Genomic DNA, 112,183 nt, shown 5'->3' on the forward strand with positions numbered 1-112,183 from the left:
CATAGTCTAGAAAGAATACTATATACAATAACACATAGACCAAATCCTTGTGTACACTCGTATATTTTTTCTACATCTGGGCTTATATATTAGTAAATATGATTAGACCCTACTTGCTGTTAAGACTCTTTTTATATTTAGACCAAGGTAGTTTGTTGATGTTTCCAGTTTGGGAGAAGGCTACACATCATTTCTAGCTTCTAGTTCATCAAAGTACTGCAGATCTCTATTTTGTATTCATCCTCTTTTGTGTCCTCTCTATCTCAGTAGCCGTACAACTGCAGCAGATACACATCTATTTCTCTTTTCAAAAGATCATGTCTGTCATGTTTAACGTCCTAAAGGATGACGCAATCGACATATACGTTCATGAGACAGCCTCCATACTTTGAACATGAATAAGATTAGATGACACAGGGAAAGAAATATCTACCTGAGACTTTTTCATGTACTATAGATTAAGAACCGAGATCTGAATGTGTTCTGTTTTGACTGATCCTAAAACCGCAAATATAAGACCTATTAATACAGTGCACCAAGAAGAAACTGTTGCAAAAGTATTCTCAGAAAAAATGGAATTGCAAGTGCCTCACCTTAAATGAAAGAGACATGTCTAGCTTCTGCATCAGTTTCCTTGTCGAAAAACACATGTGTTCCTGAGGTGGCATTCAAGAACAAACGTCCTGCAGAAAAATATTCCATGTGTGTTTTAAGAATATTAGTCTCCTCACACGTAAGCACTAAGCTTTGAAATTAGTATAAGTGAAGGTATCAGGTATGCATGTGTTTTTAATTCTAGACAGAAATATACTTCCTACCATCTTTGGGTATATGCTACTTGCAACAACAACCTTCAAGTTTCTTGTGAAAAGAGATCGCTTGTGAGTCAAACAGACTGATAGTGTCAAAGATATGTGTGTGAAAAGGAAGGCATATCATAAAAAGGTCAATATATATGCAAAAGGAAATTAGATAATTTATGAAAGTCTTGAATAGATTCAAATATAGAAGAGATACCTGTCGATCTTCATAGTCCACATAACTCGCTCTAGGAATGTCAGTCACCGTACTTCTCATAGCAGTGAGCTCAGTAATAACGTAATGACGTCTGAGAGATTAATAACACCTTAATTTATTGTATGTTTCAATGATAAGTCTGTCATAAACAGTCTTTAAGAAGCTGTACCTAGAAGATGTGTGTTGGTGTTGGCTAGGCCAAGAAGCGAATCGTGATCACCGAACCTGAAACCTTCTTCAGGAATGTGAGAATCTGGTTCGTTTTGCACATCTAGATTGGTTGAATCACCGTACTGGACTGTCAGAAGCAAGTCTGAAAGCCTGAAGTTCTGGTTGCACAACCAGTGAACCAGCCTGGAGACGGTCTCTGTAAGTAGCTAGCCGGTGAACATTCATGATGGCTGGCATGACGGTTGACTGTAACAAATGTGAAAGAGTTCTAAACAACATTGAAAAAACAAAAATAGGTTCAATGAAGATCTAAATCTATATAAAAGTATCATCCTTATGAAGATGCTTGCTGGAAAAATAAAAAAATACTATGAGCATGAGATAATAAAATATTCAAATCACCAAGAATCAGCTTCCCAGAATCGGAGCAACCGGACATGGACGGTGGAAGAGCAGCCACCAGTCTTCAAATCACCAAGAAGAACAGATGAGTTAGCCATGATTGAGAATTTTCTTTGTTTTCTGGAGAATCACAAATGTGAGGATGATGTTCAAGAGTAGAAAACTTACCCTTTTATAGGTAAAGGAAACCGCCTTGGTGTTGGATGAGTATCATTAATGAGACGTTGTGCTTGATTCGCGTCGGTGGAGTTAAGACATCTCTTATGAATGAAGACAACTTTTAACGTCTGGAGGTTAAGTACCAAATACGAAACGACGGATGCTTGATACCAAGGTTCTCGAGGACGATTCGGCTGACTTGATTTGGTCTCCATTGTTGCTCGAGCTCATTCATCGCAGAGATAGAAGACGACGACTAACCCTAATTCAAAGTGAACAGACAAAATTAGATACCATTCATAAAGCATAAGCCCATACGAAAGACCAAATTAATTGTATCCTCGTTTAAATGAAACTGTGCGTTTTGATGAAACTGACAGGTGTCGCGCTCACAGCCATCAACTTAGTGACGTGGCTTCACCAGGAGAGAGCAAAACACTCTTTTATATATATATATACTAGGGGAAGCCCGCGCTTCACGCGGGATATGGTACTTTGGTTATATTATTTGTGATTTCTCATGTTAGTGTTTTAGGTTAACTTTAAGTTTGTTTGGAGCATGTTAGGCGGATCAGTGTGATTTAGTTATGGATTCTTGAAAATTGTGTTTTTTTGTAGATGGAAATATATGTAATTCTAAAATATTTGATTGTTAGCCATAATGGAGTGACAAATTTCTAAAAGTGTATATAGCTTATATTCTGGAATTGGTATTTTCCGAAGATGCGTAACATGTTTAAATTTATTTATTATGATACTTGAAATAGGAATTTAAAATCGACGGAGTAGATATTGTGCTCAAATTATGAAAACAAATCTTGTCATCTGCTTGTAATAATAGCATGTGCCACACAAACTTTTAAAGTTGTATCGGTGACTATTATTGTTGCTCTTGTGTTCTGTTTTGTCAGATAACAATCAAGTCTAATATATTTTACTAATGCGTTTCCAACAATTTTCCGCTCGGATTTTATTTATTTTCCATCTTAGGTAATCCAATCCAACATTTTTTATCGCCCTCAAGTTCTCTCATGCGTAACATTATTATATCTTCAAGTTAATAGTATTGTCTTTTTTCAATAGAATGTAAAATTAATTCAAACCCAAATTTTTTTTTTCTGTACAATATTGAGCTAGAGTTTTGAATTGAAATGAGAATACTGGCTAAAATACTTCTTTTAGTGATGTGTCATGTGTTATCGATCTTGTACCAAACCAGATGATGATGCCAAGATCATAGTTGTAGTCCGATGTTTTCCTGAGTGCACTGAATTTATTCCTCACTTCCTTGTCAATAATCTTGATCAGAGATTCTTTTGGACTTGGGTTCTCACCATGTTTCCTGCTGATACTTTCTCTCCGTATGTGGTAGATTAAACTTTGAAATGTGTAACATAGGAGAAAAAAAATAATACAGCTTGCTTCTGATTGAGATGGTCGCTCAAGTAACATGTCCCAATCCTTTGTAAAGTCAAAACCTAGGAGCCTCTCCATTAAGTTGCTCCATATTGCCCCTGGATAAGCACACTGGAAATATAAATGATGAATGGCCTCCTCTACACCGGAACAGAGACTGCAGTCTAAGGTCTGAGCCGTCCCCCAGTGCTTTGTCCTATCACTCGTTGAAAGGCGATTACGAAGTTAATAGTACTGTCTTACAAACCTTCAGACGTTATGCACAACTATGGTAATCCCGCATGGGCGAATCTACTTGATCAACTAAGGGTGCATGTGCACCCACAATTTTTTAAAAAGAAATTGCCTTACAAAGAAAATTATTTAAAGTCTAAGAGAAACTCAGTTATAAATTCATGTATGCACCCACTGATATCTTAACTTTACTCTTTTAATTTCACGAAATTATGATTTTGATTTATGTGATTTATACTTCACTAAAATGTGTCCCCAATTATTATAAGTTTTAGATCCGCCCATGTTAAGACCTGTCACCCGTCAGTGCTGTTTTTTTAAAAATAATATCGCAGTCCACGTAATATGCCTGCTAATTACTGCTAGTGCGAAAGAAAAATAATCTTATATTCCATGTAATGTGCCTGCTAATTGTTGCTAGCTAATTATACAGAGCTTTTTTATGATATAAAAATTATAAATATTTTTTCATGTTCTTTTCAATTCATTCACATATATATAAATTATAAAACTATAAATAAAATTATATATTCATTTTATGATATAAAAATTATAAATATTTTTTCATGTTCTTTTCAATTCATTCACATATATGTAAATTATAAAACTATAAATAAAATTATATATTCATTTTAAACCAACTTATATAGATATATTAAAATTAATATTTTAATGACATGACATATTGTAAATTTATATTGATTACATAGTTTTTATCTTTTTTTAAAATAAAATTAAAGCCTTGAAAATATTTATAATATCAATAAATTAGTATAATTAAATTAATATTTTATTATTTGTTATTAAAAGTTATATTATTATTTTTATCATGCTTTAAATGATAGTTGGTTTGTTTTTAAATGTAACATTAATTATTAAATTATTTATGAATATTTGGTGTTGTGGTAATATATTTGGTTTAAGTAATAAAACATTGAAAGGTATGAAAATTTCATAAATTTTTTAAAATTATATAGAATTTTAGAAGATTACACTTCAAAATTGCTGCATTTAAGTAGATTGCATGACAGATTGATAGATGATTTGTCTCTTTCTCTTTTACTAAAACTACATCAGAAAAGAATAATTGTTAAATAAAATGAATCATATTTTGATCGGTAAAAAAACCACTAAAGTATTTATTTAATGACACAGTTTTTAACATTACACCATTTTACTATTTATTTTATATTTTATATAAATTGATGTGTAGTTTGTTGGAGAATATTGATGCTTAAAGGCATCACTACAATATTGATGCTTTATAGAGTTAGAAGTGAAGTTCTTTCACGTGGTTGTTTTTTTTATAGAGTTAGGTCTTTCATGTGGTTCTTTTTTTCGTATTCACCATTTCCAATACAGTTAAATAGCTTTACATATTCAACATATGCAATTAAGATAATTTGGAACATTTCAAGATTGTATAGAATATGATTTCAAAAGCTAACATGATCAAGAAAACATGAATTATATGACTTTGATTTCGTTATCACCCATCTGCAAATTAGGGTGTAGGCATAGCTCTCCAAGAATATTCAATCTTTCAATATCAACTCTTTTTCTGCACCCGTAACCGGAGGATCCGTGAGTAGGTTTGAAGCTGGAAACTGACGGAATTCCACATGAAATTATTAGACACCCAAGTATGTTTTGTTACCATTTTCTGCATTCTCCATTAGACACCTTAGTATTTTTGTATTACCCTTGTATGCATTCTGTTGGGAACCTTTTCTGTATTTTGTTAGAAGCTATGAAACAAAAAGCAACAGGTGGTGTACTATAAGAAGCTTACTCCATCTATTAGTGTTTTCTCTTGTTTTTGTTTTCTGGCCTCTCGGTGTTTCCAAACTTTCTCTCCACAATCTCATTTAGAATTTTGTGTGTGAACTCATATCCTAAACCTCAATGGATCTTTTGACAAAAGAAAAAAACCTCAATGAATCAACCATAGATTAGGGGATTAAGTAACGTGAATGGATAATGTATATGAAAAGAGATATTGCACATATAGTGACTAAATCATAAAAAAACGAACAAAACAATTTTGGTTATCCAGTTGCAGAAAGATTCAACTATATACAGCTGAACTATCTGGCTTGAAACCGAGTTACAGAGATATGCAGCTACACAAGTATCTTCAAGTTCACATGCACTTCTCTGCAGCAAAAAAATCATAGTTGCCTAAACAGTAATATTGAGATCTATGGAATTGATTAACATAAAAGACGCAAAAGTAGCAAATTCAAACAGGCTCACCGGAAGTCTCAGAGTCTGAAGGTGGAACGAAACTGATTTCTCTGTAGATGTCGACATGAGGAAGAAGGAACGAAGTTCCGTTGCTTGGGAAGTCAACAATTTTGATCTGAATTTAAAACCAAATCAATAGCTATTAGAGAAGCAAGTGGAGAGTTCTACAAATGTAAATCACATAACACTATCTCGTCAAGAAACATGATAGGGCTTACCTTTTAATAGCTGGAGATTATGAGAAAAGAAGTGAAGGGGAAGACAATGCTTCGATTCAGACTAACTCGTAACGTCTCAAGTTATTTTTTCAGAGAGAAGATCGAGGCTACGCCGTCTTGATCCACTTGGCTGAGTTGATGACGTAAGCATTCCCCCTGTAATAAACCGTCAAGCCATTGTTGAAGGTTGTTTGTGTAAGGAAGTCGTAGGGTTGAATCTGGTGAGATTCTGAGTATTTTGCATCTCTATTTATAGTTGAAGAAATTAGGGATGTACGATGGAGGTGAAGGAAGGGACGATTAAAATCAAACATAGTGGGAGAGATTGAATGAGAGAGTTAATGGTTTCATTAAAGACGATGCTTCGATTGAACCTGATTTCGTAACGTTGCCAGATTTTTGTGGACTCTGAGATGAAGAACTTTGATGGAAAAAACGCCGATGAAACATCGGAGTTTCCAAGATAACTCTAACTACAGATGGGCCAATTTTAAATTTCAGTAAAAGCCCAAATAAGTTAAACTCGTCACAAACAAAATTACGGTATCACTTAAACAAACATAAGGTCCATCGTTAATGAAACGCAGCAGATCGGACAGATGGGACACATGTCACTCTGAGAATCATTGAATTGATGACGTGGCAGAAGGAGGAAGGAGAGAATCTCTTCTTTATATAATAAGATATATAGATAGATAGATATATAGATTACTTTGTTTGTTTGATGCCTATACTTAAATATAGGGGTGAATTGTTGTATATTAAGTTCTGAAATTCGTTGATTGCTGTGGGATTTATGTTTCTTTGTTATGATTATGATGCATGTGCTCTGTTGGTATGGACGTGTGTGTTGTAGCATTCTTCCTTGCGCAAGGAATTATTACATGTTACAGTTGAAGTCTAATTATTACAGTCCAAGTCTCAGTTTGTATGACCAAATTTTGTTTGCTTTCCAAGTAAATATTGCTAGCCAAGTAAAGATCGCTATATATAATATAAAGGTACTGGAAACATTAAGAGTTTAGGGATAATTATAAAAGAAATTTAGAAATTGGGTTGAATGGTCAGGTTATCATCTCCAAGAACATTTGCATTTGCTTGTAGTTATAACAGTCAGTGCACCTATCAGAAGCAATGAACATGGCAGTATCAGAAGCATCATTAGCTGACATCTCAACCCGGTACATAGTGGTGAAAATCAGAGACCATTTGTTATCTGTAAAGGCCATGAGAGGTGCATTAGGACCAGTTAGAACGGGATAATGGAAAATACCATAGCCTGGCTTGTTAGAACGGGATAATGGAAAATACCGTAGCCTGGCTTACCTTACAACCTAACCATGTTTTCATCATGGCAGGCTGCACACGTGAAGGATGAGAACCCCCGCTGAAGTTCTCGGGAGCACTTGGAGCATGATACATATCACCACCCATATGATGTTTCAATGTTGACAACTTCCCCAGTACAGAGGATCCCATGCAGTCTATGATTGATTTAGTTTCTTAGAGGCAGATTTAAAACAATATGAGTGTGTTGTTAAGATGAAGTCTAACCTGGGATGGTGAATTAAGGACCTAAGCATTTTGCTCAGATAGTGTCACTAACTTAATCTTCTTCACACTGTCATATTTGGAAGCAGTTGAGGGAGAACTCCCAGTACTCCTCAAAACCTTGTACAAAACACAATGTAACAGTACTGAAAGTTTTAGCTTATCTTACAAAACCTTTTATTTTTTTTGAAATTATCTTGCCAAAAGAAAAAACAGCACTGAAAGTTTTAGCTTGAATACATGAATAATAGACAGCTGATGCAAAGAACCTTACCCTTTGAGGTAGCTGTCGCCAGCAGTTCTCTTGTTGTCGAAGTAAAAATAGGTTTCTGAGGTAACATTAAGAAAATGACCACACCATTGCCAAATTTTCTTTGCATTAAGCTGCATAGCAAAGCCGTCAAAGACACTCGTAAAGAATGTAGTATCCCTGCGTTTGGGGAGAGAGGAATGCAAACTCATATCAACTGACACCAACATTATGTTTTTTCAAAGATTTTACCAACAATAGAAGGATAAGTGGGCTGTGGGTATGACCTGTGAATGCCTGAATTTACCATAATACGTCGAATGCTTTGTGTTTCTTCATGGTAAGCAGTAGTGATACCCATATAACTTTAACAACAACACCCATAAAACTTTAAGAGCTGAGGAAGTAAGAAAAAGATACTGAAATCCTTGAGTTGAGTTTGATAAATGAAACATACCTTGCAACTTGGTATGTGTGTTCAGTGCCGGCCCTTGCATGAAGCCAACAAAGCACCAGCTTGCGGCCATGTATTTTATTAACTTAATTCGGCCTCATTTCGTACGTGTTTTCTTTAGTGTAGTGGTTAACTCTTGGTCACATTTTCATCAGAATAAGGGTTCGACACCCAGTGGTCACAATTCTACTTTCTGTTATTTCTTTATGTTTTTTTTTCTTTAAAGAAGTGGCCACATTTTTATTTTTGCATCCAGCCTTTCAAACTCTAGGACCGGCTCTGTGTGTGTTAGACAACATCATCAGCTGATGGCAATTACAAAAGTGGAACTGTTCCATCGTGATTTACTTACTGTCCTCTGCAATGTCTTCTGCAAGCTCATTCAAATAGATACATGGGCATCAACGAATCTAGAGCTTTGGCTGCTCCTAGTAGAAACAAAGACACACGCACACCGTCGCAGGCATCATTGTCACCTGACAAATATCAAACAAAAAAAGTTATTAAATTTAGTATAAATTAAAAACATATTAATCCTGTGAATAATTAATTTATTTTAAATACTATTGGTTAAATAAATAATTTATAAAAACAGAGATATATTTCAATCATTTTTTCAATATATGTGAAAATTTTCAAAGTGACATTTTTCATAAAACGAATAAAATAATAAGTAGACAGATTCACTCAAATATGTCACAAGTTTAATCCTTTCATGAATGTTGTTTTCATTTGTAATACAGTTTTCGAGATACCTTATTTTATAGATTCAGTATGACCAGCATAAAAAAGAGAATATCCCTTCCTTGAAATTTACCTAACGAATTCATACATTAATTATAAATAAAAAAATGTAAGTTACTAGTAATCATCAAAATCCAAACTTGAAATGTCAATCGAGAAATCTTCAATAGAAGACCAGTCAGTTTATTCTGGGATGCAAAAACAATTGGAAATTACCTTTTTTTCCTTAGAACTATCATAGAATTAAAAAAATTCACCCAAATTTTTGACCTGAATTTATATGTACATCAAATAATGCTATAGACATATTTCCCCACCAAAACATAGTTTGAAAGCTATTTATCTAGAAATTTTAATATTATCGGTTTATTGTAACCAATTAAATCACTATTAAACATGCTTTAAATTGAATTTAAACCTAATTTTAATCAGACCCAACCTAAAAAAAATGCCAAAGAATAAGTAGTTGTGTATCATAATACCTGGCCTGCCTTTGCCTTCGTCTTCTTCACCCAGCCCCATCTTCTTCACGGACCATTAAATTGCTCTATATCGCAACTGTTGAATCTAAATTCAACATACTTACTCGAGCGTGAATTTGATCATGGTGTGACTGGTAACCATCATAGGAACAATAGCAACGGATAGGAAAGGAATGAGTAGGAACAAAATTTTAGGAATGATGAGGAATGATAGTTCCTTATCAAAACTAATGAGGAATTAATTTGTTCTATAATTCTCTACAAATAAAGGAATGAAGAGGAATGAAAAGGAAAATCTATTCCTCATGAATGGTAAAAAATTTAAGGAATATTAAGGAACATAGTGTTCCTCCTCATTCCTTTGGCCACCAGTCATAATGATTTTGTGTATTGAAGTCCGAGCGCTGTGAATACATAAATATTTATGCTAAGGTACATTCCTGTTTATTCACTATTTTTCCTTCGGTTGAATTTTTTTTATTATTACTTATTTATTTTACATATTCTTGCGAATGACTTCCATAAACAACGAATTTGCAGCTTTGATGGTGTAACGTCTGCAGATGCATTAAGTGAAGATGAGGTTGTGATAGGGAGACTCACGATCCAGAAGTTGAGAGCTGAGCTGGAGGTCGCTCGGGTTAGAGATCTAGAGAGAGCTGTTGAGCTTGAGGCGACAAACAAGAAGTTGAGGATGACAAGTCTCAAAATGTCTTAATCTATGCAGGAGGTCACTTCTCTGACAGCGAAGAACAAGGCACTGATTTCTGATCGCAATTTGGAGATTCTTTGGGCTTCTTGAGCTGCAGGTCGGGCCCTTGCGAAAGAGTACAATAGTCTTCTAGGGTCTTTGAAAGACAAGTGGGAGAGGAAGAAGCTGGAAGAAACGGTGGAAATCCATTTACAAGAGGTAACCGCGTATATCTTTTTGACGGAAATCACAGAAGGAGGTCTTCAGGAAGCCGACGAGCTTCAACGTCTCAAAGAGAATGATATTGAGTTTGATACCGACTTTGCGCTGGCTACGCTGTCAGATCAGGTCCTTGACGAGCTCATCTTCTGCAGGTTTTTAAAGAATCAATGACACAGGGTGATCTCCCATCTTCTAGGGTGGCCAATGATGAATGTAAGGGTAAATTTATGCAGGTGCATTTGTGGTACTACAGAAATGTATAAATAAGTAGAAAAAATAGGAAAATAGATCAAGAGTATTGTATTATTGATCTTTAGAGAAGGAACTAAAAGTGTTGGTGTATAAACCCTAGTTTTAGCCGTCTAACTCTAATATTTGTGTATAAATCCAGTTTTGTCATTTTCTTTAAAATACAGTTAATAAAATTAACATTTTACTTTAATGAAATAATTAAGAAGTTAAAAAAGAAGAAGTAGAACCCTATCGTCGTCTTTGACTTTCTTTCTCAATCAAAGAGGCGATTTCGTTTTCGCCGCCAACACCCTCTTTCTCTGACCTGTCTAAGTTTGTCAGAGAGCTTTAACTGGTCGTAACATCTCTCCGTTGTCCTCCTTCTTTCGCCTTTCCTCTTTTAGAACCACCAATTACAATCACTTTGTAATCTCCGCCGATTACAATCGGAGTTGTTCAAGCTCGGAAGTAGCTTCTTCTCGCTGATAAAGGACGATTAGCTTCACATTGGTCTTCTTTTGCTCTTTCTTCTTCTATTTTCATAACCTTTCTCCAGAATGCCTCTCAGAACATTTACTGCATACTTACGTGCCTCACATGCTAAAGAGTAGGATATCTCAACTCCATGATCATTACACATAAATTGGATGATATCATTAGGTTTCGGCCCTTCCTTGACACTTTCACACTTATGCATAATGAGAGTACCAACTGTTTTTGATGAATTTTTCCGAACATAATTGTTTCTTGTTGATGAAGCACATGAATGATCAGGTAGATACTTTTTGATGATAAAATATGAAGAACATGTTAATCCCTCTGCACAAACACACCATCTGCAATCATCATCTGCACAACGAATGTACCAAACTTTTTTATCTGATTTGTCAAGCTTGTACACGAAGTTATTTTTCATTGCACATATTTTCATTGTTGTCTTCAAATCTCTTTTGCTAATAAAATGTTGACCCTTCTTCACAACATCAACTAGAGAAAAGCGGACACACTTTCCGTCGATCATATCTTTGTTACCCTTGTTATCATCATCACTTTCATCCAGCTTAACATCTTCTTCTACAAGCTCGGTTTGACCATCAATATCATCTGAAACTTCATATGACATAGGTTCTTCCTCTCTGTTAGGCGACTCAGTAGCTTCTTCATTCAAGTTAAAATTGACCTTGATATTGCTTGTCTCGACCTTAGATCGAATACACACACATAACCACGTCGAAGCTTTGATCTTCACATATGTAAAAAAAATTGAGTTGTCGATCATTGGTGATGAAAACATGTGGTGTGATGCCAATGATCAAATCAGAGGGTAAGTAACTCAGCTCGATATTGACCATGTTTACATCGATTCCAAAGTCCTCACAAACCATAGCTCTTAGGTTGTCAAAGGTTTTACTTGTGTCAAAGTAAGTAATCTACCTCTTTTTCCTTCATCAGCAAGAAATTTCCATCCACTTCTTTTGGACGATTTCCAAAAACCAGAAGAAGCATAGATGTCCATATACAGATTGACAAAAGTTTGGAGGAACTATGAAAACAAAAGAAGCCCCACGAGTTATTTCCAAATCGTTGTGGCAACGAAGAAGACCCAAATTTAGGGAACAATATTTAAAAAAGAAAATAAAAAAATGTAATAGATTTAGGAAAATTTTGTAACTGTTTTCTCTTAGATTTTCGTATTTTGTTTACAAATCTTGTAGAACTTACATTCTACCAAATTAGAAAGAGATGAAGTGATAGATAGAGGATACCAAGATTATAGATAAAAGAAAAGTGAGAAGAAATTATATTCTGCCAAAGAAGATATGAGAAATTTATTATGTCCTATGATATACCAAAAATACAAAACATAGAATGAAACGTAGATTTGTTATTCTGCCTTAGTAGATCGAAATGTTTTCATTGTATTGCGGATTCTACCTTGGTTAAATCATTGTGTCTTCAGTAGACTGCATAATTTAATTCGGCGTAGATAGTAGATCTGATATACTAACACCTTTACTCCATTTTTGAACTTACTATTCCAAATATTTTTTGAATCCAAAAATATTTTTCATATATGCACATGCTTGACTATTTCATGTTTTATACTTTTTTTTTATTTTTTTGCATTGTAAATAAATGGATATAATTTTTGTTTACAAAAAAGATAGTAAAAATCCAAAAGTGATAAAATTTGATTTTGTACTAAAGAGACAATAAAAGTTCAAATTTCTCAAAAATAAACAAAATGCACGCCTACCGCTACACCAGCTTAAATTTTGCAAATAAGTTTTACAAACATTGTATATATAGATCGAAATATAGATAAAACCTTTAAAAGAAAAATCTCTAAATACTCTCCAATTAATTTCTGACTTTTTGTTAATTCGATATACCCAACTCAACCCTCCAATTCACACCTATCATAATTTCGAACATAGACTACAGCTACTTGTGTACTTTTACTCAACATCAACTTCATATTACCAAGAAGGGATACAAGATTTTCCACCACAAGAGTATTTGAACCAAACTTACAACATAGAGATTTAGTAACACCTAAGATCCCTACTTGAACCAAACGCTACCTAATCTATGTCTATGTTGTAACTTTCATCCCATTGAACACAAACTCCTCCTACAATCAGAAAGATTTGATTCTTAAACCACTTAAATTAGACCTCTAGCGCAGAATCACTTACTAACGGTACTGACAAAACCTATTCTGGAAGTCATTAAAGCTCTAAGCTTTTGGGACCTAATGATAGGAGTGATGTTCTTGGCCCAAGAGCAACAACACCAAAGGTGCAGACCCAAAACAGCTTCGTCACCACCAGCTTTCAGCTCTCTGTTCTTCAGCCTCAAACCTGACAACGATGTCCGACTGAAAAAGTGGGTTTCAGAATCAAGCACGGGCCTGTACTGCAATAAATAGAGGTGTGGAGCTCTAACCGGCGGCAGAGAACATAAAGCACTTTCCGGTGCTGGGATGTAGACCTCCACCATGAACCGCCGCAGGTTGACTTCTCCGGTTGACCACTCCATCGTCGTCTCCTTTGGTACGTGTTGTTTCTGAGAACCAGAAGACAAACCTCTATACACAAGTTATCGGTCCTCTCCTCTGATTGCCTCACCGCCTCGTTGGAGCAAAGATCTAGGGTGGAGGAGTCGTCTTGCCAGACAACGCGCCGATACTGAGCTTGGTTCGCCAGAGATCTAAAAAGAGAAAACTAGATCTGGCTCAGCAGAACCCTAAAAGCCGACTTCTTCCTCTTCCACCGTTCCACTAGCCTCGCCACTCCTCCAAGGCAAGCTTGAGCTAGACCATCACCCACACGATGCGAGTTTCCAGCTTAACTCGACCAAACCAGAGTCATCCGCATATCGGCCGGGAAGAAAGCATCGAGGGAGAAGCAAAAAAAAATATTAAGGAAAGCAAGGGAAGAGGAGGGCCTCCGGCACTAGAGCTAGGGTTTCTTCTTCGAAATTTAGAGAGATGCGAGAGATTTTTGTTAGAGAGAGAGGGAGGGAGAATACAAGAGAAACTCTTGTACTTTTATTGTTTATTGTTTTAGGTTGGTAGTAAATTTGTTACTTTTTATATATTTTAAGCTAATTAACTCTGGATTTTTATGAATAACTTTTGATAATAGAAAACAAGGAAAAAAGAAAGAAAGAGGGACACGTAAAGCCCCCTGGGCCCACAAATATAAGAATATCCTAGAAGACTTGGTTACAGGAAAACCGAAATATATAATATTTATTAGTATTAAATAGAGCGTGGGTTATCTTGTTGAATCGGAGAATCGATAGATAGGGTTACGTGAGTTACTTGTATCGAGATCAAAGCACAGGTTTATATTCTCTCTATTGATCCGTTGATTTTGGTTGTTTAATTGAAATCAAAGGTAGCTAGGGTTCTTGAGATTTTGTATTTTTGCAGAATTTGGATTTGTGCATATGGCTAGTCTTAATGGAAAGATGAAATTCAAGTATGAAGATGATGATGATGGATATGGAGATCCTTCGTGTGTCGAGTCAAAAATAGAGCCTAATTATCCCATCATGGACGACTCAGAAGAAGATTACGTGGATGAAGGATTCGATTCAGCTGAACCAAATCAAGGAAACGTAGATGTTAACTTGAAGAACGTGTTGAGTGGGTTGATAGCAATCGTCACCGGGAGCAACAAACAACCACCTTCTTCCTCTTCTTCCAACCAGAACGTCTCCTTCCTTGGCTCCTCCGTTTACATACCAAGTGCCCCGCCTCTTCTTGAACCCAACTACAGTGTTTACAAGGACTTGCTCGAAGCTGAACCTCCTCACTGGCTCCCCGACAGTTCCACCACTACCTGCATGCACTGCTCCTCTCCCTTCACCGCCATCACTTGCGGCAGGCATCACTGTCGCTTCTGCGGAGGGATATTCTGTAGGAACTGCTCCAGAGGAAGGTGCTTGATGCCCACCAGGTTCCGTCAAAGGAACCCCCAGAGAGTCTGTGATTCCTGCTACGAGAGGCTTGATCCTTTGCAAGGTGTCCTCATTAACTCTATTAGTAATGCTGTTCAGGTTGCAAAGCATGATGTTGTTGATTGGACCTGTGCAAGAGGCTGGTTGAATCTCCCCATTGGTCTTTCCATGGAAGATGAGATCTACAAGGCTTCTAATACCTTGAGAGGCTACTCCCAGGTTGCTAGATCTGACCCTGAGAAATCCATCCCTCTTGCCCTTCTTCGTCGAGCTCACGGTTTGGCCATCCTCACTGTCGCTAAAGCTGGGGCCTTTCTCTCCTACAATCTCGGCACTGGTCTGGTTATCTCTCGGAGATCAGACGGGTCATGGTCTGCTCCATCTGCCCTACTCTCGCTAGGTCTAGGATGGGGTGCTCTGGTTGGGGGTGAGTTGATGGACTTCATTATAGTGCTGCATGACTTGAAAGCTGTCAAGACCTTCTGCAGCAGAATGCACTTCTCTCTAGGCGCAGGGTGCAGTGCAGCTGCAGGACCTCTAGGGAGAGTCTTGGAGGCTGACCTCCGCGCTGGTGATAGAGGCTCTGGCCTCTGCTATACTTACAGCCGTTGCAAAGGTTTATTCTTTTATATTGTTTTAGATAATATTACAGGATTATTTGAATTATTTTTGTCTAACAGGGGCTTTTGTGGGAGTATCCCTTGAAGGCAATGTGGTGACGACGAGAAGGGACACAAATGTTAACTTCTATGGCGATCCATACCTAAGCACATCTGACATTCTACTTGGGATGGTGGATCAACCCAAAGCGGCTCAACCATTGTACACTGCGCTCAATGACCTCTACGCAGGTCTACGTCAGTAATCTCCATTCGCATTATAAACAACTCGTGTGATGATATATCTTTTAATTGTACATGTACGTAGATAGCAATTGTTTCTTTCTACAACTTATGAAACTTTTAGCAATTGGTTAATTTAATTATGGATTCTTTACCGTCTTTCATTCAACAAATTTATATATATATATATATATATATATGATAATAATTAGAATGAAACATGCATTGCAAAAAAAGATCGTAAGAGGAGGAGGAATCAATCATTTTAAAAAGAAAAGGTACAATGAAAGAAGAAACGTGAAGCTAAGGGACAAGTAAGCCATTAGAGGTCTTCTGCGACTTGTTCCTGTAATTACAGACGCTACAGTTTGGGCACACATTCGAATCCATCCGCTTTCGCGTAATCCTGTCATGATAAACAGTCAGTACACACACAGGCCATTGAGTGGCTTGCTTGTTTGCTTTACCTTGAAGGCGCCAAGGCCTGGCCTTCTGTCACATCTGAACTGAGCCCATTCTCCACAGTTCACCCAGTCACCTGCCGTGCTACTGCTTCAACCACATTCTTAATGTACCTGCGACATAGTAAGGAACATTCACTATCTACATACATCATCATGAGCATACTCATACTCCACTATATGTCTCTTAGTGTCTTTTCAGCGTATTGCCCACTCCCTGCCATATATAAAACCTCTTTTAAAACAAAGACTTTCAACTAGAAATCAAATCATACTTTACAGTCATTCTGTTTTTGAGTGTGGTTCCGCCATCTTTTGAGAAAACTTGTCCTTTCCAGTTGATCCCATTCCCTACGTGGACTCCACGTGTTACAACCTGAAAATACTCTCATTAGCTCACCATAATGCTGTCTGGGTTGATCAAAATCAAACCACCTCTCGGTACAAGTTAAACAGATCAAGCCGTTTAGAGTTGAACTTTGGTTGTGCACCAAAAAACTTTGGTTGTGCACTGGGAAACGGATTATGCTACTAGTAAATGAAAAGTTTTAGGTTACTCCTAGAATGCGGTAAATCTTCAGGATATAGGGACATATGGACCAGATTATTTCAATATATCTAAGTTGTGCCTATAAAATGATTACAAAAGTGGTTAGGGTTACAAATACAATGCAAATTCTAATGAAAATGAAGAGGGTTTGGGAAAAGACTCCGAAGATCTAAGATCAGACTTCAATGATGATATGAGGTCTTCACTCTCTAAGTTTCTCTTTGGAGGTCAGGTATGCGGATCCCCTTCTTCTGAGGTGCTTCTCCTTCAGGCGTTTGATCAACAATGTCATGTCACATGTGTAATTTGTACAGTTGTTAGGCATGCCTTTTTCAAGCTAGGCCTAGCAGCTTTGTGGGATTCTGTATTTTTTAGTGGACCTGTTTTGAATGGAATCCACCTCCAACAAACGAAAAGCAAAAATCATGCCAAAGTTGCGGTTTAGACTAGCCGGTGAAACTAAAGTTTGCATGTGAGCAACCTAGAAGAGTTAACTTTTACTTATATTGAAAGATTTTGGTGACCGACCACACTATATTAGAAGAGTTAACCTAATGGTTACTGTATATTAGCCTCTTTAAAAACTAAGACAGCAAGAGCGTTAAATGAGTCTGAAGTAGTGTGGACCACACCAAAACAAATCAAACCTGTAATCGCTAGACCAACTCATGAGGCTATTATTTCCTTTATTTTATCATGATTGTAATGTGGTAAAATGAAAAAAAAAGTACTGTACTTCTTGTTCTAGAAATCGGTTGAGGCGGCGGCGTCTAAACGGCCAATTGAACATTTAAAAAGGAAAATAATTTTTATAGAATGATTTTTAAGAAAATTGGTCCAAACATTCAAAAACCTGATATAAATGCCCGATAAATCGTCTAATATCTTTTAACGATTTTTTGAACATTGGTTTCAGTCACAGGGACAATTTAATATTGAATCTTCGAAGAACCATGATTCATAAAATTAGGACTCTTAATGTAACATGGATTAAAGTCTTGGAAAACAAAAGGCATATATCGATCGTATGCATATATATCATACTTTTTACAATAAGGAACTAAATAAGGCCTTGCTTGTTTCTTTTTTTTTTTGTCACAGGGCCTTGCTTGTTTCAAATGCAACTTTTGCGCTTCTCTGCCCTGACGATAGAAATGCCTTTTTACTTTTGTGGAATATGAATTTTAAAAACGTAACAAAAGAATGCTGTTTGCGCTTAACAATACTTAGAGCATCCACATCAATGAACCCCCTCTTGGGGTTCATCTTTTCAGTTTTTTATTATTAAATTTTTTTTCTTTTTCTTTCTGGTTTTTTCTAAAAAAAAAAAAAAAAAAAAACTAGACCAATCACGGACCGCTACGACACATGGGGTCCGCGCTACAGTGATGAATTTTAGGAGAAAGGGATTCAGCCAAAAGAGCTTTAGGAGAGAGGGGTTCATAGGATTGAATTATTTTATTATTTTTTTTTTTTGATTTTTGTGTGAACTCCCCCATAAACCCTCAATGGGGGTGCTCTTATGATTTCATTTTTCAAAACTTTTCTTTTGTTTTGACTTAGACCATTAACAAACTTCACATTTTAGTCCTATCTACAGATAAGGTCCAGGTAGTAATCTAATAACACATTAATCAAGTTATCAAAAAGTGCATAAATTGAAATCGAGAAGGATAGTAAATGTTGATAGCAACGAAATCCACAATGTGTAAGAAGCGAAAGAAAAAGTCTTACGGATACGCAAGTGGACGGAGTCTAACAGCAACAGAAAATTAAGAGTCAACCCAATATATCATAAAAGTTTTTAAGTTTGCGTGCATAAGAATCTCAAAAACAGCTGATACGGTCTAAGTACAATCGACATGTCAGGAACAAGCATCATCTGTAATCAAGAGAAGAACCACTCCAATGTAGAAAAGAGAAGAAAAAAAAAACAATAACCCAAACTCTGGAAAGCAAGTATGCTTTGTCACAATTTCACAGGCTTCGATCATTTACTGTTGCAAAAGAGGCTTCAATTGTGCTGTGAAAAGGTTGGCTAATGCACCTCGTATGTCCATCTGCAAACAGAAAATTAAAAAAAAAAACTTTACTGATTATAACAACCTTTTGTCTAGATGAGACTAGAACATGTTTAATCAAAGTGGAACTTGCCTGTTCACAGCAAACAAGCCTCGTGAGCAGAGGGTAGAACTCTCTCATGTGTTTCCTGAATATTTTGTTGTTCATGAAGCACATTCCTTCCAGAACCTGGAACAAGATGGCATCAGCAAATTATTTTTTTCTATCGTAGTTTATTTTATTATATAAAATCTCAGCGATGTATTATTATTATATTACCTTGACAATCACGGGAGAACGTAGCTCAAGTACCCGGTGAACATCCATGTTCGTAGACTCCCCCAAAGAGGACTGGAGATCAGATGTTTCTTTCAGCACCTGTTCACAGAACGACACCAGCTTTCCTTCAGCTGCACCTTCGAGTTTATCTTCCGTGTCGGATGCAGCATCCCCAAGCCCAGTTGTAGTCTTATGTAAGACATCCATATATATGTTGGTTCCTTCCAGCTCTTGTCGGAGAAGGTTTAGAGGTGGCCTATAGTATTAAACGAATTGTTGGAAGATGCGATTATAACTATAACTCAGTCCAAAGGTTTTGTTTTTGTTCCTAACCTTTCCGCGGAAATGTGAATCATTCGTGTTCTAAGGTTAGAATATGAATTGTAGGAAGCAGCGAATTCTATGAAAGAGAATAAGATGTCCATGATCGCAATCTTCTGTGCTGTTTTCAAATTACTCCAGTATTTTTTCTGCAGAATTAACATCAAACACAGAAATATGCAATAATAAGAATGTGTGCCCTAAGACCATACAGCATATAGCTAAGTAGAGAAGACATTTTAACACCTGGATACTGTTGATAGCACCAAGTAGTAGTAATTGTGTGATGCATTTGCCTCTAATAGTTCCAAGAGCTGGGCTCTCTTCTTCTCTGTTGTCTGGCTCTGCAGGATCCACCTGCTGCAGGAGGAAGTAGTAATTTTTGATGAATATTCCTCTGTTTATCACATTACTCGGAGAAACAAGAGAACTGTGCATGACAAGCCAGCCAAGGTGTGTGCTCGTATAATTACCTTATGTGGAGAAGAGGGTACAGACACCTCTGCAGCAGAGCTCTTTGGTTGAGATGTGAGATTCCTGAGAAAGAGATTGTCCATAAATCTTTGGCCAAAAGTCTGACTCCGCTGGATAATCGGATCATCCCCTTCCTTTTGTGACCTTCCAGATGACGATGGACGACCTTCAGGAGGGAACATCAAAGTCAAAAACATGGCGTTGCATAAATCTAATCGTCTTTCAACCATGCTAAAAAGTTTAAGAGGAAACCTTCAGAACCATCATCCTTGGGCTGTATCCCAGATTCTTGAGAAGCTCCATGAATGCCAACCCTTGGAGATGCCTGGGCGGAGCCTTTCCCATTCTCATCCGGATTATGATCAACTCGGGGAGAATCAGTGGCATCAGCCTCTATATCTCCAGTCACAACCAGGTTCTTATTCGGATTGTCAAAACCCAAATCATTTAATAGCTCCAGCGGTTGAGTTGTGTATGATGCATCTCTAGAAACCGAAAGAAAAAGTTAGATAGCAACATTTGGAGATGAAAATTGTTGTGATGAAAGATGGTGACCTTATGCTTTTCAAGAGCATATCCCAGTCGCCCTCACTAAATTGGTGACCTCCAACCTCTATAAGGTGAACCAGTGCTCCTAATGAAATTGAAACAACTGTCTGATCTGATTTCTTCGCACAGTCTAGGAGCAAGCTTAAAAGTGGAGGCAGCATAAAACAAACTTCCTGCTCCAAAGGTGAAAATCCAATGGTCAAATTTGCAGCACGCAATAATATGTTCTAACTTTGCATGTTAAGAAAAAAAAACATTTTCTGTACGGTTTCCTGCGATAAACATGACATATACTGCAACAGGTGTGAAAGTTAATTGATAAATAATGGATTGGATGCGCACAGAGAGAACAAATTAAAGTACCTTGTAGAATGTATTAAAGAGATTACAGAGAAGCTGAAGGGAATGAATGCTTGTTTCACGAAATTGAACATCCCCCGACGATACTAAGCCGTCCTTTCCAGCATGACTCACATGATCAAAAATTGGAAACAAGATGCGATGGAAGATGCTCTCCCAGAAAGGCGTGGAGAACTTTTTGCCTCTTTCATTCAGCAAATCAAACAACACCTCCAGAGCGCAGTTTCTAACTTCAGGTCTAAAATCTGACGTGAGATCAGATAAACCAGCAAGCATCGGATACCAGTAATGCTCTGTCACATCAAAAGTTTCATCCTCATTGGTATTGACAGGCTTGAGAACACCACCCGGTATAAGTCCCTGAGCATCATCATACGCTAGACAAATGAGCAAATGTAGTTCCAGAGGGAGAACTTACAAGAAAGTGAGGGAATCTGAAGACTGAGAAATATGAGGGAATTTGAAGACAGAGCAAAAAGTAGATACGAACGGAAAGGAGTGTGGGATATAATGACGAAAGTTATAATGGAAGAGTTACATGCTGAAATGTTAAAGCTACATTTAGCTTGAAATCATACCTCTGCAAGCCGATCCTCGCATATTCTGAGAAGGGCAATAGCTTTCAGGCTTATCCTGTCTGAAGCTTTGTTATTGGCAAACCGGATGAGACAGTTGACGCAATCCATGAAGCAGTCACCGATCACCTGGTCAAAGTGTTCCAGAATAACTGCAAACAAAACTAGTGGTTAAAAAACTTTTATCCAAACAATGAAGTGAGAAAATACACTCAAACTATGATATAAGTTCAAGAGTTTTTGTGGACAGTTTGTTACCTTGCTCCACATTCTCAAATGATTTTTCAACTATGGATTCAACATCGTCATCTGCAGCTGCTGTAAATATCATAAAAACACTCCTCCAACCCGATTTTATACTTCCAACTTTAGATTTGATCATCTACAAGAAAGAAGAATGATTAGGTGATGAAAAAAGGGCTGCATACAACTGAGTAACAAAAACAAAGGAAAAATATTAATATTCAAATTAGCAAAGACCAGCATGCAACCTGAACGATGCAGTCAACAATTAGGCTTCTTATGGTCTGACTTTGAGTATTCCGCATGATAATAACGAACGGTTTGAGAATATCATTTTGAAAGGTAAAATTGGTGAGCTCAGCACGCTCCAAATACTTCATCCCGAGCTGTCTAAGAGAATCTATGGCATACATTGCAATCTTTTCATCATGATGGCTACCAGCAGATACGAAATGTTCTGCAAGGACAGACCATATTCTTGCCCAGACCTGGTATGTCACAAAAGCAAACACAAATTAAGTCATATTAGCCTAAGATACATAATCTATCACACTACAACATTACTTAGACAAGAGAGTCAGGAAACAGTTTTATAACAGACACCAAAAATTAGAGATAACCCAAAGTTATAACAGAACAGAGAGCAACATTAACATATTTTCCACGACTTTTTGATTATGTTATGGTGAAGGCTGCTCATGCTTAGCGTATCCATACTTTCAAGTTGCATGAGCTGCAAAGATTGGGTATGTGTTGTCACCTATCATATGTAACCATGCACCAAGTAGATTAGAAGACTATCAGAAGAGTACCATTCGAATACGAGCTATATTGTAGTAACTGATCTCAACGAGTTTCTGCAAGCTGAAAACCCGGGCAGGAGACTGTTTCAGTTCTTCCGCTGAAACACCACATAAAGCAGTAAAGAATTCCACAACAGATTCGCTGGGCAGCTTCACACTGTTTACAAAAACTTGTTCAGCCGGTCTTCCCGCTAATTCCTTCAATGATTGAACAACCCCATCCCTGGATATCTGGTTTGATCCGTGCATTACTGTTGCAGTAATCCCAGGAGTAGAAACAATGAATTCAAGCCGAGAAACACATTCTAGAACTGCATTCCAGGTATCTTGAAGGGTATCAGGTTCTGAGTCACACAGAGCCAGTAATATCCTCAATGCTTCAACATTTTTGCTCCTCATTTCTTTCGGAGCATGCAAGAACGTGAACCTATGGACAGTTTGACGAAAAATAATCAATATGCCACAGATTTCTGTAGTTTACATAAATAAATAGCCAATACACAGCGAAACCTAAATAAATGCTCCACACTGAAACATAAAAGGCAGTATGAAATAAGTGTTGCAGGTTTACCTGACAAGCGATGTTAGAAAGGCATAGCGCATTGTATCCATTCCAAGAACAAAAGCAATATGTATGCCAGCTTTAAATCCTTCCATGCAGAGAAGAATTCTTGGTTTGTTATCACCTACTTCCATTGTAACGGAGAAAGCAGCAAGCAGAGGCCAGCCAACAGCTTCAACCATGGGCCTTATTATGTCCACTTGCTCTACAGTGTGGAAGACTCCTCTTTTCACTCCATCCTTTCGGAAAATTTCCTGTGTTTTCCTAACAATATCCTCAGTCTCAGACTTAGCATCGGCTGCTGATATTCGTTTTGGCAAACCCAGATTAAGAATACTGACAAGACCACCTTCTCCTCCTGGCCTTTGACTGTTGATTTTCCTTATGCTGCTGTCATCATCTTTGAGTTTTATCTCTTCTTTTACAATAGAATCATATATCTCTTCGAGAAGTTCAGTTGGAGCACAATCTTCGGGATCAGTTGTAGCATTCATACGTATAAAATCAGATTTTGACATTTTAGGCCAAACCATTGGATTATGCGCATCTGTATTTAACATGATAACTGCATAGGCTAGAACATAGGCAGTATCTGCATTCTTGAAAAGACCCGGATTGTCTGCGCAATATCTAATCGAAGGAAACAGTGGAAAAGAAAATGTTAGCTATCAATGGGGAAAAAAAAGATAATATAGACAAATGTATATTTTCAGTTCAAGTAATAAATAACAAGCTTAATATTTGTATTCCATTCAAAAGATGATCTAAGGAGAACATATCATACCTCTCTGCAAACTTTTCCATAATGCGATCAATTTTTTGAGCCTCTCCAGGAAGTCTGAAACCTTTGAGAAATTCACGAATAGCTGTATGAAACTTCATTTCTGAAAATTTCATTGAATCAACATAGGCATGCATAACAGCAAGAGGAAACTCCTCGTGTTGGCCCAGGTAATCGCCAATCATGACCTACACATAAGAATGGTTATCCCACCTATAAATACTGAACATAAATTCTGCACAATACGACTGTTACACCTTCTTTAAAGTCGAAGTACTTCTTAGAAACTGAGCAACTGAAGCAGGATTCCTTTCGACCAACTTGTTTGCTATTAGGTATTCTATACCCTTCACTGAATTCCTGTTGAACTGCAAAAATAATTACCAATGCGTTAGTAATGTGACTATAGTGACAACCATCAGGATGTTAAACAATAATAACCTCGGAGATAGCCGCCTCCATTGTGGATTTATGAGCTTTAGCCTTCTCAAAGTTGCTTGGCACATCTTCCCTGCTTTTGGTTTCAATTGGCTCCCTAGCAGAATCAGAGTCCTCGTTTACATGTCTTGTACTATTTTCTGCCTCTTTCCTTATTTTCTCCCAATCAACAAGTGATTTAAGAACGTTCACCAGGCACTGGAAAATTTTAAGAAAACGGTTCCCCTAATTGATTATTGAATACTTCACAAGGAACCAGATCAAATAAATAAATTAATAGCAATTTAAGTAATTTATTTATGGGTGCAGGTAAAGCAAACGTGACATGACGCCTACCTGAAGGGATGAACCTTTAACTGAAGCTGTCTGCGAAGCCATGGCAGGATTGGGATCAGCACTTTGAGTACCTTGAGCAATTTTGGAGAGTGTTGTTACCTAGAAGAAAAGAAAAAGATGCAATATGAGCCCTAACTATCAGTCACATTGCTGACGTACAGTAGTTATATAAACAAGAAGAAAATGGAACACACCATGCGTTCAAACAAGTTCGGGGCCTCTAGATCACAATCATAGTTTACATAGACATCAACAAGCATCTGAGGATCTTTACAGACTTTTTCAAGCATCCTGCAAAAAAAACAAAAATTCACAAAAAAATTCACAGAAAAAGAGATAGTACACTCGTTTAAGAGATAATACAGAGCAGAATAACACTTTACCTAAGAACACCCATCTTTTGGTCATTGGGACACTCTGAGTTATCTAATGATCGTAAGACGATGATGGGGAAAAAGATACCAATTTCACCCTAAAAATAAGATTTAGGATCAGAAAATATGGTAAAAGGTAACAATCATCGCAAAGAAGAAATTCAAAACAGGAGACATCACATGCTTACTTTTAAACTATCTCTGAACCGAAGTAAAAGCACGGAGAATATACCAGATGCATACTGTCAGAAGATAAATCCTAGTTAGATACAACATTCTAAAGTGAATCCTCAAACATCTACATGAATTGGAAAATCAAACCTGAAATATGACAGAAGACTGGGAAACTGAAGCTCGTAACAATGCATATGAGAGGTACGCTTTCACCGAATCAATAAAGTGAAAGTTCTTCGTAAACGAATGACTAACTCCTTCTAGCATACCCTGCGTATTGCAAACGTATGTGTTGCAGAAAAGTTGGTCAAACTTAACAAACAAAAGGAACATTCAGTGCAATGCAACATTAATAACAATGTCATCAATCCTTCTATGTTTTCAGAAACTCAGCATAAGAAAAGAGGTAAATATAGGCCTTGCACAACATTAAAGTTATGAAGATGGACAGCAACTGTTTTGAGTGTAAATACAACCTATAACACAAGGCATGCCTCAGATATTTAGGCAGAAAGCAACAGAGAGTTCATAGAAAGGACAATCATGTCTTACAGCTCTATTTGACTACAAAATAATAAAGTTTATATGATGCTCTAGTGTCATGTAATGCCTTTAGTTATAAAGTTACAAGATAATGTAACTAAGTTTACCTGAAGAAGTTCAAGAGACAATATACGGGTCTTGGTTGTGACTTCGTCACTATCTTCTTTCATGCCCATCTGATACAAAATTTGGAAAATATGTCACAGAAGCACCACAAATAGATAGTCAAGGATAGAGAGATGGAACCTCAAAAATCCAACCTTGCAAAGGGTACGGAAAACTAGCAATGCATCACGCTGTCCAATACTCATGCTCTCTAGCTCGATGCCCCTACGGAATTAACATGAATTGAATAAGAAGGCATGGGTTTTACAAAGAGCAAACAAGTCGAACCCATTATTTCCTAATCGTTACAGGTGAGTATGGGCATAATGTATGTTCGGTCACAAGCAAGATTATAGGTGTAAGACATGCATGTGCGTAACTTGTTTAGGAAAAACTTAAATTCAAATATTGTGCAGAGTGGCATGAACAATACCGTTTTATCTTCTTGCCATCTTCAAGATGCACAGCTTTGTCAAGGGCGGCTTCTAAACCCTGATCAAAGAATTAAGAACTTCATCTCCGCAAAAACCAACAACAATATACAAGAGTTTTCTATCTACTCAGGAAGACTGAAGAAACAATCCTCGAGAATTTCTTCCAGACTCACAAAATTATAATTTCTTACAAAATTCAGCCAGGAGATTCTATATAGACCATATGAGATGCATACGTCATAAAACTATATAATGAGCGAGCGTGCGAAGACAAGTGACTACCAAATATCTCTACTTATCCAACGAAACAACTCGGTATATAAAAAACGCTACAAAACATATGCATTTCTCTTTTACTAGGATTTTTTTAAAAAAAAAAAACTTTTTCAAGATTCCTTTTTTGGAAGAAACATCTGTATTTCCGTCACGGCAACTGAGAAAAGTTCGAGATATAAGTTCAAGACCAACCTTAATATCAGCACCGCCCACAAGGGTATGCAACTCTTCAACAGAAGCCAGAGTTGTGTCTTTTGCTTGAGTGAGTGCATCGCCTAATGTCATTTCTTTCTCACTTTGGTCAGCTGCAATAATTTCTTCAGTTTTAAGGCTTGAACTGTCGCCTGAAACATGTTCTTCCTGAGAAACTGAAGATGATGAGGAAACCTAAAATTGTACATTCAATTATCAGCGCATCCATACAACAGTTACTATGTTTTCACTCAATCAATAAAACAAACGCAACACTGAGAAATTCAAATTCCTTACAATGTCAGTCTCCATTCTCCGGAATACAATGCTTATCATCTGAGTCAACATTGCTTTAGATGTTGCTTGGTTTATTGGGCTCTTGCTACATGTAAATACTGCATTTAGTGATTGCAACCGGAGTGATGAAAAAACTCAGATAAAAGGAGAGAAAGTATACCTGTTTAGAGCAATATTATAGCAAACTCGAATAACTCCCAGCAATGGTTCCCCGTGTACTGCGATCAAAACATATTATAGTCATCTAATTTGATATTGCAAGAACAATAAATAAGGAAACCGGATCATATATCTAAGAGTTACAAACATAGCTTTTTCTACATCAGAGGCTCACCTTTGAACTTTCCTGAAGCAACAGCTGTAAGAAGAACCTTCAGCACTTGAAGTACAGTGCTGCATAAATTTTTCAGCTTTAAGAACTGGTGTGGCCAATCTCAAGAAGCTTTGGAAACAGAGAGGCACATACCTATCTGGCGATGAATTATCAATACAGCTGCAAACCATGTTTAGAATTTCGGTGAAAGGTGCAGAATTCTTCCCGCCATCCAAACCCGGATCACCCTCCAAATGATCGTAGGCAATGAGTTTCTGCTTGCAACAAATAAAGAGAAAAGAACATTTACATAACATCAATAGAAGGACTGGAGATACACTACAGAACTACAGGAATCTTAGAAAAGCAATTTTTAATGGAGCAAACAACCAGGGATGCTCAAAGAAAAAAGAAAACAAAGACATACATGAAGACAGTCCAAAGCAGCATCAAAAATCTTCAAGTTCTTTGTCTCAAATGCAAGGCGTAGAGGCTTCAGAACAAGCTCCACTTCAGCTCCCCCTAATGTGTGTCCAGCATTTGCTAAGGAAATGTTGATAGTCCCGCTTTTTGACTGGCTGGCCTGCTCGGCCACTTCACCACTCGGGACTTTTTGCGGTTCATCTGCTTCTCCTCCAGTTTTTGCACCTTCACCTTCAGCTTGTGATCTGAAGATGAAAATAAAATATAATGGTAGTAACTTAGAAATAGACCACTCCTGAAAGATGGGTAAAGGGCAACAAACTAGAAGAAAATGGAACGCTGGTCTGGTCATTACCTCTCATCTATGCTCGAGGATGCAGCCTGTGTAACAACCTTGGAACCATCTGTAAAATCACAAATGGGAGCTAAACAAGTTAGCAAAAGAAACTTGTTTAAGAGGAACTATACAGATCAATTGACACCTCAGCTGGTAGTAATAGACCACACTTCTCCTGACTAGAACGTTCTTGTAAACTTAACAAATAACACGTTGCCCAATTCGCATCTTTGTCCACCGTTCACAGATACAAACTATAAGCGAGAAGTTGATCTAAGGCCTAACATCTAGCAGATAATCAATTTTCTTTTTATAAAAAAAAAAAGGAGATCTGACCTTGATAGGCTTGAATGGCTTTCTGGAGATCAGGAAACTTCTTGCCCCCAGATTCCTTGAGCATCGTCTCGAACGCTCGGCTCACAAATCCACCCGCCGCCATATCAAAATTTCGTGAACAATCAAACACTCGATCGAACGAAATAGAGATAGATCGTTGCAGTTACGAGGGAATCGAGAGAGAAAATGCCTGCGCTCTCTGGTTTTTGCTTTATTCCATTGACCGAAGAGGCTTTGATCGAAGAGAGATCTGAAGCAGCGAAACGAGCCACTAGCTATAGATCTATTTTCTCTTTTTCCTCTTTAAATAACCATTTCCTATGTCACCCATTTGAACCGGGATTTTTAAGCTTTATTTATTCCGGTTTCTTTGTCTTTTGTTTAATAACTTAGGCTGTAATTGTTTACTAATTTTTTAGTTCGAAGAATTGATAAAACCAACTCAAATATTAAGTCAAACCTAAAAGTGTATTCCAAATTTTTTTTTTCGGATACAATTTTAAATTTATTGATCATCGTAAAATAATGTATGTAGAAGACCTAAAGTTTTTTAGGTTTAAAGAATAGAAACAAAGCTTAAAAAATTAAAGAGTATTTGCTTCAAACCATCTTCTCATCAGACCTTGTAGTCTTGGTTTCAAAACATATCCAGTGGAAGTGATACGTATTGGACCCAATTACAGTCAATACATTAATGGGCTGCAATCAAAGGTATGGACTGTAAGGAACTGAAACCCATAGCAAGTAACCGAGCTCAAAAGCGAAGCCATCGAAGTCTCGGAGATCGCGGAACAAGAAACGGAGATCGCAGAGCAGTTACAAAAGTCACGAGGTCGACTCACTATAAGGAATGAAGAACGAACATGAAGAAGGACACGTTGAAAATCCTAAAGAGAGCTACACACTTACATCGACCTTGTTTTCATCCCAATCTTAGACTCTTTCTTTACGGATCTCATTTGTATCACTCGATCTAATTCAACTCATTGTATTCGATCTTATTCAAAACATATATAGATGGTTCAACCAGTGATTTCGGTTTGAAGTGATGAAGTTACAAGAAATATCGTTTAAATTATCAATGTACCATTTCAGTTATATAATACACCGGCTAAACAAAAGCGGAAAACATTATAATATAGGTTAGTCGTATGTTTAGTCTATAATGGATCCTTAATTGTATGTTGTATCCTAGAGAAATTAAATTGGACTAACATATTTTGAAATCAATTCTAATGATGTGACCTCAGCAAAATTGAAATGTAATAAAGTGACACATGAGCAAAGTTCAGTTGTAAATATTACATAATATAAATTTACTATTTTTTTAAATCTTATACAATAAAGTAGACTAATCTCTCTCCTCCTTGAGCCACATCATCAGGTAAGAGTGGGCAAACTGCGACACGTCAGCAAGCTCAACCTCGACCGTTCAATGTATTTGCAAGCAGTGGTTCTTTATGGATAGTGTCGTTTGACTGAGGAATCTTTTTGAAACCAACTCTGTCTCTTCGCTTACCCTAGCAACCACAAACTTAGGAAACTGGCCACTCATCAATCCTTCTTTGTAACTTAGTTTTACATTTACGATCCAAGACCCACCTCCCATTACGTGACAATAATTTTCCAACTCTTGCTCTTTCGACTTTCACTAATTTGATTCTATAAATAGTCATGTCTATACCAAGAATTTCATCACTCACACAACCTCCTTACAAAAGCCAGTAAAAGACAGTCCAAGAGAGATGGATACAGTGGGAAAAGAATTGCTGGTGTAGGAGATAAGAAGAAAAGTTTTGCCCACAGCTCCATCGCCAACACTAACGCACTTTATAATAATTCGTAGCTGTTGTTGTTGTTGATACTGGTGCTGCAGACACAGAAGCTGAAACTGATTTGAGATATGAGAATAAGACTCTCTGATTTAGCTTCTCTTTCTCTTTTTGTGCCCTTGGTTAAGTGTAGAACGAAACTGAGACTTGTGAGGAAAAGCTGAATGATTTTGAAAAAACGTGGAAGAAAGGAGTCAACTTCAGTTTGAGATGTCACGTACACAAAAGTATTTTGAATCCATAGACTTGCTTTTTATTTTATCTTCTGTTGACAATTCTTATGTCCCATTTTGTTCAATATGACATACAAAACTCAAAGGTCCAACCTTTTTCAGCAAAAGATACAAAGTATTATAGAATAAATGTAGTTTATGTGTTGGTGCGAGGTCACTAAAACGATACAGTTAGTATGTTAAATCATTATTAAGGTTGTATAAGCGTATTCTTTTAAGAAACACTTTGGAATAAACGAATTAATTGGTACGAGACTGTTGACTATTTAAAGTTATCAACAAAAAGATCCGATGATGTAATATGATATTCATATTTGATTTCTTTTCTTTTTTCTTATAACAGAGGATAGCCAGCCATACAATTTTGGTGTAAGAAAATAGATCAATTAAAAAGTGGAGAAAACAATTTGTTGGCGCGTAAGATTTTCACTTTTTAATTTTATCACTTGCTTTTATGTTAATATATATAAATGAAATAGCGTTATTTAACGAATTAAGTTTGTTCTTTCAATATATATTTTTTAAAAATGGTTATGTTTATACAATGGATAGACCACCAAGCATCATCATTAACAAGAAAAAAAGGCAAGTCAATCATTATTATCGTGTTTATGCAAAAAGAACATAATTAAAAATTATGATTTCTTTCTTTCTAACATTCATAATGTATCTTTATGCAAAACTAGAGTTCAATCACCCTAAAAACGTGTAAGCAAATAAACGAAATAATATTAACATGTTTAAAGATTTAGTTCATTTTTAAATCAAAATAACATTAACATTCATTTTTTTTTTCTATTACAACTTTCATTATTTGTTCCACTATATAATCAATAGTACATACTACTGAGATGAGACATGCAAGGAGTTTCCAAACCCCAACCGCTGGAGCTCTGTTGAAAGTAACCGACATTGAAACTAAAGCTGCCACTGAAACCACATTCTACATAAACCTAATTCATATTATTCTCAAAAGATCCACCTTAAACAAGAAGTATGTACTACAATGTAATGAAAAATGGTCAACGGTGGCAAGTGGTTGACAATGCAAAGGAACAATACATAGAAAGGATTATGCAATTTTCCATTACAAAAACCCTTATGGCCTTTACAACCTCAATAAGTTTGGTGTTTTAATGTTATGTAGAAGAAAAATAGAAGAAAAGAAGAATCAACTATAGAATAAAGATAATATGAATTCAAACTTCACACCAAATCCACGGAACATGTTGGTTTCTTCTACACTTAAACCATCACTTCAATGCACATATTGGCAACAGTTTCAAATTTATGGATCAAGCAACCAACATAAATTTTCATATGTTCCACATTTTTACTTAAGTGCTTTGAACAACTCCTTCATCACTTCCTTTTTTTTTTGAGAAAATCTCCTCCATCACTTACGAACTGAAAATATAGCAATACATCTTCACAAAGACTATGTACAAAAAAACACACCAAAATAAAAATCATAAATCATTTGTTCTCCAACTTGCATCAAAAGCTAAATACACTTTCAAAATAAATTCTAAATATCACGGTTCATTACATCACACATAACTCCCAAATAAATAAAATAGTTATATGGAACAATCTGGTGACAAAATGAAAACTGATCTTTTACAAATCAAGTTGCACCAAATTTTACAAAAATATAAATGCAAAGTAATTATTCCCGCCCTGTGATTCTCAATTAATACATGAACTAGGTGATAACCCGTACCCTGCGCAGGGCGAGTAGATTTAAAAGTATTATAACTTTTAATATGTAGACATAATAAAATTTAAAGTCATAGTAAAAAAAATATATGTAAAAAAGTACGGGTTATAGCTAAGAATTTTAGTATGTAATATAAATTTATATGCGATGGACTTTAAAATTAAATTGTATATTTTTTTGCATAAAGGTAAATTATAAATATAATATTAAATGAAACATAAGCAATTGTCTAATAAAATATAAAAGGAACAATGTATCAGAAAATAAAAGAAAATGAAAAATAGAGACAAAATAACTGTTGTCAATACTGTCTTCAAAAGTCTTCGTTTGCAATCCTATTATGAGCAATAGCAAAGAGATCATCTTGAGAAATTAAAAATATTATTTAACAAAATATGTGAATGCATGTATTACCTCAATCGTAAAGCATCAATTTCTGGAATACCAGTGGGGTCGAAGACAATTTTGGAAAACCGATCAATGTTAGTATCCTTCTTAAGTCAGCCTTATTATGAAGGATGAAGTTCTGGTCACGCAAACTTAATTTCACAAATATTTACATGTGATATTTGTAGCCTTCTTAAGTCGGCCTTATTATTGACGTCAAATAGGTAATAAAATGAAGTTCTGGTCACGCAAACTTAATTTCACAAATATTCTCCGATCGATTAATGTAAGTATTTCAATTCTAAGAATTTTGTTTCCTTGAATACGTTAACATTCTCATTTTGTTTTTCTATAATGTATTCGATCCCGTGATCAAGTCAATTGTGTTTCTTTTAAAATTTGAAGCATTAAGTTTTGGGAATAAAAAAAGGATTTTCGTTGACTTGAATCTAAAAGATCATAAAACGATTTGAAGCTCATATTAGTTTTTCAAAACATTATGATAAACATGGTTAACTTGTTGCAGGGTTAGATATGAACTGCAATACTGGTTATGATATTTTCATACAAATCGACATATCAAGCTAAAAGAACTAATTCAAACCGTAAAGAACAGATTATAAAGAAATTTAAAGAACCAATTATTTACTCAAGCGTAAATGATTATAAACACACGTATATTTTATTGCCTTATTTAAATGAACCAATTCCAAGTTTTTGAACAAACAATAAAGTCTCTTTTTGAATGGTAATAATATGTTGCCTTATTTAAATATTCTTTTTTTTTAATCCGAATGTAATTTAATGTTGATCGAAAATCTTATACTATAATGTAATGACCAGTGGCATTTGTTTGTAATTAGTCTAGTTGAGGAAGGGCTTTTAAAAAAATAAAGTGAGAATGCATGTGGTGATGACACTTAGAAAATAACACATATGTACTAAACATATGAAGCCAAAGTTATTTTTTATGAATGTTCCGATTTTATTGGCAGATGTTAAGCTAAGACCTAGACGTGGTGATGCAAGAATAGAATTGTGTGCAGCTTACCTTAAAGGCCCATAATTGTGAGCCCAAATGTAAGAGGCTGAGGAAATTGTTTAAGCAGATAGACGAGAGACTGCCCAAAACGTGTATATGTTCTTCCGTAGCCACCCACCATTCTCTTTGACAAATTAGTTGTTAAACGAAGAAAATGGCGGAGTTGCTTTTGAGTTCGTCGGCACAGTCTTCTCTCAGACCCAGAGGGATCCTCTCGTTCAATACCCCTTCTGCTTCACCGATCCGAAGTCTCGCCTTCACTAGTTCCAAAGGTTTTCATCCTTTAGCGTTCAAATCTGCTCACCAAAGGTTGATCACTTCTATTACTGTTAACTGCGTCGATTCGGGAGCCAAAGCTGTTGAAGTCGAACCTGTGATCGGCGGAGGAGGAGGTGGTGGAATCGGAGGGGACAAGTTCGGCGGGGGTGGGGGAGGCGGCGATGATAATGACGAAGGAGAAGCCGGCGGGGAGGAGGAGACGCCTTTGCCTTTGTCTATGTCGCAGAAGTTGACTCTTGGTTACGCTTTCCTTGTTGGAGGTCAGATTCGCTTTTTAGGGTTTTAGACTTAATTGGAGTCAGCTCAAGTTGATGCTTTAGAGGTTCTGTTTTGAATTGGCTTATGATTTTAACTATATGAGTTTTGTAAGTCTAGTGTCTATCTGTGTATGCATATCTAAACAATGAACTTGACTTATTGAAAAGTATTCAATCTGTTAAACTGTAGCTTATGGCTTCAATATGTCTGAAACTTGATGCAGTTGGTGGGCTGATGGGTTATCTGAAGAGCGGTAGCCAGAAATCGCTGCTTGCGGGTGGACTTTCAGCTGCTGTTCTGCTCTTTGTCTTCCGTGAGCTCCCAACTAAACCTGTTCTTGCTTCAACCATTGGTGTGGGTAAGGAAAGAAAGAGGTTTCCAGTAGCTTGCTATTTTTCTCCGTGAATGAAACTAATACTCTCTCATAACGCCTGAACTTGTTTTGTTAAAAGTGATGGCGGGTGCATTAACGTGGGTGATGGGAACTCGGTACATGGGTTCCAAGAAGATATTTCCGGCTGGAGTCGTGTCCTTCATGTCTTTCATTATGACCGGAGGATACATACATGGCATCATGCGCAGCCTTCACTAAGCAGCAGCCGCACCATCACTTAGCTTTGCAGTTGTGTCTAAACGTTTTCTCGGGTTTAAATTGGACTCTGTTTTTTTTTTCTGTTTGTTTACTTATGTAAAAGTACGCAGCTTTGTATTTGTTTTGTTTGAACCGTACCAGAAATAAGAAAACTACCCAATGTTTAACTTTCTTATTTCTGATGGATTTAGTGGCCAGAATCCTAACTCATAGGTTGATGATCCTGACAAGAATTAAATCGATTTCTCGATTGATGTCCCATTTTGCTATACAACAGACAAGAACTTTACAAATTGTTGCGTCTTTGTGATCATAGACGTTCTTTGAAAGCATGACAATAACTGATATTTGAATTAATAACACATGTATTATTAAGCAAGTATAAGATAATTATATCCGTCTTAAACTTAGAAACATATAAAATTTTCTGTTTAACTCATAAACTCGAGTTAACTAGGGATTTCCATTCCAAATAGCTCTCAACTATGTCTAGACCACAAAGCTCCTTGACAACGGGCATTGAAGCTGGAACTGGCAACTGAAACATTAAACTCGGACCATCCTCACCCTTCCACATCCTTAGCTGTTTCCGCGCTTCTTTAATCGCCTCTCTTGTAGCGCAGTGCACCGAAGCTGCCAGTAGCAAAGGAGGCTCTCCTGAAGCTGTATTTACATACAAAAACAAAATTACTGAAAAGTTAATTCCAAGATCTTCAAATGTTTTTTTCGTGTGTAAAAACTACGGACCTTTAGAAGAGAGTACACGCTTTTCATGGCGTCCACTATTCATCATCTCAACGTTGAACTGTCTTGGGATGGTGTCTACAGTCGGTATCTTGTATGTCCATGTGCTGTCTGTCACAAGGAGTCCTTCTGAATCGGTTATGTACTCTTCAAGCATGAAAAAACCAAGTCCTTGCACAAAAGCTCCTTCAATCTGAAGACCGAATAAAAAAAAATAATACCATCACACAACTGTACTGTAAGTGAAGAAGAATAAATGTGTGTTTGTGTGTGTGCTCTCTATTATTATTATTTACCTGTCCTAAATCGACAGCCGGATTGAGGCTTTTTCCGGAGTCATATAAGATATCTGTCTGTAGAACCGTGGTATGTCCGGTCAAAAGGTCTACCTCAACCTATATTGATTGATATACCAAAAGTTACTCGATTTCTATATTCCAAATTCAGAAGATAAATTGGGAGGAGAATACTAAAGAGAGAAGCTTACCTCGCTAACTGCAACACCATAGTTCAGGTACTTTGTGGGTTTTTCTTCTGGAGTATACAAGTCACTAGCTGATAAGTTCACTGACTGAGCATATGCCTGCGTTTATACATAAGAATCAAGAATTAATGAGAGAGAAAAAAAATCAAGAAGCAGTCAGTGAGTCTTTAAAGAAAAAAAGAAGAGAAACCTGAGAAATCAACTTGTTCCAGCTGATGGGACCATCCGATTTCTCCATTAGAGGTTTCAATCTCTTGACTAAGGTTTCGCAGCAGAGACGAACAGCTGCGCAGCTTCCCTCAGATGTTGTGCTACCTCCTGTAAAGTTTCCTTGGACCATACTCAATGTATCTGATTGTACAACTCTTATCTTATCCAGTAGCTCTTCAGTTGCACCACATTTGAGCAAACCAAGAGCATAGCTAGTCATTTGCTTCACCTTTGTCCATAAACCTTGTCCTAGCTCGATCCCACCAACCTCAACGACTATTGTTCCATCGCTCAAAACGCTTACTCTCCCTGGAGTTGCAAACATGGAAACCGGATAAATGATTGGAACTCGAGATATCCCTCGTTTTCTCCATATGTTAAACTCGTTGAACATTCGGACAATCGAAACCCGCTCTTCAAAGTTGGAAGATACACCCAGCTTATCCCACATGGAAGACAAAGTATACTCATGTGGCTCACCAGCAGCATCCTTGTAGAAGAGAGCTAAGCTCTCATATGTATGGAGATTAATATTTCTTATGGTATCAGCCTCCAAGGAGAGGCTAGAAGCTACATTTTCTATAATGGCTTCGGCGATATAGGTACCCTGAACATCCCCTGGTGCTCTCATGATTGCTTTACTTACCAGGTTCGTTTTGCAAAGTTTGATGTCAAAAGATATGGCTCCCCAATTGTACTTCTTCAACGCCCCAATGATATTCGATGGCATCAATATGCTAAGACCAAGAGTTGCTCCTGCATCAATTAGTATTTCTAGCTTCAAAGCTGTGATCTTCCCTGTGGATTTGAATCCAACGCTGTAGGTTATCTTCATTGGATGCCTCCCACCAGTCATGATCATATCGGTCTTACGGTTTACATATGTCCGCACAGGACGCTGCAGTTTATTAGCAGCAACAGCGCACGCTGCTGCAACCTGAGACGATGGAAAAGCTTTTTGACGTTTCTTGCGTAGAAAGTGAGTGAAAAGAAGACATTTAATTAAAAACAAAAAAACAAAAAACTTACCGGCATTGCTTTGACAGCTTTTCCTCCAAAGCCTCCACCGACACGTCTGGCTATGACGCGGACCTTGTTTTCAGGGATGCCTAGGCAAGTAGCGACCGTGGAGTGTACGTACTGAGGGATCTGACATGAACTATAGACTACAATGGAGTTGTCTTCATCTGGCACTGCAAGAGCTGTTTGCGTCTCCATGTAGAAGAAGTATTGCGACCCAAGTCTTATCTGTTTCATATCAAAGTATTTTTTCTTTTTTATTTTACAAAAAAAATGTGAAGGAGAGAGAGAGAGACTAGAATCACAATACATACTTGGGAGCTGAGAATTTGATGATCAGCTTCGGACATTCCTTTTAAGGTGTCTCCAACTTGTTGTGGATATAAGAAAGGATAAATCTCAAACATGCTAGATTTCTTAACAGCCTCTTCCACAGACAAGATTGGTGGTTCCATATCCTCTGTTTCGTAATCAACTACTGCAAGATTAGCTGCAGTATCTGCATGCCTCTGCGTATCCGCAACCTGCAAAAGAAAAAATATATATTATGTGTGTTTGCTAGTGTGATGGAATGGAACATAACTTAAAAAAACTCATTGTTGACACAAGACTTACCACGAGTGCGATGCATTGGCCAACATGAAGGGTTAACTCATCTGCAAATAAGGGCTCAGTGAAAGACGCAAACTTAAAACCCACATTCTTTCCACTTTTAGGAACATCCTCGCAAGAAATGACGGCAACCACTCCATCAGGTACCGAGTTATCCTTGAAACGAATACCTTTCAACTTAGCCGATGGCTTTGTGCTGTAGATGAAAGCTCCATAGAGGCAGTTTGTGGGCGCTGGAATGTCATCCACATAAACAGCCTCCCCAGAAGCTTGAAGTGATGCTCCAGATTTAGTAGCAGGATCACCAACCGGATAAAATTCTTTGTCTATTGGAACATGTTGTGAAGAAGACAGCATTGGCTGATCCAAGTGGTGCCCAGGTTTCTCTAAGGAGTGAAAGAAGTTGAAAAGAAAGCCTTGAGCTAAGCTTGATCTATAAGCAGGATTGCTTGTACCCTCTTGTGGCTTAACGATCTTGCCAAGTAAGGTAATAGCTTCATAGAGAACATTGTCAGTAACTACTTTCCCAGAGAGAAACTCCTCAACTTCCTTACACCTAATGGCGTGTTTGGTCCCGTAAGCTCCAAAGGCCAGCCGACAGTTAATAATCTCCTTTGTATCCAAATTCACTTGAGCTAGGAAAGCAGCATTCAAGTAAGCCAGAGCGCTTCCCAGCGGACGAGGTGCTGCTCTGTAGGTTTCAAAGACCACATCTCCAGAGTTTCCTTCATGATGCCAAAACGGTATTTCGATACTCAAAACCAGATCATAAGCATCAAGAGGAGGTCCCTGGAGAAACTGTTCAAGTGTTACCTTCTCCAGTCCTCTCGACAAGCTCATAGTGTTAACCGATGCCCCAGCTGCAACAAGTATAGTGGCAATGTCAGAAGGAAAGTTTTTCCTCTGAGCCATTACAAGGTTTCCTCCAATGCTGGCAAAGTTCCTGATAAACCTGGCAGCGATCTTCTCCATATGAGCAGCGAGCTTCCCAAACATGTGAATCTCTTTTAGAGCAGCAATCACTTTAGATATTGTTGCCACAGCTCCTATCTCAACCCCATTGTGACTTTCTCTTATCTCTCTCATCTCGGCTATTCGAGTAAGGTCCACGTATTTATCGTAACTCCCCTCCTTTTCATCCTTGTAGTATCCTGTGCTAGTATTACCAGCAACTAGCTTCATAGAAACTACATCACTGTTAGCCTTACAAGCTCCCACTATAATTTGAAGCTCCTCAACACTCTCCGGGCTACACCATTTAAGCGTTCCAGAATCAATACACTTAATCTCACCATCCTTGAGAAACTCTGGAAACGTACAGACACGCTTCTCACTATCAAAGCGAGGCAAGCTAGTTTTCTTACAGAAAGAGTTGAAGCCAAGATCCTCAATGTCTACATCAGAAGCAAAGCTCTTGCAAGCATCAATGATTGGACGGTATCCGGTACACCGACACAAGTTCCCGGAGACAGCTTTCTCTGCTTCAACAGCTGTAAACTCAGAGGCAGAAGATTTAGAGTCTAAGAGAGCAGAGAAGAGAGAAACAGACATTCCCGGTGTGCAGAAACCACACTGAGAGGCGTGAAAACCGGAGAACCGATTGTGAATGGAATGGAAACCGTCTCTGCTGTTTCCAAGTCCTTCTGATGTTGTGATGCTGCAATGGTTTACGCTGCAGAGGAGTGTGAGGCAAGAGCTGACTGTGAAGTCTTCCACGCTTTTGAGAATAGGATCGTATTTGGAGAGGAGAACAACACAAGCACCACATCCTCCTAAACCAAGACAATATTAAGAACTGTAACCAAAGAAAGAAGACAAAGGGTAATGAAATAATAATAATAATCACTCACCTTCGCCGCAGCTGAGCTTGACGCTCTTGAAAGGAGTCTGGTAGCGGAGGAACTCTAACAGAGTTGTTGAAGGGTCCACGGACGAGAGTTCAAGCTCGAACCTTTGTCCATTAATGGCGAAAACCAAGCTCATTCTCTCTCTCTCTCTCTCTCTCTCTCTCTCTCTCTCTCTTTCTTATCTCTCTATCACTTCAAGTGCGTACTAGTATATATTATTCTGACTACTGCTTTGTCCACGTATAAAAGTGATATATATATATTACCGACTAAATTGACTTTTCTTATATTTTATTTTCCTACACTTGTGTTACGTTTCCAAATGGTAACCATAGGAGATGCCCACTAAAAGAAACAATCTATATATATATATATATACAAATCTTTAACAGAAAAAAATATTATCACGTTGCAAATATAGATGCTTTCCCACCACAAAGTCTAAATTATGATTGGTTATTTATTTTGATCATTTTTAGGTCTTTTATTCCTTGATAATAAAAAAATCAAAATGGCCACAAATGAACACCTTTAGCAAGAGAAATTAATTTGATACTTAATAGTGCGAAAACTGTATGTGGATTCTCACATCTGCTAAAAAGAACAAGATAAGCTCTTGTTCCATGACTTCCTAGGATCCAAGACTGAAACTTTAGCATCCATTTCCAAGACTGAAACTTTAGCTTCCACTTCCATGGCTGACCACTTCCAAAAAGAACAAGATAAGCTCTTGTTCGATTATTTCATCGAGCTTCGATTCACTATGATTTTAATGTGTAGAAGAAGATCATGTGAATTAGTTTCTATAGTTGGAAACTTTTCGTCCATTAGATCTCCTAAATAGAAAATTAGAACATCTACAAGTGGAACAAGACATGAGTGTACATTGTTTTGTTTATTTTATAAAACATGAACATTGTTTTTTTTTTCTTTTGTGTTAGCATGTGGGTTGATTGAGCTCTGGTGTGTGAAGTGAAACACTCTTTATGTCCTTCTCTGTCCAACCATAATGTCTCTGATGGATTAGTTGGGACATTGGAAGTGAATTTGACAAATGAGTTTGTGATGCTTTTTTATATGACTTGTTCTTCTTTATTACCTCTCTCTAGCTACTACTACTACTGCTGCAATTTCATGTTGCTTATCTAGATTTTATCTTTCTATTATTTGAAAGACAAGGCAGCAGTGGGGGGGGGGGGGGGGGGATCATCTTGATGGGAGACAACTGCTTGGACCAAGAAGTGAGGTTTCAGGCTCAATCATGAGCAATCGATTTTTAGGAAACAAGAGAAGTAACTCTGATTCACAATTCACGGCTCAAGACCACCCAGAGACTCTGCACTGGTCCAAGGTAAGATAAACCGGAACCTACATTACCTTACCGTGTTCACAGCTTCAAGGAACTCTGTTTTATGTGATCTGTCATTGTCAAAAAGCAGATGCTAAGAAACGGACCTGGAAGCCTCTCCATGAATATGAACCGTATGGCAAACCAGCCTCCACGAGGAGGAGGTGGACAAATCAGTCATTTGCTTCATCAGCTGTCTTCAAGCAGGTTCAAGGATGAAAACGTGGTACCATCAGTTATCTCCCAGACAGCTGCAGATGAAGGTTCACGGACAGGGATGAAAGGTCCAGGTGTCATGAGTCCTTTTACAATGCCAAATCCGAGCAGATTCGAATGTTTTACCCCTTCAAGGTGTGATGTCTCTAGTCTTGTGATGCTTTGTCCTCAAGTCAGTTTCAACTTACGTACTAACTATTGTAGTCATCAGTCACGGACTTGTAAAGCTTTGTGTCTATATAAACATGTGAACTCTTGTAGTCTTGTGAACTCTTGTAGTCTTGTCTATATAAACTTTTATTCACAACACAACACTCTTCTTCATTCATCACACATCTTTTCTCAAGTTCCTTCTCAAGTTCTTTTTTGAAAATAAGTTTCCCTCGACTTGTAAACAAGTTTTATAAAAAAAATTCATCTCATGGTTTCTTTTTCTCAAAACACTTTTGAGGGATCACTTGATAAAAATTTTGATCAATATTTTGATCAAACCTTTGAAAATTTTTCAATTCATTACCTTTGAGAATTTTTCCATTCAAGTTCAGATTTTTTTAAAAATCCCTAATTAAGAAACTTCCATTGGACCGCTCAAAATGAGAGTTTCTTAATTAGAGTTCTTAATCCTACTTAAATACATTTAAAATATTAAATAATCATTAAAAACCCACTTAAGAATCATGGAATAATCATGCTCTAAATATAACACTTTTAGAATCACTAAAAACCCCATATGTGCCTCTTTGTTATTGGTTAAAACAATAAAGGAGAAAATCTGACCTTCTCTTTCTTTCTCTTCGTTAATGTCTTTTTTTTGTTTGGTCTGAGAAATTGGTTCGTCGATGTTCGTAGATGTTTTGAAAAATCTCTCCAAATCATCACACGAGATCAACCGTTTGTTTGTTGGATGAGAGATGCTGAGCTTGGATAAACAAAGGCCTGAATCGTCATCATCGGAGGAGGCGCAAGCTGTGACTCCGTGGGTTGTCTCCGGTAATGTCGATCACGAGAAGGTGATCGAAAAGTTCGGCTGCGATAGGATAGACGAGTGGCTGATTGCTCGTGTCGAAAGACTCACCGCCAGTGCCGGTGCTGATTATTATCTTTCATCCTCCAAGAAAAACAGAGGTTTGATCCCAAAGTTCAAAACTTTTCATTCATTCTTCTTTGGGTTTCGAATTTCAATGTACTTTTGTAATAAGTTTAGGCTAAGATTTGTGTAGAAGGTTGAATTAGCGTATAGCAAGACAAAGATTGCGCCTTTGTGGGTACTTATTTGATATAGTTGAAGATTTGAGTAAAGCTTGTGACTTTGTTGGGTTTTGTAGGGTGTTTGGATCCAGAGGAAGCTATTTTCAGAACGGGAGGATGTGTCTGGTTTGCTGATGGCTTCTAAGATATGTGGTGAGAGGTCTGGTCTCGCTGAGGAAGGCATAGACTATGCGAGGAGAAGCTTAGGCAACGAGTGCGTTCAGTTAGATGGTGCAGCGCGTCTTGTTTTAGGCATTGCACTCACCGAAATCTTTGATGTACTGAGACCGAGCATGTAGCTAGGCTCTCCGAGGGGATGCAGGCGCTGGAGTCTGCTGATATAACAGACCCGAGAGTCCTGCACCGTCTTGCGTTGGAGAACGCAGAGGAGAGGAAGCTGGATTCCGCGTTAGCTTACGCTAAGCACGCGTTGAAGCTTGGAGCAGAGTCTGATCTTGAAGTATGGTTGCTTCTGGCTCGGGTTTTATCTGCTCAGAAGCGGTTTTCAGACGCCGAGACTATTGTTGATGCAGCGCTTAACGAAACGGGGAAGTGGGAACAAGGGAAGCTGTTGCGTTTGAAGGAAAAGTTTCGTGTGGCTAAAGGAGAAGTCAAGGATGCTATTGTGACTTACACACAGCTTCTCGCACTCCTTCAAGTTCAAAGCAAAAGCTTGAGTTCTGCAAAGAAGATGCCAAAGGGATATTATGTAGAGGGATGTCTCATCATTTCAGGGAGATGTGTGTTGGAGACCATCTTGCTGATGGAAGCTATGAAGAGCGGGATGATCCTGATGGTGGATTGGAAGAGGCTTATCAGGTGACTCGTAGTGAGATTCACTTTACAATCTGTCTGCAGGTTTCTTCCTGTTCCATTTGTTGATACCATCTGATCAAACTTCTCATCACGACTGTTTGTTCATTCACATCTTTGATCAAACTTCATGTCATGTATGCTTTTTTCATCTTATAAATAAAACCTCATTGAGGTTCTTCAAATTTTTTTTTTTTTTGGGCTTATTGTACTGATGATTTGCTAGGATTTCATTTTTTTCTCAAATCTCACTTTATTGGATCTATCATTTATGAAAATAATTTGGAGTTATTTGAAAATGATTTATAGTTGAAATTTAATGAACATAAATTCCATGTCGTGAGTAGGTATTTGAAAATTTTATCAGTTTTCTTTTTCTTCACTGAATTTAGAAAACTTTTACTTTGCCCTCAGCCTTTGTTTCTTCCAGTGAAAAGCAAGAGAACTCATTTCAGAATTATACTTGAGTAAATGAAAGCGATCAGGAAAATTAAAGACTCAAAACAAAAGGCACAAAGAACAAAAAAAATGATAGTCTTATCCGTTTCTGGGCTTTTTCAAGTTTCCGTTTCAGACGAAGCTGTAAGGCTTTAGCCGCCAGTTGATTAACGCTTAGAGATTCAATACTGGTTTTGGTTTTTGAAGGTAATGTTATTTGCTCTATGTTGAGTCTCTACAATCTCCACTGATTCATTCTTCTGTTTAGAAGCATTTCTTTCATGAAGCTTCCATCATTTGAAAACCTATTCAAGTGAGCTGCAGCTTCAGATATCTGCTTCCAGTGTTCATGTCTATGAGTTTGGCCCTTTTTTCCCTAAGATAATGAAAGATTATTTTTAGGGAATATCAATACACGATGACTCATATAATCATCCTTCAAATACTCCCAACCATTACCCTTCAAATAAAACACGCCACAATGGCAGAATATTGCCTGTCACACTGAAACGAGCCTGCAATATATATTTTAACTACCTGGTAAGAAACTAACCATCTAATCTGAACCAATAAGACTGTATTTCTAACTTAAAATTCCCTCACCTCTTCATATATACTTTCTCCCAGCCTTTCTGGTTAGTAGCAACATCCTATCAAAACCAATGTTCTTTCTAACAATATACCATTCTAACAACTAACTATCAGTCTCTCCACGTACAATCTTGGCTTAAAAGTTCATCTCTTTTGCTATGCAATCCCAAGAATATGTATGTAGCGATACTCACAAAACTTTCCAAACATAATTCAAACCCCCAAAATTAACCGTTAGAGCTTAGATCTGTTCTCAAATTCTCTGCAACTTGGAGTGAATAACTGAAGAAACTAGTGTATACCACCTTGAAGTGGAGCTTCACGGATCTGTTCAATCACTTTCTTAAGCTCTATAGCCATCACAAGTCTTTGATGAACAACAAGGGACAGAACTGGAGATGTAACTGGGAGAACAGCTATGATGGTTGTAAGATCACCTCCACTTGAGTCATCCGGGCAAAGCCATTTCGTTTTCTTTTTTAATCTAACGAGCTTTAACGACGTCATTACGTATAAAGACAATCCTATGGTTTTTAAAAAAATCCTACCTAAATCACCATCTAAATTACCAACAAAATCTTCAAATCCCTATTAAAATCTTCAAATTCCACTAAATTTAAAAATCCTAGAATTTTCTCAAATCCTAGCAAATCATCAGTACAATAAGCCCCCTAAAAAAAAAATATTTGAAGAACCTCAATGAGGTTTTTCCATTGGAGGAGAAAAAAATTTAATTAGATTAACAAGGGTTCTTAAGTTTTCATATCACAAATTAACTACTAAATAATTCATTAGAACCTTTGATAGTCTCTTACCAATGGACATGCTCTTAGAGTCATGTAGGATCTCTGAATAGTAAAGGTTGAAGTTGAGGCAATCCCAGAAGCGAGAGATGTAAGACCTGATCCCGGCCGACTAGGCCGCGGTCGATGCCTCACGTCGCTCAGTCCATACCCGGACCGAACCTCTAAAAATTTTGCCCTTTATTTAAAATATCGCCCATTGGCGAGGGCTAACTCAGATCCTAGCTCAAGACTACCTTAGTCATTCCCTAGCTAGATCCCTTCAACTTATGCACAGCGGAATAGTATCTACTTAACCATTGGTCTAAACCAATCTAACACTTGTCTGGTCAGATCACCTCAGCTACTGGTCAGTAAACACAACTGCCAGCTAGCTCCAAGGTCGATCCTGAACCTAGACCAAGTCATACAATCAGAGGTTCCGTTCCCCTAAGCCATTCTATCTAGATCTATGCAACATTGACAGATCATACTTTTGCCACATTCCCGGAGCTTGTTAGCTCATTGGCCCAGCTACGCTAGCTGAAGGAACTCGTAAACCAGCTGATCGAGCTGTCACACTCGAACTGAGCTAGGACCGAGCTATGACCAGCTGCCATATACTGCGTCCCGCTCCTTTACACACACAAAACAACTCATTTAGGTACTTAGTCATTCAGCCAACCATCCCCACAGACATAAGTAACCCTTGAGAAGTCTTCAAACAGCTAAGGACATGCATCTGGCCCTTACCGGCTCATGCACTGTCTCACATCCTTTTTGCCTTATCAACTTATGATACCAAGTCCAGCTCATGGACTAACAATGCCCATCAGATCCTGAGTCAATCAACCAACCACCCCACATGACTCAGAACTGATGAGTCTTCATACTTCCTAATCAGTCATGGAACCATGTTCCACTGAACCTGATTAGTGTTGCTCTTACCACCGGTGCATCCTTTGATCAATCAGATCAGACACCTTGATCCATCATCCAAGGATCAGGTCGTCCATCCTTGCCCATGATCAGATCACACACGGCCTGCCTTACCAACACCAAGGTTGATAACCAGCAATTCCTTATGATCAATATCATAAATGACAATATGTTCCAGCACACAAACATATGATCAGATATCCTAACACAAGGATCTGACCCCAATATGCTCTCAGGTGCAATTTCGACCGCAAGCAAACCTGCTCCAAAAATCAATTAAAATTCATGACAATTCATGATAAATCATAACTAAGAGAATGGTCCAATCAGATTTCCCAGAACCGGCCTCCATCCCATAGATCTCGGCCAAGATCAGCCAAACCGGCCCAAGGGACCATCTCTAAATCAATCCCTAAAAACTCATTAGGATTCATGATAATTCATGATAAATCTTAACTAAGAGAATGGTCAAGTCAGAATTCCAAGAACCGATCTCGATCCTATGGATCTCGACCTAGAACAGCCCCACCGGCCACATTGACCATCTCGAAATCAATCAGATAAAAATCCCCAAATACCATGATAATTCATGATAATTCACCACTAAGAGGATTCCAAAGTCAGATCGCCATAAATCCATCAGGAAGTAGGAGATCCGGACTTAGCTGCCAAACCAAGGCCATGGAGGGTTCTTCTGAACCGGCCAAGCCATGGTTCAGTGCTACTATGTCTAATCATCAATCTCAATCATAAGAAGAAGAAATAATATGATTAATAATCATAAAACAGAGTAAGGTGTAACTGAAGGACCAGATCAGCCCATAGTGTACCAGACTATGTCCAATGGTCTGCAGTCCCCACCTGTTACCTCATCAGGGGCGTCCATGCTCTTCCTAGCACGCCTTCATCAAACCCTTTTCACATACTTCCAGTATTGATAAGATCTAACCATGGTTCGTGACCATCACTCCTTCCATGGAACTTCCATGAAACCAGTTTCTACACTTCATCCACCTTCAAGGCTATTCATGCCATTGTGAGTGAAGTCCGGCCTTCTCCCTTCTCTCCTGGGTGTTTTCGTGTGTTCCCAAGATGCAGAGGAAGCCTAGGACGTGTTCATCAGTGGTGGAAACCTACCACAGGGTCGTTCATAACTCCCCTTGCACTTCCATGAAACTGCCTTTCTACACACATCTGCCCTTAAGGCTGTCTTGGCCTTTAGGAATGAATTCCGGTCATCTACCTTCTCTCCTCACCATTTGCGTGTGTTCTCAGGCCCTGGAGGATGCATTGGGTGATAACATCACGGATCAAAAGCCACCAGAAAGTCGTTCATAACTTTCCCCCTTGATCTCTCCCAAAACTGCCTCTTTATGGCCTTCACACCACCATGGGTCTTGGATTGGAAATCCGACCAAATCTCTGTCTTTTCTCTGTGTTTCTTTGTGTTTCAGGGTGTAGGACTTGCCTTCCTTATATAGGAGAAGGGGTGGTTACTTCTTAACCATTGCATCCCTTCGGTATCATTTCTGGCCATTGATTTAATCAATGGTACAGATTGCACCCTTTCGCCTATGGCAGTTACCACACGCCCTGGAACTGCCAAACCACTCCTGGACATGTCCAAAACTATCCCACACGGACTGCTCATGCCCCTGGCTAAATCCCAAGAGCCCACTAGCCCATCGGTACACACGAGTCACCCACATGTCGCGGCCACTGTCCAGACCCGCCCCAACTGCCCAACACCTGAACACTCAGTCCAGCTGAGTTGAGCTGATCCCCAGCTGATCCAGCTGAGTGAGCTAGACCATCCAGCTCAGGGAGCTGACCTACACTTCAGTGAGCTACACCAAGCTGCACTACACTTCACCTAGCTGGTCGAGCTTGTTTACTGCATCGCCCAGCTGTTATACACTGTGTCCAGCTTGCTTCCTTTATCTTCTTCAATCCTTCTAAGTCCCTTGGTCAATTTCCAGACCTAGACTTAGTTTTCCCATGATCCATTCTGATCACTCACTTCATCGAGCTTCACCTGGATCTTGTCCAGCTACCAGCTCGCTTGTCCAGCTCCATTGAGCTTGTCTCCTTCTTGGATTAGCTATGCCTTAGCTTCCTGATGCTCTTAACCTTACCTTCAGGCCATGATATACTTGTCCTTAGGTCATATGACCTGACTGGTGCGTTTCCTCGCACCACAGTCCGTCCGGACGTTCCTATCCAGGATCAGGGACATGATAAGTCTCCCCCACTTACGAAGGATTCGTCCTCGAATCCAGTGGTGTTAACCTCTTGTCTCATGACAAAGGTTCCATCCGAACTCCTTTGTACCCGGAACATGGAGCATGCTCGATTGGTTCTTTCTAACCAATTCGTTGCATCTCCCACCTTGTTCCTTCTCACTGACCACGTCTTGGTCATCATATACACAACAAGTCTCCCCCCTTGATAGATATTTAACCCAAAATCTTATCAAGTGGTTCATCAAGCACCCATACAAAGATATGACTTGTGTCACTGACCCAACTCTCCAGGTTGCGTTCCTAGTAGACACCAAGTCCATGTAGAACACTTCAGTTCCATGACTAGATCAAATTCAGTACCTAGGAACATACTGAGTACTCAAGTCTTAGTAGATTCAACCAATCTCCAAGCCACTCGATGCACCAGCCAAGTCCTAGCGAACATGTTCCAATCTTTAGGCTGCTCACTCTACCATGAGTCCTAACAGATTGTTCTGTTCCCTTAAGTCCTTCCTGGACAATAAGGTTTATGATTCCAGCAACTCATCAATCCTGGGTAAAGGGTACTTGTTCTTCACAGTCACCCTGTTCAAACCCCTATAATCAATGCACAACCTAAAGCTACCATCCTTTTTCTTAACAAATAGGACTGGTGCTCCCCAAGGTACACTAGGGCGTATGAACCCCTTCTCAAGCAACTCCTCAAGTTGCTTCTTCAGCTCTGTCATCTGAGCTGGTGCCATTCTATATGGACTTTTAGATAATGGGGCCGTTCCAGGTTCCAATTCAATGATGAATGGGTCAGCTCTATCAGGGGGAATGCCCTGTAGTGCCCCAAACACATCCTGAAATTCCCGAACCAACGGTATACCCTCTGGGTCACAGGCCCCTACAACCTCATCAGTGTAAATGGTAGCCAAAAAGGCCTCACAACCATTTCTAAGCATCCGTTCTACTTGGACTGCTGAAACCACCAACTACAAGAGGTTGGCTTGATTCCTTGGTACTTAATCGGGGTCCAAACTCGTTCTCAAGTTGCACCCTTCCCCGGTGACAATCTAGAGTTGCCCGATACTTTCCCAACCAGTCCATGCCCAAGATCACTTCATGATGCTTGAGGGGGACAACAATCAGATCTATAGGCATCGGCCTATCCAGGATCACCACAGGGATGTCCTTAACCAGACCGAGTGAGTTCATAACTTGCCCTCCGGCCGCACTCACTCGTTCAGGACCATCCCATGTTCCATACTGGAACAAACCTTTTCCAACCACTCCTGGACTCACAACACTATGTGTAGCTCCAGTATCAAATAATGTGTTTCCACACCACCGATCATTAAGTACTTAGATGAGTAGGATCTTGGTTTGATCACACATTTGGAAAATGTCCCATACCATTCTCCAAAGCATCACACATCTGTGAATGTCCCATACCATTCACAAAAGTGTTGATAGTATACTTCAATCCTCATCATACTAAGATACTTAACATCGTGTTTCTAATTCCTCATGGAATTGATCCATTACATTCACTCAATCTTAAGGAATCCTACCTTGACTTACACTGAGTCCAAGCTGATCCATCTGATCACAAGCCCACTCATGTACTAGCCATGTAGCGTCTCCCTTAGACTAACATGAACATTGCATATGCTCACTTATTTTGAACGGCCACCAAGGGATAACATTTACCTCCAAGAGAGTGCTGCACGTTTCTTTCAACCTAAGCCACTCTCTGGTCCATGTTACTTCCCTTGTCCAGGTCGTCCATACAAAGATCTTGCATTGCGTCCATCATCCAAATAACTAGAAAACTAACCTTTCTATTTCAGGGTCTTGCCCTTGGAGAGTGCATCTTGGCTAAGCCGGCTCATCTTGGAACTTCCCCGTTCACAAGCATGAAACCCAATCTTACCTCAACTCCCACTTGGCTCACCACAGCTAAGGTTCCAAGTCCTCTCAGTTTTCAAAAATAATTTCGGTTTGGAACCTAACATCTTTGAGCACTGTCCTCAACAGGATCAAGCATGCTCTGATACCAACTTGTAAGACCCGATCCCGGCCAACTAGGCCGCGGTCGATGCCTCACGTCGCTCAGTCCATACCCGGACCGAACCTCTAAAAATTTTGCCCTTTATTTAAAATATCGCCCATTGGCGAGGGCTAACTCAGATCCTAGCTCAAGACTACCTTAGTCATTCCCTAGCTAGATCCTTTCAACTTATGCACAGCGGAATAGTATCTACTTAACCATTGGTCTAAACCAATCTAACACTTGTCTGGTCAGATCACCTCAGCTACTGGTCAGTAAACACAACTGCCAGCTAGCTCCAAGGTCGATCCTGAACCTAGACCAAGTCATACAATCAGAGGTTCTGTTCCCCTAAGCCATTCTATCTAGATCTATGCAACATTGACAGATCATACCTTTGCCACATTCCCGGAGCTTGTTAGCTCATTGGCCCAGCTACGCTAGCTGAAGGAACTCGTAAACCAGCTGATCGAGCTGTCACACTCGAACTGAGCTAGGACCGAGCTATGGCCAGCTGCCATATACTGCGTCCCGCTCCTTTACACACACAAAACAACTCCCTTAGGTACTTAGTCATTCAGCCAACCATCCCCACAGACATAAGTAACCCTTGAGAAGTATTCAAACAGCTAAGGACATGCATCTGGCCCTTACCGGCTCATGCACTGTCTCGCATCCTTTTTGCCTTATCAACTTATGATACCAAGTCCAGCTCATGGACTAACAATGCCCATCAGATCCTGAGTCAATCAACCAACCACCCCACATGACTCAGAACTGATGAGTCTTCATACTTCCTAATCAGTCATGGAACCATGTTCCACTGAACCTGATTAGTGTTGCTCTTACCACCGGTGCATCCTTTGATCAATCAGATCAGACACCTTGATCCATCATCCAAGGATCAGGTCGTCCATCCTTGCCCATGATCAGATCACACACGGCCTGCCTTACCAACACCAAGGTTGATAACCAGCAATTCCTTATGATCAATATCATAAGTGACAATATGTTCCAGCACACAAACATATGATCAGATATCCTAACACAAGGATCTGACCCCAATATGCCCTCAGGTGCAATTTCGACCGCAAGCAAACCTGCTCCAAAAATCAATTAAAATTCATGACAATTCATGATAAATCATAACTAAGAGAATGGTCCAATCAGATTTCCCAGAACCGGCCTCCATCCCATAGATCTCGGCCAAGATCAGCCAAACCGGCCCAAGGGACCATCTCTAAATCAATCCCTAAAAACTCATTAGGATTCATGATAATTCATGATAAATCTTAACTAAGAGAATGGTAAAGTCAGAATTCCAAGAACCGATCTCGATCCTATGGATCTCGACCTAGAACAGCCCCACCGGCCACATTGACCATCTCGAAATCAATCAGATAAAAATCCCCAAATACCATGATAATTCATGATAATTCACCACTAAGAGGATTCCAAAGTCAGATCGCCATAAATCCATCAGGAAGTAGGAGATCCGGACTTAGCTGCCAAACCAAGGCCATGGAGGGTTCTTCTGAACCGGCCAAGCCATGGTTCAGTGCTACTATGTCTAATCATCAATCTCAATCATAAGAAGAAGAAATAATATGATTAATAATCATAAAACAGAGTAAGGTGTAACTGAAGGACCAGATCAGCCTATAGTGTACCAGACTATGTCCAATGGTCTGCAGTCCCCACCTGTTACCTCATCAGGGGCGTCCATGCTCTTCCTAGCACGCCTTCATCAAACCCTTTTGTTGTAGTACCCACGACTGAGGTTCTCATTATCCGCAATGGCCCTACCATAAGGTCCGGTTCAAGAGTTATAAGAGCTGGATTTGCCAAAGCTGTCCAGGAGCTGCTTGCACAGGAACAAACCGGGTTCAAGCAACTATTGATCCAGGAGTTGTCTGACTTGAAGCTTGAAGACACCGGTGAACCACTAGAGGTTCCAGACCCTGTCCATTCGAGCCAGTTCTCCTCCATCGGCCAGAATGAAGCCGGCCTGACCATTTCCACCTTCATACTCAATCCATCCAACCAACTTGCTTCCGGTTCAGAGATATAGCCGACCATCAGAAGGAGTAGTATGTGTTGTACTCTTTTTCCTTATCGAGGTTTTGTCCCACTGGGTTTTCCCGAAAGGTTTTAATGAGGCAACAAGCAAGCATACTATGAGTTCTGATCCGGACATCTCAAACCGCGACCGGTCTATTGTTTTCTTTATTTTTATTTCGGTTAAGACCTTGGCCATTTGTCTAGGCCCTTTTTTATCTTTAAGTCCAGTAAGGAACATCTATTTAAACCCTTGTAGTTGCCAACTTTTCGGCTAAGTCTTTTATGAAATCGTTTTTGCTTTAGCAAAGAAACCCTAAGTCTTTCAGTTGTGTGAAACATTGAGAGCAGCCGTGTGACATATCAAAGAGCCGATCCATTGTTCTTTGTGGCGTCCTTCGATCCATTCCATTCCTTGTCCGAATCTTGAGAGAGACACACGTCCAACAAGAGCCGGATCCATATCTATCTTCTTAACCGCCCTAGGCATCTTGCTGAGAGAGACATACGTCCAGCAGCAGATCCCATCCGCCAATCTCCTCTCTTCTCTATCTTTTGTTTTAGATTTCATTCAACCAATTCCATAAACAAAACCAAAAGAATCATAACTTGTTTCTGTTCTACATCCTGTTGAAAACTCACTAAAAGTTCCTATCTGTTTCAGGTTCGATCACAAGCAAGAGACGAGCCGGCCAGTACCATCCGTCCGAGGCAAGACTGAACCGCGGAACGGCCATCCGTCCGTCCGTCCGTCCGTCCGTCCGACCCTCCGACCCGTGCCTACAACATTTTGGTATCAGAGCTGAAGTTTCCTGCGAAACTCAGTTCTTTCTGAACCCTAGCCGTCACCATTCAAAAAAAAAAATATTTACTTTCCTTATTTTTTTAAAAAAATTTTCGGAATTGTTCTCCAAGTTTTTGATCTTCCATTTAAAAAAAAAAAAATTAATTACTTTCCTTATTTTTAAATTTTCGGATTGTTTTCCAAGTTTTCAAAAAAAAAAAAAAAATTCCCTTTCCTTTTTCAAACCTGATTCGATTTTGCCTTAACTTTTTTTGCATTTACTCTTAGCCTTGGTCGATACTCAAAGTATCCGACCCAAGCAACTATTTAACCCCCCCTCTTGCCTTTTAATCTTTCTTTGAGTTTCTTCTCAGAGAACTATGGGAGATGTAGGTCAAGACCAAGCGGCCATAAACGCTCAGCTCCTAGCTGACAATGAGGAACTGAGGGCGAGCCTTAGGACTATCACAGCCGAGCTTGCTCAGATACGGCAGGGAGGCAGGCCCAACGGACCTCGACCACCAGGAAGGCATCAGCCGGACCCGCATGACACTGACTCGGACGCGGACAGTACCGATGATACGCGCAGTCAGGACGAGGAGAGGCCGAACCGGGGAGGTAGGAGGAACGCGCGAGGACCCCGGGCCCAAGTAGGAGGAGGCCGCGACCATAGGGGAGGTCGAGACCGAGAGGAGGAAAAGCCTTGGTTGGGAGGCAAGGCGCTTAAGCTTCATCCCCCAACGTTTGCCGGCAAGGTTGATCCGGATGCCTACATCGTGTGGGAGAAGCGCATGGAGTACATCTTCGACTATTATCAATATAGTGAGGCCAAGAAGGTTGCCCTAGCAGCAGCCCAGCTGACGGACAATGCTCTTTCGTGGTGGGATCGAGACGTTGCTAAGTCCGGGCCAGTGTGGAGAGCGCGTAATTGGACCGAGATGCGGACTAAGCTTCGCGCGAGGTACATTCCATCTTACTACCAGCGTGATGTGCTAAAACGTTTTCGTAAACTTACGCAGGGAACTAAGACTGTGGAGGAGTACTTTGAGGAGTTCGAGGCACTTAGGAATAAGCTTGAGACCGACGAGCCCGAGGAGACAATGATGTCCCAATTCCTGGAAGGGCTGCAAGACCGCATTGCCCGCAAGGTGGAGAGACAACACTATGAAGACTTCAACGATCTATTGCACTTTGCTACGCAAGCCGAGCAGCACATCAAGCGCAAGACGGCCAGTACCAGCCGCAGCAAACCTGCTTGGACGCAACCGGGTTCAAAGCATGGCGACAAGGGCAAGACGATTGAGATTGAGAGCCGATTCAAGACAAACCAGGCTGAATCGTCTAATGCATCTAAGCCGGAGCAGGGTAAGACTCAAGCCCAAAATTTGCGTACTCGTGACATCATTTGTTATAAGTGTCAGGGCAAAGGCCACTACGCTCGGGATTGTCCAAACAAACGAGTGATGGTCCTAAAGGGGGATGGCGAGTATGAATCCCAAGATGAGGCAGAGGCCGCGGCCGCGATCTCTGATGAAGAAGTAACCGACTACCCGGAGACAGGCGAGCTGCTAGTGACCCGGAGAGCTCTTAGCACCCTCTTTGACCCAGAGACCATCCAGCGGGAGAACATCTTCCACACCAGATGTAGTGTTGATCACAAGGTATGTAGTTTGATCATAGATGGCGGATCTTGTACTAACGTGGCTAGCAAGTATCTTGTTGATAAGCTAGGGTTGGTCAAAACTGCCCATCCTCGACCATACCGTCTCAAATGGCTCAATGATGAGACTGAGCTCAAGATTGCCGAACAAGTTGTTGTGTCCTTCAGTATTGGCAAGTACCAAGACCAGGTCAAGTGTGATGTTGTGCCCATGCAAGCCGGCCATATACTTCTCGGAAGGCCGTGGCAGTTTGACAAGGAGACACTTCACCATGGCCGCACCAACATCTACAGTTTCGTCCACAACAACAAGAAGCACAGCCTAGCACCTCTCAGCCCTCAAGAAGTTCATGATATGCAGAAGGCAATGACGCAGTCCGGCCAGGTAAGTAACACTAACCTTTACATGACTTCCGGACAAGTGCTTAAATCATTACAACGTGAGACACAGGTGCTACTAATGATCTTTAAGGAAGGTTGTTTTGCAGGTTTAGAAGCTCCTGAAGTACCGGACGTAGTAGAAGACCTCATGGGACGTTACAAGGATGTCTTCCCTGACGAGATCCCTGCCGGCTTACCCCCTATCCGTGGCATAGAACATCAGATCGATCTTGTACCCGGCGCGCCACTACCAAACCGAGCCGCTTACCGTGTCAACCCTGAGGAAGCTAAGGAGCTGGAACGGCAGGTCCAAGATCTCATGGACAAAGGCTACATCCGCGAGAGCCTTAGCCCCTGTGCAGTCCCGGTCCTACTAGTGCCTAATAAAGATGGGACATGGCGCATGTGTGTGGACTGCCGAGCCATCAACAACATAACCATCAAATATCGGTACCCTATACCTAGATTAGATGATATGCTGGATGAACTGAGTGGGTCTGTTGTGTTTTCTAAGATTGATCTCAGGAGTGGATACCATCAAGTCCGCATGAAGGAAGGAGATGAGTGGAAAACCGCCTTCAAGACCAAGCAAGGTCTATACGAGTGGCTGGTGATGCCGTTTGGCCTTACCAACGCCCCTAGCACCTTCATGAGACTCATGAATGAGGTCCTCCGACCTTACATTGGTAAATTTGTGGTTGTATACTTTGATGATATCTTGATTTACAGCAGGTCTTTAACTGAACACATGGGACACCTAGAACAGGTTTTGAAAGCCTTAAGGCAAGAAGGCCTTTATGCTAACCTTAAGAAATGTGTATTCTGCACTGATCAGTTGGTATTTTTAGGCTTTGTTGTGAGTTCACAGGGACTGAAGGTTGATGAGGAGAAGATCAAGGCCATACAAGACTGGCCGACCCCAACCACGATCGGACATATCCGCAGCTTCCATGGACTAGCCAGTTTCTACCGACGATTTGTGAAGGACTTCAGTACCATTGCCGCCCCAATGACCTCCGTGATCAAGAAGAATGTAACCTTTGCTTGGGGTCCTGCCCAAGAGGAGTCTTTCAACAGGCTTAAATATAGTTTGACACATGCACCGGTTCTAACTCTTCCTAACTTTGATAAACCTTTTGAGATTGAGTGTGATGCTTCAGGGACAGGGATAGGGGCCGTACTGACCCAAGGAGGCCGGCCAGTGGCTTTCTTCAGTGAGAAATTGAGTGGAGCCGCCCTCAATTACCCCACCTATGATAAAGAGCTATATGCTCTAGTAAGGTCGCTCGAAACTTGGCAACATTATCTTTTGTCTAATGAGTTTATTATTCATACAGATCATGAGACTCTTAAGCATTTGAGGGGCCAGACCACACTCAAGAAGAGGCATGCCAGGTGGCTGGAGTTCGTGGAAACTTTTCCTTATGTGATCAAGTACAAGAAGGGAAAGGACAACGTAGTGGCCGACGCCCTATCCCGGCGCCACACACTCATTACCACCATAGAGGCTAAGATCATGGGTTTTGAGCAACTCAAAATGTCTTATGAAACTGACCCTGATTTTTCTGAGCTTTACAGTAACACGGGTCCATTCTATCAGCAGGACGGGTTCCTCTTCAAGGAAAAACGCCTGTGTATCCCTCATGGTTCCATGCGAGATTTACTGACCAGAGAAGCTCATGGGGGTGGATTGATGGGGCATTTCGGTCGGGACAAAACTCTGAGCGTCCTGTCCGACCACTTCTATTGGCCCCGGATGAGGCGCTACGTCGAGAGCCTTTGCGCCAAGTGCACTGTCTGTCTCAAAACCAAATCCAGGTCGCATCCTTATGGTTTACACATGCCTTTACCTATTCCTATTGCACCGTGGGTCGATCTGTCTATGGACTTTGTGCTGGGCTTGCCCAAGATAGAACACAAGGATTCTATTTTTGTTGTAGTGGACAGGTTCTCCAAGATGGCACACTTCATTCCGTGTTCCAAGACCAATGATGCAAGCCAAACCGCTGATCTCTTCTTCAAGGAAGTGGTGCGTTTACATGGAGTGCCTCGTACCATTGTGTCCGACCGAGACACAAAATTTCTCAGCCACTTCTGGAGGACATTATGGAAAAAGCTTGGAACCAAGCTCCTTTTCTCGACCACTTGCCATCCACAGACTGATGGACAGACCGAGGTAGTAAATGATATCTTGCATATTTGCATTGTTTTATCCATTCATCCATGAGCATTTTCATCATGTAGATTAGGATTTAGCCATGTCTAGGTTGCATTTTGCATTCATTGTCCTTATTAGGTGTTGGAGTGCCACATGGAGTTCTTGGGGACATTTGGATGCATTTGGAGCTTAAAGGACGTGAAATAGGTGATCATTGGACGAGCAGAGCATGGGAGCGAGGTTCCGCAGCGACGTCATGAGCTCGCTCCAAAGAACCCCCCAGAGCGACTTGCCCAGAGCGACGCCCCGAGGTCGCTCGCATCTCACACCCCTCTCGGAGCGACCTCCCAAAGCGACACCCCGAGGTCACTCGCGTCTCTATGGCGAGACGACACGAAGCGAAGCCTGGAGCGACCTCTCAGAGCGACCTACCAAGGTCGCTCCCGATCCAGAGCGACGCGTTGGAGCGACACACCAAAGTCGCTCGCGACCTCTCGCCCGGAGACACCAAAAATCGGCCCTGGAGCGACTTCCCGGAGCGACACCTGCAAGTCGCTCCGCGTTATTTTGCTGCCGAAAATCATGATTTCTCAGGGACCTTTTTGCAATTTATTTTGGACGTTTTGCACTTGGAAAACCTATGTTTTAAACATCTTTTGTAGCCACCAGGCAGATTATCTTTGGATCTATTGAGAAAGACACAAGAACTCTCTGGAGAAGTTCATCTTTTGGATTTTGATTGTTATGTTCTTGTGTTCTTGTTGATTTCTTATCTATTTCTTTACATGATTAATCTGAAATCCAATATGGGTTTAAGAGGAATCATGGAGATTAGTGAGTAATCACCTTTTGAATTCATGGGTTAGGGAGATTAAGGGTGATTAGGTTAGAGCTAGGATGTTTTAGTGTAGATCATTCATATTTCCTTGCTAGTAGAGTAATCATAATGCATCTTCTGAGTTGGCCACTCAGTTGTTGATCCTTAGGCATTTCTCACCCGAAAGGTGTTCGATGAAATGCCCGAGACAACTCTCCTAGGCTTTTAGTATACTTTGCCAAAGACATTTGTTGTTAAAGATGCTAAGATAGCTAATAGACTTGTTAGTAATGATTGCTTTCATATTATTCAACCAAAGACATTTGATGTTTGAGATATGTTAGCAAATGAGCATTCATCTAGACATAGAGCTTGCTTAGAATTGTGTCTAGGCTTAAGGTTGATAGTTTGATTGATCATTTGCCATCCTTAGTTCGATACTTGATCACCCAAGGTCTAATCCCTATGCCCATGAGTTCTCTTTTCCCTTAGTCAAGAAAGTATCATTCTGTTATTGCTTTCTAGTTTAGTAGTAGTTTAAAACCCATCTAAATCATTGGTTGCACTTAGATTAAGTGAGTACTTGCATTCTCAGTGCTTTGATATCCCTCAGAACTGGTTCGACAATCTTTTATACTACAACATTTGTCTTAGGAGCCTTGAAAACTCCTAACATCAAATTGGCGCCGTTGCCAAATTCTGAGTAGATTTGAACATTGAGATTTAGTCAATTGCTTGAGACTAAGTCATTTTTATTTTCTTTTGTTACTAACTCTTCTTCACCTCCCTTTAATCTACAGGTGTATGAACTTGAGGAGCAAGGGTCCATCAAACCTAGTTCCAAGAGCAGCAGACATCAGAGCTTTAGAGAGAGAGTGTGCTAGAAAGAGAAGAGAAGAAGACCATCAGGCTCAATTGCAGAGACTGAACACTGACATGGGAGACGTTCATCAAGAAGATGCAGGCGTCAATGGCGCTAACAACAATGGTCCACCTAACCAACAGCGAGCAGCTCGCCCCATTGGCACTTACGACCGTCCCAACATTCATGGTCATAGATTGGGAATCCGAGCACCCGCCGTGGCAGCCAACAACTTTGAGATCAAGTCAGGACTCCTCAACGTGATCGAGAACAACAAGTATCATGGCTTGGCTCTAGAGGATCCATTTGATCACTTGGACAGGTTCGACAGCTACTGTGGGTTGTCAAAAACCAATGGTGTGTCCGAAGATGCTTTAAAGCTCAAGCTATTCCCTTTCTCTTTGGGGGATAAGGCACGTCAGTGGGAGAAGTCTCTACCCAGCGACTCCATTACCACTTGGGATGACTGCAAGAAAGCATTCTTGGAGAAGTTCTTCTCTACTTCAAGAACTGCTAAGCTGAGAAACGAGATCTCCAGCTTTCAACAGAAGGGCTTGGAAGGTTTCAGTGAAGCCTGGGAGAGATTCAAGGGCTATCAAGCTCAATGCCCACACCATGGTTTCTCTAAGGAGAGTTTGCTGAGCACATTCTACCGTGGTGCTCTACCTAAGTACAGAGCCAGACTGGATACAGCTAGTAATGGGTTCTTCTTGGGGCGAACTGAGGAGGATGCAGAGGAGCTGGTTGACAACATGGTTAAGAGTGATGCAGTCTACAGTGGAGACCACGACAGAAGCAGTAGAACTGAGGATAAGCAAACGAGGAAGGAGTTGAAAGCTCTACAGGATAAGATAGACATCCTCCTTGCTGATAAAGCTACCCAAGAGCAGCTGCACTTTGTTGGCAACCCAAGCCAAGAGACACCAGCTGTTGTCCATGAAGTTGAGGGTTTGGAAGGTCAGGAAGAGCTGTGTTTCATCAACAACAATGGTAGCTGGTACAAGAAAGAACCCAACTTTCAGTACAACAACTACCAACAGAAGTCCTATTCCAACAACCAGCAGAGTGGTTATCAGCCTCGGAACAATCAGCAAGGCAGCTATCAGCCTCAGCAAAATCCCTCGTCTGGTTCCTCTGCTCCTCAAGAGAGCAGCACTGATACCTTACTGAAACAAATCTTGGAGTCTCAGACTAGAAGTGAGAAGCATGTTGGTTATGAGTTGAAGAACCTTCATACCAAGATTGATGGGAGCTACAATGAGCTCAACAACAAATTCTCACACCTTGCTTCTACAGTCAGGAATTTAGAGAATCAGTTTGCTTCCATGAACACTCACCAGAATCGCCAGCAAGGATCTCTACCTGGAAAGTCTGACCAAAACCCCAAGGAGGCCAAAGCTATCACCCTTAGGAGTGGTAAACAGTTACCTCCTAGAACCCTCACCAAGGATGCTGAGAAACTAGGTGAGGGGGTTGCCATCAACATAGATGATGAAGTGGTGATTGTTGATGAGAAGATCAATGACGAGATCTTGGAGAAGATAGTGGAAGCCAAAGGTAAAGGAAAGGTTGGGGAAGAGAAGAAGACAGTAAAAGATGGTGAAGTTGTAACTCCAGCAAGTGAAAGTTCTTTTGTTCCTCCTCCCTATGAACCCAAACTTCCATTCCCTGGTAGATTCAAGAAGCAGCTGCTAGAGAAGTACAAGGCTCTGTTTGAGAAGCAAATGAGTGAAGCTCAGGTTGCAATGCCCATCATCGATGCTTTCATGTTGATTCCTCAATACAACAATTTCCTGAAAGATGTTGTAGCTGCAAAGAAGAAGGAGATGGAAGGCATGATGACTCTTACCCATGAGTGCAATGCCATCATCCAGAGGCTTGATGTTCCAGAGAAATTAGAGGATCCAGGAAGCTTCACACTACCTTGTGCTCTTGGACCTATGGTATTTGAGAAAAGTCTCTGCGATTTGGGAGCTAGTGTCAGCTTGATGCCTTTGTCTGTTGCAAAGAAGCTTGGATTCACTCAGTACAAGAAGTGTAGACTCTCTTTGGTGTTAGCTGATCGTTCAGTGAAGTACCCTGTGGGCATCTTAGAGGACCTCCCTGTGAAGATTGGAAGGTATGAGATACCTACAGATTTTGTGGTGCTTGAGATGGGTGAGGAGGCTCAAGACCCATTGATTCTAGGAAGGCCATTCTTAGCTACAGCAGGAGCTATTGTTAATGTGAAGGAAGGCACGATTGATCTCCATTTGGGTAAAGAGAACATCATACACTTTGACATCAAGGAGAAAATGAGGAAACCAACTGTGTTCGGGCAAGCCTTCTACATTGAAGAGATGGCCACTCCTGCTGATGAGCATCTTGAAGAGTTACCACCTGAGGACGACGAGGAGGGAGCATCTCCCTCTACTCATTCCCTATAGAAGGTAAACCACCACACTCCCTTGTATATACCATTTCATTTTTGCATATTAGTCTTCTTTTCGGTATCTCTCTCTACTTGACAACACAGAGACTGTGTAACTCAAGTTTGGGGGAGGTACCAAGTATTTGATCATGTTTGCTTTGATGTTGTTTCATTGAGTCATGCATTGCATACCTATTTGCATATTAAAAAAAAAAAAAAAAAACAATCATTTAGTTTGCATCATTTGCATTTCTAGGAGAGTCTAGAGCATATAGGTTGCATTCACTTGCATTGGGAGCAATGATTTTAAATGCCTTGTAAAGAACACTACGTTGCACCTGAGTAGCTTTTGCACCTCTCAAAAAGACTTGTATGTTTCGAGCCTTGAAAACTCTTCCTGAAACTTGTTGATTGCTGAAACTCAGTCTTTGAAGCCAACTACAACCTTATTTGAACTGAACGAACTTAATGTTTCTTGCTCATGGTCCCTTGTGTACTAAGTCATGGCTATACACACTTGAGTTGTCACATCTTTTATGCCAATCTTTTTTGACAAACTCTAGTGGTAGACCACTCCCAAAACCTTTTCCTCCTTTTAAGCTTTCATTGTTTGATGAGTGAGGCCTTTTTCGGAAAGTCTTACATGTGCATAATGTTGAGAGTATCGGGAACGACAATGCTTGATCTTCATTCTTGCTAGATTGGGCACTCTATTGTCTAGCTATAGGTGGGGGGTGAGTGTTGTGATTATGATTTGGGAGAAATGAAAAAGAAAAAGATTAGACTCTTTGTGCTTAAGTGAATTGTTTTGTTGGGATAAGTAGAGAAGCCTCTAGCTCAAGTTTTGAAAAGTCTTGGCCCCCAGCCTAAAAAAAAAAAAAAAAATAAAGGCAAAAGAAAAACGAAAAAAAAAAGAGAAAAGAAAAAAAAAAAAAGAAAAAGAAAAGAAAAAGGGGGCTAGCAAAGTTGTTAAGAGCTAAGAAATGTTTTGAGGTTGTGAAAAATCCCTTGTAGATTTCAAAGAGAAAGAGTTGATGTTCTTAGGATCTTTTGGTGAGAGATGTGAGTTGGGTTTGACATTTGAGAATGATTGTGTAATTGTATGTTTGGGAAAAGGGTAGAACAATGGAGATTGAGCATTGTATGCATGAGTTGATCCCTTTCTTAGATATATTATGTGCAATGTCAAGGCTACTTGTTTCGAGAGTAAACCACCTTAAAGATCATATGTTTTGAACCTCTTGAATCACTTGAATAAAAGCCTTTCCTTACCCAACCAAATGACTTGGACCAACTGACCATTTGCAAGAATTCACCTGATGTTTTGTGCTTAATGAATGTGAGAGTTGGTTGATTTGAATGTGTGGATGCTTGATGATGAGTGTAAGAACAAAAAGAGTTAAGATAGGCCTAGAGAAGCTAGAGTGTAATAAGAGAGTGTGCTAGTTGTGTTTCTTTTGGCTATGTGCTCCCACCTTAAACCTCTCTCCCTATGAGTTCTAGAAAGTTCACTTGTGGACAAGTAAAAGAACAAGTTTGGGGGAGTTGATATCTTGCATATTTGCATTGTTTTATCCATTCATCCATGAGTATTTTCATCATACAGATTAGGATTTAGCCATGTCTAGGTTGCATTTTGCATTCATTGTCCTTATTAGGTGTTGGAGTGCCACATGGAGTTCTTGGGGACATTTGGATGCATTTGGAGCTTAAAGGACGTGAAATAGGTGATCATTGGACGAGCAGAGCATGGGAGCGAGGTTCCGCAGCGACGTCATGAGCTCGCTCCAAAGAACCCCCCAGAGCGACTTGCCCAGAGCGACGCCCCGAGGTCGCTCGCATCTCACACCCCTCTCGGAGCGACCTCCCAAAGCGACACCCCGAGGTCACTCGCGTCTCTATGGCGAGACGACACGAAGCGAAGCCTGGAGCGACCTCTCAGAGCGACCTACCAAGGTCGCTCCCGATCCAGAGCGACGCGTTGGAGCGACACACCAAAGTCGCTCGCGACCTCTCGCCCGGAGACACCAAAAATCGGCCCTGGAGCGACTTCCCGGAGCGACACCTGCAAGTCGCTCCGCGTTATTTTGCTGCCGAAAATCATGATTTCTCAGGGACCTTTTTGCAATTTATTTTGGACGTTTTGCACTTGGAAAACCTATGTTTTAAACATCTTTTGTAGCCACCAGGCAGATTATCTTTGGATCTATTGAGAAAGACACAAGAACTCTCTGGAGAAGTTCATCTTTTGGATTTTGATTGTTATGTTCTTGTGTTCTTGTTGATTTCTTATCTATTTCTTTACATGATTAATCTGAAATCCAATATGGGTTTAAGAGGAATCATGGAGATTAGTGAGTAATCACCTTTTGAATTCATGGGTTAGGGAGATTAAGGGTGATTAGGTTAGAGCTAGGATGTTTTAGTGTAGATCATTCATATTTCCTTGCTAGTAGAGTAATCATAATGCATCTTCTGAGTTGGCCACTCAGTTGTTGATCCTTAGGCATTTCTCACCCGAAAGGTGTTCGATGAAATGCCCGAGACAACTCTCCTAGGCTTTTAGTATACTTTGCCAAAGACATTTGTTGTTAAAGATGCTAAGATAGCTAATAGACTTGTTAGTAATGATTGCTTTCATATTATTCAACCAAAGACATTTGATGTTTGAGATATGTTAGCAAATGAGCATTCATCTAGACATAGAGCTTGCTTAGAATTGTGTCTAGGCTTAAGGTTGATAGTTTGATTGATCATTTGCCATCCTTAGTTCGATACTTGATCACCCAAGGTCTAATCCCTATGCCCATGAGTTCTCTTTTCCCTTAGTCAAGAAAGTATCATTCTGTTATTGCTTTCTAGTTTAGTAGTAGTTTAAAACCCATCTAAATCATTGGTTGCACTTAGATTAAGTGAGTACTTGCATTCTCAGTGCTTTGATATCCCTCAGAACTGGTTCGACAATCTTTTATACTACAACATTTGTCTTAGGAGCCTTGAAAACTCCTAACATCAGTAAACCGTACACTCTCTCAGTTATTGAGGGCTACGGTGGGTAAGAATCTTAAAAACTGGTTGAGTTGTTTGCCTTTCATTGAGTTTGCCTATAACCATGCAAGGCACTCTATTACTAACCTCTCCCCTTTTGAGATCGTGTATGGCTTTAGACCAGAGACGCCCATGGACCTAGCCGCATTGCCACCAGCCATGCAAGTCAGCCAGAGTGGTGACAAAAAGGCTGAGTTTGTGAAGAACATGCACCGGCAAGTCAAGGAGACTTTGGAGAAGAAGGCTGAAAGGAACCGGATTAAGCTCAACAAGGGGCGCACAGAAGTTATCTTCCAGCCAGGCGATTGGGTGTGGCTCCACATGAGGCCAGAACGGTTTCCGGAAGAGAGGAAGAGCAAATTATCCCCACGAGGGGACGGACCATTCCGAGTGCTCGATCGGATCAATGACAATGCCTACCGGCTAGAACTGCCAGGTGAGTTCCAAGTTTCCCGAATGTTCAATGTGTCTGACTTGTCTCCTTATATTGCAGATGACGGAGATGTTCTGAGGACAGAACCTGTTCAAGAGGGAGGGGATGTTGTAGTACCCACGACTGAGGTTCCCATTATCCGCAAAGGCCCTACCACAAGGTCCGGTTCAAGAGTTATAAGAGCTGGATTTGCCAAAGCTGTCCAGGAGCTGCTTGCACAGGAACAAACCGGGTTCAAGCAACTATTGATCCAGGAGTTGTCTGACTTGAAGCTTGAAGACACCAGTGAACCACTAGAGGTTCCAGACCCTGTCCATTCGAGCCAGTTCTCCTCCATCGGCCAGAATGAAGCCGGCCTGACCATTTCCACCTTCATACTCAATCCATCCAACCAACTTGCTTCCGGTTCAGAGATATAGCCAACCATCAGAAGGAGTAGTATGTGTTGTACTCTTTTTCCTTATCGAGGTTTTGTCCCACTGGGTTTTCCCGAAAGGTTTTAATGAGGCAACAAGCAAGCATACTATGAGTTCTGATCCGGACATCTCAAACCGCGACCGGTCTATTGTTTTCTTTATTTTTATTTCGGTTAAGACCTTGGCCATTTGTCTAGGCCCTTTTTTATCTTTAAGTCCAGTAAGGAACATCTATTTAAACCCTTGTAGTTGCCAACTTTTCGGCTAAGTCTTTTATGAAATCGTTTTTGCTTTAGCAAAGAAACCCTAAGTCTTTCAGTTGTGTGAAACATTGAGAGCAGCCGTGTGACATATCAAAGAGCCGATCCATTGTTCTTTGTGGCGTCCTTCGATCCATTCCATTCCTTGTCCGAATCTTGAGAGAGACACACGTCCAACAAGAGCCGGATCCATATCTATCTTCTTAACCGCCCTAGGCATCTTGCTGAGAGAGACATACGTCCAGCAGCAGATCCCATCCGCCAATCTCCTCTCTTCTCTATCTTTTGTTTTAGATTTCATTCAACCAATTCCATAAACAAAACCAAAAGAATCATAACTTGTTTCTGTTCTACATCCTGTTGAAAACTCACTAAAAGTTCCTATCTGTTTCAGGTTCGATCACAAGCAAGAGACGAGCCGGCCAGTACCATCCGTCCGAGGCAAGACTGAACCGCGGAACGGCCATCCGTCCGTCCGTCCGTCCGTCCGTCCGACCCTCCGACCCGTGCCTACAACACCTTTTCACATACTTCCAGTATTGATAAGATCTAACCATGGTTCGTGACCATCACTCCTTCCATGGAACTTCCATGAAACCAGTTTCTACACTGCATCCACCTTCAAGGCTATTCATGCCATTGTGAGTGAAGTCCGGCCTTCTCCCTTCTCTCCTGGGTGTTTTCGTGTGTTCCCAAGATGCAGAGGAAGCCTAGGACGTGTTCATCAGTGGTGGAAACCTACCACAGGGTCGTTCATAACTCCCCTTGCACTTCCATGAAACTGCCTTTCTACACACATCTGCCCTTAAGGCTGTCTTGGCCTTTAGGAATGAATTCCGGTCATCTACCTTCTCTCCTCACCATTTGCGTGTGTTCTCAGGCCCTGGAGGATGCATTGGGTGATAACATCACGGATCAAAAGCCACCAGAAAGTCGTTCATAACTTTCCACCTTGATCTCTCCCAAAACTGCCTCTTTATGGCCTTCACACCACCATGGGTCTTGGATTGGAAATCCGACCAACTCTCTGTCTTTTCTCTGTGTTTCTTTGTGTTTCAGGGTGTAGGAGGAAGCCCTGGCGTGCCTGAAAAGGCACGGACTTGCCTTCCTTATATAGGAGAAGGGGTGGTTACTTCTTAACCATTGCATCCCTTCGGTATTATTTCTGGCCATTGATTTAATCAATGGTACAGATTGCACCCTTTCGCCTATGGCAGTTACCACACGCCCTGGAACTGCCAAACCACTCCTGGACATGTCCAAAACTATCCCATACGGACTGCCCATGCCCCTGGCTCAATCCCAAGAGCCCACTAACCCATCGGTACAGACGGGTCACCCACATGTCGCGGCCACTGTCCAGACCCGCCCCAACTGCCCAACACCTGAACACTCAGTCCAGCTGAGTTGAGCTGATCCCCAGCTGATCCAGCTGAGTGAGCTAGACCATCCAGCTCAGGGAGCTGACCTACACTTCAGTGAGCTACACCAAGCTGCACTACACTTCACCTAGCTGGTCGAGCTTGTTTACTGCATCGCCCAGCTGTTATACACTGTGTCCAGCTTGCTTCCTTTATCTTCTTCAATCCTTCTAAGTCCCTTGGTCAATTTCCAGACCTAGACTTAGTTTTCCCATGATCCATTCTGATCACTCACTTCATCGAGCTTCACCTGGATCTTGTCCAGCTACCAGCTCGCTTGTCCAGCTCCTTTGAGCTTGTCTCCTTCTTGGATTAGCTATGCCTTAGCTTCCTGATGCTCTTAACCTTACCTTCAGGCCATGATATACTTGTCCTTAGGTCATATGACCTGACTGGTGCGTTTCCTCGCACCACAGTCCGTCCGGACGTTCCTATCCAGGATCAGGGACATGACAAGAGAGCCCAAACCTCCCATGTTTTGGTGATCTCCGGTGACACATATACAGATCCTTCATCTCTTTCTCAAACTTCTGCTTCACCATCATCACCTGTTTCATGATTTGAATAATTTAAAAACTCAAGGCTCTCGCAACAATAAAAGAAAAAGAAAAAAAAAAGAATTTGGTAACTTCATGCGCCAGACGAAATATGATTACAATACCTAAGCTCATGCAGTCGCATTGCCTCATAGATACTTCGCTCAACGAGTCACCAACATCAGATGATTCAGAAAAGTCCCTAGTCGACGAACATTCAGATGAGCATGACGTATCTATCTCTGAAAACCATCTATCTTCTGTTTTCTGGTCATCAGACTCTGAACCACTCTGGTCCCTAAAATCCCAAGAAAATTTCATCAATTCACGTTCGGGAGGCTGGGAGTAAATGATATGTGTCATCAGGAAAATCACCTGGCCAAGTCCATTGCAACTGTTGAAGGAACTAGTAAACTCTCATCCAGTGTGTAATTACCGGAACTTTTCTCAAGTCTTTCGCCGTCACCAAAGGAAATTGGCAAAGATGTTGCTCCAGGAACCTAAATTTCAAATGTCAATAGAAGATAAACCTGAAAAAATTCTTGCAGAAATGATAGCTTCGCATGCAAAACTGACAGCTAGGATGAGGCCTAACACTAACACTAATGAGACGCTTCTACAATGGTGTGTTTTTGAAATAATCTGATAGATTTATAATGTAGAGTAAATATTTGATCTTGTTTGGAATATACAATACTCATGATTTCCAGAACTAGAATAGCAATGAGAGAGCGTCATCAGAAACATAAACCAAAAAGACCATAGCTTCGAAAATAATATCAAGATAATGATTGGTAAACAAAAATCAAAAGAAGTACAATACCTGCCCAAGGAACAGTTCAAACTTTCTTGAAAGGTCACAAAGTTTTTCTTGCATTCTTCTGTAGTAATCATCTCTTTTCTGTATCATCACTTCTATATGCAATTTTCTGAAAGTTATTGGAGATGGGTACACTAGACTAGAGGAAGAATAATGCGTCCAACAGGGAAGAAGATCTGCATAATTTCTGAGTCCAGATGCAGAAAGATCGCACAATTCAAGAAGTTTTGTAATTACTTGTAGCTGTTGACCAGCCCTTAGTATAGGTTCCAAGAAGCCATCCAAGAAACATGGAACAAGCCCTCCTTCTTGCTCCTAGAGTGCAGAAATTGAATCAATCTGCTATCAGTGGATAAATGATACTAAAATCAACGATGCAGAAAAAGAGAACAAAGTATTACCTGAAAGCTTGGTGAGAAATAGGGTTTCTTTGTGAAGAAGATAACTTTCTTATTAGGGTTTTCAACTTAGGTTCATCGATTACAATGGAGTATATTATATAGGGAAAGCATGTACTCATGTAGAGACAAAGGAGAGCACAGATCAGCATGTGACAGCACACAATCCTAAGGTTTCAAAACAGTTTGATAGCTGTATTTCCTTAGCTGTATGTCCCGTACGAAGACTACCTTTAGGCGTCACATGATCTGTGCTTTTGTTACCGTTGAAGAGTGATGAAGATGACTGGGCCTTTGTCTCCGAAGCTTGTGTTGTGGGCTTTGGGTTTACACACCCCCTCAAACTTGGAGCAGGAGGCTTACTGATCCCAAGTTTGTCGCGCAAGGCAAAGAAAGGTTGTTGCGGAAGCGACTTAGTGAAGATATCAGCCAGTTGAAGAACCGCAGGGACCTGACTGACGACGAGAGCACCCAGAGCAACCCTCTCGCGTACATAGTGAAAGTCTGTGTCAAAATGCTTGCTTCTGTTGTGAAGAGCTGGATTAGCAGTCAAGTAGACAGCAGAGAGGTTATCACAAAACAACTCAGGTGTATCAGGAAGAGAGATCCCCATCTCACCAAGTAAAGACGCTATCCACTTGATTTCGGTCGCTGTGAGGGACAGAGTGCGGTACTCTGCTTCTGTTGACGATCTTGACACAGTTGGGTGCCTCTTTGCAGACCACGAGATTATGTTGGAGCCGAGGAACGTACAGAGACCACCTGTGAACCGGCGAGTGTCTTTGCAACCAGCCCAGTCACTGTCACTGAAGCCATACAGAAGGAAGCCAGTTTGTGCGTTGATATTCAGACCAAGGCGGCATGTCCCTTTGAGGTAACGCAGTATTCTCTTTAGGTTGGAGAAATCAGCAACTGTTGGAGAGTGCATCTTCTGGCACACGTAGTTTACTGCAAACTGAATATCTGGCCTTGTCAGAGTTAGATACTGGAGCTTACCCGCTAAACTTTGAAAATATGTCGGCTCAGAGAACAGCTTGTCGTTGCCAGGTACCTTGTCTAACTGTATTGGTAACGGAGTTGGCATTGGAGCACAATCTGACATTCCTGCAGCCTCTAGGAGATCAAGTGTATATCTTTCTTGACAAAGGAACAAGCCATCAGTGTGTGCTTGGACTTGTATGCCAAGGAAGTAATGCACTGAGCCCATGTCTTTCATTCGGAAAGTAGTATTCAGCGTTACCATTAGCTTCTCAATCAACTTCTCATTGTTTCCTGTCAGTAGCATATCATCCACGTAGAGAAGGAGGTAGATAACATCGTCTCCATGGAGATACACGAACAGAGAAGGATCGCCATGAGTGCATTTAAACCCAAACTCCAGTAAGAAGGTACTGAACTTATCAAGCCAAGCACGTGGAGACTGGCGAAGTCCGTAGATAGCTTTGCGTAGCTTGCAAAGGTGATGAGGCTTTTCTTTATCTTCTAGCCCCGGAGGCTGCTTCATATACACAGTCTCCTTGAGATCCCCGTGGAGAAAGGCATTTTCTACAACCAGTTGTTTGATTTTCCAACCCTTAACTATCGCAATGTGTAGCACTGAGCGTATTGTTGCTGTACGTACCACCGGGCTGTAGGTCTCAACAAAGTCAATACCCTCAGATTGCTCGTTTCCTCGAGCTACTAGTCTTGATTTGCGCTTGTTTAAGGTTCCATCTGCGTTTAGCTTCGACTTATGTACCCATCCACTGCTGATTGGTTGAATGGTGGGATCAGGTGGGACTAGATCCCACGTATGAGTGATGTCCATATTATTTTTCTCATGCTGCATTGCATTGGTCCAGTTTGGGTCCTTCAGAGCTGCAGCGAGAGTCTTCGGTTCAGGGTAGAGAGATTTTACAGTGACCAACGCATACTTTGGGTGAGGTTTCCTGATCCCATCTTTGGCTCGAGTGATCATTTGATGAACTGGTGCAGGTTGCACAACTTGTTGTTGAACTGGAGACACAAGAGGCGAAGGCAGAGGAGGGAAATCATCATCAGAAAAGATAGATGCTGCAGATGCAGGGGAAACAGGAGGTGGGGCTTGAGTCTTCCTTGGGGGAGGGATAAACTCTTCAGCAACCGGTTGATCAACCACCTGTTCCTTAGCTGTAACATGTTCAGAACGCCAACTTGAGAGAAGAGGAGTGTCCAGTGATGAAAGGAACGACTGAAACTCCTTTTCATATGGAAACTTGTTTTCTTCAAACAGAACATGCCGACTGATATAGACTCTAGCAGACGGTGGATGTAAGCATCTGTATCCCTTATGCTTCTCACTGTAACCAAGAAAGACACAGTGTAGACTTTTCGGATCAAACTTATTCTTGCCATAAGGCCTGAGGAACGGATAGCAGCTTGTTCCAAACACACGCAGAGAGGAATAAACCGGAGGTTTGCCAACAAGCATTTCATAGGGGCTTTTCTTTTCAGGTAACACTGAAGATGGCATCAAATTGCCGAGATATGTAGCAGTGAGAAAAGCTTCGACCCATAGCTGGTGAGGAACCTTACTTTGAAACATAAGTGATAGTCCCAGCTCAGTAACATAACGGTGCTTCCTCTCAGCGAGACCGTTTTGTTGTGGGGTATGGGGACAAGAAAGATGTTGTTTGATCCCGCAAGACGCAAAATGATTGAGCAGTTGTTTGCTAATAAACTCTCCACCACCATCACTTTGAAACACTTGTATTTTGCTGTCTAGTTGTCTTTCTACTAGGTTCTGGAAGCTCAAGAATGCAGTAAAGAAGTCTGATTTCATTCTCAAAGGGTACATCCAAGTATATCTTGAGAAATGATCTACAAAATCTGCATAAAACCGAAACCCTTGTGTAGACACAACTGGAGAAGGCCCCCAGAGGTCACAATGCACTCTCTCTAAGGGACGGGAAGCTACAAACTCAGAACTAGAAAACGGTAAACGACTAGACTTGCCCAGTTGACACGCCTCACAGAGCTGACGACTGAGATTATTGATGATGATGGCTTTATTTGATGCAAGACGCTGGAGAACTTCATGGTAAGGGTGCCTAGCCTCATGTGCCACACATTACCGCTTGCAGCCTGCTGTCTGTGAGAATAGAAGGCCGTGAACTTCAGGTTCTCCAAGACGTACAGATCTTTCTGTCTAAATCCTTTGGTTAGTATCTGCCTTGTCTGTTTGTCCTTCACAATAACACTATCAGCATCGAACTCAATTGAACAGGGATAATCAGCCGTAAGTTTTGAGACAAACAGAAGTGATTTAGTCATTGCAGGACAGATAAGAACATCTTTAAGGGGAAGATTACCTTGAAGACTAGGCAACATCGCAGTACCAACGTGTGTTATAGGCACACACTCACCGTTACCAACCAACACAGTGTCATCTCCAGTATATGCCTGTGAGGACTGAAGCTGAGAGACGTTATTGGTGATGTGAGCAGTTGCTCCAGAGTCAGCGTACCATTCCTGACCAGAGTCGTAGCGGGTATCTTGGGCACGCATAGCAGCCAAAGCGGTGTGGTACTCCTCTGCTTGGTAAGAGTGATCGAAGCGTTTGTAACACTTGTAGGCTGGATGGCCAAACTTGTTACAGATCTGACAGGTTGGACGGTTATCAAGCGCAGAAGAGGAACCCCGTCCAGAAGACTGACTGATCTGTTGATGAAAGCCACGACCTTGGGTGGAGTAGTTCCCTCTGCCACGAGAACCACCATGACCTCTACCGCGAGAAGAGTATCCCCCTCTGTTAGTGTAGAAAGCTTGGTTGATAGAGACGTCTGTTGGAGCTTCGTAGGTAGCTAACTTGTCGTGAAAGCTGATAAGCTTAAAGACAACATCATCGTAGTTAGGACCCGGGAAAGCATCCATTGAGCTCTCAATGACAGTAGAGATAGACTCGTACTCTCTCCCAAGTCCACGCAGAACGCCATAGATCTTCTCTTGCTCAGACAACGGCACACCTAACGAGTCCAGCTGGTCGCAAAGCGACTTGATTTCAGCGAGATAAACCGAGAGAGTCCGAGAACCCTTCTTTGTTGTCTGGATTCAACTCTGGAGGTCGAGCTTTCTTGTTGGAGAAACGCGGTTGTATTTCTGTGCGAGGTAGTACCACAGCTCTTGAGAAGAACGGAGACCGTAAACACTACTGATGACGGTTTCAGACAAGGATCCGACCAACCAAGCCATGATACGTTGATCAGTACGGACCCATTGAGCGTACTCAGGATTTGCGGTCTCTGTAGTTTGTTCGCCATTCAAGGTGGTGAGAATCGGAGGTGGGCGAGGAGTGCTACCGTTCACATGACCGAGAAGAGACTGACTGTTGAGAAATTGCTCGAACTGAAATTTCCAGGAAAGATAGTTTGAGTCATTGAGTTTCAGAGTGACACACTGAGTGATTGTCAAAGGAGAGGTATAAGGATCACCATCCATGGCTCTGATACCATGAAAGCTTGGTGAGAAATGGGGTTTCTTTGTGAAGAAGATAACTTTCTTATTAGGGTTTTCAACTTAGGTTCATCGATTACAATGGAGTACATTATATAGGGAAAGCATGTACTCATGTAGAGACAAAGGAGAGCACAGCTCAGAATGTGACAGCACACAATCCTAAGGTTTCAAAACGGTTTGATAGCTGTATTTCCTTAGCTGTATGTCCTGTACGAAGACTACCTTTAGGCGTCACATGATCTGTGCTTTTGTTACCGTTGAAGAGTGATGAAGATGACTGGGCCTTTGTCTCCAAAGCTTGTGTTGTGGGCTTTGGGTTTACATTACCCTGGCCCTCTTCAACGGGGAGATGCCAGCCGTATTCCAAGAAAAAGATGTCGATTCAGTGACACATTCCACAATGAACTCTTTATGAGGATCGTTAAGTTCGGCCTTATAAATCCAAGATCTTATAAACTCGCAATATGGCTCACATGTTTTCAGGAAAAAAAACTTAAGCATAGCACTATGAGCAGGATCAGCAACCTACAACAGAAATTGTCGGGAAAAGTCATCAGAAAGAAATCAAAATTTACAAGTTCTTTGTGTAGTAAGGATAGTTTGTAAGCATAAGTTGGACCTGTAATCACCAAATAAATTGGTCTACATCACAAGGTGCAAATAATTATTTAAATGCCATGCATTAATATTCTTCCAAGTTTCTTTAAAGCATTTAAATCCAGGACTTACTAGAAGTGCACATTTTCATGAAAAAAATATAATTAGACGAACACTAAAAAGTAATATAACTTAGCCTAACCTTAAGTTGTGAATATAAGTAAGTAAGCAGGTCACTTCCTTTGTAGAATCCATGAAACCGTGTGGTTGCTTCAGTAACCAGGCATTCCCAAGGGGAGCCACAATAAGATAGGGATACATCATACAAGTCACATATGTTGGCAAGAGCTTCAATCTGTGTTCGTAACTCTCTAGTATGTAGAAAAACTTCCAAGAATTTTATATTTGGGTGAACTACGTTGGTAAGGCAGCCTAGCGAAGAGGGACCACGGTCAGAGCCGTCCACCATGTTAGATGAACGCCTCAGTTGTACAGATGCACATAATGTATCCAAACCAGATATATAGCCTTCTAGGACCTTTCTCACAGCAATAGCAAAAGCCTGATTAACAAGAGTATAGCAGCTCCCCTGTCCGTCAACTTCCAACTTCAAGCTCGTGAAATGTCCTACAAAACTATGGAGAAGAAATACCAAAGAACCAAAGCAGCCTATGTCTCTAAGAATCTGTCCCAATGCGTGAGTGCTTGACAACCAATGCCACAAGCTTGGTATGTGGTGGGTGGTCCTATCAGCGGGCTCAGAGCATAATAGAGAAGAGAGTTTCTCTATGCTAATAAGAGAAGACTCAACACCTTGCAGAGCATTCGACGCCAACCTAACCAAGCTTGATTCCTATTACAAGCAACAAAACGTGGCGGAAAGGAGAAGCAGTCTCAATTACTAGCCGCATAATATATCTAGACAGAAAAAAGAGAGGACCATATACATCTCTCATCAAAGCATTAGAGATATTCCATTGTTCTGAATAACATGTAATTACTAAGAATAGTAATCTGTGAACAACAAGGTTTCTTCAAATCGTAAGCTTCCCTAATATAATGATTTCACCCTAACTCAGTACTGTACCACATCTTCTTAACTAAACTCAAATCAATAAAACTGATTCTTTTTCCCCCAAATCCCCAATTAGGTTTCTGATCCTATCCTAGCCACTCAAGAGCTAAAAGCAAGTTCCTGTATCCACACATACAAACATGAAAAGCATAAATCGTAAACTTACAGAGACAAAGGAAGAGGACGGAGGAGAAGGATCAGATGTTTCAGTCTTTAGGAAGTTCTATTTTTGATAGTAATGAACATTTTAAAATTGCATGAGAAGGAAATGTTGGGAGCCAAAAAGAGTAGCTCCGGCTACAACACGTAGACAAGAGCGGAGATTAATTTCTTCATCTAAAAATGAATTAGCATGAACTGAGGCATTATCAAGCCCAAGAAATCGAATCCATTTGATCAGGGATCGATCTGCGACGAAACCGTGAGCAAACCAAGTATCGAGAAGAAGTAAAACAATGGTGTAACATGAAAGAGACTGGATTGGCAAACAAGACAAATATATAAGTTAGTATATATGTAAATATGACAAAAGTTACTCACCTGATGGTAAAATGTTCGTTTAATTCACTTGTCTGGCATGGGTTCGGCCCTCCAAGTGACAGAATTTTATTATTTTAGCTAAACCGACATCGTTTTAACTCTCTCTCGACATGTCTTCTCTGTCTAGACATTGACTCGCTCAAAAATAACGGTTGACTAACTAAACGTTAGTCAGAGTAGTTTTTTTATGAAATTCAAACTATCGTTCAGTTCGTGTATGAAGTTCAAATTATTGTTCAGTTTGGGTATAAAGTAGTATCCTTTGTTCATTTTCCTTTTTTCTCCACGTGATAAATGTATTTCTCTCTCTCTCTCTCTCTCTCTCTCTCTAACTATCTTCACTAATTTTACTATCCATTCTCCAGTTTACCAGTGTAATTCTTTGAATTTCTCCGACCTGCTCCTTGTTATTCAAATTCTCTTAGATACAAGATGTCGGCGAACCATATATGCTCGAGAAAGGGAAACTAAAAGATTACAGAGCCAAGTTCAGAGCCAGAGAGATCTGGAGCTTCCAATCCAACTGATAGTTTAATCAGGTTTCATAGGAGAGATATACTAGGCACAACCATGAATGATTAAGCTAAGCTGTCGGTGATGATATTTAAGTAAGAGACTTTCCGAGATGAAGGGAAGGGTCAATATACTAGTAATGAAGAAGAGAAGGACTAAGAAGTCGATCATCAAAAAGAAGAGGTCATCTGGCGGCATGGTGGACCTATGTCCCCTTTGGTATCAGATCTTATTCCTCTCAGGCATAGTATCGACAATTATTTTATTATTCAAGCATGATATCCCTAAAAAAAATTTGGAATGTTAGTCGTTGAAGGCCAGTGCTGGAAAAATCATTTTTGGTCAACATTGAAAAGTGTGAATGAATTCGTCACTCGCTTGTACGTCAATGCCGGCTTCACCTTGCTGATTCAAGGCACGATCAAAGACCATGGGCTCCTCTAGTGTGCTACACTTGTGTGTACGAGTCGTGGTTTGGGAAAGATGCCAAGATGTGGTTTCCTATCCCGCACATCATAACGTCATACTGCAACAAATGAGAAATCTCCCTTTCTTAGCTGAATGTCGAGTAAATTCGGATTGTGGTTGCCCTAATGGTTTCCTATCCCGCACATCTCAATATTTGTCAGGTTCTTCGAGGAGTTGGCAATGGTTAGCATAAAGAGCAACACGGGGTTTGCTCATGTCAAGATGTAGCCTTCTCACAATATTATGACTGGTTATCCTTCCAAAAACCAAAACTTTGCACAACATTTTCTATATGAAGATCAACGAGGCAGCTTTAGCCTATGTTTGGGCCACTAACATTCCATGCTCAAGATATCGCGTTAAACGGAAAAGGGCCCCAAAATCTGGAATGTGAACCAAGAGAAAACTCCCTAATTATGCTGGCTATTTGGCGAAACTTTGGTGGAATTTTCCAGAATCCAATGCATATTTTGGACGACATAGCGCTGGATCAACACGAACCGTCCTCTAAGCCAATTCCTGCCACAAACCCTTCCAAGAAGGCAAGGAAGAAAAATTCGACTAAGAAAAAGAAAAAATATTTTGGCAAAATTCAAGAAGTCGATGGAAATGCTGAAAACAAGGCTTCCCAAGTTGAAGGAGTTATCAGAGACTAGGTGTGCCGACTTCTACACCGAGTTTTGAGGTTTAGGGTGGTGAAAAACATTCAACTCTCCCCATAACTTCAAAGAAAGGAGCCAATATGGTAATTCATGATAAGAATGAAGAACAAGCTCGAAAGAAAGCCAAGACTATCCCATTAGTTCAGTGGAGGTCTCATACTTCAGCACAACTTCTTTTGTGAACAACAGTGAATCATGCGTGGACTTGTTCGACCAGTTGAAGGGTGGTGTGAAGGAGTTTCCCGCCGTGACTGACTTGAAAGATCCGGACATATATTGTGATGTAGCTCGTATCGGGATCCATATAAGTAATATTTTTCTAGCCATTTTCTTTCTTGCTTATATATGGTAAATACATATCACTTTTGTGCCTTTGAGTACATTGTTCATATCAATTATATGGTTGTCGACTATGAGGCTACCTTGGCGAAAAAGGAAGAAGACTTGGAGTGCGCAAAGGAGATTGCTTGAAGGGTACCAAAGGCCTACCATACACGTCTACAGGACTCGTCGACAGACCGCCGAGGGTGGAATCTCGGAAACCTTCCTCCAAAAGTCGTTTAAGATTTGACAACTTTCTATTTTGGGTAAATACCGTGTGACTGGTGTTATACTATGAGTAGAACTGGATAGATATAAAACTGTCTTGAACCTCATGCCTGGGAGAAAATTTCAGCTTATTAAAACATAACTAATACATTAATTGTAAGGCATTTTGGACATCAATTATTCTATTACAATATACTCTCTATGTTTCACATGTCTGCCAAATTGAGTCTTAGAGGTTCTTCGCTCGATTTCGATAGAGAAGAAACCTTTGGTTATTATCAATACAAACCACTGTACATAGTCAATTCCAAATAAAATACAAAACAAATCTTTTTTATATTTTAGATATCTCTGAGCTGTACTTTTCGACATAAAACATCACACAATTAAGAAAATCCATGTCGTTATATATCAATTAGTCAATAGTAATATCTCTTTCAAAATTGGTATTGGCCGGTGAGTCGGCTCAATGAAAATGTATAAATATGTTTTGTTTATGTATATATAATTATTTTCTTCTCTCCATATATATTTCGATGAAAACTTGCACATGTGAGACCATGTGAAAACCATGAGACTTCGGTAAAGACAAACTATTGCATTCTCCATTTATTATGTAGCAGTGCCTTAAGACAACTCCTTTCAACTCTGTCCCGTGTTGTAAATACATTCATAGACGCAATTCTTCCTCTGCCCATTCAATCCATAACTATGTATAACTACGTTGCGGCTACCAAGGAAAAATGAGCCACCTAACAAAAAATGCGTTAAATAGGCTATTGGCATGCCAATGAGATATGGTCTTAAAATGCCCCGACCATGTTATAATAAACACACACACTCACATTAAATGTTACCATTTACCAATATTTGAAATCGACCGGAGTTGGATAATTTTTATATTTTTGATATTGGAACTTTGGATAAGAAAAAAAATAAGTCAAAGACAAAACTAATAGATAATAAAAATACTGTGCCACTCTCTCTCTTTTCCATCATTAGAGTATCGTGTATAAATAAAACCCCACATGAGCGCCAGCAGAGGACGACACACATCAACAATATATCATCACAATCAATACTCTCTTTATTTAGATGAAGAAGAAGAACTCGGGCGCCAGATTTTGCGTCCCTCGTGTAAAAACTAACTTATCAAGAACCACAGCGGGTGACCGGAACATCAGTGTCACCCCCATGACTCTCCTAGACCGTTTTCGTGAAGCCGTTCTCCGCATCATCATGATCTCTGCCCCCTCCATTCCTACTCCTCACCGTAGTAAGCCGACTAGAGTAAACTCCCAAAAGTACTATAACTCAACCGACACATATCACAATGAAGCCGTGGCCGACTGTATCGAGTTTATCAGGACCAGCAAGGGTAACGATGTTGAAAACGGCCGCTAAAGCCGTCACTCATTTAGCTATTTTCTATTTATTGAATGTTTCCTTTTGCTTTATAGTTTGGGTTCTTGGTCGATGTATAAATCATTTTGTAGGTTGATGGAATAAAAAAGGTATGGTGTGTCCAATGTCCTGCTTAGAGCATCTCCAAAAAGACTCTCTATTATAGAGTTTTGCAAACTCTATATTTGAAGTTTCAAGATGTTCTTCTCCAAAAGGAAAACTTCAAATTTAACTTCAAAACTATTTGTAATTTACATTATGCTCCTTATATTTGTCATAATTAATATAAATCCATAAAACTTTTGTAGATAACTAGCACATATATAAAAATATTATAGCAATATTAATTAATAAAATCTTACATTAAAATATAAAATTATAAATAGAAATACATAATTAAATATTAAACTACAAGAAAAATACCACATTATTACATAAAATTATTTTATTAGTGCTCCATTTTCGGTTATACAAAATTTCTTTGGACAATATTTTAGAAGTTCCGGAGAAAATTTACTAGACTATTAGTGTTGATGTAATATTTAAATTTGTATAACAATTATGTCTTCATGTATATATCTTCTTAAAAAAATTATTAAGTTTCTTTTGTAATATTCTTTTTTGTCTAAATCTAGTTTTAAAATATTATAAATCTTTATTTTGATTTTTAAAAAACTTTTACATGTAAAATTTTAATTTATAAAAATAAATTTGAAATATTTAAAATATACAAAAGTTTTAAAGATTAAAACCATGAATGAAAAATACTTAAAAATCATAAATGTGATATGTATAATTAATTATAAGGACCAAGATGCAAATAAAAAGATGAAACTTCAAATTTAGAGTTTTGAGTAGTGAAACTTCACTTCTTAAAACTCTAAATTTGAAGTTTTGAAGTTCTTTTTTGGAGAGCCAAAAACTCTATATTTGAAGTTATAGAGTTTTTTTTGGAGATGCTCTTAGGATTTTACAATTTGTAATAAGCAACACTTCATAATTTTCACAGAAAAAATCATTTTAATCAACTACATGCTAGTATATCGTGTAAAGTAAAATTGTTGAGTGTTGACGGTTGTGAAAAGAAACATAAGTTAATGTTTGCTACCGGTCAGAACTTACGGACGGACATTAACTACACCTTAACTTCAAATTCATATATATACTTAAAAAAGTATATATACATATACTTCAAATTTACACACATATATAAACTTATATATATATATATTAAAATATTTATAATTTAGCCAGTGATTATGTAGCTTATGGTTCAAAGTAGTAATAACTAAAAAGAAAAACTGACTATCCGTAAATATGATTTTTGAAGTGATTTTCTAAACCTTTCTTAAATGCAATGGTCACATTGATTTGGAAAAAAATGATTATGGTATTCTTAAATTAAATAATATTGGTATTGATTGGAATCTTATAACATAAAGAAGAGCTCCACTCTCTTTTCCTCCTGCCACGTCAGTAAATGAGGTGAGGGGACGCTGACACGTGTTGTCTATTTTGTTTGTGCAGGCTTCTGTTTTGTTGGGCCATGTCTTTCTACGTCGAGTCCATTGCATGCTTTAACCAATTCAACGTGATGAAACGCCGCGTTTTTCATTTGGGTTAACGAGACATCATACTCGCATCTCCAAAGCTAATGGGGACTTCGGTTGAGCAGCCGATTTTCGTCTCCTTCTTCGCGATGTCAGTAACCGATTTATCATCTTTAAGCACTCAATTAATTGATCACCCACGATCAAGATTTAATACGAGATTTTTCTTATGCAAGGCGGTGGAGTTCGACAATAAAAAGGTATGATTTCCTATCTTCAGAAACATCATCTCATTCATGGTGTATCTACATACTTCCACGGCGTCTCACATACTCCCAATCTCCACTTCCCAAACCACTCCCTCCGCCGCTCCTTCTTCCGTCGAATCTCAACCACCCATCGCAATCCCTTAATTCCCGTCTTCATCAACCGAGTCTCAGAAACTGTCACGATCGGATCTTTGTGCTTTTCCTCACCGATGTTTGATCTGTTTTTGTCTCGGCTGTGATGGTCGGAGTCGTGTTGATCTGTGCTCACCTAGCGTTTAGGGCTCCGAAAGATCTTTTCTTGGATGAGGAAGAGCAAGATCTTTCCTTTCGTTTATTTTTAAGTTTAAGATTCAGGAAATATCATTTCTGTTAAATTTTATTTGATTCCTCGATTGGTGATTTAAGCTGTGGATTGAATCTAGGGTTAGCGTTCCTTTAAAATTTTGGATTCTTTAGATAGTTTTTCATTATACTCCAATTAAATCCTCCTTAGACCTCTCATTGTTCTTATTCATTACCAAAACTGAGTTTCCCTCTCTTTTGCTACTTAGGTAATAACTTTGATGGCTACACGCTTATATCTGTTTGTTAAGTGTTAGTGTGAGTCGTCTGTTGATTGATTGTTAATTAATAAAAGCAATTGAACTTGATAACCTTCACGCCAAACAACTAAAATGGTTCTGTTTTTTTTTCTTACAGGTTAAAAATTAATTTTTAAACAAATTTTTGACGTTTGCAAGAGCTCAACCTGAAGCATGCAAGACGGATATGTTATTGCAGTAAGCTCGCCAAACTTGATGATATTTTTACTGGAATAGTCAGGTGTTGTCATAGATAATAATAGTTTGCATCTTGCTGAGGGGTTAACATGGTAAACACAAGCATCTTACTTAACTGTTTTTTGTCTTGCGGTGTGTGCCTGTTAGCAGGAGAGGATATGACTGTTCACTACAGGTTTGAATGTCAGGATAATCTTGACAAGGGTTTTGAGACCAACACACCTTTCTCTTGGATCACATCCAGTTTCAAGGAGGATGCTTAGTCTGGTGCTACAACTCAGTCTACTCTTTCTCATGAATCTGCTGAGTCGGATTCCCTTTGAAGACAAGTATCTTATCCACTCATGGGCCCTAGGTTGTGTAATTTTTAATAGGTGATCTGTACATCATCATACCGTGTCGTTTAATTAAAACATAACAAAGTTTACTGCCTCTTTGTTTGCGTTTGTTTTTGGCTTTCACCTTATATGCATGAGCTCTTCACATATTCATGATATTTGTTTAGTTATGTACAGATCTTTACTCTTTTGGTGTTATTGAGTCCTTCAAATATTTACCACAAACCTCTTTATTCAAACCTGAAATGAACTAAAAGGTCACCTACTCAGTCACTCATGGAAGCTTTCTATAAGGTATCAAACCATTTAATTAGAAAGAAAAGAGCAACAACTCTAATTGCTCTGGAGTAGTGTCCGATATAAACACAGATTCCATTCTACAAAGAAGCTATAAAAAATTCTCTAAAAAAAGAAGCTAAAAAATAAGAAAGAACCCTATTAAATATAAAACTGAGGAATGCTTTGGGGAATTCAAGTAACAAAATACATAGGCAAAAAATTTCAAAAGGATGAAAGCTTTGAGAGCTATTGCCTTCACTAAATCATTATGAACCATTTTTCTATCTATGAAGATCATGTCTTGAGATGGGCGCACATTCGACATTTAACTTTTAAATTGTTTGGCCTTCAGTAGATATATTGAAAAATTGTACGTACATCAATTACAATATTAATACATCAATTACAATATTAATGGTTAACTGTCTATATACTTAGGCTGTAAATAAGCTAAGCTTAACCATTTTAATAGAAAACCAAACATTTATATTCTACAGCCAAACAAAATACTGATCGAATTAAATCAATTTTTTTTTTAATATGCTTTAATCAATCCAAATTCGTTTAGAAACAAAAAAATATATATCCAAAACACATAATAGTTAATAAATAATATACATTAAATCCATGTTGTAAAATGTATATATGATATCTTATAAATTTTATAAGCCTTTATCACCACTAATATATATATATATATATAGAAATTTTTGGTGAAACTTCAAAAAAAAGAAAATTAATGTAAAAATATCAATAAAATATTTTAAGACTATAGAATTTTTCAGCTTAACTCGGTACAAATTAACCTAAACCATTCTAAAAATAAACATTATTTTGTAAAATATGTTAATATACTATATTTCCATTAAAAATATAACAAAAATGAATTCTGAAAATAATATAATATAATCTCATGCAAATGTAAAAAAAGAAAACTTATTTCCATTAAAAATATAACAAAAATGAATACTGGAAATAAAAAGTATAATACCGTAAAATATAGTTGATAAAATAAAATATAGTTGATAACAAATAAAAATCTAAATGCAAAAAAATTATAAATAAAGGTCAAATGTTAACAAAATAGATATAATATTTAAACAAAATTAACAAATCTACAATATGATCTTAGAAAAAACAATATGTACTATATTATAAAACTAAAATACATTTTATATAAAATAATTTTATATAAACACACCCTACCGAATATTTAGTCTTGAAACTATTTACTTTGTAAATATACAAAGTCATATAAATCTTTGGCGACAACTGAGGACTTTATTGCTGTCCACTTGCAAACTTCTTGCACATATCTTGAATTGTTGTATGCAGTCGGTGAAAATACTGTCAGATATGTGATAAGTGAGAGCTCCTCCGTTCTCTTTTGCTCTTTGATTTTTATAATCTTTTTTGTTGTTGTATCGTACATGAGAATATTACTGATTAAAAAAATGTTATCCTCCCTTTCAGTTGTTATGAGGCTAAACAGAGGCGTGAAGACATGAAGACATCCTGTTAATTTCAATGATACACGTACATTATAAACCGATGTCCAAATATATATAATTTTTTTTTGTAATGCTCAGGTTTAATTATTAGAATATGATATTTTTACTAATTAGAGCTACATTTTTCAAATATATTGTTTTAAATATAAACAAAAGTAGGTTAAATTTATATTTTCACGTACACATTATTATAAATTAGAGTTATAAACCCGCGCCTCAGTATAATTATATTTTTAAATATAATCCATTTGAGATTCAAAGTAATCCTTTGCTTTATGATCCATTAAATATAATCCTTGGGTTTATGATTCTTTAAAAATTCAAAGTAACAAAATAAATTCGCTTTTCAGTTTTGAAAAGATAATTATGAGTTAAAAATGAGATATTACTATCCAATATTCATATATGTATCTCTTTCCACAATGTAAAACATAATATCTAACTATTACAAAACATTTATATATAAAAAGATTAATATATTTTTTTTGTCAGAAGGTTAATATATTTTTATGAGATTATTAAATATCATCATATTTATTATACTTATGTTTTTAATGCCATGTAAAAAGGGTATTTTATTTATTAATTCCATAAAAAATATTAACAGTTAGCCATTAAACTAAATTACTTAAACAAAACAATTAACCAACCACAAAATGAAAGCTCACCGAGTTGTTATAATCAGTGGCAGATCTAGAATATTTTTATAGTGGGGACATATATTATTTAAATATAAAATAAAAATACTTATTACAATTATTTGTTTATATAAAACATATTCTGTTCAAATTTTTTAAATAATAACTATTATTACATAAACAAAATTTTGAGAATATATATATATAAGTTTAAAATTTATTTCTATTATAATATATTTTTTAATTTTAAATATCATTAAAGTAAATAAACATTCTGAGAAATATTTACATAATAGATAATTAAATAAAAATGATTAAAATAAAACTTGGTAAAAAGAATATGCGAGAAAAAAATGAAGAATATGCGAGCAATATATCATAGGACATAGATTCAAAATATGTTGAAATCATTAAAATAATGACATTTATGGGAGAGGTAAATTAGGAAATAGTTTATGATTTATGTTGGAAAGGAAAAAAAGTTTAAAACAAAACAAGATCGAATTAAAAACGTGACTAAACCATAAATGAACGGGGCTAAGACTTTTAGTTAATGGGGGGGGGGGGGGGGGGGGGGGGGAGTAGCAAATAACGTCAGCTTTAAAAATTTTATTCTGGTAAACAAAAAAAACTACACCAGTATTATATATAATATTCAACCTTTTCAGATTAGACGTCGTTCTAATTTTTTCACATTAATTAAGAAAAATGTTAAATGTTCCGTTTACTCCTATTTAGTTATTTAAAATTTATTGATTATTTTCTATTATTTTTTTTTGATGAAAAGCTATTATATTACTCAAACTTGAGGTGGTCTGGATAACTAAACCGGAATAGAACAACCAACAAAATGAAACTCTCTATAGAACGATTTTACCGTCAAAGATAAAAAATCAAAAGTCCGTTTATGTAAGAATTAAACAAATTAACACATATATTAATTCGAAAGCATACAACCTCACTCACACCACATCTAACTTTTCGTGCGGTTGATCTCCGGTAATCATTTCCTCGCACAGATCATTTAGTAAAGCAAACAACGCTAACACATATTAGTTCCAAAGCAAATCTAACACACTACCAATAAGAGCTAAACCATATTTTCTCCATGCCCAAACATCTTAACAACCATAAACATGATTATACATATTTTTTTTTCAATTCCTAACATAAAACACATGCAAAGAAAACATACAATAATATAGACATATACATCATATTGGTATTGATTGGAATCTTATTACATAAAGAAGAAAGCAACTCTATTTTCCTCTTGCCAGCGCAACAAATAGGTTGAGGAGGTACCGACACGTGTCAAATTATTAAAAGGCAGCGTTTGATTTATTCCGAGTTTGGGCCGTCTCATTTTGAAGCCCATGTCGTGATGTAATCAACATCTTCGTGTTGAAACGAGGCGTTTACTATTAGGGTTATCGTGAGTGTAGCTTCGCTTCTCCAGAGGTAAGGGCGACTTCCGTTGCTAGCGCAGCCGATCTTTCGTTTCTTTCGTCGCACGATGCCAGTAACCGATTAATCGTCTTTAAAACCCCATAAATCGATCACCCACGATGTAGATTTAATGCTAGATTTTGTTTTCCAAGGCGGTGGAGTCGACTACAAAAAGGTGTGGTTTCCTCTTTTCAGAAATTAGATCTCATTCGTTCTAGACTCATCAGAGAAAGAAAAAAACTATGGCTAACGTTTTAGTACTCCCCTCTGATCTGCAGACCGGTGTTATTATCGTTCTCCTCCTCCGCCATTGTTAATCTCATTTTCCTTCCTCCGCCATTGGCCATTTCCCCAGGTAATTTACATGAAACTCATCTTAAGCTTCAATTTTATTATTCCCTTCCAACACATTTAATCTTTATGTATGATCATGTTCTCAATTGTATATACACATTTGAATCGAAAAATATCAAACACGTTCGAATGAGGATGAATCTCTGATCTCTGTTTGATTTTTTTTTGGATATATGATCTTGTAGGAGCATCTCCGCAACCTGTTCGTTATAATTCCTCAAAGAGCTTAGAAAAGCCTTTTTTGGTGTTGTTGAGAGGACATGAGAATGGAGTTCCCTAGCAGATCCAATCAGTGGTTATGTAACGACACGACGACATGTGGAGAAACGTGGAGATCCAATCATCAGTTCTCAGACAGGAGAAGAGTTTTCAAATGAGTTTTTAAGGCTGCAGCAACAACATCAGATGTTTTCATGTCGGAGATCTTGAAGCTTCTTTGTAGTTTCGGTGGAAGGATCTTACAGACACCTGGTGATGGGAAGCTTAGATACATTGGAGGGGAGACTCATATCATCTCCATACGGAAACATGTTGGATTAAACGAACTGAAGCACAAGACTAATGCTCTGTGCAACCATCTGTGTATACGATCAAGTATCAGTTACCGACAGAAGATATTGATGTGCTTATATCTGTTTGATCGGATGAGGATCTTCTTCATATGATTGAAGAGTATCAAAAAGAAGAAAAAGGAAAAGAATTGATAAATTATGTTATTCGATTCACACAGTTTTTTATTTCTTTTGCAAGAATCTGGTTTTGGTTTTCTTCAGTTTCAACATTTGATTTTAATCATTTACTAGATTTTGACCCGCGCTTTGAAAGCGCGGGATAACATTTCGGTTAAATTTTTTGACTTAATAGTTACTAATTTTTGCTCTGAATTTTAGTTTTTGAGTTTTGACATATTTAACTGAAAGTAATTTATTTTAACTTCTCATAGTGATAGGCATTCGGGTTTAAGGTACGTGTCAGTTAGGGTTATTCAATTTTCAAGTTATTGGGGTTTTAGGACCCGTTTAGGAGAACCATGCATTTTCGAATCAGATCGATTCGGGTGATGTGCAGTTTGAGTCGGGTTTTTATTTTCTTATAAAACCGAAGTGAACCAAATTAAAAAAGTTTGGATTTAAAGCCAAAATTTATAAAAACACGTCCAAAACCTGAGTTAAACCTGGAAAACTGAAAAATCAAGTAATTCACGTAATTGGGGGGGGGGTTAGATATTTTTATTGATAAATTATATTATATACGGATAGAAAGTAATACTTTATTATGTTTAAATAAGAACCATTCACATTTTTGTAAATCACTGTTACGAAGGGGATGATCTAACAATAAATATTTTCTCAATATATAGGATAGTTTATCATATAATATATATATATATATATATATATATATATCTGAAATAAAATATATTCGAATATAATTAAAATAATAATATTTTTTGGAAACTTTAAACTAAAAGTCTATTGAATAATACAATATTTTTTGGGTTATAGATAGTTTATTTACTAAAGTATGAAACTTTTTACAATTATTTGATGACATATATTTGAAGAATATAATTGATTATAATTCTGTAAACTTAGAAAGGGTTTAAGTATTTCATTGAAAGGGAAAAGAAATCAAGTAATATATAGTAAGGTACGTCATGGAATAATTTCAGTAATTAAAAAATATAGATTTTAAATAAGGCAAAGACATGGTTGTATAAAAGGGTCACTTTCTTTTTGGATAATTCGGTTTATAATTAGTATTTAGAATATTTTATAATTTTACATCTAAATATAATCAATATTTTTAGGTATACAAAATGTATTTTGGATATTTGGGTATCCATTCGATTATCGGTCTTATTTCGGTTTTTATGTTCGAGAGAAGTATAAGTTTGGACAAATTTATTAACCGTTTGTTTGTTCATTAATATGTTAAGGCATAGGCGTTTGGTTATAGTCTTTTTGGTTTTTGGTTCGATTCCGCTTTGGTTGTCGTTTTTTTTTGACTGGTTAATTATGCTATTAAAAATTATGAGAAATATTACATAGACGATATTACAGCCGACAATTCTACCTGCCTTATGAGGATTCACGCCTGACTGCATCACCCTGAGTAGCCCTATGAGATCCATTCTTGACGGTACTCCTTGCGCTATGCTGAAGATCTCTTGTAAGCATTTTCTCTAATTTTCTGCATAATTTGTCTTCTCCGGAAATTGAAACTCAGACCTCTTCCTGTAGAAATTGCGTTGTCTGGGGTTTGAACCCTAGACCTGGGTGTAGAAACCTTTAAACCTTGGTTGTCGTTTTTAGTTTTTAAATTTAAAAGATATATGAACTGTTAGAGTAGTTATGACTTTGGGTTTAGTTTGGTTAACTTAGTTAAAAAGTTTGGTTTGGATAACAATGTTAGAAATCTGATAAAATCTGACAAAACTTTTGTTGTGTATTTGATAAATAACTGATTTAAAAATTTTAGTGATAGATTATAAATAAATATTTATCATATTAAATCTGTTGTAAATATCCACCTATAATTATAGAATATTCTAAGTATTTTTTTTGAACTATTATTCTAAGTATTTTGATGTTTATAATTATGAATTTTTATTAGATTTCCCTGATAGTATATAAATCAATAAATTACTAAGTAAAACATAATTTTATATACTTGAAATATTTAGTAAATAATAAAAATTTGGAAGGATATTCTTAAAGTTATACCTGAAAATTATGATAATTTAAAATATTTCTGAACCTTGATTCAGTTTTGGTTTCATTTTTTTTTTGAATGGGTTCGATTGTTGATTTTTGATATGCCAAAGCTTAAATCTGTTTTTAAAATTTTGTCTTTACCGATTTAAATTTTTTAATGATTAAATATAAATAAACTATTTAAGATTGTTATCATACTAATTCTGTTGTAAATATCCACTTATAATTATAGAATATTCTAAGTATTTTTTGAACTAATATTCGAAGTATTTTGATGTTTATAATAATGAATTCTTATTTGATTACCCTTATAGTATATACATAAATAAATTACTATGTAAAACATAATTTTATATACTTGGAATATTTAGTAAATAATGAAAAATTGGAAGGATATTCTTAAAGTTGGTTAAATTTCTTTAATCTCTGCAAAAATAATATTTGAGTTTTAATATTAAAGATCTCACTCTCGATTTTCTCTCATAGTTGACCAAAAAAGAATTTTTTCCCATTTATTCTTAAATATTAGCTTTTGACATAACACCTAAGAAAGATCTGCCTTTTTAAAAGGACTGAAATGGTTTAGGGTTAGATTACAAAGTCACTGCTTTCAGATAATCTGCCTTTTTAAGAGGTCTGGATTTGTTATGAACAGAGAGTAGACACTCATATCAAAGTAATTTAATCAAAGAAAAAAGCTTTTTATTGTTGGTTGAATACGCACAAACCTTTTTTTTACGCATATACTGTTGAATTATCATCTCGTTGGAGCTGGAATCCTTTGCTTCATCATTTGTGACTGAAATTTCTCCCTCGGTAAACAAAAACAAAACAATTTCACCATCAAATCATGTACAGCGATTAACTAAACCTCAAAATTAGAAAATTAGAATCATTAAATTTTACAAAGAAAAAGAAAGGATACGGAGACTTGCAGAGTAGCCATCATGATATTTGATTGGATTTTGGCTTAAAGACCTCGTCTATGATCTGAAGCACCATTTTTATTAGACTCACTATTTTGATTCTTTTCAGTCAATTAAAACAAACACTTCTTCACATCCCTTTCGTTGCTTGAATACTGGAAAGACACTGAGTAAGTGTCGCCGCCGCAAGAACTCCATTTCACGATCTGCCCAATTATCCTACAATTGTTCTCGTCGAAAATAATCTTCTCTGGCAGTTGTCTAGATTGAGGAAGAGTGGGAGAGATTTAAGGTAACCAAAAATACGTTAAATATATTTCCTAACAAATTAAAAGCAGCGATTCCTTAAAAAAATAAAAGAATTTTATTGAAATCATAGTTTAAAAATAATTCAGTGGCATGAGGTTGTAAATACTTCAAAACTTCAAGGTTACCTCAAAAAAAGCCCTTCAGTTTTAATAGTATTGATGATTGATTGTTGGGAGTTGTAACGGAGTGTAACAGAGTGTACATACTTAGTCTTTATGAAAATAATTTTTTTTTTGCTAATAAAAACAAACTACATCATTAATCATATAGCCTTGAGTTTTGTAAATTTGCAAGATTCAGTTTGAACTTGGATCAACCACAGGAAACCGGAAATGCAAACTGATTGATTTGTCGATTTGGCCAGTCCCAAGAAGCATGAACTGGAAGATCACAGTCAAGGAAACACCTAGGAAGCAGTCCCATAGAAATCGGAATCTGGTTTGGTCAAGTGACACTGTAGGCTCTCTGTTATATGCATCTTCTCTACCAAACGATCTGTTTGAATGACTTTAATAATCATATCCTCACACTTCAGCAGGTGCAAGATTTCTCACCAATAACCGAAAGCCTCTGGAACTCAGAGCCAAGCCTAATCAAATTCATTGAGGTTTGCTCATTGTGACATTAAGAAATAAGAACATCCCAACAAATTTTACTAATTATTGAAATCTTATTTTATTAGAAATATTCAAACAAAACATTCTTTGTTTTCCTCTCTATCTCCAATCTCTCTCTCTTGACCTAACCAACCCACAAATTCTGAAACAGAACATCAGCACAAAGTACAAAAAAATAACCAACAAGAGCTCCAAACTTGCTCTAATGCAACCAAGAATCTCAACCTGTCTCTAAAGAGAACTAAAAAATTTAACCCATATGATCTGTGCACTCTGCGTCGCCTTTCTCGCAAATTCCTCATCCGCTTTCTCGCCTTTCGCCTTCCTTACAGATCCAAAATACTATTCGAAGGGCTCGGAAGCATCAACAAGAAGAAGAGAAAGACTTCCCACAATATCCTTAAACTTTACATCAACAGATTCTCTCTCAGTTTCAAGCTTTTCCAACAGTTTCTTGATCGCAAAGATTCTAACGTACAAAGCGTGTCCTCACGGTTCTCAAATAGAACGATAACGGTTCTAATAGAATATAAGTGTATTATCATTAAAAAAAACAACACCAAAAGAGATGCATACTAAAGATTTGTATGACAATGCTAACTATCTTTGTGGTATAATAAAAGAGAGCATGGAGTCGGTCAAGCAATGTAAGATTGCTTTGGAAAAAACTAAATAATATCTGGATGGCCAATTGTTGGAAGCGCATCAAAAATCCATCCATAAAATTAGTCATTAGACTTGATTGATACTTAACAAACTATCGGGGCATAAAAACAACAATAACATCTCACCATTACAGACCTATACAGTCGCTATGACACATGCTTTTATTACAAGCATTCGTTTTTTAATAATTTGAGTCTTGATTTTCTATTTCAGCTTTCATATAAATAAAACTAAAATACATCTTTTCCGAAAATTACAGAGACCAGAATTCAAGCTATAAATACGTGAGTCGGTAACTTTGGACTATCTCAAACAATTTGATCTCCAACAGCATCAACCTAATACAAATTCGTAATGACCCAAATAAACAAGAAGTGAACGCCAAAAAGATTAAAAGATTGATTTACTTCTTTTGATTTTAATCTTTGAAGAGAAAAACATATGGCAGAAAATATGTGTATGCAGTTTGGTTCGTCTTAGTTTTCAGATTATTAATCGTTGTTACACTACATTTAAGTTATTTTGGTTAAATTAAGGTTTGCTTCTCTCTAACTTATTCGAAATAAATTATCTGATATTATTTGGAATGAAACTCAAGTAAAATTCTGCTATAAATGTAATATTTTGTTACTTTATAAAACAAATCTATAAAAATATTTTCAAACAGCATAAAAAACATTCCCTACAAAATAATTTGTTATAAAAAAATTCAACAAAACCAAAATAATCTACAAAACATAATTAGTAAAACAAGTTAAATCAAATTTCATTATAAACTGAAAATCTAATATAAACTGAAACAAAGATATATTATAAAACATCATTTTAAATAAAATACATTATTTATTATCTATAAAGTTATTGAATAATTATATAGTACTTTGAAACATAAGTTCTTATAATTTTATCACATTACATTATATTTTAAATTTATTATCTTGGAAGTGGATTAATTTATAATCGTGAGAAAATTAATTAGTATACTAATATTATAATTTGAAACTCTAAACAAAAAAAATTGTGTTAACTATTCTTACTTTAGATTTCTTCAATTATATCAAAATAAAATAAAAATCAAACGAATAAAAATAAACCATTTCATTTTTTATTTAAAATATTGTGTTCCCTTAAGAAAAATACCGTTAGTAGTTCTTTCAACTCAAACCAATAAAAATTAATAAATTTTACAGTATGATGTTAGAAAAAGTTAACTTTTATGTTCAATTTAAATTAATTTTCAGATGTTTTATAAAATTTAAATATATTTTAATATAAAATAATTTTATTGTAAACTCACCCGTCCGTAGGACGGGTTAACCCCAAATAATATATATTTTAACTCAAATAAAATTCTCACTAAACGTACCGTAAAGACATGTTTGGTAAAAAGATATAACATAATCCAGTACTATATATAAAATAAATTAAATAAAAATATATGAATCTATTTACAAGTTTGTTTTTTTCTACTAACAAAAATGAGAAAAAATAATCTCACTGATTTGTTTTAGTCATGCAACCGAGGAAAATCACAAGAAATGATGTAAAACCACATCTAATTATAAATTATAATTAAAACATAAGTTACTAAACAAAAGAAAATCATTTTAACCTCTTAAAAAAAGGATCATATTTATAAAAATAATACGTAGTATTTATTTTTAAAGAAATCAAAGCCAGTTTGGTTTATTTAGAAAATCATATTCTAAAATATAATAGATAGTATTTATTTTGTAAAAACATAAATAATTATTCAGATAACATGGTTTATTTAGTTTTCAAATCCAATATCAAATAAAAATTAACAAATATGTATATTTTTAAATAATAACAATTAATATTAAATATTTATTCCGATTAGTTGAATTATTTGTGTATTTGCTTCCCGCCCGTAGGGCGGGCTTATCCTAGTAAACTGTAATTTGCATATTTTGTTATAGAATTAAAGTTGTAGATATATTTGTTGTGGCTATATATATTGAGAAAATTGCAAAATATGACCTATAACTTGATTAAAATACAAAATTATACTCCAAATTTAATAAAATAAATATTAATCCAAGAGACTAGTGAAATTACATATATAAAAAATCTGTATGCACTTTTATGAACACAACCCCCTGAAAGTAATTATAAACATTTTTAAGTGATGTAAATTAGATTTACTAAAATTGAATTCTTTTCAACATAGATGATTGAATATATGTTATAAGACATGAATGTCTTTGGTATAGGGTTTTGTAACATATGTTATAGTATTATTTTTATTTTAGGGTTAATTTTAGAATCTTAATTTTTTTTTAAAGAAAATTCATTTGAACATATATGTGTTTAGTTTTGTATATATTAAACACTTTTAAGTTGATCATATGTTTAATGAAGTGTTTGTTGGTATTTAGTTAGTTATTTGATTTTATGGTTTAGAAGAATTCTTGGAAAGTTGTCTAACATATAATGTATTAGAAGACTTCTCGAACGAAGAGTAAAGATATGGTTTAGAGAACTTTTTTAGAAGTTTTCTAATGCATTTTATGCTAGAAGATTCCAAGAAGTATTCCGAACCAAAAATAATTAACCACTAAAAATAATTAACCTAATTGGAATTTTTGTCTCCTAATATAATTTTTTTTATACATTCTCTCTATTTTTTTTCAAATGGCTGCAACAAAAATGTGATGTTTCTCACTTTAAAACTCTTCAACCTGTTGACCTAAGCTTAACTTGAGTTATAAGTTAACTCCTAATGAGGTTAGGAGTAAAAGATATTGAGAGTTATCTACAAGATATATTACCTAATGAGTTTAGGATCTTATATGTGCTATATAAGGAGATGCTAATCTTGTGGCATAACTTGTGAGATTACAAGCTTTAGTTTTTTGAGAATTATTTTCTAGAGCTTTGAGATTAATAAAGAGTTTGAGTTCTTGAGTTCTTGAGTTTGAGTTACAACATCAAGTTTGGTTTCAATACGTGGTATCAGAGCTTCTATATTGAAATCAAACCGTTCAAGAAATCAAAGAGAGAAACATGGGAGATTTAACGGTGACTACGTTCAAACCAAAGACGAGTGGTCCCTCAGCCATCCAATGTCCCATGCTTACCACCACCAATTACACAGTATGGAGTATGCGTATGAATGTCCTGCTCAAGGTGCATAAGGTTTGGGAGTCGATTGATCCAGGAGCTGATAACAACGACAAGAGTGATATAGCTCGAGCGTTCCTGTTTCAATCAATTCCTGAATCACTAATCCTACAAGTTGGTAACTTAAAAACTGCAAAAGAAGTATGGGATGCGATCAAATCAAGGAACATAGGAGCTGATAGGGTCCGAGAGGCAAGACTTCAAACACTGATGGATGAGTTCAATCGTATGAGGATGAAGGATACAGAAACCATAGATGAGTTCTCTGGTAAGCTTGCGGAAATATCCTCAAAATCTGAAGCTTTAGGGGAAGTTATTGAAGAATCGAAACTTGTGAAGAAGTTTCTAAGCAGTCTTCCAAAGAAGAATTACATTCATATCATAGCTGCGTTAGAACAAGTTCTTAACCTCAATACAACAAGCTTTGAGGATATTGTGGGAAGGTTAAAAGCTTATGAAGAGAGAACTAAGGTTGAAGAGGAAACAGAGGATCAAGGAAAACTTTTATATGCTAATAGTGAAAATAGAGGACCACAAGATAGCTATGGAAGAGAAAGAGGAGGTCAAGATGGTCGTTATAACGGAAGAGGAAGAGGAAGAGGACGCTATAATGGTTGTGGTAACTGGACTCAAGGAAGAGATGCATCTCGCATCGTGTGTTATCGTTGCGACAAGACCGGTCATTATGTATATGATTGTCCCGACAGGTTACTTAAGCTTCAAGAAACACAGGAGAATGAGAGTGATAGCACACACGAAGCTGAGGAGCTGATGATGCATGAGCTAGTCTATCTTAATGAAGATAAAGTAATGCCAAGCAAGTTTGAGACACAATCCGGAGCTGATAATATCTGGTACTTAGACAATGGGGCTAGTAATCACATGACTGGCAATCGAAACTACTTCACGAAGCTGAACGAGAAGATAAGTGGAAAAGTACGGTTTGGTGATGATTCAAGGATCGACATCAAAGGAAAGGGCTCAATTCTATTCATCAGAAAAGACGGGAAACGGAAAACATTGGCTGATGTGTACTTTATACCGGAATTAAGAAGTAATATAATCAGCCTTGGTCAGGCTACGGAATCAGGTTGTGATGTTAGGATGAGAGATGACTATCTAACCATTCGTGATAAAGAAGGGAATCTGTTAGTCAAGTCTGTAAGATCAAGAAACCGATTATATAAAGTCACAATGGAGGTTGAGAGAACAGAGTGTTTTCATGTAGAGAAAGTAAGCGACTCGAGCTTATGGCACTCCCGTCTTGGACATGTGGGAATAGACTCTATAAAGACAATGATGACAAAGAGATGGTTACCGGTATGCCAAATTTTGGCGTTGAGAAACAAACATGTGCGTCGTGCCTTATGGGGAAGCAAACGAGAGCGTCTTTTCCAAAATCAACAGCCTACCGCGCCACGAATATTCTTGAACTACTACACGGTGATCTCTGTGGACCTATCTCACCATCAACTGCGGGAGGAAGCAGGTATATATTTGTTTTGATTGATGATCATTCGAGATACATGTGGACGATTCTTTTGAAGGAAAAGAGCGAAGCCTTTGATCGCTTTAGACGTTTTAAATGGTTGATTGAGCAAGAAACCAAGGCCTCGATACAGACTCTACGCACAGACAGGAGAGGAGAGTTCACGTCTCAAGAGTTTCAAGTTTTCTGTGATAATAATGGAGTAAAACGTCACTTAACAGCTCCATACTCACCACAACAGAATGGGGTTGTGGAGAGACGAAATAGGACGCTAATGGAGATGACCAGGAGCATCATGAAGCATATGAAGATACCAAACTATATGTGGGGAGAAGCTGTGAGACACTCAACCTATTTGATAAATAGGGTTGCTACATGAACGCTGAAAGATATTAGTCCATATGAAAGCTTTAAGAAGAAGAAGCCTAATGTGGGACACTTAAGAGTATTTGGTATCTGAACTGCATTGCACTCATGCATCCCTGCCTCCTCTAAGATCTTGGCCCCATATCTCTCTTGTTTAAATGGGACACTTAAGAGTATTTAGTTTCAATGTGGGACACTTAAGAGTATTTGGTTGCATTTGTTATGCAAAGAAGGATACACCACATCTCAAGAAGCTAGAAGATAGGTCACGGGAACTAGTACATCTCGGAGTCGAACCAGGCTCTAAAGCCTACCGCTTATATGATCCTGTGAAACGTAAAATAGTAATCAGCCGAGACGTAATATTCACTGAGGATAAAGCTTGGAGATGGAATAAAACTACAGATAATGTGTCTGAGGTAAGCTTTGATGTCATGTTACCTGATCTTGGTAAAGAAATAGAGGCTAAGGCTAAAGAAGAAGAAAGCGATAAAGATAAGAAAGAAGAAAACGGTGAAGCAGAGGAAACAGAGGAGGAAACAGAGGAAGAAACAGAGAGCTTACCGAGAAGATCGACAAGAGTCAGTTCAAAACCGGTCTATTTGGATGATTATGTGCTAATGTCTGAAGTTGTTGAGACAGAAAGACTTCTACTAGCTATTAATGAAGAACCTTGGGACTGGAATGAGGCAAAAGGAGAGAAAGTGTGGAGAGATGCGTGTGAGGATGAGATCATATCCATAAAGAAAAATAAGACATGGACGCTTGTAGAGCTTCCTATGGGATGTAAAGCTATAGGATTGAAATGGGTGTTCAAAATAAAACGTAATGCAGATGGGAGTATAAGTAAATACAAGGCTAGACTTGTAGCCAAGGGTTATGTGCAACGATATGGTGTGGACTTTGAAGAGGTATTTGCTCCGGTTGCAAGAATAGAAACCGTGCGTGTGATCATAGCTTTGGCAGCAACAAATGGTTGGGAGATTCATCACCTTGATGTAAAAACAGCTTTTCTTCATGGAGACTTGATTGAAGAAGTTTATGTTTCACAACCTGAGGGTTTCAAAGTAAAGGGAAGTGAAGAGAAGGTTTATAGGTTACATAAAGCTCTTTACGGTTTGAAACAAGCACCAAGGGCTTGGAATATTAAGCTAAAGACGATATTAAAGGAGCTAAACTTCAGTAAATGTTCTAAGGAGCCGTCATTGTTTAGAAAAGAAACAAACGCGCATCAACTTCTGGTGGCAGTGTATGTGGATGATCTCTTAGTCACTGGTTCGAGTATGAATGTTATACAAGACTTCAAAGCAGAGATGGCAACTAAGTTTGAAATGACTGATCTTGGCCAACTCTCCTACTATCTCGGGATTGAAGTGATTCAATCTAGTGACGGTATTACATTGAAACAAGAGAGATATGCGGCCAAGATCTTAGAGGAGGCAGGGATGCATGAGTGCAATGCAGTTCAGATACCAATGGATCCAGGTTTAAAACTATCTAAAGCAGAAGAAGAAAGCGATGCTAATGAGAAAGAGTTTAGAAGAAATATCGGGTGTCTACGGTATTTAATTCATACACGCCCTGATATAGCTTATTGCGTAGGAGTTTTGAGTCGATATATGCATCAGCCTAAGGAGACACATGCGTTGGCATTAAAACAAGTGCTCAGGTACTTGCGAGGAAGCTGCTCATTTGGCCTATATTACAAACGTAAGAGTGAGAGAGGGCTTGTGGGATACAGTGACAGCAGCTACAATGTAGATCCTGATGATGGTAGAAGCACAACGGGACACATATTTTATCTAAATGAGTGTCCGGTCTCTTGGTGTTCAACAAAACAAGAGATTGTAGCTCTCTCGTCTTGTGAGGCTGAGTTCATGGCAGCGACAGAGGCTGCAAAGCAAGGCATCTGGTTACAAGAGCTCCTAGGCGAGATAACAAGTGATTCGAAGAAAGCATTGATCCGTATTGATAACAAGTCAGCAATTTCTTTGACAAAGAACCCGGTCTTTCATGGGAGAAGCAAGCATATACAAAAGCGATTTCATTTCATTAGAGAATGTGTAGAAGAGGGACTTGTAGCCGTGAATCATGTAGCCGGCAAGGAGCAGAAGGCTGATATCTTAACCAAAGCGCTTGGAAGGTTAAAGTTTAAAGAGATGAGAAGCTTCATTGGAGTTCATGATATGAGAGATAGAGATGTTAAGCTTAAGGGGGAGATTGTTGACCTAAGCTTAACTTGAGTTATAAGTTAACTCCTAATGAGGTTAGGAGTAAAAGATATTGAGAGTTATCTACAAGATATATTACCTAATGAGTTTAGGATCTTATATGTGCTATATAAGGAGATGCTAATCTTATGGCATAACTTGTGAGATTACAAGCTTTAGTTTTTTTAGAATTATTTTCTAGAGCTTTGAGATTAATAAAGAGTTTGAGTTCTTGAGTTCTTGAGTTTGAGTTACAACATCAAGTTTGGTTTCAATACAACCTCTCTCTAATCTCTTTGAACTTGAAAACACCAAACTTTGTATCAATTTCTCATTTGTTATCTCATGTTTTTCCCACTAATTTATCTTGTTTTTACAGGTTTTTCATTACATGGTTCTCATATTTCACTTCTTTCATAGTAGATCTATAAATTTTGAATACGTATTTTTATGTGTATTATATTTTAGATTCTAAAAGTTACATATCAAATATTTACACCTCAAAAACAAAAAGAAAACATAGCCCCCTAAAACAATCTCAATAACTGTATTAATATTTTTAGTTAACCACATTGAAACTGAAACTGAATAAAGAAGAGCAATAACAAAATTATTCTTTACACATAATATATAACAAAATATTGCAAAATAGAAACAAATATTAAACCAAGTATTTTATGAAGATAGATATACCTTAATTTTTTTTTTGTCATCAACTTATACAGACTCATACAGACTCTGTAAACCAAATCGGAGTATATTGATCCATGTGAACAACAAAAGACGGTTGTCTCCTGGCACTGCGTGCTAGGCTGTCCGCCCTTGAGTTTTGCGTTCGTGATACATGAACGATCTCTGATTGGAGGAAACTTTCTTTCAGGACTTTAATGTCTTCCAAATAACTTGCAAATGCTGGCCATTCTTCTGGTTCCGAAACCATCTTCACCAATTGAGAACAATCCGTAGCAAACGTGACCTGAAATTGACGTAAGTTCCTCATACATTCCATTGCCCAAAGTAGTGCTTCCATCTCTGCATGGAGAGGCGAAAGACTAGTCCGAACATTCCTTGCCCCCATCAACCCGGCAAACCCTTCTAAAGTACTGAACCAGCCCTGTCCAGAAAAATTATCATTTTCCTTCCAAGAACCATCTGTGAAACACCATCTACCTGGAATCTCCGGCAAAGAGATGACATCGACTTGTGATACCGTTCTCTGTTCTTTTACTAGCTGTGCTTCCGCCCAGAGTGCAGATTCCGTTTCTGCCAATTTAAGCGTATCCCGAGGATCAATATCCAAATTGCTAAAAACTTTATTATTCCGTCCTTTCCAAATATACCAGAGTATCCATGCAAACTGATGATCCTCTAATTGCGGAAGAACTCTCCAGAAAAGATAATCCATATTTGTAAATAGAGACTCTGTTGGAAAAATAGCTGGATTTGATGGTATCTGCGAGAGAGCCCAAACCTGAACTGCTGGAGGACATTCAAAAAACACATGGTTTATAGACTCCTCGTTAGCACCACATCTTGCACAACATATATCCCCAGTTAACCCCCGTGCTTGCAGATTTTTCTTTACTGCAACACACCCCGTTACCAATTGCCAAAGGAAATGTTTTAACTTTGGTGGACACCGTATTTTCCAACAAAAAGACTTCAAAATATCTACTGTGGGTCCAAACATTACTGGTGGTCTTTCCCGATCTGGGTAAACTCGCTCTACCTGATAACCTGATTTTACCGTATATTTTCCATTGTTTGTGAAATGCCATCCAGTTCTATCTACCATCTGAGTCTTGCTCAGTGGTATGCTTTCTATTAGTTTCACATCCTGTGGGTCCACAAGAGTCCGAAGTGCCTGCAAATTCCAAGTCCGCGTAGTAGGATCAATGAAATAATCCACCGTGAGATCTGGATAATGATTGTGTTGGTTTTTGTTGGCTGGTCTCGGGCGAGTGGTTGGGAGCCAGAGATCATTCCATACAGAGATAGATGATCCTGATCCCACCCGTTTGATTAGTCCTTTGCTTACCAGAGATCTAGCAGATGTGATACTCCGCCATCCATATGACGGAGAGTATGAGCGAATCGGTTCCAGGGGTGAGGCATTCTGTTGGGGTCAAAAACGGTTACGACGGAATTACCACCCGAAAATCCTCGGAGATCGTATTCCCGAAAGAGTTAGTAAAAGAAGAGATGTAATTTTCGTAAAAATAACCTATACGAGGTTTTTACGAAGAAGTATCCTTTGGGATTCAAACCAAGCAAACCAAGCTCGGTCGCTACGTATACACGCCGTCCGGTCGCTACGTAGCAACCAAACCCGAGCCAAGCTCGGTCGCTACGCAGCGACCGAGCGCTCGTCCCGCTCGGTCGCTACGTAGCGACCGAGTAAACCTAGGTCTTGCCCTAAACCCAATGCTCTGGTCTCAAACATCTCAAGGCATGATATCTAAAAGATACGAGATCATAAACCATGTCTCTCCGTTCGTATCTCAATGTTCTCGAAAATCGTAAAGATAAGTAAATTTTTACGAAAATCACGAACGAACCAACAGATTGAACGTCTAATAAGAACTACATACGAGACGACAACTCGTATTTACTTCAACCCTACTCAGGAAAACTCGAAACAAAACATTTATCATATAAATAAACTGCGTAAAGCGGCAAGGGATTCAAAGCCACCAACGGCCAGTCCCGGAAATACAAATACGGCCATCTAGGCCTAAACGAAATCCAGATTCAAAGGGCCACACTCGGCCGAAAACAAGCATAACTGATCCATCCCTCATGATCCAAAGTCAAAGTCCCCGGACAACGAAGCACCAAACGCATCCGCGGGACGATCCACTTCCTCGCCACCATCGGGAAAACCGGTCGGAACCTCCTCGGTATCAGGGGAAACCGGGATGGAATCCCAGAACCCTTGAATCCTCTCGTCAATCGGAGGGATAAGCGCCTCAGCGTGGGCACGGTCACTCATCCCACTCCTCATCAAGCTTATTTCCTCTTCAAACACATAGTCATCGGCTCGCGTCCTCCAAAGACTTCCGACCGAACCACGGCACTCGCGAAAGTCACCCACCGAGGTAAAGGCATTCTTGAGGTTCCCGTACTCAACCTGGAAATGAGATTCACGAGTCTTCATCACCTCGACGATTTCTCTTTTGCCTTTCCTCTCCGCTTTATGAACAGCCCGCGCATGATCACGAGTAAGCTGCGCCTCTCGCTCCAGCATCTCGCCTTGCACGCGAGCAAGATCCCGCTCCGCTTTCTCCGCCTTGAAGCGGTAGAACATGGCTTCTCTATGGCCCGCCTCAATGGCCAAGCCCAGCAAGCTCAGGCCCTGCAAAATCGATAGGCATGTTATAAATATATACATACGACAATCACCAAAAAATTCTCAAAAAAAAACTAACCCCATTGATGATGCGAGATCCTTCCGCAACGACTCTCGGCCTCGCCGATTCTTTCGTAGGAGGAGGAGCATCGAAACCCGATGGCAGCCCAGCAAAGAAATCATCGAAATCCGGAATAGGGGCCTCGCTCGAACCGCTCCCGTCGCCGTAAGCAAGGTTCGGATCCCATCCTGGAAGCATAGAGTCATCCATCGAAAACTCTATGTCGCTAAGATCGACATCTTTTCCCTTCCAAGAGCTCGACTCCGGCGCAGCTGTCGGAGCTTCGACGGGATTCTGGTCGTCGGGTTCGGAGTCGCTTCCCGTGTCCGCATCCAAAGCAGGACCGGGTTGCACGAATCTCAGTGCCTTCCGAACCCTCTTCGGCGTAAAAGAAGTCCAGAAGAAGGGACCATTCCTGAGAAGATCCCTCACCGAAATGATGTCCTCGGGGAACGGAGCAAAAGGGTTGATGAAGGGACGATCATTCGGCAACCTCCGGAACAATGGAATGCAACTCTCTTCGACGGATGCAGCGTCTATACGAACAAAGAAAAAGAACTTCTTCCAAGAGTTGAAGTTCGAAATAAACTTCTTAACCACTGACATAAATTTCCGAGGGACTAACCTATGCTTATCCGTACCCCTGACAAGTTGAAGCCTCAAAAGCGCTTCATAATGATCGACGGAAAGGGAAAGGCCATGCTCGTAGCTTAGGATCAGGATCCCAATAAGGTGCTGAATGGCAAGGGGTGTCAACTGACTTATCGCAACTTCGAAACGGTCCAACACTCGGACGAGAATTTCGGGTATGGGGAACCAGAGGCGACAACGCACTACGAACGCCTCATAACAAGTAAAGTAACCCTCCGGGGGGTTGTTAGCACATTCCCCGCGGCAGGGAACCCGGAACTCCACAGCATCCGGGATGTGGTAGAACGATCGCATCGTCGCGAGAAACTCGTCAGTAGTCCTGCTTGCATCCTCTTCCTCGACTCCACGATGGACCAGGACCGGGAACGGCTTCTCCTTGGGAGGGGTCAACGAGCCATAATGAGCAACCCACCATGCCTCGTTCTCGGCAGGATGCACCGAGTGAGGCACGAACTCCATCTTCGGAACGACGAGCTCTTCATAAGGACTCGCGGACGAAGACCCTTTTTTGGCAATCTTTTTCTTGCTCGACATCTTTACACTTCTCTTGAGAGAATAGAGAAAAAGGGTGGAGAGAAAGATAGAAAGTTTTTTTGAAAGATCTTAGAGAAAAACAAGAAAGTGAAAAAATTATGGAACAAGTTACCTCTCTTCTTATAAGACATGAGGATTTACTATTCAAGCTCGGACTTTTGGATATTAATTCCATCCATCACGCCTAACTTGCCAAACATGCCTAACCGCACGCTAGGATCCTACGATGCATGATCCTAACGGGCTGGGGGGCTAACTGTTGGGGTCAAAAACGGTTACGACGGAATTACCACCCGAAAATCCTCGGAGATCGTATTTCCGAAAGAGTTAGTAAAAGAAGAGATGTAATTTTCGTAAAAATAACCTATACGAGGTTTTTACGAAGAAGTATCCTTTGGGATTCAAACCAAGCAAACCAAGCTCGGTCGCTACGTATACACGCCGTCCGGTCGCTACGTAGCAACCAAACCCGAGCCAAGCTCGGTCGCTACGCAGCGACCGAGCGATCGTCCCGCTCGGTCGCTACGTAGCGACCGAGCTCGAGCCAAAGCTTGGTCGCTACGTAGCGACCGAGCTCGATCGTCCCGCTCGGTCGCTACGTAGCGACCGAGCTCGAGCCAAAGCTCGGTCGCTACGTAGCGACCGAGCGATCGTCCCGCTCGGTCGCTACGTAGCGACCGAGCTCAGCCAAGCTCGGTCGCTACGTAGCGACCGAGCGATCGTCCCGCTCGGTCGCTATGTAGCGACCGAGCTCGAGCCAAAGCTCGGTCGCTACGTAGCGACCGAGCGATCGTCCCGCTCGGTCGCTACGTAGCGACCAAGCTCGAGCCAAAGCTCGGTCGCTACGTAGCGACCGAGCTCGAGCCAAAGCTCGGTCGCTACGTAGCGACCGAGCGATCGTCCCGCTCGGTCGCTACGTAGCGACCGAGCGATCGTCCCGCTTGGTTGCTACGTAGCGACCAAGCTCAGCCAAGCTCGGTCGCTACGTAGCGACCGAGCGATCATCCCGCTCGGTCGCTACGTAGCGACCGAGCGATCGTCCCGCTCGGTCGCTACGTAGCGACCGAGCTCGAGCCAAAGCTCGGTCGCTACGTAGCGACCGAGCGATCGTCCCGCTCGGTCGCTACGTAGCGACCGAGCTCAGCCAAGCTCAGTCGCTATGTAGCGACCGAGCAATCGTCCCGCTCGGTCGCTACGTAGCGACCGAGCTCAAGCCAAAGCTCGGTCGCTACGTAGCGACCGAGCACTTGTCTCGCTCGGTCGCTACGTAGCGACCGGGCTCGAGCCAAAGTTCGGTCGTCGTGTAGCGATTGAACCTTTCCGAACATCGATATGATACCAGTCCTTGCATTCTCGTCAAACCTTCGAATGCTATCTCCCAAAGACCGTAGCGAGCTCAGTCCATGTTTCCCGCTATTCTAATTCATCGATCAAACTTTGCGGATTAGAAACCGCGGAAAACTCGTAGTAAACGTGTCGAGTCAGAAGACGGCCCAAAGGGACCTAAAACACGACTCGAGGCCCATCCTACGATTTTTCCTAACCAAAAGCCCGTGAACCACAGCAAGGTTCACGCTTGGCCCACGAAGAAGGATAAATGTCAAGTTTCCGCGGATAAATACGGAAGTTTCGAAGATAATTGTGAAGATCGGGAAAAATGGAATATCTCCATTTTTATGCTATGACGGCTTAAGGGCAGAAGAGTAAAAGCGTAAACCGACCTTGGAGCTAGTATATAAGGAGTCCTAGGCGAGGAGCAAGGGAGAGAACTTTTTGAGAGCAAACTTAGCACTTAGAGCAATTTAGGCAATTTTCCGTTTTTGTTATTTCGAGCTGCGACTCAATTAGGTTTAGCCGTCTTAGGGTTGCTAGAACTAGGAATCTCGCCGACAGCTCTCGAGCCCAGGCTTATACCTTGTTGTAACGCTCATACGCAGATTCGGAATAAGATCTACTTTGCTCTCTTTTCGATTTCTTATTTTTATCGTTGTTATTCTCGTGTTCTGATTGCTTGACGTGTGGTAATTAACAGATATTCGGGTCCTCTGGGAAATTAGGGTTTTCCTAGTTTCCTTATTTAAACGGAAATCGACAGTGTGAATTTCGGTTCCCACACATTCCTGTAATACCGACCTTTGAAAACTCGAGAAAATAGAGTATTCGGCTTTTCAATCAGTCTCCATAACTGTTTACCAAGCATCGCCGTATTGAAATCAGTGATGTCCTTAAATCCCAATCCACCTTCCTCTTTACTAATGCATACTTTGTCCCATGATTTCCAATGCAAACCTTTTGTACTACCCCCTGGACTCCACCAGAATTGTGCTACCGCGCTTGTCAATTTCTTCGCGGTTGCCTTGGGTAATCGATAAACCGACATCACATGATTTGGTAATGCCGTTACCACTGATTTTATGATCACTTCCTTTCCTCCTTTCGTGAAAAACTTAAAAGTCCATCCATTGACCCTTTTATTTAACCTATCTTGCACAAAGCTAAAAACTTGAATCTTCGAACCCCCAAGATTTTCTGGTAATCCTAAATAAGTTCCCATGCCTCCAAGATTCTGGATGCCCAGAATATCTCTCAATTCCTGCCTGATGGATTCCTCAATCTTATGCCCAAATTGAATCGAAGATTTATCAAAATTAATAAGTTGACCTGATACCATCTCATATTCCTTTAATATCCGGAGAATAGTTTGACATTCATCCCTTTGAGCTTTACAAAAGAACAGACTATCATCCGCAAAGAGCAGATGAGAAATCGAAGGACATGCTCTGGCTACCTTCATGCCTGTTAGTTCTTTTCCATGCTCTGCCTTTTTAATGTTTGCAATCAAAGCCTCAGTACACAATATAAATAAATAAGGTGATAGAGGATCGCCTTGCCGTAATCCTCGGTGGGGAATAATTAAACCTCGTGGTTGACCATTTAGGAGAACCTGATATTGGACCGATGATATACACCCCATCATTAACTTAATCCAATGAAGATCAAAACCCATCTTTGCTAGTAAAGCCTGAATAAAATCCCATTCTACCCTATCATACGCTTTACTCATATCTGTTTTAATTGCCATATACTTTCCTTGACATGCCTTATTAGTCCGTAACCCATGGAACATCTCCTGAGCTATAAGAATATTATCCGTTATCAACCTCCCAGCCACAAATGCTAACTGTGTTTCTGAAATGAGAGACGGAAGACATAACCTCAACCGTTGACATAGAACCTTCGAAATAATTTTATACCCCACATTACATAGGCTAATTGGCCTCAACTCCGTCATCCTTGTGGGTCTCTCCGTCTTTGGAATCATTCAAATATTAGTAATATTTAATCTTGAATCCATTTCTCCGGAAACTAAAAAATTGTTCACCATTTCAACCAGATCATTCTTAATAATATGCCAGGAATGTTGAAAGAAAAGAGCCGTCATGCCATCCGGACCTGGTGCCTTTTCTGGATGCATCATAAACAAAGCCGCTTTAACCTCCTCCTCGGTTGCTAACCTCAACAAACGTTGATTCATCTGAGGCGTGATCCCCATCGGTACCTCTGTAAGAAAGCTGTCAAAACCTGTAGGTGAAGTAGTAGTAAATAATTCTTCGAAATAGTCTACAGCCACTTTTTCCACCCCATTATCCTCTGTAATCCAGTTTCCAGCGGTATCATATAATCCTACTATTCTATTACGAACTCGTCGTTGCTTAGTCAAGGCATGATAGAATTTTGTATTAAGATCCCCAGAAGAATACCACATATTCCTACTTTTCTGATGCCAATAATCTTCTTCATCTTTATATGCCTCTTGAAGCTTTCTAGTCACCTCCATAACATCCTCTTGAGATCTAGTATCATCTGTTTGTACCTCCTCAAGAGCTTTCTGCAAATCACTAATCTTGTCCTTTCCATAAGGTGGATTATTTTTCCGCCAACTTGCAATTTCATGTCGACAATTGCTTATTTTTTCCACTATATCATCCTCTCTCCCTTCACGATGATTTAACCAGCCCAAGGAAATTGATTCCATAAGGCCCTCTTGTCCAACCCACCTCTTATCAAAACGAAATTTCCCCTTCCTTCGAGGCACTTTATTCTCTAAATACGCCACCACTGGTCGGTGATCAGATGCCACCATTGCTAAATATTCTGTATAAGAACATGGAAATAGAGTATGCCACTCCTCATTTGCGAGGGCCCTATCTAACCGACATCTAACCGTCACTGCCCCCTTTCCTTTTCCCCTTCTCCCTCGCCAGGACATTTTGTTTCCTCGGGCCGGAAATTCCAACAAACCGCTGTTCCTTATCATATTATTGAAAGGAATAAATGAATCCGCACTTCTCACAACACCTCCCTCTTTTTCGTGATTTCCAGTAATTTCATTTAAATCGCCAATAATAAACCATGGTTCGGATCTTGAAAGTCCATACCTAGTTAAACGTTCCCAAACTTGTTCCCTCATTTTTTGGACCGGATCTCCATAGACAAATGTTAGAAAAACTCTTTTCCCCAAGGCCACTGCCTCCACATCTATCATCCGATTACTTGAGTATAAGATCTCAACCTGATACTCATTATTATAAAACAGTGCTAATCCACCACTTCTCCCATTTGGATCCACTGTAACTAGATTATCGAAACCAGAATGAAGTTGAAATCTTTGTACAAAGTCAAATTCCTGCTTCGTTTCCGATAGAAACAAAAAATCTGGTTTATGTTTATGCCATATCTCTCTCAGATAACTCATAGTCCACTTACTTCCCATTCCTCGACAATTCCAACTTAAAACTTTCATTAAAAAAAATTAAGGATTTGCACCCAAGAAAAAACAAGCGGGTATAAAGAGACCCATATTTTACCTTGTACCATAATTAATTCCATTCCTAATTCCGAAAATTCCATTTTACCGGCATAACAAGACAAAATGCTAATACAAACAAACATTCTAATACATTCACTGCCCACTGTGTATGTCCTCTTCACACTTAATACATTGTCTCCAAACCAAAATATATATCGAGAAACCAAACAAAACCGCTTTGCCTTTACGTGACCAGCCCATTTAATTATTTGGAGTGCTCTCCTCGTCACTTCATTTACTCGGTCTAATGAAACCAAGTATTGTAGCTTCTGCAGTGAACATATAATAGCCAAACATTGCCTCCAAATACCATTCATAATCCAGTACCACCTAAAGAAATGAAACCATAAACCGCTTTCGGAATGCCTAGCTATATACTTAAACAATACATTCTCCAATAGTCTTACACTTACACCCAGAGATGATGCCAACAAGACCAAGCGAAAGAAACCCTATTATTCCATAATAAAACCATAAAGAACGACCAACACATAGCCCACAATAACAAGAACCAAACGGAAAACAATACCAAATCAAGCAAAAAATAAATAAAAAAGCTCAAATATCTTATTGAAGCAATAAAAAAACCATAACCCATACGATGCCCATGCCACATATAACTTGCGGTTTCTTGATTCATGGATCTTTCAGGTACTTGGCAGGATCATGCTTAGGGGCTAAAGGTCCCTTCTCCTCTCCCTGCTTGGAGGAATCTCCATGCCGCATACCTGCTTTGACTACCGTTCGTTTCGCAGCCACCAACTGAGCCAGCTTCATTTTGTTGGAGGCTACTGCAGCTAACGACGGCTTGAGCGCCTTTCTACGGGCGCCTTGCCTCTTCTCCACCTCACCATTGACCCGATCATTCACTTCTGAATTGTCAATCTTTTTCTTCTCTTCAGGATCATCTGCTACTACCTCCTGCATTGGATCATCGTCCTCAAACTCCTCCTCATTTAGCGCAGAAAAAACATTCGCCAGAGTCTCCCCAGTCCCGTTACCAATATGACCACTATGCTGCTCTTCTAACCCCAAACCCACATCAGAAGCTAGACTATTAACTTCCATTAAATCCAAACCCATTTGTTCCAAGACTAATCCCTGATCTCCATCCTTACGTTCCAAGGTTACCTTAGAGTGACCTTCTTGAGTCTCCAGTAGCTCAGCGAGAAAGGCTTGGGAAGGCTTAGCCGGCACCTGTATCTTCTCCTCCTTTTGACGTGACTGCTCCATCCCAACAATCTCACCTTCTTCGCAACCGTCCGTTCGAGCCTCGCTACCTGCACTTGTTGCACCACGCAAGCCTGCAGGAGCTCGTACACGGTCATCTTGATGTGTCCGTGATTGGTCCCTTCTATAGCTCCTGTGACGGGAGTTTTCATCACCACCACGATGGCCACTACGGTGATTGTTGTTGTGAGTTTTACGCTCCCTGTCCGAAGCCTTGACCCACTTTGTGTCTCCTTCCTCAAACATTTTCCCTTTTCCTTTTCCTTGGTACTCACGTTTCTCTCTTACCCTATCTTGTTGCCCTCCATTCCCGTTGATAACCACCCCCTTGTAGCTTCGAGCTTTATCATCGTAATGGCTTTCGTCTTCATCTCTTATCTCCTTCGGCTTATCCGTGCTCTGTATAGTCTGCGGGCACTTCTCCATCTTGTGGCAAAGACTGAAACAAGTTTTACAGTAACCAAACAGCTTTTCATACCGCAATGTTACCGGAGCCTCTTCTTCTTCATAATACTCGCCTCCCTTAAAATCCACAGTCGTCTCGAATATTAACTCCTTGTACCCATCAACCGTGACTTGCACTCTACCATAGTCCAGATCCACATCTTTTGTCACACCATGCGCATCACCAATGCTCCGGAAGGTTGGTGCTTCCCAAAACTCCAATGGCACTCCCAAAACCTTAATCCAAAAGGTGATTTCCGACGGATAATTCTTTGTCTTCCTTGGTTGCCACCGTACTAACGAGATCATCCAGTAGTCAAAGTGAAATGGTTGCATCTTCAGCACCGTTTCGATATCTTCCTCTGCGTCAAAGTCGAACTGGAACCTCCCTAGCCCCAAGTCCGTGCCTACCACCTTGTCTTCCAGGTTCCAAATCTTAGGAAGCGTCACCACCAAGAACTTGACGTTCTGCTCCTCTGGATTCATGCATCTTCCAATTAAAGTTTTGGAATAGCCCTTGATAAGATCTGAATTGTTGAAGTGAGGGACCGAAATCTTCAGCCTCTTACGAGCACCATCATCGTTTTTCATCTCACCAGATCCTCCAATAAGTTGACTCTGAGACATTGTAAACAAAAAGCCAAACAAGAAAATGAGAAGTAGTGATTTGTATGAAAGTAAGCTTTCGAATGCGGTATTGAAGTTGAATCGAAAGTCATCTTTATAGTACTCTTCCAAATCCATGCCTCTCTGCCAAAGATCTAATCCATTAATACCAAATCTTTCATAAACACCCGTAGCAATTGAAATACGAGAATCAATTAAGCAATTTGAAATCTTTTTAATCACTCGTACAACCTTCAAGAAAAAAGAGAAAATCCTTATTTTCCAAAATCCAACTTTCCTCGATCGTAGCTGATATGAATTCACCATCGAGACAATCGGAAAGGATTCTGTATTGATGATTACAGAGATCGTACCTTCGATAAGAAAAGATTTTGGTTTTAAAAAATCTGAGAGCCCGATCCTTTTTCCATATCGTGATGATTCGCCCACCAACCCTTGATCCGATCGAGATTGTCCTCCCCAATCTCGTCTACAGATCCCACTCTTCCCCTCATACCTCATCCAATCGAATACCGTCTTGAGCAGATTTTCCCGGATTCCGGGATTCCACCGTCGCTGACCCATGATACCCTAGTAAATCGTCATCGCAGTCGCCGCAGAGCGTTTTGTTTTGTTTTTTGACGATATACCTTAATATCTTCGATAAATATTGTATTTTAAAGATTTTATTAATAAATATCTTAATCTCACCAAAATATATATTAGAAGCCAATTTTTTTTGGTCAACTAATCTTTTTATAGACTGATAGATAACTCTCCAACGAGAGAAACAATGTTTATAATAGGAAATAACAAAGTCAAACTTTCACAAAGAGCAAGTGCTAAAGTAACATATCGATAGGCAAGAAATTGTTAGATATCTAATCTATTAAAATAAAAGTACAAATAAAAATTACTCCTTAAACTTACAATTTAATTACACTAAAATGCCACTGAGTTAATTATTAAACATATATTTAAGTTTTCTGTTTTTTCCCTTTTTAGTAATACAGATTTCCTAAATTAATCTAACATACTCGGCAATTAAATCAAGTTCTAGAAATCAAATACAATCAATGCAACATTCCTATTTAATGCCTTGCCAATGTCTACGGATGAAATTTATCAAACCATAATCTTTAATATTCTCCTAACCATTTTCATCTTTACGTATAGCTAAAGATTAAGCCAAAGCAAAGCAATGAAATGTTGAATTAATGGAATTCTTTATATTAATCAACAATTCTCTATATTATATCATACAAGTTTAATTCATTTATATTACCACAAGATCGATATATGCAATATTTGAACAAAATATACAAATAAAATCCGTTTAACCAAATTTAAATCCATTCGTTTAGTAACAATAAAATCTTTTAATAACAATAAAATTAATGATTTAAACAAACGATTTCAACTATACCAAAATCTACCGTATAAGAAAACTGGTTAACTATACCAAAATCTCCCGTATAATAACAATAAACTATCACATTAATCAAAACAATTAAATTTAGATTTTAGTGATTTATAGTCGTTTTAAAAAATTCAAAAGATAACATATAAGAAAAAATCTATATTTTTTTATTTTTGATTAATGTGATATTTTAGTTTCTTTTAATAATATAAAATTGAACTAAAAGTATGGAGGATAAAAAATTGTTATCAAATATTTATTATTTATAATCATTAATTGCGATATATATCAATCATATTAGGTAATTTCGTAGTTTTTATTTAAAGAAATAATAGAGAATATTTTTTGTACAC

The 112,183-nt window shown here is 39.0% G+C and overlaps 7 protein-coding genes, 4 long non-coding RNA genes and 1 other non-coding gene across 16 annotated transcripts in view; 5 read left to right on the forward strand and 7 right to left on the reverse strand.

The window, feature by feature from the left end:
• Positions 1–2,072, reverse strand: part of LOC106409337 — a 2,113-nt gene extending 41 nt beyond the window's left edge. Inside the window, exons 1-8 of the long non-coding RNA XR_001282028.3 lie at positions 1,759–2,072; positions 1,591–1,652; positions 1,187–1,434; positions 1,018–1,108; positions 819–895; positions 594–683; positions 434–498; positions 1–338 (exon numbers count right to left, since the gene is read on the reverse strand). The exon at positions 1–338 is cut by the window's left edge and continues 41 nt beyond it. This is a non-coding gene — a long non-coding RNA (uncharacterized LOC106409337). The remainder of the gene's footprint in view (positions 339–433; positions 499–593; positions 684–818; positions 896–1,017; positions 1,109–1,186; positions 1,435–1,590; positions 1,653–1,758) is intronic.
• A 10,871-nt stretch (positions 2,073–12,943) lies between these two features.
• On the reverse strand, positions 12,944–13,971 carry LOC111205028. Its single transcript, XR_002657419.2, has 2 exons — positions 13,439–13,971; positions 12,944–13,370 (listed from the first exon to the last, which is right to left on the reverse strand). It is a non-coding gene; the product is annotated as an uncharacterized LOC111205028 (long non-coding RNA).
• Positions 13,972–14,150: 179 nt separating this feature from the next.
• Positions 14,151–15,960, forward strand: LOC106411283. The gene is made up of 3 exons (XM_013852018.3): positions 14,151–14,340; positions 14,430–15,575; positions 15,640–15,960. The coding sequence occupies exons 2-3, from the start codon at positions 14,447–14,449 to the stop codon at positions 15,822–15,824; spliced, it is 1,314 nt and encodes a 437-aa protein (XP_013707472.1). The 5' UTR covers positions 14,151–14,340; positions 14,430–14,446; the 3' UTR covers positions 15,825–15,960.
• An 8-nt stretch (positions 15,961–15,968) lies between these two features.
• On the reverse strand, positions 15,969–17,937 carry LOC106409929. Its single transcript, XR_001282212.3, has 3 exons — positions 16,538–17,937; positions 16,269–16,376; positions 15,969–16,207 (listed from the first exon to the last, which is right to left on the reverse strand). It is a non-coding gene; the product is annotated as an uncharacterized LOC106409929 (long non-coding RNA).
• Positions 17,938–18,584: 647 nt separating this feature from the next.
• On the reverse strand, positions 18,585–28,713 carry LOC106410151 (brefeldin A-inhibited guanine nucleotide-exchange protein 5-like). 2 transcript variants are annotated; one of them, XM_013850639.3, is made up of 33 exons: positions 28,399–28,713; positions 28,081–28,129; positions 27,730–27,970; positions 27,456–27,577; positions 27,324–27,382; positions 27,150–27,207; positions 26,990–27,074; positions 26,693–26,887; positions 26,224–26,282; positions 25,946–26,015; positions 25,793–25,861; positions 25,290–25,412; positions 25,157–25,210; positions 24,978–25,066; positions 24,789–24,885; positions 24,595–24,693; positions 24,262–24,456; positions 24,078–24,188; positions 23,824–24,008; positions 23,049–23,669; positions 22,487–22,904; positions 21,923–22,162; positions 21,690–21,813; positions 21,435–21,583; positions 20,860–21,216; positions 20,503–20,669; positions 20,200–20,432; positions 19,947–20,113; positions 19,720–19,830; positions 19,486–19,622; positions 19,153–19,408; positions 18,967–19,062; positions 18,585–18,872 (listed from the first exon to the last, which is right to left on the reverse strand). In XM_013850639.3, exons 1-33 carry the CDS (start codon positions 28,499–28,501, stop codon positions 18,807–18,809), a joined length of 5,205 nt encoding a protein of 1,734 aa, XP_013706093.1. In that variant the 5' UTR covers positions 28,502–28,713; the 3' UTR covers positions 18,585–18,806. The 2 variants fall into 2 exon arrangements, with proteins under 2 accessions (XP_013706093.1, XP_013706092.1); XM_013850638.3 differs by having other exon boundaries at positions 19,720–19,833; positions 28,399–28,712.
• Positions 28,714–33,659: 4,946 nt separating this feature from the next.
• On the forward strand, positions 33,660–34,916 carry LOC106410246 (protein FATTY ACID EXPORT 2, chloroplastic). The gene is made up of 3 exons (XM_048734846.1): positions 33,660–34,151; positions 34,373–34,507; positions 34,602–34,916. Exons 1-3 carry the CDS (start codon positions 33,767–33,769, stop codon positions 34,739–34,741), a joined length of 660 nt encoding a protein of 219 aa, XP_048590803.1. The 5' UTR covers positions 33,660–33,766; the 3' UTR covers positions 34,742–34,916.
• A 172-nt stretch (positions 34,917–35,088) lies between these two features.
• Positions 35,089–39,872, reverse strand: LOC106410244 (indole-3-acetaldehyde oxidase). The gene is made up of 9 exons (XM_013850729.3): positions 39,662–39,872; positions 37,815–39,583; positions 37,514–37,723; positions 37,209–37,427; positions 36,160–37,116; positions 35,973–36,068; positions 35,782–35,880; positions 35,489–35,678; positions 35,089–35,404 (listed from the first exon to the last, which is right to left on the reverse strand). The coding sequence occupies exons 1-9, from the start codon at positions 39,792–39,794 to the stop codon at positions 35,178–35,180; spliced, it is 3,900 nt and encodes a 1,299-aa protein (XP_013706183.2). The 5' UTR covers positions 39,795–39,872; the 3' UTR covers positions 35,089–35,177.
• A 1,721-nt stretch (positions 39,873–41,593) lies between these two features.
• LOC106409066 (transposon Tf2-1 polyprotein) lies at positions 41,594–66,130 on the forward strand. Of its 3 annotated transcripts, XM_048734844.1 has the most exons (5): positions 41,594–42,347; positions 42,548–43,928; positions 50,112–50,225; positions 53,034–57,377; positions 64,461–66,130. In XM_048734844.1, exons 4-5 carry the CDS (start codon positions 53,534–53,536, stop codon positions 65,339–65,341), a joined length of 4,725 nt encoding a protein of 1,574 aa, XP_048590801.1. In that variant the 5' UTR covers positions 41,594–42,347; positions 42,548–43,928; positions 50,112–50,225; positions 53,034–53,533; the 3' UTR covers positions 65,342–66,130. The 3 variants fall into 3 exon arrangements, with proteins under 3 accessions (XP_048590801.1, XP_048590800.1, XP_048590802.1); XM_048734843.1 differs by lacking the exon at positions 50,112–50,225; XM_048734845.1 differs by lacking the exon at positions 50,112–50,225 and having other exon boundaries at positions 53,528–57,377.
• LOC125575054 (protein NPGR2-like) lies at positions 42,787–43,293 on the forward strand. Its single transcript, XM_048781584.1, has one exon. The coding sequence runs from the start codon at positions 42,787–42,789 to the stop codon at positions 43,291–43,293; it is 507 nt and encodes a 168-aa protein (XP_048637541.1).
• Positions 59,547–59,653, reverse strand: LOC125576050. Its single transcript, XR_007314584.1, has one exon. It is a non-coding gene; the product is annotated as a small nucleolar RNA R71 (small nucleolar RNA).
• Positions 66,131–75,964: 9,834 nt separating the features above from the next.
• Positions 75,965–82,098, forward strand: LOC106359976. Of its 2 annotated transcripts, XR_007314360.1 has the most exons (4): positions 75,965–79,028; positions 80,582–80,755; positions 80,841–81,652; positions 81,803–82,098. It is a non-coding gene; the product is annotated as an uncharacterized LOC106359976 (long non-coding RNA). The 2 variants fall into 2 exon arrangements; XR_007314359.1 differs by having other exon boundaries at positions 75,966–79,028; positions 80,582–81,652.
• Positions 82,099–108,565: 26,467 nt separating this feature from the next.
• On the reverse strand, positions 108,566–111,084 carry LOC106361508. Its single transcript, XM_048734848.1, has 2 exons — positions 110,663–111,084; positions 108,566–110,422 (listed from the first exon to the last, which is right to left on the reverse strand). Exons 1-2 carry the CDS (start codon positions 110,993–110,995, stop codon positions 108,767–108,769), a joined length of 1,989 nt encoding a protein of 662 aa, XP_048590805.1. The 5' UTR covers positions 110,996–111,084; the 3' UTR covers positions 108,566–108,766.
• Positions 111,085–112,183: the final 1,099 nt, after the last annotated feature.

The sequence above is a fragment of the Brassica napus genome, chromosome A6, assembly GCF_020379485.1.
Source record: "Brassica napus cultivar Da-Ae chromosome A6, Da-Ae, whole genome shotgun sequence".
NCBI classification, from domain to species: domain Eukaryota; kingdom Viridiplantae; phylum Streptophyta; class Magnoliopsida; order Brassicales; family Brassicaceae; genus Brassica; species Brassica napus.

Bases quoted from the DNA above. Each gene is read 5' to 3' on its own strand.
- LOC106411283 (XM_013852018.3), top strand. From the start codon at position 14,447: ATGGCTAGTCTTAATGGAAAGATGAAATTCAAGTATGAAGATGATGAT. The intron at 15,576-15,639 runs GTTTATTCTTTT...TTTGTCTAACAG, and splicing joins TACTTACAGCCGTTGCAAAG to GGGCTTTTGTGGGAGTATCC.
- LOC106409066 (XM_048734844.1), top strand. From the start codon at position 53,534: ATGGGAGATGTAGGTCAAGACCAAGCGGCCATAAACGCTCAGCTCCTA. The intron at 57,378-64,460 runs ATGATATCTTGC...TAACATCAGTAA, and splicing joins TGGACAGACCGAGGTAGTAA to ACCGTACACTCTCTCAGTTA.
- LOC106410244 (XM_013850729.3), bottom strand. From the start codon at position 39,794: ATGAGCTTGGTTTTCGCCATTAATGGACAAAGGTTCGAGCTTGAACTC. The intron at 39,584-39,661 runs GTGAGTGATTAT...GTCTTGGTTTAG, and splicing joins CAAGCTCAGCTGCGGCGAAG to GAGGATGTGGTGCTTGTGTT. The intron at 35,881-35,972 runs GTAAGCTTCTCT...CAATCAATATAG, and splicing joins ATGGTGTTGCAGTTAGCGAG to GTTGAGGTAGACCTTTTGAC.
- LOC106410151 (XM_013850638.3), bottom strand. From the start codon at position 28,501: ATGGCGGCGGGTGGATTTGTGAGCCGAGCGTTCGAGACGATGCTCAAG. The intron at 28,130-28,398 runs GTCAGATCTCCT...GTGATTTTACAG, and splicing joins AGCCATTCAAGCCTATCAAG to ATGGTTCCAAGGTTGTTACA. The intron at 26,283-26,692 runs GTTGGTCTTGAA...TTCTTTGATCAG, and splicing joins TGGGCGGTGCTGATATTAAG to GGTTTAGAAGCCGCCCTTGA.
- LOC106410246 (XM_048734846.1), top strand. From the start codon at position 33,767: ATGGCGGAGTTGCTTTTGAGTTCGTCGGCACAGTCTTCTCTCAGACCC. The intron at 34,152-34,372 runs GTCAGATTCGCT...AACTTGATGCAG, and splicing joins TTACGCTTTCCTTGTTGGAG to TTGGTGGGCTGATGGGTTAT. The intron at 34,508-34,601 runs GTAAGGAAAGAA...TTTTGTTAAAAG, and splicing joins TGCTTCAACCATTGGTGTGG to TGATGGCGGGTGCATTAACG.
- LOC125575054 (XM_048781584.1), top strand. From the start codon at position 42,787: ATGCAGGCGCTGGAGTCTGCTGATATAACAGACCCGAGAGTCCTGCAC.
- LOC106361508 (XM_048734848.1), bottom strand. From the start codon at position 110,995: ATGGGTCAGCGACGGTGGAATCCCGGAATCCGGGAAAATCTGCTCAAG. The intron at 110,423-110,662 runs GTTGTACGAGTG...ACAATGTCTCAG, and splicing joins TTTTCTCTTTTTTCTTGAAG to AGTCAACTTATTGGAGGATC.